The following is a 139,165-nucleotide window of genomic DNA, read 5'->3' on the forward strand; positions in this document are numbered from 1 at the left end:
GCCAGCTTGGCTTCAGCAGGTTTAATGAAGATGCTTTCTTTCTTTCTTTCTTCCTCTCTCTCTCTCTTTCTTTCTTTCTTTCTTTCTTTCTTTCCTTCCTTCCTTCTTTCCTTCTTTTCTTTTCTTTCTTTCTGCTTCCCTCTGCCTCCTGAGTCCTGGGATTAAAGGTAGGTGCCACTACCTGCAGTTACTGATGAATGTGTGTCTTATTGACTGGTCATCCTGGATGGATGTAGTGTCAAATACACTCCCAATTATGGGCCCGCACCCCACAGATCCTCCACTGTGCTGTCCTCATCACCCTAACTAATAAATCTTACAGCCTATTCTAAAAGGTGGATTGCATTTAATTATACATCTACATAATTAGAGATGTATAATTATGCACATGCAGAATTGAATACTCACTGGGACCCTCCTCCTATGAGCTGATGAATGAACCTGCCAGGAAAGCCATCCTTTCTCTGTCTGTTTCCTATGAAGCCCGGGACCATTCCTTCTAAACTCTGACCTTATTGTCCAATATTGTCTCTCTTTAGATTCATGCAGGCTAATTTCTTCTCAATTCACTTGGGAAGAGGGAACCTTTCCTGAGAAAATGCCTCCATAAGGTTGATCTGTAGGGAAGCCGGTGATGGTGACACACACCTTTAACCCAGCACTCAGGAGGCAGAGGCAGGTGGATCGTTGAGTTCCAGGACAGCCTGGTCCACTTCCCCTTCATATGGACTATAAGTTGTAAGATAGAATAAACCCTGTCCCTCCCAAGTTGCTTTTGGTCATAGTCTTTATCACAGCAATAAAAAGCACACTGAGACAAGATACAGTGTGTGTGTGTGTGTGTGTGTGTGTGTGTGTGTGTGTGCGCGCGCGCGCATCTGTGTGTGTATGTGTCTTGTCTTGTGTATGTGTGTGTGTATATGTGTGTGCCTACGTGTGTCAATGTGTGTGTGTCTGTGTATGTATGTTGTGTGTGATTGTGTGTATGTGTATGTGTGTGTGACTGTGTGTATGTCTCTGTGTATGTGTGTGTATGTCTGTGTGTGACTGTGTGTGTCTCTGTGTATGTGTATGTGTGTATGTGTGTGACTGTGTGTATGTCTCTGTGTGTGTGTATGTGTGTGTGTATGTCTATGTGTGTATGTGTGTGTCTATGTGTGTGTTTGCCCATAGTGAGCTAGCTCACTATGTAGCCACAGATGATAACCTTGAATTCTGGTCCTCCTGCCTCTGTCTCCAGAGTTCTGAGATTACAGGTTTATGGCAGGAAATCAAACTCAAGGCTTTGTGTGTTCTAGACACACATTCTACTGACCGATCTATATTCCCAGCCCACCCGTTGGTTTCTGAGAAAGAGCCTCACTGTGAAGGTCAGGGTAGCCTCAAAATTGTAATTCTCCTGCTTCAGCCTCCTACCTACTAGAATTTCAAGAGTGCTATACCCGGCTCAGAGCAATTCTTTAAAGACAGAAAAAATGAGAGGCAAGGAAGCTGGGCGTTTTACTGTACATAGCTTTATAAAGCAGACATATGACCTATGGTTCTTGTCTTCTAGTTAAGATTTTTTTTTTTCACTCCTCAACCATCTTGCTGGCTGGTAGCACATTTAGTCCCGCTCCAGATGGGGAAACTAGGCTGGAAGATCTTGTGTCAGGCATCCCCCAAAGTTCGAAGACGTGTCTAAGCAGCTAAGAACATTCCCTGCCCTTCCAGAGGATCTGGGCTCTGATCCTAACATCCACGACTATCTGTCACTAAGGTGTTAGGGGATCCAATGCCCTCTCTGGTCACCTTGGCATCAGGTATGCATGAGGTACACAGTCGTACATGCAGGCAAAACACTCACACACATAAATCAATTTTAAAAATAAATCCTGGAGTGGCTGGAGAGATGGCTCAGCGGTTAAGAGCACTGACTGCTCTGGAAGAAGTTCAGTTCCTACTACCCACATAGTGGTTCACAAATGTCTGTAAGCTTAGTTTCAGAGGATCTACCACCCTTGAATAGACATACAGGCAGAACGCCAATGCATATAAATAAATAAAAATCCTGGACACTCGGTGGCTTTAAAAATATTAAACTACTTGTAAAAAGAAAGGGGCTAAAGCCGGGCGTGGTGGCAAATGCTTTTAATCTCAGCACTTGGGAGGCAGAGGCAGGTGGATCTCTCAGTAGGAGACCAGCGGGAACTGCAGAGTGAGATCCAGGACAAACTGGTCTACATAAAGGGACCTGCCTCAAAAAAGAAAGCATGATTGAATGAAAATTAACACCAAGGAGATAGGAACACTGAGTTTTAGTGGTGGAGCCCAGGTCAGTGCGTAGCAGGTGCCCAGAAGCATGCGCTGGATAAAAGTTTACCATCCCCAGAAAAAAAAGGACAGCCTGCAGAAGAGGAGAAAAGCAAGAGAGGAAAACAAAGCAGCAGCAACAGATGAACCCCACAGTTTCAAACAGGGGAACGGGTCTGGTTTCCAGGCTCTGGCCGGAGGGGGCTGGGACCCTGTGCTGTGAGAACCACATTGTGTTTTATTCACAGGGGGCTCGGGCAGGAAAAGATCAAAACTCGAGAGAGAGTCACCCTGGGGCTCTGCGGTTTGGGAACAGGAGGGTCAGCTTGAGGGCTGCATTGTGTCACTGTTTCCATTACATACTTTCCAGGGTCCCTACTTGGCTGGTAAACTCCTGTCTCCTGGGGGAAGGGAGGGTGTGGCAGGGCACAGGGGCCCGGAGAGGTAACATGGGAAGAGGACTCACTATTGCCAGCAAATATCTGAGTCCCGTCTGGCCCAGCCTGGGTGGGAAGGTGGACGGTCCAGGAGTCCTCCTTTCTCTGGGAGGTGGGTATTAACAGTACATTCTTCCCTCCCTCTCTGCTAATCTGGGCAGTTTCAGTTGATCTACAGGATATATTGTACCATTCTTTCCTGCCTTTGCCTACAGGGATGTTAGCTGAGTCGGATCTCTGCTGTGGGAAACTTTTTGAGCAGGTAACACGAGTCATACAGTAGAGCAGGAAGAGTAAGCTGACTCTCCCCAGCTGTGTCCCAGGGCCCCTGTTTGTAGTTTCTTGTGTATTGACATTGGATTTTAAATAAAGATCAGTTTCCTTGGGAGAGTGAGAGCTATCTACAATATATCCAGAGGCCAAGTTTGGTAGGGCTTAAAGTGACCTGTCCTGGTTGTCACAGGGCAGACAGACCCAGAACCCAAGGCTCTGGCCCAGGCCTGCCCCGACTTTGGGTAAAGTACCTAGTTTCCGAAAGCCTGAAAGGCCTGGGTCCACTAGTCCATTCTGTTAAGGTGTTTGCACTCTCGTTACCAGACACCCACACACACACCACCACCCCTCCCCCCACCCCCACCTTCGGCTTTCTCTAGTAGGTTCTCAGAGATGGAGAGATGGCTCAGCAGTTAAGAGTTATCCCAGGTTGGGGTTGGGGATTTAGCTCAGTGGTAGAGCGCTTGCCTAGGAAGCGCAAGGCCCTGGGTTTGATCCCCAGCTCCGAAAAAAAGAACAACAACAAAAAAAAAAAGAGTTATCCCAGGTTGACTCCCAGTACCCACTTGGTAGCTCCCAACAGTCGGTAACTCCAGTTCCAGGGGCTCCAGTGCTCTCTTATGGCCTCCATGGCAACATGCAGATACTCAGTGCACAGACATAATGCAGACAAAACACCGCACACATAATAAGATAATTTTAAAATTCACTCTTTTTATCCAGCCACCTTTCCAGCACCTAATAATATTTTTGTAAAATTTTTTCACCTAAAAAATAAGTTCTTGGGCTGGAGAGATGGCTCAGTGGTTAAGAGAACTGGCTGCTCTTCCAGAAGTCCTGAGTTCAATTCCCAGCAACCACATGGTGGCTCACAACCATCTGTAATGAGATCTGATGCCCTCTTCTGGTGTGTCTGAAGACATCAACAGTGTATTCATATACATAAAAGAAATACATAAATCTTAAAAAATAATAAGTTCTGGGGTTGGGGATTTAGCTCAGTGGTAGAGCTCCTGCCTAGTAAGTGCAAGGCCCTGGGTTTGGTTCTCAGCTCCAAAAAAAAAAAAAAGAAAAAAAAAGAAAAAAAAAGTTAAAAAAAAAAAGGGGGGGTTGGGGATTTAGCTCAGTGGTAGAGCGCTTGCCTAGGAAGCGCAAGGCCCTGGGTTCGGTCCCCAGCTCCGAAAAAAGAAAAAAAAAAAAGTTCTTATGTAGCCTACTCTCACCTTGTAGGCAAGGATGACCTTGAATTTCTGATTCTCCACCTCCTGAGCTCTGGGATTACAGGTATCTGCCATCTCAAGAGCCTTTCTTTTCCTCCTTCTTCTGGGGATTGAAAAACCCAGGAATCTACGTGTTAGACCCCTGAGCTACATCCCCAGCTGTTTATGTTCATGTGTGCATGTGTGTGTGTGCATGTGTACATGTGTGCATGCATGTACGTGTATATGTGTGTGTGCGTGTGTGTGTGCATGTGTATGTGTGTGTGCGTGTGTATGCGTGTGCGTGTGAGTTTGAGTGTGTTCGTGCATGTGTGCATGTGTGTATATATATGTATGTGTGTGTGAGTGTGTATGTGTGTGTATGTGCGTGCGTGCGAGTGTGTGTGTGTATGTATGTGTGTATGCACGAGTGTGCTTGCACGTGTCTGTGTGGGCCTCAGGTGTCTGCCTTCACTGCCTATCTTCTTTGACACAGGCTCCCTTTTTGCTTGCAGCTGTGCTGTGTACACCAGGCTACCTGGATCTTGAGTTTCCAAGGTTGTTCTGTCTCTATGTCTCACGGCTCCACAAACATGCCAAGGTTACAGACTGGTGCTGTGAGATTCTTGGGATCCTGACACAGTTCATTGGGCTTGAATAGCAAGAAATTTTAGCTGATGAGCCATCTCCCTGCCTCTGTTCCTGTTTTTATGCTTTGTTTTAACTTTTAATAGTAAAAAGAATCATTTGTATTTTGTATGTATGTGTTTTGCTTCGATGTGTGTCTGCAAACCACATGCGTGTGTTGCCTGAGGAGGCCAGACGAAGGCCTCGGATCCCCAGAACTGGAGCTGCAATATTTGTGAGCCATCAGGTGGATGCTAGTCACTGAAGCCAGGTCTTCAGGAAGAGCAGTCAGTGCTCTAAAGTGGAAACTTGAGGGTTCTTTGGAAAGTCGGTTGATTGGTGCTTTGCTGGAGTAAATACATGAGGGAACGTTTTGCTGAAGCAGACACAGGTGAAAGGATGTTCTGCTAGAACAAGCACGTGAAATGAAGGATTCTTTGTTAACAACACGCATGTATTGGTCCGCGTAGTTGAGGTCCGTTTGTCGGGACTCCATTGAGAGAAACAAACCAAAAAAAAGAAAAAAAAAACAAAAAACCTTCTGGCAGTGTGCTGCAGTTTCTTGCTGCTTCTGGAGACTGGCAGAGCGATATCAGCTGAGACATACGCACGTGCTGAGGCAAGACCCATGGAGGATCCATCATGTTTGGAGAGACCATAAAAGGACAATGGGAGGTAATGGAGGCTGAGCTTGGCTTGCTTAAAGAGCTGGCTGTGCAACGCTTTTCTGGGTCTTCCAGATTCACTGATCTTTGCTTCCCTGAGGCAGGCACAGTCAAGAACCTCTGGTGTTCCTTCTGCTCCCTCCTGCTGACTTGAGCAGAGGCTGAGGCCTGGCTGTCTCTGCTAGGTCGTGTCACCGCTGCTGATTCCTATTTGCTATCCCGACTCTACCAAACTGGACTGCTGGTGCATCCGAGAAGTGTTTGTGAGTGGATCGAGCTGCCGCTGCTGGCCTATGAACTGAATTGCTGATTTCCAGACGACATAGACAGGGGAGTTGCTCCAAAGAACCTTTCTACCTCCCAGATCCTTCCCTTTCCACTACCTCTGGTGGGTGATGGGCTACAAGGGAGGTTAAAGCGTTTAAGAATCATCATTAAAAATAAGGATCAAAAAAAATTTAAAGTTACCGTGCTCCTTATCACTAAGCCATCTCTCTATTTATTGCTTTTTTTTTTTCTTAAAAAAGCATTGTGATTCATACCTGCTAGAGTATGAAGGATTTAATGAGATATGTAAGGTGCCTAAATTTTCAAGGTTCTTGAAGATTTTAGGTATCATCATGCATATAGAGTATTTTAAAGGGAGCTGGGTTATAAGGGAACTCAAAAGCACTCAACACACTGGGCAGTGGTAGTTCACGACTTTAATCCCAGCACTCAGGAGGCAGACATCTGTGAGTTTGAGGCCAGCCTGGTCTACAGATTGAATTCTAGGACAGCCAGGGCTACAAAGAAAAATCCTTTCTCAGAAAAATGAAACAGGGCTGGAGAGATAGCTCAGCGGTTAAGAGCACTGACTGCTCTTCCAGAGGTCCTGAGTCCAATTCCCAGCAACCACATGGTGGCTCACAACCGTCTATAATGGGATCTGATAATGGGATCTGATGCCCTCTTCTGGTATGTCTGAAGAGAGCAACAGTGTATTCATATAAAATATGTAAACCTTAAAAAAAAAAAAAAAAAGTAACAGTGCAAAAAGGCACACAGCACAAAGATTTTAATTTCTGGTGCATCGTTTCCTGCCTGAGACAGGAAGTGTTCCTTCGCAAACGGGTTTCTGTACAAGCAGCATTACTCTGTTCAGATTCAGTCTCCCAGTCGCCGTTATCCACACTTGCATCTCACTATGTTGCCCACGCTCGCTTTGAACTCAAAGGCTCAGATGAACCTGTCTCGATTCCCGAGTTGGGACTACAGGCATAAATATATATATATTCTCGGCCAGCTCTACCCATGACCCCTTAAAATCTGTTTGAAATATGTGAACAGTTTCCTCTGGAGCATATCAAAGGCACTTTCCTGGCTCCATGCCTGTGGCTCTTGGGGATGTCCTTAGAGAAACGCTGCAAGGTCCTTAGAACCCCATCCTCTTGCTAACAGAAAATAGGGTTTTATGGCGTCGTCCCAGGTCCAGGGATAACCTGCAGCTACACACTTCAGACTCTTGATCCCATTACAGATGATTGTGAGCCCATTACATGTGGCTGCTGGGAATTGAACTCAGGACCTCTGGAAGAGCAGTTAGTGCCTTTAACCACGGAACCAGCTATCCAGCCCCCCTTCCTTCCTTCCTTCCTTCGTTCCTTCCTTCTTTCCTTCCTTCCTTCCCCCTTTCTTATTTTTTTTTTTTTTTGTTCTTAAAGCAGGGGCCCACTCCGTTGCCCTGGGTCGACCTAGAACTTGCTCTGTAGACCAGGCTGGCCCTGAACTCACAGAGATCTTCCTGCCTCTGCCTCCCAGGTGCTGATGTGCTGACACTCTGAGTCTTTTCTCTGCCTTTGGCCTCTCAAATCCAGGTACTTCTCTATGACCTAAACATGTTTTTTTCTTTCTCCCAGGATGCCCCCTCAGTCCTCCTACTCTGTTCTTTCCATCCCATCCTGCTCCTCGTCTAGTTTACTCTCATCTTCCCCTCACTCACAGCTCTCAATAGCTCCAGGAAGAAGCTACATGTTGCTCCCTCGCCCACTGTGGCCGGTCCACTCTCTTGGGCTATATATAGCACAGCAGTGCCTTAGATTATGTGCAGAGTGCTTCAAGACCTAGTCCCCTTCCCCCAACCTGTTCCACTTTAATGGGAACAATGTCCACGAGGCTTCCAGTTAGGGGGAGATAGCCCAGCAATCTGGGTGGGATAGGAGGAAGAAGAATGTGCTGAACTGGGAACTCACAGCGGGGGGGCATCCTTCCTATCTGTTGCCTGGGACTTTTTAGTGTGGGACCCACTTCCTGCTACTTGTTTATTGGGGAGGAAGAGGAGCAGACAGTGTCCTGGGGAGTGTAACCTTCAGATGGAGGCTGTTTCCACAGAAGGAGGGCAGAGGCTCAGAGATCAAGTGGTATAACAAAATATTTAGAGTGATCGATGCGGTGTATGGTCAGATTGAGTCTGCATCCAGCACTGGCCTGTACACGAACTTTATCTATGTGTATATTTAATTTAGGCCCCTCGAAGCCACAGTTTATTAACGTGACCTGATTTGGAAGAAAGAGAAGGTTCAGTAAGCAAATTACTAACATAGAAGTGCTTACATGGAAACAATTATTAAACACTTGGCATATTAACAAAAATGATGCTGTCATAACTTTTATCTTATCTGTTTACTAAAACAGGATGCTATGGAAACTTGTCTCTTCAAGTTTTGTTGTATGTTCTCCGGGCTTCTCTACCCAACACCCTCTTTTTAGTGCTGGGGACTAAACCCAGTGCCTTGAAGTCTAGACAAACACTGTTTAAAGGTCACTCCCAAAGCCCTCCTCACATGTTTCTGAAGAGAAAGAGCAACTTTATTTGTTCTATCACAAAACTTCCCCTGCAGTATATCCTTTTAAACTAGTCCCAAACAGTTAAAATTGGATCTGAGGGATGGTTAGAAGTTTGCTTGGTTTATTTTGTTGTGTACTATAACTTTGCAAAAGTCATTTAATGGAGCCTCAGTTTTTCTTTCTTTCTTTCTCTTTTTTTTTTTTTTTTTTTTTTTTTGGAGACAGGGTCTCTCTGTGCAGCCCTGGCTGTCCCAGAACTCACTCTGTAGATTAAGTCGGCCTTCAACTCAAAGTATCTGCCTGCCCCTATCTCCAAAAATGCCGGGATGAAAGGTGTGTACCATCATACTCAGCTCAGGGCCTCAGTTTTCATCTGTGAAATGGGGATAGTAATCTCTGTCCCAGAGTTTTTAAGGTGACAGTCTGGTCTCCTGAAGTCCTAACAAGCCGGGCTCGGCCAATTGTTCTGACATGACTGTTAAACAGATGAATAATGGTTAGGCATGGCGGCATGTGTCTTTAATCCCAGCGCTGGGGCTGGGGATTTAGCTCAGTGGTAGAGCGCTTACCTAGGAAGCGCAAGGCCCTGGGTTCGGTCCCCAGCTCCGAAAAAAAGAACCAAAAAAAAAAAAAAAAAAAATCCCAGCGCTGGAGAGACAATGGGCAAGCTGGTCTGTGAATTTTAAGCCAGCCTGGTCTAACAGCAAGTTCCAGGCTAGAGAAGAAGAGAAGAGAAAACGCCTGGCCTGGGCAGCACAGTAAAGCTGGCCTTGGTGATGAGGGCATGGGTGAGCCCACCTGAGGGCATGAGGAGGAGCTATCCCTGCCCTTTGCTGACTCTGGGGCTTGGGTGAGCCAGGGCAGTGCCGGTGGCATGGGTGCAGGAGAGCTGTAGGGCTGAGCCTTTTAGCTACCGCTCTGACCACCCTGTTGGCTCACCCCAACATCTACCCCATCTGTGAACTGCTGGAGTGTATAAAGGGGCTGGTCCCGCAGATCCGAAGCTGTAGAATACATCTCCATGTCACAGGGCAAATGTCCGCTATCCAAGAAGAGACCCGGGGAGGATTACAGTGTAGCAGAAGCCGGAGACCTGGAAGCAGTCCATTGAGTCATTGCAATGAGCATTTGCAGGTAAAGATGTTTGGACCAAAGGGTGTACTGCAGACACCCTGGGGCACACGGCAGCTTCCGAGGCTAGGTGTTTGTTTTTATTTTTTGTTTTCTTGGGGGTGGTTTTCAAGGGTAGAGGCAGATAGGAAGGGACAGGAAGAAGAGTGGTATTGGGTGCATGATGTGAAATCCACAAAGAAAAAGTTAAGAAAAAACGAGGAAGGAAACTCATTCAGTGTGGTTACCCTGAGAAAAGGGAACAGCAAGGGGTTCAGTGATCCCTACAGCCGTGTTTGTGCACTGAAACGAAGGTAAGAATTCTGCATCAGTTTTAAGCAGTCCTGGCATGACATTCACGGGTTCTGGTTTCAATTCTGTCCTGCAAGGTGGACATAAGGAATTGGAACTGGATAAAATTTCTTCCTAGCAGGCAGACGAGTTCCTCTTCTGACTGGGACCTGAGTTGGGACTTTCCCCTTTCCTCTACCATGGGATTCTCGAGAAATCTCACTTCTTTGAAATCGATTGTTTCAACAGTTCAATACGCAAAGGGAGCAGCCCTTCTGAGTGTGCATGTGTGTGTGTGTGCTAGAACGTGTGTGCACACAGGAGCTTCGTGTTATGTATGAGGAGGACAGAGGTTGACATCAGGTTTCCCAGGTACTAGTGGAGCTGAACACTTTAATCCCAGCATGAAAAGGAGAGATCTCTGGGCTCAAGGCCGACCTGATGTACATGATGAAGGCCTGGTCAGCCAGGGCTATGTAGTAAGGCCCTGTCTCAAGAACCTGTTTCACTCAGTGAGTAAAACTGCTTGCCTCCAAACCTGAGAATTTGATCCCAGAACCCATGTAAGAGTTGGAAAGAACCAACTCTCTGACCATCACAACATGCGCCATAGCATTTACATGCCCACACACGCATACCATATATTCACACAATAGTTTTAAGGTTTCATTAGGGTGTGGTGTAGTCTACACATCAAGTTCTGGGCCAGCAGAGTGCCATAGTGAGACTATCTAAAAAAAAAAAAAAACCAATTTTTTTAGTTATGTGTGTGTACACACATGTTCCCGGGTGAGCATACACTGGTGGTACCGAATCTTTCAGAGTTGGAGTTTCAGGAAGTCTTCAGCTGCCAGACATGGGTGCTAGGAACCGAACTCAGGTCTTCCGTAGGAGCAGTATACAATCTTGGCCACTCTCCAGCTGAATAATTTATTTCTAGGTAGGTGTATGTGAGGGGATAGCATGTATGTGAACCACATATGTGCCTTGTATCTGTGGAGGCCAGAAGGCTGCATAGGGTCCTCTGGAACTGGAGTTATGGGCCACGATGTGGGAGCTGGGACCTCAACCTGGATTTTCTGCAAGAACAAGCCAGGTCCCCAGCCCTTTGCCCCTGCTTTATTTTATTTTACTTAGGATTTGCACTTGGTCCTGATCCCTGTCTTTTCCATGCACCCAGCATCTCCACGTCCCTTCCTGTGGCCGACATGACGGGAGCATACGCCCTGTATCTCGTGAGAACTCAGGCCAGGCTGGGGGATCTGCAGTGGCAGCACAGTGTGTGTGTGTGTGTGTGCGTGTGTCTGTGTGAACATCTGAGAGGAGAGTTCTCATGGACACTGGGGATATGCAGCAGGCCCTGGGGATTTGGTGTGACCTTGAGCCTGTTCGTAGAGCAGTGAGCATTGGGGAGAGAGAAGAGGGACATCAGCTGCTGGACATATTTCCAGTGCTAAAATAGCCTCCTGGGAGACACATGCGTATATGTGTGCGCACAGAGGCTGAGTGATGTATAAAGGGGACTAAGGCCTGGGAGGGAGGGAGACCTCCACGGTGCATCCTAACCTGTCCCCACGGGCTCAGCAACAGCTGCTGCCTCCAGTCAGGGATGCCAGGACAGACCATCGGTTCTCTGCTTCAGCCTCGATAAAGGGTTTCTGATCAGCCAGTCCCCTGGAGGCAGCCAGACATGGGACAGATCATGACAGCACTACTTATTAGCTGTGCATCTTTGGGCAAATAATTTGATATCTCAAAAGCACAATCCCTTCTTCTGTGACAGGCCTGAAACAGAAATACCTGGTCTAGGCAGATTGTGTCAGTCAGGTCACTGTCAGGAAGCTAGAGCGAGGAACAGCGTTCCAGTTACTTAAACCCCCTGAGGAGAAAAGTCCCTGATCCTGGCTGGGTGGGGCAGCGTAGCACTCCGGAGGCAGAGGCAAGTAGATCACTGTGAGTTGGAGGCCAACCTGGTCTACATAATGAGTTCCAAGCCAGCCAAGGATGTATATTGAGACCCTGTCTTAGACAACAACAAAATGATCCTTTAATTACCTGAGCTCCTTCCAATAGGGCTGAACCTAGAGCTGTCCCCTTGTTAAGTACTTTACCGCTGAGCTCTCCCTAAGCCTTCCTCAACTCTTTCAAACTTTTTTTTTTCTTTTTTCTTTTTTTCGGAGCTGGGGACCGAACCCAGGGCCTTCCGCTTGCTAGGCAAACGCTCTACCACTGAGCTAAATCCCCAACCCCTTTCAAACTTTTTTTAATGACAGGAGTTAGTTTCTCTGTGTAGCCTTCACTGTCCTGGAACTCTGTCTGTAGATCAGGCTGACCTTGAACTCACAGAGATCCACCTGCCTCTACCTCTGCCTCTGAGTGTTGGGATTAAAAGCATGCACCGCCGTCTGGGTTTTGTTTTGTTTTGTTTTGAGACAAGAGTCTCTGAGTCTATGAGTTCCTGGCTGGCCTGGAACTCACAGCCATTCACCTGCTTCTGCCTCCTGAGAGCTGGCATTAAGGTGTGCACCAGCATACCTATTTCTTTTGAGACAGAGTCTCATAAGTTGTCCAGGCTAGTTTTGAACTCTAGCTCAGGCTACCTTTATACTTGCCTCCTAACTAGCTGACGTTCCAGGCACGGTTCCAAAGGGGACCAAGGCTAAGAAAAGAAAGTCCTACAACTGAAGTATCTTATACTCCACATCACTCATAAGAGTGTTTGAAAGTTTAACTTGGGGAAGGAACCAGGAGCCCTGTCCATCTTTGCTTCTCTAGTTTTCCACAGCAGCATTCACACGCGTGCACAAATGGCTGACAGCAGTTAGGTCTCTCCTGTCAGGTCTAACCTCACCTTGCCACCTCTGGAGCTCAGTGTGTGTGTGTGTGTGTGTGTGTGTGTGTGTGTGTGTGTATGTGTGTGTCTATCTATGTGTGTAAGACTAATGCTGTTCTCTCCCCTCTGGAGCTCTGTGTGTGTGTGTGTGTGTGTGTGTGTGTGTGTGTGTGTGTGTATGTGTGTAAGACTGATGCTGTTCTCTCTCCTTCCTGCTGTCATAACCTCAAAGACTGCTTCCCCGACCCCATAGTGACAACTCTGGCACTGGCTTTTTACTGATTCAAAGCAGCAGACGCTGAGCCTTGGTCTGGCTGGTCACTCTCCACTTTCTAGCCATCTGCCGAGTAGGGTAAGCCCAGGCATGCTGGAGACTCAAGGGCTACCAGGAGTTGCCTCAGACGGCCTGTCTTGGGATTGGACTTGGAGGGCATCCTATTGGTTGAACCCCTCCTTTGAGGACTGGGACTCCAGCTATGATCAGAACAGACATTTTTAGGGGTTGACAAGATCAGGAAGGAGGAAGTAGGCTGGCAAACGGTTTGTGGACCGGAATTTGTTCCTTTAGTCTTAGGTACAAAATGTATCAATGCTTTGTCATTTACATCTGCTCTAGTGGTCTGGTTAACTAGTGTTGCGTCTGTCTGGGGCAGCTCTGGATCCCTAGAACTAGATCTTGCTCTGTAGCTCCCTTAGGAGCAAATATCAACAGATCCCGAACCAAGAGGGCCCCAAGATTCGAAGACTGTTCCAGTCTACTCCGGGTTTTTCCAGCTGTTTTTCTTGGCCAGAGGATCACACCCATTGGGATGCAATTAGGGAGCAGGAAGCAAGCGGAACAGTAAAGTCAGATGAACTAGAGAAGAGGCAGATGTTAAGGACACGAAGAAGGCAGCCCTGAGCAACCCAAACCCGAGAGAGAACACACCGGGGGGACATCTTCCCAAGTGTGGGTTGTGCTGGGCATGGTCAGGACCCGAAGACTAAGAACCAGAATCCTTACTGTGGGCTACCTTCTTCTAGAGCTGGGCTAAAACCTAGGCACACAGCTGTTAACATCTGGATCCAGGACCATGTCTGCCAACAAGGGCTGGTGGGTGCCACCCGACAGTGAGGACAGCCTGTCCGAGAAGTTCCTAAGGAAGACCAGGGAGTCTCCACTGGTCCCTGTAGGTGAGTAAGGGGAAGAACAGGGTTGGGGTGGATGCCTCCTCTCTGGGACTTCATGTCTCTTGGTCCTTTTAAAGAATGAGGCAATGGTCAGAGAACTCAAGTGGTCCACCCACTAGACACAGAGCAGACGTACAATGCAATCAGAGTCTGGATGGGTGGTGGTGGCATCAGACAACAGGGTGCTAACAGCTGCCTCGAGATGGGGGGGGGGGGTCTTTACTGCAATGTAGGATGGCCTCAGTTTTCCTTCCAGGTTCTGGAAGAATATGAAAACCTATACAAAATAGTGGGAGCCAGGAGAGGGTAGAGAAGCTCACATGGCAATGTAGTCATGACAACGAACTACAACTACAAGCACCTGGGGAAGGGGTATCATGAGGGTCACAGGCACTTTAAAAATGCCATTGAGAGGAAACTCAGTATCCCAATACCAGCTGCATGGAAGAATTTACTTAGTGCTTGGTGTCCAACCTGCCTTGCCCAGAGGGGAGCCAAGAGACCCTGGATTTGGACACAGGCCCAGTGATCCCATTCCTTGCCTGCAGGTGTCGGCGGCTGCCTGGTGATAGCAGCGTACAGGATTTACCGGCTGAAGGCTCGGGGTCCCACCAAGCTGTCCATCCATCTGATTCATACCAGAGTGGCAGCGCAGGCATGTGCTGTGGGTGCCATCATGCTTGGTGAGTAGCATGGTGCGGGTCAGTGGGAGAAGAGGGACAAAGTAGTGTCCTTAGTTAACTGGTCCATGGCTCAAGTCCCTGCTCCACACACATCACTTCCTTGATGAGCTCCTAGGCTGAGACCTTTTTCAGGGTTCCCCATTGGTCACTGATGCTGGGCCATGGGACAGTATGAAGAAGCCTACTTCATGAATTTTCCCAAGATGAGAACCCGGAAGAAGCAGCAGTTCCTTGCGAGCTGTGACTGTGGGCTAGTCCCTTTCACTGGGCCTCAGTTTCCCACGCATGACTAATACCTCTGGCTATTCCACTCAGCAGGCCACTTTCTGCAAAGTAGACATCAAAGGGCTCATGAACTGTCAGAGTTGCTCCCCCAGTCAGCTGTGAGCCTGGATGTTTGGAGCAACTGTTGGGACCTGGGGCAGAAAGAAAAGCAAGGAAGCCCTTAAGGATCAGATGCCAAGAGGCACTTTTCCTTCCTCATGCAGGTGCCGTGTATACAATGTACAGAGATTACATCAAGAGGGTGTCAGAGGATCCTGACAAGTAGGACTCCTGGGCGGCACGATGGCCCAGTCCCCCAGCTGTTTCTGTATGTGCCTAATAAAGCTATGTTGAGGAAAGTAAGGTGCCTTACTCTGGAGCAGGGCAGGAAACTGGGGGGTGGAGGGAGGGCCCAGTACAGTGGGGTGGGAGCCAAATGGTTCTGGCCCCAGCTCAAGGGAGAGAGACTCTGGGTGCAACTGTCTCTTAGGAGGACGGACCTCAGTTCCCAGGGTCCCAAAACTCCTATACCACTTCAGCCACAAGCGTGTGGGATGGGAAGGGGAAGGCCGGGGCAGAGTGGGGGCCTTGAGACTCATGGGAACAGTGAATCAGACACAGGCATTCCTTCCAGCACGGGCTGCTCCCCTAGGGACCTGGCGAGGAAGGCAGCTGCAGCTGGGAGCAGAGGCAGTAATGCCTCCTGGGAAATCACTACCCAGAATGTAATGCTGGGATTAGACAGGCAGAGGGTGGGGTGGGGTGGGGGTGAACAAAAGCAGCAAACCAAGGCAGAGGTCAGAATGTTCTGTTCATTTACAAACTGTGGCTAAGGTTGAACTTGCAAAAAATAAAATCTTGAAGACAGGCCCCTTAGGGTTAAACATTTTCATCTTGTTCTCGTTCTTCTCTGGGCCCAAGCTCCTCTCTGTTCCTTGGGAATGGGGCCAGGCAGAGGCCACATAAGGAACCAGGAGGCCTTCCTCATTGGGATGGAGGTTTCCGGGTTGTTCAGATGGCCCCATACCAGTTCCCAGATGCTCAGAGCATGAAGGCCCAGTCACACAGGTCCAGCTTGAGTCTAGAGCTGCGTGCTCACATGGGATAATTGAGCACGACATCCTGCTTGGCGAGCTCCAGCAGCATAGGGTCATCGAAGAACTTGCTGATGCTCACATCTTCACTCAGGCCCTGTGAAGCAGTCACACCACAGGTAAGCCCAGGGTAGCTCAGAGGAGCTAGTAAAGGCTGCTTCAAGGACTCGTGCCTTTAGGGTACTGCTACAGCTCCTGTTCCTTTTGGGCCCTAGGTCTGCTTATCTGAGGTGTGCAGACACTGGTCTTTCCAAACAGCAGTAAACTACCCTCTAAGAGGAGAAGACACACGATTCCTGTGGAAACCTTGGAGATTGAGATGGCAATGGTTAAAAGAACACATACCTTCCTACGGCGGGTTTTGATCATGAACTCCCGAGCCAGGTGAGGAGCTGGCTGTGGCTCCAAGGGACGGATAACAATGCTCTTGTCCAGCGGATCACCGGGGACAATCTGGAAGGCAAAGAGGTTTCAGGTAGATGAGGCAGCTTCCTGGAGGATTCAGAGCCAGAAGCAGGAACTTTCTCCAAGGTTGTAGAACATCCTGGGCAGAAAGGGAACTGGCTGTAAGGACTCGCTACCAAAGTGGGAGGCCAGGGTGGCCAGGTCTCCTCACCTGCCAATGGTGGAAGACAGACAGAGAGAAGGCCTGTCCCTGGGTATGAGTGCGGAGATCAGTCTCAAAGCCGAATGAGTCAATGGCTGGGATGAACGCTTTGATGGTGTAGAGAGGGGAGCCTGGAATGGGTGCATCCTGAGTCACATGACCCCTGAGAAAGACAAAAGCCAAGGCCCTAGTTGTGTAGGCTGGAAGGCAATCTGTCTTCTGCCTTTACTGGTGTATCCTGGCTCAGCCGCCACCAAGACTTAATGGAAGGAACATGCTCTGTAAAGGGATGGGCTTGGGGCTCTCGGCAGAAGCCACAGGGGCAACCACCTCTGGGCGGAAGCAAGAGTGGAGACACTGAAGAGACGGGACCCAATGACAACCCATCACTGCCTCATTCCTAGTAACTAACTGGGGGATGTCGGGGACAACAACAAGAAAAGGAAGCCACTGACTGTGGTAAAGCTAGGTATTCCTCCGCTCTCTACTTCCTGTGGGAATGAGGTCAGCGGGCTTCTGGAGTGGAAAGGTGGGGTGAGCAATGGCTCAGGCTACCCCCTCCCTCACCCTCTAGCATCCAGGGGGCTTTTTGCTTCCAGTCCCCCCCTCCCCCCCAAACAGGCTGCTCACCTGCGCCTGGCCAGGACTGTGTAAACAGCAGACACACAATCTGCAGGAGCCTGGACCTCTACAAAGTAGTAGGGCTCCATCAGGCGGGGAGTGGCCTGAAACAGAGCAAGAAAGGGCTTGGCGATGGCTGAGGGGAGAGAACATAAAGCATCCAGACCTTTGGATCCTTCTGCGGCCTCTGCCTCGTCCTCCATATAGTTTTCTGCTCAGAGAACCAGGACTGTCCCTACAGCTCCACTTACCATGAGGAAGGCAGAGTACACTACCCTCCTGGCTGTGGGGATGATCTGACCTCCGCCCCGGTGCAGGGGTTCCTGGGCAACCACAGCATCCAGAATCTTAAACTTGACATTCCGAATCACTGAAAAGGAGATGGAGGAGCTGGGGCTAGTGACACGTGTGTGTGTGTGTGTGTGTGTGTGTGTGTGTGTGTGTGTGTGTGTGTGTGTGTAAATATGGTAGAGCAGCAGGGGAATTTGTTACACTGAGGCCATATTGCAGCCACTAAAGATACAAATATCTCACCTCCAGATCAGCAAAGCCGGCAGAAAACAGTCAGCAGTTAAACATTACTTAGCATCTGATTCAGGCCACACTGTGACACATGAAACATTCTTACATGCTTATGTGCTGGTTCTCAATAACTTTTTTCTGGACATAAAGACTGTGTTCTAGAAATTGTATTTGGTTCCACAGAGATTAAATCTGCATCCATAAACCACTCCAACCTGATCACCCTCGTATTATCTGTCTTCAACATGCCCAAAGATGGGTTCTACCCAGGAATTAAGAGCATGGTCGCTCTAGAGATGACTTCGTTTCAGTTTGTTCTAAGTGATGACACTGGGATGGGAAGGAGCAGGGGGGCGCTGACCCAAGACTTGGGATAGTCCAGTGTACTCTTTCCTGCTAGGATCTGACAGATGGGCAGCCCACCCCTGTGTCTTTGCCCCAAGTGGCTAGGTGCAGGGCCTTCGGGAGTAGAGTTGGGGGGTTAAAGGTGGACTCACATTCATCGCAGAGGGGTCCTTCCCTGGTCCCCCACTGGAAACCTTGAACAATGCTGTCCTTCACTGAGCCCAGAAGGGCCTTGTCTACCTGCACAGAAATATTAGGTCTCCTTAGCAGACTACTGGCAGCAGCAGACAGTGTTAGGAGGGGAAAGTATGGCTGCAAGAAGCCATCTCATAACAGGGAAGAGGACACTGCAGTTTCTCCATCTAGGGAGAACAGTCGGCCACAGGCGTCCTCTCAGCTTACCTCTGAGGGCAACGTGTCGTCCACTAGGATGTTGGGGCCTGTAGCATCAGGACCAAAGGCCCAGATAGAACGGGCGGCCAGCAGATCCCAGTCGTACTTTGTTTGGAAGAACTCTCCCAGCTTCTTTCTGGAGGAAAGAGAAAGGTTCCTGGGGCCATAGAGCCTGCCTTTCCGTAAGACAGTAACCCACTCTACCCACACCACAGCCGAGACAACAGCGAAGGAGGGATGGTGTCAGGAGACCAGGCAAGAAATCCGTAGTGTGGGCCCTGTTCCAACCTGTTCCAGGTGATCTGGACCACCTCGTTCTCTATGTCCTCAGCGAGGCCCTTCTCAAGAGGCTCAGCAATCATGGTGATCTTGTTCCTGGTCAGAAAGAACAGGGGCAATGAGGCGGTCACAGGATGAGCAGGGCCAACAACACAGACTGCTGGGACGGCAAGAGAAATGGACTCTTGTAGCCAGGACAGCAAAGGGCGTCTTGTCTTGTCTTTTGTTTTTTTTTAAATACATATGAGTTATTTTGCTTGCATCTGTGCAAGTGTACCACCACATGTGTGGAGTGCCCGAAGAAGCCAGACGAGAGTATCGGATGCTACGGACTGGAAGTGAAGCCACCATGTGGCTAGAAATAGTATTTTGGTTCCTCTACAGGAGCAGCAAGTGCCTTTAACCACTAAACCATCTCTCCAGTCTGTCTGCTTTTCTTGAAAAGTACGACTGGGGCCGGAGAGTACAGTCTGCCAGTACAGCATGTGTAAACATGTATGAGGAGCTAGGTTTCCATTTTCAGCATCCATATTAAAACAAAACAAAACAAAAAAAACCCCTAAGATTGAAGCTGGCTCCCTGGCTTATACTTGGAATTCCAGTGTTTAGCAGGCAGAAAGATCTGATACTTCTATGTAGTGAGCTCTAAGCATCTTGGACTACAGAGACAGATCTTGTCTCAAACACACACACACACACACACACACACACACAAACCCAAACACACACACACACAGACACACACACACACACACAGACACACACACACACACACAAACCCAAACCATCTCTCTTGCCGCAGAGCTGTGGCTGGGGTGGGCTTGGAGTGAGTGTGGGAGAGAGGGAGGCTGTCAGTTCCAGGTATCATATCAGGTACATGTTCCCAGACTCTTATCATCTTCTTTCTTTTTGCCCCCAAGGCAAAAAGGGTCATGTGTGCAGCCCTAGATGGCTTACAACTTGCTATGTCCACAGAGCTGGCCCTGAACTTGCAGCCATCCTCCTGTCTTGCCTCCCAAGAGCTGGGAATATAGGCTTGAGCCGCCACGCCCAATTTTTGTTCTGTTTTGTTTTCAGACAGGAGCTCAGTTTGTAGCCCTGACCCTGAAATTCTCTTTTTTTTCTTTTTTTTTTTTTCGGAGCTGGGGACCGAACTCAGGGCCTTGCGCTCGCTAGGCAAGCGCTCTACCACTGAGCTAAATCCCCAACCCCTGGAATTCTCAGCATAGCGATCTGCCCGAATGCCTCTTAAGTGATGGGACTGAGGGTGTGTGTACACCATGTCTGACTTTTTTTTTAAGAATCTCACAGACCCTCAAACTTGTTACGTGGCTGAGGCTGGCCTAGAACTCCTGATCTTCCTGCTTCTACTTCCCAAGTAATGAGATTACAGGTGTGTACCTGCCACACCCAGCTTCTTCCTTTGAGTGTGTGCATGCGTTTTCAAGTGCATGCACATGTATGTGCATGTATGTGCAGGCTGATGTGTGTGTCACTCCCACTCTCTGTGACACCGTCCGCTCTGAGCCAATCACCAGTGTCTTCCTTTCCACACACACTGTACCCACCACCCCTTTTTTGAGATAGATACAATTAGTTTGAGGGCAGACTGAGCTGCAATGCAGAACTTTTACAAAGACCAAAAAGTGTACAAAACAATGGGTTTCTTTGTGACATTTCCCCAACACACATTTTTGTATTCGTTCCCCACTGCTCCCTGTAGCTCCCACTTCCTGCTTACTTCTTTTTTTTTTTTTTTTTTTTTTTCCGGAGCTGGGGACCGAACCCAGGGCCTTGCACTTGCTAGGCAAGTGCTCTACCACTGAGCTAAATCCCCAACACCCCTGCTTACTTCTTATTGGGTGTTTCAGCAAAGCATTTGAGGGAGGATGTCTCTACCACGGTCTCACAAAACGTCACAACTGGGTCAGCCACCTAGGCAATGAAAAAATTGAGATAAAAGCAGTTCTGTTGGAAGGACACAGTTCTACTGATGGAATTCTGAAGCGTCCGTGTTTTCCCTCTGCAAGAGCATCCTATGCAGCTCTGCAGCCGTGGGCCAAAGAAGTGTCCACACCACCACCACGGAGTCCGGGGGCAGAGTCAGGAGTAAGTGGGGGACACAAAGTAGGCTCTAAAACTAGGACTTTAGCTTGGTCATCCAAGAAAGCTTCCGACACCTGGCCCTCTCTGCTAACCCTCGTGGTATGACAGAGCTGGAGAAACTGCATCTGCTCCCTCGAGTCACAGCCTCACTCAGATGTGCAGGCATCTGAGAGGGCGGCCGCACGGCAGCAGAGGCCGTGGAGAGGATGCTTTGCCATGCATGGCTCAGGTGCTAGGTCAAGACTTGGTGATAGGCCTGAGAACCACTCCCACTCTCTGTGACACATCCGCTCTGAGCCAATCACCAGACAGAATAGTTCTTTTCCTAATGAAGGGACAAGAATGACTACGGCTTGGGAGCCTGGATTTAAATATGACACTGAAAATGACTCAGTGAGTCGGGCAAACCGGTCTCTAGAACCTTCCCGATGAAGCCCCGAAAGCCCTTTCCACAGAAGGGTCTCTAGTGGCCATCCAGGGGTGAGGGTTTTGCCTGTGCAGGACATCCCTCTGGAGCTGGCTAAGGGGAAGGGTACCTTGATGTCGATCTCGGAGTACATCTTCCGAAGGTCGTGCATCACGCAGTCCAGGTAGAGCTCCCCAGTGCCCAGGATCACGTGCTCACCAGACTCTTCCACCTGAAACCCAGCAGCCCAACATTCGGCGCTCACAGCAGATGTAAACAAAACTCAAGGCACCAGGGAAGGTTCCACCACTCATTATCAGAAGCAGCGACTACCTTAGCCAGTGGAGGTAAGGGCTGGTTCAGTGCTTAGGCATTTTCCTGCATGACCGAGACCTTAGGAGCACACTCTGTATCCCACCCCTCACTCCCTAACACCCCAAAAGCTTAGTGTGGTGGTATGCCTGGTTTTGTGTCAACTTGACACCAGCTAGAGTCACCAGAAAGAAAGGAGTCTTACTTAAGGAAATGCCTCCAAGAGACCCAGGTGTAAGGACCTCAATTAGTGACCAGTTCTGGAGGGCCCAGCCCATAGAGGGTGGTGTCAACCCTGAGCTGCTGGTCTTGGGTTCTACAAGGAAGGCTGACCACGAGGAGCAGCCAGTAAGCAGCACTCCCCCATGGCCTCTGGTCCACTCCTGCTTCCAAGTTCCTGTCCCGTTTGAGTTCCTGTCCTGTCTTCCTTTGGTGATGATCAGCAATGTGGAGGTGTAAGCTGAATAAAGCCATTCACCCCCACTTGTGTTTTGATTATGATATTTTGTTATAGCACAAGAAAGCCTATCTAGGACAGTTTGTAACTCAGAATTCAGATGGCAGAGGCAGGAGATTCACCCTGAGCTTGAGGTCAATTTGATTTACAGAGCTAATTCTAGACCAATCAATACTGCATGATAATAGTCTGTCCCCAATATAAGAACTTAGAGGCCCTAACCAGTAGGTCCCCAAGAAAACAGGACCAATTAGCATAGCATCATTGACTTGATTCCTACCTAGGCCAAACCCATCCTTATGTCCACACACATAAGCTAGCCCTTTTACTCTCCCTTCCGGCTACTCAGAAATAATTTGTGGCAGGCTCAAGAGTCTATAATGCTCAGTCATTTTTGTTTGTTTTGTTTCGTTTTCTTTCTTCCACTAAAGAACAGTGGAGGCCAAATTCCAGGCCCAAGACTCTCTAACCAGAACTCTTACATATTCCTCTTTCGAATGCTACTATTTCTTCTTTCTTTCTTTTTTTAAAGATTTATTTATTTTATGTATATGAGTACACTGTAGCTGTCTTCAGATACACCAGAAGAGGGCATCGGATCCCATTACAGATGGCTGTGAGCCACCATGTGGTTGCTGGGAATTGAACTCAGGACCTCAGGAAGAGCAGTCAGTGCTCTGAACTGCTGAGCCATCTCTCCAGCCCCATTTGTAACCCATAATGGCCTCTGACTTCCCATGTAGCTGAGGTTGATCCTGAGCTTTGGATTCTTCTGACTTGACCTCCCAAAAGCTGGGTTCACAGGTGTCTACCACCATGCCTGCTTCTCCTTTCTCTGGAAAACCAATTCAAACTGTAAGCCTATTGAAGAACATGGCTACGGAAAGTCATCTGAGGAAGCAAAGGTGCACACTCCAGTTTTGTCTGCCCTCAAATGCTAACAGGTAGGGACTGTTCATGAACCAGGCTGAGGGAAACAACAGATCAGGGACGTCTCCTGAATGCCATGGAGTGGCAGTACAGAACGGTTAGCTGGGGAGTCTAAGGCTCAGCAGCGACTGCAGGCCTGAACATACCTTGGTGGTAAGAGACGGGTAGCTCTTGTTGACCTTGCGCAGGCCATCAAGCATTTTGGGCAGCTCTGAGGGGTTGACTGGCTCCACAGCAATCTTGATAACAGATGTGGTATTGAATTTCAAGGGTCGGAAAATCTGAGCCTGAGATCCAAAGCACAGAGGAGTGAGGGAGGGCCTAAGGGAAAACTGAAATCTTGATTTCCCCAACCAAGAACCATGGTACAGCAGAGTCCAATTTAAAGGACCATTTGCTTCAGGCATTTTGGCAGAGCACTGGGCAAGAACAAGAGGCACTCCTCCTAACTGCTAGTATCTGAGGAGAATTTACCAGGATGAGGGTGCACACTAGGGCTGAGCCAAGCAGCAGCAGCGGCTCTGGGTTAGGACCTTTTAAATTTCAAAGCTTGTTTGCTCACACGCCTGTGGTTCCTTGTGCCTTTCTAGATCCGTGTGCCCCCTTCAAAAAATTACCTCCTCATTGCCTCGGGGTTCAGTTATGGTTGCTGTCTTCACAATTGGCTGATCAACACCTTCTATCAGAACCCAGTTGCCAGCAGGAACACGATTCACCTCAATGTGGTACCTAGAGTAACATCCAACAACAAAGCATGGAGCGGAGTCAGAGATTCACTCTGTACAGTGCACGAGCATCTGCTACGGGCTGGGCACACAGCCAGAAGCGGAGTGAACTACAAAACCACTGGGGCTGGCGGGAGGAGTAATCAACAACCACATAAGCACACACAGGGCGAGTACAATGGAAGTGTGGAGTATGAAGAAGCAACAGGAAAGCACAACTCCATGTGGAGACTCCTGGTAAAAAGCCTGTGAACCCCCATGCAATAGGGGCCAACCTGGTCTACAGAGTGAGTTCCAGGATAGCCAGGGCTATGTAGAGAGGCCCTGTATCACAAAACAATAAGTCAAAATCATAAATATCTGTTGCATAAGATTTCTCTAACATAAGGGGACACCAAAACACACCCTTTAATTTCTGAGCTCTTCAACTTCTCCAGCCTTCTAGAGCAAAGGAGAAGAGGGAGGGATGTCACGGAGCACAGCAGCCACACTGCTAACAGGACAGCTCTGGTTTTGCTCACTACCAGAGACGAAAAACAGCCCAGAGGCCCAAGATTGATTCAGCAGACTGGGATGCACCAGGGGCTCAACATAACCTTAGTCAAGGACCAGGCAGTGGAGGTCTGGGGACAGGCAGTGGAGGTCTGGGGACAGGCAGTGGAAGTCTGGAAACAGTTGCGTTAGGGAAGAAACCTGAAGCACCAAGTGAAGGGGCACAGAAGAGATGAAAACGGTCAAGAAGAGAAACGATGGCCTAGCAGTTAAGAGCAATGGCCACTCTTGCAAAGGACCTGAGTTTGATTCCCAGCACCTACATGGAGGCTCACAACTGTTTGTAACTCCTGTTCCCAGGGGATCCAAAACCCACTTGTAGTCTCCTTGGGCACAAACATTCATGCAAAATACTCAAACACATTAAAAAGAAGAAAAAAGAAAAGCAAAAGTATGGGGTTGGGGATTTAGCTCAGCGGTAGAGCGCTTGCCTAGCGAGCACAAGGCCCTGGGTTCGGTCCCCAGCTCCGAAAAAAAGAAAAAAAAAGAAAGAAAGAAAAGCAAAAGTAAAGTCTTCCGCAAAAGGCTTCACCCAGGTACCCAAGGCCCCAAAGTAACATTCCAACTGAGCCGTCTTTCCGCCCTGGTAACCTTAAGAACTAGATGCCAACAGATCTGCCAGGAGGGGTCATTTGACTCTGCACTATACCATCCAGGGAGCTATGTTTCCTAGGACCTCTCCTAATACCTTGGGACACTCCCAAGATAGAAGGCTACATGTGACCTTGTAGGCTCTGGTCAGCAGCACAGTACCTGGCGACGGAGATCCAAAGGCGGCCCACAGTGCATATCTGGGAATCTTCTTCGTCTTCCAGAGTGTAGTTCTCCCCCAGCACCTTTACAGGCTGCCCAGCATGGATGGTGCCACTCAGGACCCGGCCAAAGGCGTGAAACTGAACTCCATCATCTGTGCTGTACATCTTAGTAGTATGGCACATCAGGGGACCCTGGCAGGGGACAGGAGACAGCTTTAACCACACATACCATGAAGGTAATAACAACCCCATGACAGCAATAACATGAGCTGTGAAGAAAAAGGCTAAGGAAGATGTGACTCCTGGAAAAAATCCAAATCATGCACTACCTTCCCTCCCTCTACCAAGGGACAACAGGGGCACTGCCCTCCTCTATGAAGGGACAACAGGGGCACTGCCCTCCTCTATGAAGGGACAACAGGGGCACTGCCCTCCTCTATGAAGGGACAACAGGGGCACTGCCCTCCTCTATGAAGGGACAACAGGGGCACTGCCCTCCTCTATGAAGGGACAACAGGGGCACTGCTCTCCCTCTATGGAGGGACAACAGGTGCACTGCCCTCCTCTATAAAGGGACAACAGGGGCACTGCCCTCCTCTATGAAGGGACAACAGGGGCACTGCCCTCCCTCTATGGAGGGACAACAGGTGCACTGCCCTCCTCTATAAAGGGACAACAGGTACACTGCCCTCCTCTATGGAGGGACAACAGGGGCACTGCCCCCCCTCTATGAAGGGACAACAGGGGCACTGCCCTCCTCTATGGAGGGACAACAGGTGCACTGCCCTCCCTCTATGAAGGGACAACAGGTGCACTGCCCTCCCTCTATGAAGGGACAACAGGTACACTGCCCTCCCTCTATAAAGGAACAACAGGGGCACTGCCCTCCTCTATGGAGGGACAACAGGTACACTGCCCTCCCTCTATAAAGGAACAACAGGGGCACTGCCCCCCCTCTATGGAGGGACAACAGGTGCACTGCCCTCCTCTATGGAGGGACAACAGGGGCACTGCCCCCCCTCTATGAAGGGACAACAGGGGCACTGCCCTCCTCTATGGAGGGACAACAGGTGCACTGCCCTCCCTCTATAAAGGAACAACAGGGGCACTGCCCTCCTCTATGGAGGGACAACAGGTACACTGCCCTCCCTCTATAAAGGAACAACAGGGGCACTGCCCCCCCTCTATGGAGGGACAACAGGTGCACTGCCCTCCTCTATAAAGGGACAACAGGTGCACTGCCCTCCTCTATGGAGGGACAACAGGTACACTGCCCTCCTCTATGGAGGGACAACAGGGGCACTGCCCCCCCTCTATGAAGGGACAACAGGGGCACTGCCCTCCTCTATGGAGGGACAACAGGTGCACTGCCCTCCCTCTATGAAGGGACAACAGGTGCACTGCCCTCCCTCTATGAAGGGACAACAGGTACACTGCCCTCCCTCTATAAAGGAACAACAGGGGCACTGCCCTCCTCTATGGAGGGACAACAGGTACACTGCCCTCCCTCTATAAAGGAACAACAGGGGCACTGCCCTCCTCTATGGAGGGACAACAGGTACACTGCCCTCCCTCTATAAAGGAACAACAGGGGCACTGCCCCCCCTCTATGGAGGGACAACAGGTGCACTGCCCTCCTCTATAAAGGGACAACAGGTACACTGCCCTCCTCTATGGAGGGACAACAGGGGCACTGCCCCCCCTCTATGAAGGGACAACAGGGGCACTGCCCTCCTCTATGGAGGGACAACAGGTGCACTGCCCTCCCTCTATGAAGGGACAACAGGTGCACTGCCCTCCCTCTATGAAGGGACAACAGGTGCACTGCCCTCCCTCTATGAAGGGACAACAGGTACACTGCCCTCCCTCTATAAAGGAACAACAGGGGCACTGCCCTCCTCTATGGAGGGACAACAGGTACACTGCCCTCCCTCTATAAAGGAACAACAGGGGCACTGCCCTCCTCTATGGAGGGACAACAGGGGCACTGCCCTCCCTCTATAAAGGAACAACAGGGGCACTGCCCTCCTCTATGAAGAGACAACAGGGGCACTGCCCTCCTCTATGGAGGGACAACAGGGGCACTGCCCTCCTCTATAAAGGAACAACAGGTGCACTGCCCTCCTCTATAAAGGAACAACAGGGGCACTGCCCCCCCTCTATGAAGGGACAACAGGGGCACTGCCCTCCTCTATGGAGGGACAACAGGGGCACTGTCCTCCCTCTATGAAGGGACAACAGGGGCACTGCCCTCCTCTATGGAGGGACAACAGGGGCACTGCCCTCCCTCTATGGAGGGACAACAGGGGCACTGCCCTCCCTCTATGGAGGGACAACAGGAGATTCAGAAACAACAAAAATAACAATGAGGCAACGAAGGCAGACATGGTGGAACAGGCTAGCTTAAGGGGGTCTGAAGCAGGAGGATTCCTAAGAACATAACACCAGCTTAAGGCAGACTGGAAACCTATGCCATAAAACACAAAAAGGGGTCCAGGCCTCAGCAGGTCAAGGGGCTTGCAGCCAAGCCTGACAATCTGAGTTTGATCTCCGGGACTCATACTGTGGAAGGAAAGAAACAACAAGGTTGTCTTTGGCTTCCACATGTACGCCAAGACACCTATACAGATAGACACACAAATAAATACATGTAACATATAGACACACATACAACCAACCAAAACCAACCAACCACCACCTCTGTGTTTTTCTGGGGAGAGAAGGTCTTAGGTTCAGGACTAGCACTAGTTAGCCTGCCTAAGCTACAGCCGGGATGTCTGTGTGTCTTTCCTTTGTGGTTCCTGGGAATGGAATCCCAAGGTCAAGCATGCTAAGTATATATCCTACCAGTGACATACACTGCCTAGCAGACCTTGTACCCACACCGATGTTTTTAAACACCAGGGTGAAAAGACAAGCTGCCATGTTTCTTTGCTTTCTTCCAGGTACCACGCCCTCCTCCTTCCTTAACCTTGTCTCATTTTCATCACAGCCACTCCATCACTATCACCCTCCTGTCAGACTCAGAGAGCACACGGAATGTACTCAAAGTCTCCCCACTACTTCTGGCAACAACCAAGCTTTGACTGCAGGGCTGACTTTGCTTACGGGGAGGGAGAAGCAAGGACAGCAGAAAAGCGCATGCTTGCAACACGGACTCGGCTCGTCTGTGGCATGCAGAAGTAGCACTGGGGCCATGCTCACTTACATCCGGGTCACAGTCACTCATGGCCTCGCCAAGGTCAGAGTCCACGCCGCCAGTGTAGGTATGCTCGATCTTGGGTTTGGCGCCCACCTTTGGAGATGGAATGTGCTGCACACACATGTCCACAAAGCCTGTGGAGGAGGAAGAGGAAGCCATCACTATCACTGGTACCCATTCTTAGTAGGTAAGTGAGTAGAAGGAACACGTGGACTCAACACAGAAGCTAACACTTCTAGGGAAATCTATTTCCTATGAGGAGAAAACACACTTTTGGAGTTAGACTGATGTCAAGAAAGTTTAGAAGCAGGTCTTAGTAGGACACAATTCCTTATAATCTAGCTCACAAAAAAATTAAAGACTCTGTGATGGTTTGCATATGCTTGGCCCAGGGAATGGCACTATTAGGAGGTGTGGCCCTGTTAGAGTGGGTGTGCCACTGTGGGTGTGGGCTTTAAGACCCTCATCCTAGCTGCCTGGAAGCCAGTATTCTGCTAGCAGCCTTCAGATGAAGATGTAGAACTCTCAGCTCCTCCTGAACCATGCCTGCCTGGATGCTGCCGTGTTCCTGCCTTGATGATAATGGACTGAACCTCTGAACCTGTGAGCCAGCCCCGATTAAATGTTGTCCTCTATAAGACTTGCCATGGTCATGGTGTCTGTTCACAGCAGTAAAACCTCAACTAAGACAGACTCTACATCATTCTACGGCCAAAGAGATCCATGCTTTTACCAAACACAAGTATTTGCTTTGTTCTGCACTGTGACAGATAACTCTCCTATCTGTACTTAGATTTACTTAGGACAGAACTCAACTAACCGGCCTGCCCTGAGAAACACTGCATGTTTCTACTCGGTAAGCTACTCTGCTTCCCTACCCCATTAACATGCCTTGAAAGACAGAGTGCTCATTAGGACACTGGGACTGGTAAACCTTCTCTTCTCCTCAGTGTGGAGATCAAACTTGGAGGTGTTCAAATGAGTCACAGTCCTAATACCAAGCATATCCGTTTTGACTAGTGTCCAGTATCTTCAGACTGATGACTCGTCCAGAGTTATTATAAACTTAAAAGCTTCAGATACCAAATTTCCATCAGATTTAGAATCAATGATTGCTAAGAGGAATCGTTCCTTGTCCCTCCACTACTTACCTTTTGAGATAGGTTCTTACATATATCCCTGGCTATTCTGGAACTCAATTTGTAGACTAGGCTAGCCTTGAACTCAGAGATCCACCTACCTGCCTTTGCCACCTAAGTGTTGGAATTGAAGGCGTGTGCCACCATCAGCTTCATAGCTATTTTTAAGACAGTACCTTGCTCTATAATTCAGGCTGCCTAGAAAGTGCTACATAGCCCATGCTGGTCTCGAACTCATGACAAACCTACATCAGTTATCAAGTGCGGAGATCAAAGGCACGAGCCATCATTTCTGACCATCTGTTCTTATTTACAGATGAGAATCAGTCACCAAAGAAATAGGAGGCTGGCCTGGTTACTCCCTGAAAACTGCAGGCCAGAATAAAAGCTCAGGTCTTGTCAGGTGGGTGGTGCATATCTTTGATCTCAGTACTCATGAGGAGGCAGAGATGGTCAGATCTGTGAGTTCCAGGACAGCCTGGCTGATATAGTGAGTTCCAGGCCAGTCAAGGCTGGACAGTGAGACCCTGTCTTCAAATCAACAAAAATTAAGTTCGGGTCTTATCGGCTTCTACACAACCGAGATGGGAAGGGGGCTGACCGAGGATGACGGGTCCCCACAGGCTTATGAACACTTGCTCCCCAGGTGGCAGTGCAGTTTGAGGATGCAGCAGAACCTTTAGGGGGTGGGCCTAGCAGGAGGAAGTCGGTGACTGAGAAACAGGTTTGCGTTACAGCCTGGCTCTATCTATAGCTCCGACTGTTTTCTCGTTTGTGAAGGGATTAGGAGCCAGCTGCTCACTGTCACCATCATGAATCCCACCATATCTTCCTCTCCACGGTGAACTGTACCCTCTCAAAGCACAAGCCGAATTAAATGTTTTTGTCAGGTATTGCCACAGTGATGAAGAAAACCAAACATCCCCTGAGTCCTCACCTGCACCTTCCTAATACACATCCCCAGGGAACCACCTTCCTGCCTGACCCCAGTAAATGTACCAGAGCCTGAGGCCTGTCACCATCTGCTTCACCTGTAGGGGAAATCTAATTCTTTTTTCCCAACACAAGAAACTTAAAGAAAACAATTGGGAAAACCCTGTTGTGGTTTAAACACTATCATGACTCTGCTGCTGCCCCTGCAGGGAAGGGAGCTTCCAAGACAACTCATGGGAGGACACACTCAAGGCCATAGTTGTTGTTTTTCAAAATGAGGCATCATGAGCCCCAGACTGTCCTAAGAACTCCTGATCTACCCGCCAAGTTGCAGGACTGCAGGCGTGAGCCTCTCTGCCAGCAGTGTCAAGGGCCTTGAGCCATTTGATTACCGGTGAACTCGCCGAAGAACTTTTTGCAGACCAGCCTGAGCAGGGGGCGGATGTTTAGCTTCAGTTCTTCCTTGGTCAGGTGGATGCCGAGCTCGTCCAGTGTCCTTGGCAGGCTGGTGTCCACATCACCCACCACCTGTACACATAGAAGGCACTGGGTCAGCTACGCAGTGAGAGCCCTAGAAGTATTTCACATGGAGTGAGGGGGGCCAAAGACAAATCTTACAAGGAGCCTTCTACAGGGAGGGCTCTTGGGTAACAACAGCCTGATTTGGAGGAGTGAGTCTATGCGGTCTTCAAGCCAATCAGGAGTGGCGCTGCTGACCTGGTCAGGTCCACATACTCTCAGTGCTGCCCCCTGGCGTCTGAGTCCAGACTTAGAGGCTCATTCATTATACTGGAAGGAACCAAAAAAGGCCACCTGTCAGAATAGGGCTAAGCTAAATTGCCCTCTGCAGACTTAAGGTCTCTCTACAGTGGCAGATTCTGTAAATTTCTTTATTAATCCATTCCAGCCTGACAAGAGATACTAAGTGTTTCTATCACTGATAAATTCTAGTCATTATTTTGTTCTACTGCTATGTTCTTTTCCTTTGTGGGACGGAACGGCCACACGCATTGTGTGCATGTGACCATCTGTATGTGGGTATCCACTGGACACGGCACTGACTGAACGCCTGTGTATTTATTCTATTACTGTCCTGGAAGAACGATCTGCATGAAAATTCATGTAGGATACTTTCCCCTTCCCAGCTTGGCACTTTAGCACAGATTCATTTAAATACAATGTTACACTCTACTTGGACCATCACAAAAGCTTAACCACAGCCTTACTAATTCTCCCCTCTTTCTTCTCTCCCTCCCACCCTCCCTCTCACCCTCCTTTCTTGTGTGGCACTGAGGACTGACCCTAGGGAACCTCCCGCATGAGGCAAATGCCTCATAAATACACCACGATTCACTCGACCTGGTTTCAATGATATGAACATTTAACATTTCCAGCCCTGGTTCTATTTTTTGTTTTGAGATAAGATTGAATAACTAAGTTGCCCAGGCTATTTTGAACTAATGCTGTAGCCCAGGCTGGCCTTTCCAGCATCCTGACACCAGAGACTACAGGCAACTACATCCTTACTATCCTTTCAACCTCACAAACATCAAAACTGAAATGGTCATTTATGAAGCTGTTACAACCCTTCTAACAAACAAACAACACAAGACCAACTGTTGTTTGATGGGGTCTTCTCACTGTTGTATTAAGTTGGTGATCTTCCTTCAGTTGCAGCCCCCTTAGTAGTTTAGGGCTGACTACAGGTGCGCACCACAGCACCCAGCAATAGGCATTCATTCAGTGACTGCAAAATCCTTCATTTTAAGAGCTACATCATGTTAACCTAAAAATAAACATTTAGGGCTGGAGAGATGGCTCAGCGGTTAAGAGCACTGACTGCTCTTCCAGAGGTCCTGAGTTCAAATCCCAGCAACCACATGCTGGCTCACAACCATCTGTAACAAGATCCGATGCACTCTTCTGGTGTATCTAAAGACAGTGACAGTGTACTCGTCATATATAAAAATGAATAAATAGGGTTGGGGATTTAGCTCAGTGGTAGAGCGCTTGCAAGCGCAAGGCCCTGGTTTCGGTCCCCAGCTCCGAAAAAAAGAAAAAAGAAAAAAAAAAAAAGAATAAATAAAATCTTAAAAAAAATAAATATTGAACTTATGTCTAGACTTTCCTTTCTACGCAGCTGTAGGTAATAGTATAACAAACACCTCTCTTAGCTGGGTGTTATGACAGACTTTAATTCTAGCACTCAGGAAGCAGAGACAACGGAGTCCCGTGAATTTCAGGCCAGCCACGGCTATATAATGAGACCCTGTCTCCAAAACAAACAAACAAACAAACAAACAAACAAACAAACAAACTGTATTGTTTTTGGGGACAGAGCTTCATGTAGCCTAGGCTGGCCTTGAACTCTTCATCTTTCTGCCACCATTTTTTCCTAAGTGCTAGAACTATAAGAATGTGCCACAGTTGGCTCAAACATTATAGGAGTATATTTTTATTTATGTGCATTTGTGTGTGACTTTGAGAATTTATGTGCACACCACATGCATGCAGGTGCCTATAGAGATCAGAAGAGAACATCAGATCCTCTGGAAGCAAAGGATGAGCAGCTGTGAACCTCCTGCTATGGGTGTTTAACTCGACTCAGGTCCCCTGTAAGAGCAGCAAGTATTCTTAACTGCTCCTCTGTTTTTCAAGGCAAGGTCTCAAGTAGTCAAGGCTAGCCTCTAACTCACTAGGTAGCTAAGGATATCCATGGAAGTCTGACCCTCAAGTCTCTAATCCCTAAGTACTGGGATTGCAGGCTTAGGCTCCCATCCTAGTCTTAGTGCTAAGAATTGAACCCAAGGCTTTGCGTATGACAGACAAGAACTCTGCCACATTGAGCCATATGTCCAGCCTCTATGACTAAAGTTTTTAATTTTATGTGTATGTACAAGTGCATTGAGTGTGGTGGGTATGCGTACCACATGCATGCAGATGCCCAAGGAGACCAGAAGAGGGCACCATATACCCAGAAACTGGAATTACAGGTGCCTGAGAGCTGCCCAACAGGTGCTCACAGAATTCTGAACTACACTGTCCCAGGCAGATTATAATTGTGTGGCTGTAGCCACACACAATTGTGAGGTTCTGGGAAGTGAATTCAGGTTCCCTACAAGATCAACAAGTATACTTAACCACTAAAGTTGTTTCTTCAGTCCTCCAAAAGGTTTTGCAATTTTTGAGACAGGGTTTCTCTGTGAAGCCTTGGCTGTCTTGGAACCTCCTATGTGGATTGAGCTGCCTTGAGCTCAGCTCTGTCTCCCTCTGTCTCCATGGTACTGGGATTAAAGGTTTTTAATAAACAAGTGATGATGGGGCTGGGGAGATGGCTTAGTGCATACTGTGGAGGCCTGAGGCACTGAGCTAGGGCACGCTTGTAGAAGTTCTATCCCAGCACCAAGAGGCGGAGACAGGGACCATAGAGGCTCACTGGTCAAGGAATCTAGTCAAGTGGTGAGCTCCAGACTTAGTGAATGATCCTGTCTCAAAAAACTAGGTCAAGTACTAAAGAGGAGGACATCAGACATCAACCTCTGGCCTACATACGTGTGTGCACAAGCACACATGCACATGCCCCACACAAATAGCCTTCCATAGCACTCACTAAATAAAAATAAGCAAGCGATGACTGAGCAGGTTTGAAGCAGGTGGCCCACACTCACCTGTGCCAGGATCTTATAGAGAGGCTCCAAGATGAACTCCACGAAGCTCCTCTGGGAGCTGCTGCTTGGAGCCTTTTTTGTGAACTTTCTCCTAAAGAGAAAAAGAAGTGTTGTGAGTGACCAAGGAAGGAGTATGTGGCTTATCCCAAGGGTGCATTGCTTAAATTCTGAGTCGAAGTAGAAGCCAAGAAGAGGGAGGACTCTGGGGCTTAGTGTGGCTGTCCCACATGCCTGACCTGACCTGACCTGAAAGACCTGGGGAAAACAGCCTCTCCCTCCACTACAGCCAAGATGCCAAGCATTCAAAGTTGCAGAAGCATGGTTGTTCATGCATAAGACAAAAGCAGGGTTTAGCCTCAGAAAGTCAAGTGTTGTTACTGGGAAAACATCAGTCCACAAGAGTAACGCCCCACATGATACTTACGTCTTAGGATTGAAGTAGATGTCACCCCAGAGTCTTTTAGCAAATTCCTGGTAATTAATGTCACCTATGAAAGAAGCCACACAATTACAATTTGCCTGGGAAAGTGTAGTTCAAAATTCTGTTTTGGGTGCTGCAAGTGATTTAAAGCTGAAGAGTTCTAGTACCTTCCTTCTCAAGGTCTAGACCATCCCCTTCTGATTAAGCACAAAGGAGATCACGACTGGCCTAAACAAAGTCACAGCAGAGACAGAAGGAGAACCCAGGCATCTCCCCTAGTGCAAGGGTCCTGAGCGTAGGCCTTGCTCTGAACAGGAGCATGGCCTGTGTTGCTGATGGAGCAGGCTACTTGTCCATCTGTACACTGTAGTGACGCCCATCCTCTCTGCAACACACAGAGGCCATTTTCTAGCTGCAGCCATCACCGAGGTGCCACTGGGTGGAGTCCTAACTGGGTGGAGTCCTAACTTCCAGGTCACCCAAGAGAAAACACGAAAGCCATCTTTTAGAGGGGTTGGGGATTTAGCTCAGTGGTAGAGCGCTTGCCTAGCAAGCGCAAGGCCCTGGGTTCGGTTCCCAGCTCCGAAAAAAAAAGAAAAGAGGAAAAAAAAAATAAGCGTCTCGCTATGTAGCTGTCTAGCCTGGAACTCATAAGTAGAGCAGGCTATCCCCAAACTCACAGATCTGTCTGCCTTTACCTCTTCAGCACATCCTACAGGCATGAGACACCAGAACTACCTGTCTTGTCTTTTACCAAGTAGTAGTTTCAGTTTAACTGCAATGTGAATTTGATCAGACTGAAGCAAGCAACCGTTGCTTCTAGAGTCCACGCTCCTCTGAGTCTGGGATGGGATATAACCCAGCATGAATAAGCCCCTAGTTAGGGTTGATCCTCAGTCTTACAAAACAACAAAAACTCCTGAGCACTGAGCTCCTGAAGCATTCAGTTAGAGAACTGAGAACACCAACTACCTCCTAGATAATTCTATTCAGATGGCAGGCTGTCCCCTCTCACCTCAGACAGCATAAGGAAATGTAGCCCCTTTCCCCAAAACCCCATTTCCTCTCCAGATTTTTCTCTCTTATTGCAGCTACTGCTGCAAACAAGTTCCGAACCCTCTTCTACCTACTTCTCCTTCCTATTCTTCGGGCATTGCTTTTTTGTTTGTTTGTTTTAAAGAGTAGCATCTAGCCCAGGCTGGCTGGAACTCACTACATAATGCTAAGATTTTATGTGTGTACCACCATGTCCAGGCCTCTTGTGTGCTATATACTCTTCCAACTGAGTGCCATGCCTGCCGCTTCTGTCCTACTTTACCAGTCACTGAATCTTCCCTTCCGCTGTGAACCGCTCCGCCTGGCCACGCGAGTTATAGCTGCAGTACAGACACTGGACTGAACTTCGAGTGAGGAAGACTAAATTACAGACTGATGTGCGTCTATAATCCTACTGAAGAGACTGAGGCTGGAAGATCCCAAACTCAAGGTCCTTCTAGGAAACCTGGTAAGACCCTTGTCTCCCAGAGAAATAAACCCTCAGTACCTGACAAAATCCCCAAACAGGCAGTCGGTCACTCCTGAATGCCCTCTTTCATGAGCATTGCAAACACCACCATCTTTAATAGATCCTAAATGCCAATGAAAACAAGCACCTGGAACCCCAAACCCTCTTCCATCAGGCCCCAATACTACCTGTCTGTTTAGTTATGCTAACCTCTACCAATGACATAACACTCAACTACTGTGCTTCTGCGGCTTAACTGACCTTGAACTCACAAGTTTCTTGCCTTCCTTGGTTGCTGGGACTGCAGGTGTGCATCAGCACACCCGAGAATGGTCTGCTGAGAGCCACAATGCCGCCTTCACCTGCCCCCTTCCAATCCTGTAGCCTTGAAGTGCTCGGCTCTATGGCCCACCCGCCCAGCCCTGTCATTTTCCTGTAGGGAAGGTCACAGGAAGTGGCCCTCCCTCCCTCCTTTCACCAACACTTGACAATGACAGTTGCTCGGGAGCGGTGACCTGACAATACTGCTCACCAGGGTGGGATGCTGACTCTTCTCGAGGAAGTTCTTACTCACCATGCCTTGCACTACTCCACAGCCCAAAGAGGACAGACTGACCTGACAATACAGTGCAAACAGGTTCTGGGGTCCCAACAGGTTCTGGGGTCCCAACAGGTTCTGGGGTCCCAACTTAGCAGAAAGTTCTGCGACCACTCGTAAGCAATTATGTGTAATAAAACGTAGTTTGTATCACATATGAAGAGTGAAGGCCTAGGAGCCCGGGGTCCTGAATGCTGCCCTCAGTGCAGCCCTTTCCTCATGGGCTACATGGCTTTTTATGGTGATGATCAGAGGACACTAGAGCCATGGCTGCTTCTCCAGTCACTAATGGTGGCCAAAGGATGAGCACCCATGTCTCCCGGATTCAGGGCCTCCTGCAGAGATGGAATTGTACTATTTCATCACACTATAGTGAGGTAGAAATATGAGGCTAGACTAGAAAACAGGTCAACCTGGGAGAGAGTGAAACTCTCAAAAACGAAACCAAAACATACAGAACCGAAGCACTTCTGACTCACGTTCAGGAGAGCTTTGACTCTGCCTCGCTAACACGAAGGATGCTGAGAAACCAGACTTCTCCTGGAACTCTGCTCATTTCTGTTTTCCTCACTGTCCATCAGCCCATTCCGCCACCCACTTCTTTATTTAGGTGCTAAGGATAAAGCCCAGCACCTCCTGCATGTTTAGACATGGTACTCAGTCCCATCGGCCCAGTTCACAATTGAAAAACAACTAAACTCAAACATTTAATGGCAAGAATTCGGTGGAACGGCATGGTCACTATTCCAATGAGGAGTGAAAATGTAGAAGATGTCTCTATATAGTATCTCTTTAACAAAATAAATGTACTTTTATATGTTTGTCTGCATATATGTATGTGCGCCATGTGCATACAGTGCCATGGAGGCCAGAAGAGGGCACTATATCCTCTGGAACTGGAGTTACAGTTGTCATGTGGGTGGCAGGAATCCGACCCAGGTTCCAGCCAGTGCTCTTAACTGCCTAACCATCTTTCAGGCCTCATATATGATATCTCATTCATGTATGTACAGTAGGACCCATAAGAAAATCGTAACAGTGGTTATGGCAAAAAAGTCATAAGCTTGTTTTCCCACCTTGTAACCATGAGTTTGTCTGTCTACCTATCATCCATCCATCCATCCATCCATCCATCCATCCATCCATCTATCTATCTGGTTTATCTTCAGGATATAATAGAATTTTATAGAATGTTTGCCTAGCTTTTGAATTTAATTCTAGGTACTGGGGGGAAAATAATAAATAAAAATAAAAAGCAAACAAGCCAATCTAAACAGTACAAGATAAAAAAGCACCAAGACCAACCAGTACCCATGACAGGCAGAAGGCAGGGCTGAGGTGGTGTGCTACTGTCTACTGGGGGCCTGTCTCCTCAGCACTAAAGTCAGGGTAACAGCTCTCCTGTACAGAATCGCATTCATACTGACACCCAGGAGACTCAGTGCACAGCTCCTATGGGAATGAGAGTCAATCAGTGAGACAGACATGGACGCCAGAGAGCCGCTGAGTAGGAAAGTGCTCCCAGAGCTGCCGTGTCAAGGCTCTGGGAATGCATGAACTCATTCACCAGTGCCTGCCAGCGAGCCTTGTAAAGGCTGACTGCAATCCAGTCTGAGTCCTCAATGACGCCTATCACAGTTATAAGTGCCTAGAGACATTTGGGAAAACAGCAAGAAGTTCTGTCTTGTCAAAGCTCCATCCATCTTGGAGAAGAACTGAATAGGCTTTGTGGGCACATGTAACCCCGCATCTACAGATGGCTTCTCTAGGTGGCCTGTTTATGTCTAAAGCGAGATCTTCTTCAGAAAAGTGTCCTTATGTAGCCCTGACTGGCCTCAAACTCACAGGTTTCTGCCTGCCCCTTCTTCTGAGGGCTAGAATTAAAAGCTTGCACCTTAATACCAGGCTTCTTCCCAATCACTCAAAATTTTACTTATTTCGAGGGGGTAGAAAGATGGCTCAGTTGTATAGAAATCACTGCTCTTGCAGAGGACCTGGATAGAGTTGCCAGCACCCACATAAAATGGCTCACATCCATTTGTATTCTAATTCCAAGGGATCTCATGTCCTGTTCTAGCCAATGAGGTCACCTACATACATATGGCTGGTGCACATGAGCGCAAACGCAGGCAAACATGCACACCAAACATAAAACAACTGTCTAGAAAGAGCTTAGCCTAAATAAAGGTTCTGAGGCTTTTCAGAAGCCTGAGACACAACAGTAAGAGATGATGGAGTGCCCCTCTCTTCAAACAGGCAATGTGATAGGAAGCCAATTTCTGAGCCATTCAGCAGGACAGGGGACACATGACTAGGGAAGCAGGCGAGACAGCAGCAGGCAGAGCTTACCAAAGGTGTCAGCATAGATCTTGGCAAAGGAGCCCAGTGTGAAGCAGATGCTGTACTGGGAACTGGAGAAGCAGACGTTGCCCAGGAGCGGGGAAAGGATCAGGTTCTCGTCGGTGGAATACATGCTGAAACAGAGACTGCTGTGAGCCAGTGCCAGGCTGCGCAGTAGCCCCATGCCAGGCTGCACTGCATCTGACACACTGCCAAGAGGAAGGGCAGTAACTCCCTGTCAGCCTTCATTCTCCAGCCTCAGGAGGTGCTAGCATAAGATTCTTAGATTTGCCAAAATCCTGGTCAAGAAAGAGACATGATAGAATTGTCCCCAACTCCCAGTAGCAAGCTCATTTCCCAGAGATGGGATGTAGCAGTTTTGAAAAAGCTACCCACACAGACAATCAAGGGGACACAAATTAATCTGATCAGAGGGATACATTTGGGAGATGTGTCAATCCCAACACAAGGGGACATAAAGAGATGGGGCAGTGCTTGCCTAGGATGCACCAGGCCTTGGGTCTGATCCCAGCACCATGTACTGGATGTGACAGCTTACCCTGTTGTCCCAGCACTCAGAAGGAGGCAGGAAGATCGGTTCAAGGTCATCCTTGGCTATGAGAGGCCCTGTCTAGGGCTGAGTGTGTTTGGAACAGGACATAAAGCAACACTGAGTGCTGCTCTCTCCACTGTCACTCTCTGGATTCTGTTTGGCCTCATTTCACATTTTCTAAAAAATTTTATTTATTTCATATATGTGAGTACAGTGTTTCTGTCTGCAGACACACCAGAAGAGGGCATCAGATCCCATTACAGATGGTTGTGAACCTCCATGTGGTTGCTGGGAATTGAACTCAGGACCTCTGGAAGAGCAGTCAACGCTCTTAACCACTGAGCCATCTCTCCAGCCCCTGTCATTTTGCAATTTTATGCTGACACTCCCCCCCCCCTTCCTTCCTTCCTTCCTTCCTTCCTTCCTTCCTTCCTTCCTTCCTTCCTTCCAGCTTTTTGAGACAGGGTCTCTGTGTAGCCCCAGCTGTCCTGGAGCTCACCCTGTAGCCCAGGCTGGCATTCAGCGCCATCCTCTATTACGCTCCACTTTAATGTCTGAGTTCTGTAGGCATCAGGCAGGCACATGGTGCAGAGGCAAAACACAGAAAATAAACCACCGATGAGCTATGGGGCTACTTCTCTTGCACTAGGCCCAGGCTCGGCTCCCAGCACTGATGCTCTCGACTCTCTGTACCTTTAGCTTTAGAGACTCTAACACCTTCTTATTGCTTCTGTGGGCATCAGGCATGTACATGGTACTCACACAAACAATCCACTCACACACATAAAATCAACAAACAAAGCTTTAAATAACCTGCCCAACTCAGCATGGCTGGTATGCAGACTTGTTTAGATCCGACTGACAACAAAATGTGTTGTCACATTCTGACAAACAAGATGTGTCACACTGCACACTGGGTTGATGAGGCTAGGCCTGGAATCAATCCTGCAGACCTGACATGCATTGTCTGAACTGTCTGACAAGCTCATCAACACACACCAAAGCATTACTCTCAGAGGTCTTCAGGGGTAAAATTAACATTTCTAAAGCCAGGCTCTCCTAAAGACAGGCAATCCTCAGGGTCTCTACAGGGCCTTATACCTTATTAAGCCATTGACCTCATCCACAATGTGCCGTAGCTTGTAATAAGCATCTGTGGGAGGCAGCTTCAGCTCCAAGATCAGCCGGTCGATTTTGTTGATACACACGGTGACTGCCAGCCTTTCCTGCACTGCGTGTTTGATCAGCCGCTCCGTGTTCAGCATCACCTGAGAAACACAAGGGTCGAGAGGTGGTAGGAAGAGCAGAGGGCAAAGTCTACAGATGAGCCAAAGAGAACATGCTCGACACACTCAGTAAAAGGGGGAAAGGCCCGGGGATGAAGTGTCAGCTGGAAGACCATCCCCACAGCAGATGCAGAACTGTTAAGAGGGTACCTACCCACCAGGACGGAGAAGCAAGTAAATACAGCGATGACTGGGGGCTTAGAGGGCTAGGAAGAACTTATTGGATTTAGAAGGATTAGGATGAATGATGTACAATCTTTTTTTCTCTTCTTGCTGTGATCCTAAGGATTAAACCCAGAGCCTTGTTCATTTGAGGCCTGCTACCTTTGAGCTACATCCCCAGGCCTTTTTCAGTCTATTCTGAGGCAGGGTGTTACTAAGCTGTATAAGCTAGTCTTGATCTGCTGTCTTCCTCCCTTGGCCTCCAGGGCAGCTACGGTGAAAGGTATCCATCCGTCCCATGCCTGGCTGAACACGCCATTTATTGCTTGTTGTCATCCTTCTTATTTATTTATTTACTTAGACAGGCCTTGGTTTATAGCCTCAGCTTGCCTCAGGTTTGCAGTAATCTTCTTACTTCCCAAGTGCCGTGACTACAGGCACACAAAGCCACACTGTTTGAACACTTGATGCTTTCCACACCTGAGTGCAGAGAAGTGATAGGCGTGTGGCTGTGGTAGCTACTGTGCTCGGTGAATGGGCTGGGAGGTGAAGACCACAGCAATGAGCACCTCTCTAGTAGCTTTTGTTTCTAAATAATGGTCTCCCCTATTTAGAAAGCCAGAACTCATTGAAGAAATGGCTGGTATTAGGATCAGGGCAGGAAAAGTATGGAAAAAAAAAAATTAAGTACTAAAACCTGAGGTAGGTCAGAAGAATGAAAGACCAGCCACAGGGACCTGAGGGCCAGATGGGTCAACCAGAGCACCGCGATATGAGGAGATGCTATGTGGGGAGGTACACACCTTTAATCCATCACTCAGGAGGTAGAGGCATGTGGGTCTCTCTGAGTTGAAGGCTAGCCTGGGCTAATCAATAAGTTACAGGTTGACCTGGGCTATACTGTGAGATTTCTTTTTAACTTTTTTTTTTCTTTTCTCGATGCGGCTTCTCTGTGCAGCAATGGCTGTCCTGGAACTCAATGTATAGACTAGGCTGGCCTCAAATGCAGAGATCCCAAGTGCTGGGTCAAAGGCATGCACCACCACTGCCTGGGTCTTTTTCTCTTTTACAGTTACACTTATCTATCTTTATGTGTGTGCTTATGCTCATGTAATAGTGTGGTATGGAGGTCAGAGGACTTCTGGAAGCTGGCTCTCTGCTTCTACCATGTGTAAGTTCTGGAGACTGAACTCAGGTAACAAGATCTGGCAGCAAGTGCCTTAAGAACTGATCCATGTTGCCAGGCCCAGAGTAAAATCTCATCTCTAAACAAAAAAACAAACAAAAAAAACCCCAATTTGTCAATACTTTTCTACAACTCACAGGAACAGACATAAGAGCGAATTTCTCATACAGAGATAAATTGTAGACAAGAGGGAGTTCCTTGTACAATGTTTGACTTTTAATAAGGCGCCTCTGGCTCCCTCTGCTGGTGTCTCATTAGTAATGGTATGAATGAGGTCATTGGCATATCCAATCTTCCAGTTCAGAAATAGAAAGACTTTCCAGCACACTCTAACTTTGAATGTCACATACTTCTCCGAACTTAGAGCAAACCTGAGTCTATGAACTTGCATGTTCCCTGGCTCTCAAAGGCATTAGTAGGGACATGTTAACAGGGGACTAGCTTCCAAGAGCCCAGACTAACTTACCCCCTCAGCAGCGTCAATGAAAAGGACCACTCCATCTGAGATGCGCAAGCCAGCTGTGACCTCATCAGAAAAATTCACATGACCTGGGAAGCAAATAGCCAGCCGTCACATGGTGGGATGAGGCAGTTAGCTTCTAACTCCAGTGCTATGAACCCCAGATATCCCTCTTCCTGCCCACAGCACCTCAGAGTGTATAGATTTCTCCCACTTGAGTCCCATCCTGGGACTAAGGGTTTATATAGAAGGCCTCCACATAGAGAAGGTAAAGCAGCTGACACACCAACTTAGTCTGATGGGCAACCAACAGCCCAGGAGCTCCAACAATGTGGAGGCAGGGAAATGGCAAAGGCAGAGGAAGCATTCGAGCTGCTCCAAGAAAACAGGCCCCAGGCAAGGCAGGCACAACTGGAAGAAGGAAGGGGTGGCCGGGGGCCTCAGAGTATCAGGCACAGGGCGTACTGAAGGCAGGTCTGCCAGATCCCAAACTGCTCCGACATTAAATAAAACGATTACACGCCAAGTCAGCCCTTTCCACAAAAGAAACAGCTGACAGCAGAGCCCATGGCATCCTGCAAGTTCTGTCCACCTCTCCTGGAGTCACAACTGACTCACTTTTCTTTTTTTTTTTTTTAAAAGCAAATCCCCCTCTTTCTTTTTCTTTTAAGAGTTATTCATTTATAAGTACGCTGTCGCTGTCTTCAGACACACCAGAAGAGGGCATCAGACCCCATTGCAGATGGTTGTGAGCCACCGTGTGGTTGCTGGGAATTGAACTCAGGACCTCTGGAAGGGCAGTCGGTGCTCTTAACTGCTGAGCCACCTCTCCAGCCCCCCTCGCTTTTATTTCATCATGGCTAGGCATGGAGCCTGACATAAACTGAAGTTAGTGAATACAGAAAGTCCCTAAAATTTAAACCCTATGGCAAAATAAAGATGGAAGTGAAGCCAAGGGCAGGAAACTGCTGCTGAGTCACAGGGAAGGGAACCCTTGAACGAGAATAAACATTAGCAACACCCTGTAGTGCCCTGGGAAATGGAGCAGAGGAACCGGATGAGGCCGTGACAGGGCAGGGCCCACCCACCTGGTGTGTCCATGATGTTGAAGAGGTAAGACTTCCCTTTGGTGTCCGGCAGCACCACCGTCACAGGAGTACTCTTGATGCCGACGCCTCTCTGAAATCCAGACAGATGCTCAGGACTTCTCCCCGAGCCGGAGGAGTCACTCAGCTCTGGGGTTAGCAGTTGCCAGCTGCTTACGTCAGACACCCTCCTTGTAGCTGCTTAGAGTAATTCTTTTTATCTAGAACTCTATCTGCCATGATTTTGTTGATAGAAAACATTCACACACAGACATACAGACACACAGATTTTGTTTGTTTGGCTTGTTTTTTGTTTTGTTTTTTTAAAGATTTATTTATTATATATAAGTACACTGTAGCTGTCTTCAGATACACCAGAAGAGGGCATCGGATCTCTTTACAGATGGTTGTGAGCCACCATGTGGTTGCTGGGAATTGAACTCAGGACCTCTGGAAGAGCAGTTGGGTGCTCTTAACCGCTGAGCCATCTCTCCAGCCCTTGCTTTTTGTTTTTAAGACAGGGTTTCTCTGTGTAGACCAGGCTGCTCTCAAACTGAGAGATCCCCCTGTCTCTGATTAGAGGCCTGTGCACTCACCCCCCCCTTTTTTTTTTTGCTTAGCCTGTATATACTAAGCAAGTATTCTACCACAGACTTACATCTCTGGCCCCAAAACTAATGTTTTGGGGGGCAGGGGAAAGAATTCAATAGGACTGAACATGGGTCTCTCACATGCTAGGTGATCAGTAACCTCAGCTCTAATGTTTTGAGACAAAGTCTCACTAAATTGTTGAGGCTGACATCATCCTAATTCTGTACCCCTGGTAGACTTTGAGCAACTTCCTTCCTGGCTGGCCTCAAACTCAGCGATCCATCCACTTGCCCCTGCCTCCTAGTCCTGGGATTAAAGGCAGAAGCCACTCCACAAAGATGGCTTTGAACTTCCAATGGGCCTTTTCAGGAGCTGCGATTACAGGTCTGTTCTACCTGTCCATCAGCAAGATGGTGCATCTCCCCATACTGCAGGGTGATTAGTTACGAAGGGAAATGAGAAGAGCAAAGCAGTGACGTAAGCGCAAAGACCCCAGGTCCTTCCTTGGAAACAAAGCCCATGAGCATCATAAAAATAAAAAGAAGGGGGATTGGGGATTTAGCTCAGTGGTAGAGCACTTGCCTAGCAAGCGCAAGGCCCTGGGTTCGGTCCCCAGCTCCAAAAAAAAGAAAAAAAAAAAAAAAAAGAAATAATCTGGGCTGAGGGCGTTTGTTTTTGTTTTTAAAGGAAAGAAATACTTAAAGGTTCTAAAAGGAAGTAAGTATTTTAAAAGGGAGAAAAGCTAGGCACTCACACTGTGCACCTTTAATCCCAACACTCAGGAGGCAGAGGCGGGAGGATGTCTGTGAGTTCAAGGCCAGCCTGGTTTACATAGCAAATTCCAAGACAGCACTACATAGAGAGACCCCATCTCACTCACAACTCCCCACACACCCCCCAAAAAAATAAGAAAAAGGGAAAAACTTCCAAAACTCCACAGTGAGGTCTGTGACAGGCACTGGGAGGCCGCAGCACATCATGTTGAGTCTGAGGCCAGCATGGACAATAGAAAAAAACAACCCAGACAAAATCCCACCACACTCAAACAGTGACTGTCAAAAACACTAACGCTGCTGTTAGGATGGCTTATCCTGGGCAACACTGCCCTAAATTCCTTTAGTTAACCCTGTGCACATGTGAGAGCCTTCCACATAGTTCGTTAGGGAAAAAAGGGACAGATTATAAAGGAGGGGACAGATCCAGGCTGAAAGAGACAAGTGGCACACAGGACTACAGCCCTTCACAGAGAAGCCCCTCCTGGAAGCAGATGGTCCCACCGGAGACATTTTAGGGACTGTGGGATACTGAAAAGATCGTGTGGAGTTTTACAAATACGAGCATCAGCTCTCATCATCATCTACTCGAGGACTGGGAGGCTCGCACCTGTACTCAGCCTGCCTTCCCAGTTCTCACTGTGGGATGACTGAGAGCAGCGAGAGAGAAGTGCAGAGCAAGGCTAAATGGCAGTGCTCCGGTGAAGGCTCCTATCCTCTACAAACCTACGGCTGGTGGGTCTGTGTAGGCAGAGTCTGATTTCCCACGACTCACTTACCTCTTGTTCTGTGAAGAGGATGTCAGTATAGCATAGCTGAAAAACAATCATGATGTCAGCGCCCGAGCTCAGACTTCTCTCCCATACGCAGACCATCAATCAACCTCCTCGCCTCCTCCCAACTCCAGGTGCTTCCCTCAGGAGGAAAACTGACTGAAGACAGCAGTGTCCCCACAGCAACCCACTCAGCGAGACCAGTGCCCTCCCAGATGGAGATGCAGGGGTGGGAGTAAGTGGACACTACAATCACGTGTGGCTGGAGAGCTAGGCTGTACACACTACACTGGATCTTAGGAGCCTCCAAGTCTCACACGTCAAACAGTCAATTTGGCTGAGTATGAACATTTATTGCACTGAGAGTTGCTGCCACAGTTGGCCTTGTTCACAGGCATTTAAATTTACCATGAAAATAACAAGGCCCGACTGTGAGATATTTATAGAGCAGGCTGTTAATAAAATGATAGAAAAGAGACTGTAAAAGTCAGGATACAGCCTGAGGAGGGATCCCAAATGCAGAACAGATCACCTAAAAATACTGCAGGTTAACATTCTCCATGCTCGAGAAAGCTCAAATTATCTGCTTACGCCTATTAATAGATTCCAATCACAGCAGCAGTCTAAAGACACCTCTATTGATGAGTGCAGGTAAGGGACTGGAGGGAGCAAGGCATCCCGCTTCATTCCCGACAGTTCAGCCCAAGTTCTACTTACATCTTGATCATAGCGCTTTCTGATTTCCGGATGCGTCTGTTCTATTAAACAATCTACAAAACAGGTCTGAAAAAAAAAGAGATGGGTAAGACCTGCAATTGTGGGAGCAAAATCTGTGCCATTCTCCCCAAGCTCCCAATGCACCACATAGTTCAGACATGAAGGAAGGTAGAGAAAAACAAAGAGAATTATGGGACAGCGAAGGATTAACACAGAAGCCACAAGATTAGTTTTCAATGAAAGATGAACTCTCTCTTGGAAAGTCCTCCCTCAGGAAATAAAGGTTATAAAACCAGAGTAAGGTTCAATTTCCCTTTCTCTGTCTAGATGTAAACACACGACTCAGGCATTTGAGTGGCTGGAATGTTGTAAGGGTTCCACAAGAGCATGCAGGGAAGGGTTATAGTAGTGTCCCCACCCACCCACTGAGCCTTAGAACTTCATAAGGCCTCAGAAGAAGAGCAGGGACAAAGAGAAATCCCATCCCAAGAAACAGAACAGTCTCTCACCTTGCCATGGTGGAGATGGCCACACAAGGTCACATTTCGGATGAGCTCAGAGTTGTCCATCAGATCTGCTAAGAAACTGGAAGGAAAAAGGCAAAGGGGAGAGAAATTATGACAGAAGCTCCCCCTAGGGTGGCACAGAGGCCGTTCAGCTATTTCCAGCCAAGAACACCTTTCAGATCAACTGCAGAATACTCAGAGCCCTGACTCAGGGTGCCCAAGAGACAACAGAGCCTGGAAACCAAGATCATGAGACCATGCCGTCTGGATGAAAGTGTACAGGCATGCACCACAGAGTGCATGGGGAGGCTGGGAGGCAACTTTGGGGAGTTGCTTCTCTATCATCTGGGTTTCAAGAATCAAACTTAGTTTGTCAGACTTGCCCTTCTCACTGGGCCTCATGTCCACCACGATATGGATTTCAACAGTAAAATGACTGACAAAGAAAGGTTTGCTTCAGACAGGCTGGCATGATGGGGCATGTAGTAAGCCTAGTGCTTAGGTGGTGGAGGCAACAGGAGCAAAACCAGCATGGAATGCATGAGACCTGAGGTAGTGGATAAACAGGAAGATGCGATGAACAGCCGGGCATGTAGTTCAGGTTTACAGTCTCAACACCTCATAGGTTGAGGCAGGGGAAGTAGAAATTTAACATCATCCTTGGCTATCTAATAAATCTTTTGTCTTAAAAAAAAATACAGGGGCTGGGGATTTAGCTCAGTGGTAGAGCGCTTGCCTAGGAAGCGCAAGGCCCTGGGTTCGGTCCCCAGCTCCGAAAAAAAAAAAAAAAGAACCAAAAAAAAAAAAAAAACAAACAAAGAAACAAACAAAAAACAGGTGGCAGCACACACTTTTAATCCCAGCACTCAGGAGGCAGAGGAAGGTGCATCTCCTTGAGTTCATGGCCAGCCTGGTCTACAGAGTGAGTTCTAGGACAATTAGGGCTACACAGAAAAACCCTGTCTCCAAAAGCAAACAAACAAACAAACAAACAAACAATAAACAAATAAACAACAACCCTCCCACTACAGAGAAAGCAACAGACAGACAGAATAAAAAGACTGTCAGATGGACAGGGAGAATAAAATGATTGTCAGAGGACGCTTCCAGGAGCTATTTCTCAGCTGCTGGCCACAGCTCTGAAATTGATCAACAGAACACAGGGCTCCATGCAGGTAATTATAAGCCCACGCGGTCTCGGAGACTGGCTTCAGGGACTACTGTGAGTCAGAGGTGGTGCTGGGATGGAGGAAGGGGAGACAACTGACATCCAGATGAGGGCTGGGAGAGAAAACTGAACCTAAACTCCCCAGCAGCCATACTCTGACAGATCATGAAGAACTGCTGTCATAATTCTCTGCATGTTTCAACCACAAACCACTTTTTCTTGCCTCTAGGAAAAGAACAGAGGGGCCTTAAAACTTACTCCATCTCATACACCGTGACAGGTAATGTCTGCTCCATCAGAGTGAATTTCTTGGTTTTCACTGGCTTTATAATAGGCTCTGGGAGGAAAGAAGAAAAGGGGTGACATGTAGGTAGGTGTAAAACAAAGGGAGGAGCTCGGCTCTGCTGGATCAGGCTTCAGAGGCCATGATCTATAACAGCAATTTAGTTTATTCTCAAGGATCCGTCCCTCAAGTTGAGAAAGTCTGGAATGCTATTTCGGCCTGAGACAGCGAAGGGATTTCTGTTTATTTGGTGGGATGTGAGAAAACAACAGACACAAAAAACCCAACTCTCTCTCCATGTTACAACGGAACCACTTTCCTGATCACTATCAAGAGGTGGACAAGCTCCACAAGGAGCTCAGGCAGGCTGGGATTTACATGGGAAACAGCAGACTGACCTTAGAGAGCGTGGCAGTCTTTAAACATATACACATATTTAGTTATCTATTTCATGTGTATATTTGTACATCGTGTGCATGTCTAGAGCTCTCAGAGGTCAGAGAAGGGCACTGGGTATGGGTCCTCTGGAGCTGGAGTTGCGGGCGGTTGTGAGCTGTGCTCAGAATTGAGCCTGGGTTCTCTACAAGTGCAGCAGTGCTCTTAGCTGCTGAACCATCGCTCTAGCCCCAAAATACCAACTCTTTTTGCTCACTAACGAGCTAGGAGTTTTGCTGAATACTGAGACAAAGATAACTGACTCTTAACCTAGAAATAATACTGAAAATTAAAGAAAAGTTGCCCAATTCATTCACTGAACTTTGAAGATTCTCTGACAGCTAGGCAAGGTTTCCTCCAGCCATACCTGTGAGGGGCTGGGTGTCCTCCTCCTGGACTATGGTCTCCACCTCAGGGCCATACACCTCCTCGGCTGTAGGGTAGTACTTCTTGTCCTCATGTAGCACCACCTCCATCCCAGGGTGGTCATCATCGTGCTCGCCCACATCATCCTCGTCCTCATCCTCATCCATCTAAAGACAAGAGAGAGAGGGCGGACAGAGAGGTACCTTTTCCTGCCTGACAACCAGCTGAATCTTCCTTCAAGCCCTGTGCTGGTGAGGGGTTCCCTACCGCTGGAAGACCCTCCCCTCAAGGGACTCTGGGAGTCTTGGCTATGGCCAGCTCTGTTGCATCAAACTTGTTCCACTCTTGATTCCATTAAGACTGGCCACAGTGGGTTGAGATTAAAGAAAACAAACAGCACTGCCAATTAAGAGAAAAACAACCCAAAATCCACTTTCTCCAAGGACAAAAATCAGAAGCCAGAGGTAGAAATTAGGAACAAACTTGTATCTTTAAATTTTCACTTAGGTTGACAAAACTGATTTTGAAAAGTTATCTCGATGGCAGGCAAAAACAGGCGTTGGTGAGGATTAGGATTTAAAAAGCTGCAGCCTGCACGTGCTGGGTGGGGAAATGGTGGTGCTGCTCTGGAAAGATCCGCACTTCTTCACGTTCAGTGTAACACGAAATCCAACCAAGCCATTCTAGTCCGAGACGCTACCCTAGTTAGGCTTCCCACTGCTGTGACGAAACACATTTAGGAGAGGCGGGAACACTGGGATGAGAGTAAACTGAAGTCACATAGGAGGTAACGGTAGAGAACCTTCTGGATTATTTAAGTAGTGTGATGAGACACCCCCTCCCACCTTGTTTTTTAGTGCATTTGCGTGTGTGGAGGCTGGGAAGGTATTGGCCTCAAAAACACCCTCTCTCTCCTTTGAGACAGTCTCTCACTGTGACCTGCTCAGGATCCACCTGTCTCTTGCCTTCCAACAGTGGGACTACAAGAGCACACTGCCACACCTGGCACTTTCATGGGTTCAGGGACTGAACTTAGGTGCTTGTGCTTGTACGCCAACTGAGCTGTTGTCCTTGGTCCTGACTTTATTTGTTCTAGAAGGGTGGCTTTCAACTAGGGTAATTTGTAGCAGCCGTTATAGCTCAGTGTCTTGGGAGTAAACCTATACACTGTCTGTGCATATAGGGGACAGGAGGACGACATACCCCACCCTTTCCACCTTGAGAACACAGAGGGGAAGGTTAGTTAGGCACCTACTGTAGTAACTTGGGAAAGATGTGGTAACTGCACCATGCATCTGTGAAGGCCCCACTAAGTTGCCCAGGCTGGCACTGAACTACGTACCTAGCTAGAATTATGTGCAAAGGGTTTTTCTAATACAGGGTTTCTCTCTATAACCCTCGCTGTCCTAGAACTCAGACTAGACGTGCACTCAGAGATCCGCCTGCCTCTGTATTTGCCACCGTGCTCAGAGCCAAGGTTTTAAGGTAAGACAACATGCTGTACACTGCCTGGGATGACCCACTAGTGAGGAAAAGCTGCTGGAGCAGGAAAGGGAGGAAAAATGATGGGTGAAGGCCCTGAGTGGCGAGGGGAAGGGGGATGGGAGTTGGCTGACTAGAAAACAATTTGTCCACAAGAACAGAGCGGAAGGCATTGTGTGCAGTGAAGTGGGTAGATACAGTGGTGGGCGTTTGTTTTCTTTCACACAAATTCCAAAATGTCAACCTGTTTTTTAGAAAAGAATGCAAATACCTGCGGTGGTGGCTGCCTGGCCACCTCCTGCCATCTGTATATTCTGCTTCTATTAAAGCAGCCCAAGATTACATCAGCGCTTTCAGCAGCCAAACATATCCTACTGGTAATGGCTCCAAAATAGCTACCCAGCCAGTCTTCTGTCCCATACAGCTGAATGCATTAGGAAGGGAGCCGTGGGCTTTATGTAATAACTCCTACCTCCTCTAACCATCTCTACTTGAGCATGCAGTAGCTCAAAGGAGCCTGGAATAAAGCTAACAAGCACCCTTAGCGTTCCCTTTGTCTGTCCGTCTGTCTGTCTCGTTCTAGCTCCTCAGCATCCTCATTCCCCTTCTCCCTTCATACTCGAGTGGAGGCCCAAGCCCCCGCCTTCACAGGGTTGCTGGCAGGACTGCAAGCCCTGGCTGGTTGTCAGGCCTCTAACCCCCTTTCACTGAAAGAAGAACTCCAGCACTCTGCTTTGACTGTGCAGCCTTGGCTGTCCCGGACCTCACTGTGTGGACCAGGCTGGCCATGAAGTGCAGTCTGGGTCTCTGCTGGAATTCAAGGCTGCATCGCCTCATCTGGCTCTTATCTGTTTTCTACTCGGGGCCTTCAACTCTCTGACCCACCTCCTCTGCTACACAGCCACAGCTGTCCTCTAAGTACTAGACTTTGGCGATCTGGAGAAAAGATGGTTTACCAGTTAGTTACCTGTGGACCTTCTCCCTGTGCTCCTTCCCTCCTGAATGAACACCCTTCTTACAAACTCCTATGTATCAGAGCTCCAAATAGCTTTTTTTTTCTCTTTCAAGACATGATTTTTCTGTTTAAGAAAACATCAATTCATATAAGAAAATCTTTTTTTTTTTTTTTTTGGTTCTTTTTTTCGGAGCTGGGGACTGAACCCAGGGCCTTGCGCTTCCTAGGCAAGCGCTCTACCGCTGAGCTAAATCCCCAGCCCCAAGAAAATCTTTTAAATTAAAAAAATTTTTTCAAGGGGTTGGGGATTTAGCTCAGTGGTAGAGCACTTGCCTAGCAAGCGCAAGGCCCTGGGTTCGGTCCCCAGCTCCGAAAAAAAGGAAAAAAAAATTTTTTTTCAAAACAGTTTTCTCGGGGGCTGGAGAGATGGCTCAGCGGTTAAGAGCACCTGACTGCTCTTCCAGAGGTCATGAGTTCAATTCCCAGCAACCACATGGTGGCTCACAACCATCTGTAAAGAGATCCGATGCCCTCTTCTGGTGTATCTGAAGACAGCTACAGTGTTCTTATATATAATAAATAAATAAATCTTAAAAAAAAAACCCACTTCAAAAAAAAAAAAAAAAAAAAACAGTTTTCTCTGTGTAGCCCTGGCTATCCTAGAACTCACTTTGCAGACCAGGCTGGCCTTGAACTCAGAGATCCACCTGCCTCTGCCTCCGAGTTGTTGGGATTAAGGGCATGAGGTACCACAGCTCAGCTCTAATTCCATTTTAAGAGAAATTACTTAATTCCTTTTTTGTTGTTGTAGTTGTTCCACGGCCTCTCCTTTCCACCCTCCATCTTGGCAGTGTTGAGGACTAAATCCAGTGTACCTTGTGCACACCAGGGAAGCAGCCTACACCGAAGCTCTATCACCACAGTGGCTCTCAGCTGACCTCAAGATTTCCCTAACGCCCCACCAGGGTGCAATTCCTCCGGACCTGCAGACAGGAACACACTGAAGATGCAAGCTGTCTCCTTCACCAAACCCACAGGCAGCTTCAACTTTCTTTTCCTAATGCTTATTTCTTTCTAGCTTGAGCAACATTTTCCTTTATGGAGCCCGATGGCAGCCAGACTTTGTCCCCATCCCTGCTGTCCCATGAAGTTAAACCCCTTGCAAATCCAGACCCATCCAGCACTAAGAAATGGGATGAGACAGTTTTTCACTGTTTGACTGTTTTATACATTTATATCATGAAGTGTCTATTTTTATCCGCCCCCTCTCGTGCTCACTAAAATCATTCAGTGAGACCCTACTTTCATTAAATCTACGTTTTACTCATTGAGTTCTGATTAATGCTAAAAGATAAACCACTTTGGATGCCTGTTGCTATTTGAATGCAAACTGTCTCTCACTTGCTCACGTTTGAACCCTTGTCCTCTCTCCCAGTACAAGTCATACAAACTATTCAACAGTAGCTGGGCATTGGTGGCGCATGCCGTTAGTCCCAGCACTCGAGAGGCAGCAGCAGGCTGGTCTCTGTGAGTTCCAGGATAGCCAGGGCACACAGTCTTGAAATCCACCCCTCAACCCCTAGGAAGCATTAGAGATGCATGCAGGTCATTGTGGGAACATTGTCTGTAGAACGAGAGGGGTAAAGAAACAGTGTTTGTTTTACCTCATCAAGATCTTTTGTCTCTCTTCCCAGTTCATCGTCATCTTCATCAGAATCAAGCTCTGGTCCGATATAATTCCCAAATTCATCATACAAGTCAGTATCCATGATGCTACAGTTCAAGGACAGGAGAGTTAGGGTCTGGCAGGTAACGAGGGCCTGCCCCACACCCTTACCTTTCCCACCATATGGGCAGGAGTCGCCTGGTAACTGACCAATCTACTGACTAGTGTTCCCAGAGGGCAACCTTTCTCCACTTCTCTGCCCTGGCCATTCTATCTACTTACAGCCCACAAACATCCTTTATTTAGGGACAAGGCCTCTTTGTTGCCCAAACTGGCCTCAAACTCTATGAAGTTCATGTTGGTCTTGAATTCCTGATCTTCCTGCCTTAGCCTCCTAAGTGCTGGGATTATAAACATAGGCACAGGCCCGGCTCTATTTATTTATTTTCTGTATATGGGTGTCTTGCCTGCATGTATATCTATGTCCCATGCTCATAGGCACATGTCACACACAGAAGCCAGATCCCCTGGAACTGGATTTGCAGACAATTGTCAGCTAATGAGTACGATGTGAGTTGAACCTGGGTCCTTTGAAAGAGCAGCCAGTGGTCGTAACCACTGAGCCATCTTTTCAGTCACACTTAGCTTTATTTTTACCCTTAAAGATAGGTTCTCACTGCTACCCAGTTTGGCCTTCCTGTGTCTCTGCCCTAGTGCTGACATAATGGGTGTAAAACTAATGCCTAGTCCACCTCCCCTTTCTACATTTACTTAATCAATTAAACTTATCTGTGTGTGTGTGTGTGTGTGTGTGTGTGTGTGTGTGTGTGTGTCTGTTTGTCTATGTATAATTTTATACACATGTCTCCAAAGACAGCATTGGATCCTTTGGGAACATGAAGATTGCCATGTGAATGCTAGGATCTGACTCCAAGTCTTCATGGCTGCCTAGAAGTTACTCTTAAATTCTAAACCATCTTTCCAGCATCTTACTTTAAAAAAAAAGTTCTCAAAATATCACAATACAATCATCAAAACAAAAACATCAATACCAGCAGGTTATTCTACCTAATGCCAAGTTGAAAAACTGTTCCAGTCATGAATTATACAGCTAAGGACATAAACCAGGACTGTACACACCCTGAGGTATCTTTATCCTTTTAATCTAGAATGGCTTTCTAGTCTTGACTTTCACGACTTGACATTTTCAGACCACAAAGCAATGCTTTGTATCAGCAATCCCTTCGTGTGGATTTGCATCTGCTCTTAGCGGTACACCATTCCTCACTGATGATTCTCGCTGTGCCCTCAACTATGCTGACAGCGGACATGCTTGTTATAAAAGTACTCATTTTCCCTTAGTGATGATTAAGAACTCATTGTTCTTACTGCTCTTTCAAAGGACCCAGGTTCGAGTCTCAACATCCACACATTAGCTTACAATTGTCTGCAATTCCAGTGGATTTTTCCCCCACTTCAGTGACTGATATCCTGCTCAAAGGAACAGTTTAGATCCCACCCTTCAAGCTTTCCTAGCCCTTCAGCCTCTCACTTCTCACTCTCTTCAGTATCTTCTGTCCCAAATGCTAGGTGACTACTGTTATTCTCACCAACAACTCCTCTACAGTTTGTGAGCAACAAAAACCGAAGCAGGGGAAAAGCATCAGGCCCCTGGAGTTAAAGACCTCGCTCCATCGACCTCACTCCATCATCGTATCTCAGCCTCATCTCTAACGATGATGTTAACTCGTGGAACTGCATTTACCTCCCTAGAGTGAATTATCACAGCCTAAGACCTTAGAAAGGCGATGAATGTACCTAGCTATGCAGTCTGACGGCCTGGGTTCAATCCTGGAAACCCACGAAAAAGCCCCATCTGGTAGTGTGAGTGTCTGCGATTTCCTACAGGAAATGGGAGGCAGAGATTCTTTGAGGCTCAGAGCCAGTCAGTCTGGTGTTGGCAGTAACGAGGGGATCCTATCTCAAAACAGGTCAGGAGTGGAGGGACAAACCCTGAAGGTTGTCCTCTGACCTCTGCCTGCAAGCCACAGCACACCTGATCCTCATTCACCAGAGAGATTTGCAAACATACTCACAGAGAAACACACAACGTAAGATTAGCTGGGCATGAGAGCTTATACCCACGATCCTATCCTGAGATATGAGAGACCCTGTCTCAAAAAGTACAAATAAAGGGGTTGGGGATTTAGCTCAGTGGTAGAGCGCTTGCCTAGGAAGCGCAAGGCCCTGGGTTCGGTCCCCAGCTCCGAAAAAAAGAACCCCCCCCCCAAAAAAATACAAATAACAAATGTTGGTTAACATAAAACATGAGCATGTGTTCACACGCCAAAACCCTAGGCAGCACCTTGCACAAACAGACACCGAGTAAGGTTAACTGAGTAGAATGTTCAGTTTTGAAATTCTGTTATTTCTTACTGTAGACTGAATACCTCAGTGAGGAATGACTATAAATAAAATGCAGAATTAGAGTGCTAATCACTGGTAATTAAATGTCAGTCATTATGGAGACTCTGATGTAACTATTGTTTTTAGTTCTAAGAGGCCACCACAATTATGCTCAAGACTCCCACCAGAAAATGGCACAAATTTTCAAAGAAAGTTGTTTGCTCAACAAGCCAAGCTCATCTCTGCCTCAGGGCTATTGTCATTCCCATTGTCCTCTGGCTATTTATATCTTAATTCATTTAACTCACCCCTCTCCTTTAATGTCACCTATTTGCCACGCTAAAAATCCCTCCACATACACCTGTCAACCCAGCCTTACACTAATCTTAGTGTGTGGTCGGGTGATTAAGATCAAATTCTGGGCCTCACACTTCTCCACCGAGTTACACCCCCAGCCTAATAAATCAAGGTTATGCCTGAGTAGTACTTAGGAATACATGGGTGTATATCTGCTACTGACAAACGTTAATAATAAAAATCGGAGCAAAAAATGACAGTAGTGTCTGGGACAAAACAGGCCTTCAATACGTTTTGCTAGTTTTGTTTGTTGGGGGTGGGAGGATGAATTAGTTACATGCTTAGTTAAGTAAAGCTAGTCCCTAATACTAGAACTGCATCTTCCCGCTACAACACAGATCCTCAAAGGAATGCTGAAATCTTTTCTGTTTTGGCTTTTTGAACCAGACCCATTGCTTAGCCTTGAACCTGCACCAATATTCCTGCCTCTATCTCCAGCGAGGAAGAATTAGGCACCAGCTATCACAGCCAGCTTGGATGCAGAATAGTTTGAAGACGGACACAGTTTGGCTGTGAAGCAGGGACCGATAGAAGGGGGAGTGGCAGGGGTCTGGGTATTTACAGCGCCACCTCTACTAAGGCACAGGATCTTAACCACGCCGGGGACCACGGAAACGCTGGAATCGACCGTGTGAGCGTGTGTTGGGGGTCGGTGTCTTTCATTCCCTTCCCCACGCCAGAATTCAATTTACGCGTTGATTAAGCGAAAGGCATAATTCGCCTCTTCCCAAACTCGGGTTTCTTTGGTTCCCCAACCCCTGAGAATACCCTTCCCGGCCAGCTCACCCGCCGCCTGATCAGCCGAGGGCCACTAGTCCGCCGCCTGAGCCCGCGCTTCCGCCGCACGCCGCGACAACGCCGGCGCCCGTCGCCAGGAAGGACCCCGAGCGCGTCGCCGGATCGCCTCGCCTCGCAGGACAGCCCTCTGCCTGAGGAGCAGCTTCGAGGAATTTTGGCTTGGAGACAGAAACTGGAAAAGCCAATTTGTTGATCCTCAAAACGAAGCGTGAACTGTTTCAGAAAAACGCACGGTCGGAGGAGTCTCGGATCTGATCAGGCGCCTTGGGACAGCCCGAAGGGAGGGCCTTCGGGCTGGTCACGTGGGCGGGCTAGTGGCGCCGTTGCTAGGCAACAACCGCTGTTGGCTGGGCGATCCTCTAAGGTGTTCGTTCTAACAGATCGAGGGGCTTTTTCAAAAGAAAGCAAAAGGTCCAAGACTGGGGCTACTGGGTGAGGGTTTGGGGACAGTAAAGGGGATTACTCTAGGGGAAGGCTTAGAACTAGCCAGGGAAGTGGGCGGGATGGAGAGAGTCTATAGTCTCTATCGCTCCTGAGGCTGAGCCTAGAGGAAACATCATGAGCTCAGAAGTTTTGGAGAGAACTAGGCTACATAGCGAGATCTCCCCCACCCCAAAATATTGCATAGAATCTGAGACACTTGAGTACAATTGTTGGCTGGCTAACACAGCCCACTTCTTGGCTTTCCACTTCCCATCGATGGGATCCGGCATGGCTGTGGATTTGCTTGCGGATCAGCTCATTTCCTGCCCTAGGGCTGGCTGATCCTGAGTGAACTACAGCATGCAGCACCCGCTCACCAGGATTCTGAGGTGGAAAGAGGTATCATAAGTAAATGTCAGAACCCAGACAGGCACACATAGATTCCTGTGAAAACAGCCCCATCGGACACATACCACCAGAAGGGGGCAGAACTTCAGTGGTAGGACTGGAGATAATGCCACCACACATTTGCCTGCAGCCCTCCCCTGGTCAGGGATTTGGGAAGGAAGGCCACTGAGCTTTTCTCCCTCTGATAGTTCTCAACTTCCTGCGTTGCCATTGCTTTGGGTCTAGGTGATTTTTTTTCTCCATTAAAAACATTTAGTGAAGTGTGAAATTTTGTTCCTGAGCAGGAGTAGATAATAAAAGAAGCCCCCTCCTCTCTCTGTTCTCTCTCTGTGTGTTCCTTCCTTTATGGTAATAACCTGATATAGAGAAGTCCTAGGTGAAAGAATGAAGAATCAGAAATCTGAACTCCAAACTGCCCCCTCAGCTGAAGCACCAGATTGTGTGTGTGTTGTGGTTTTGTGGTTTGCTAGGGATCAAACCCAAGGCATTTGCAAGGCAAAGTCCTACCACTGAGCCAGTCCTTAGTGTTTAAAATATTGTTAGAAGCAGATGTGTCTGAAGACAGCGAGTGTATTCGTAATATAAAAGAATAAATTTGGGGCTGGAGAGATGGCTCAGCGGTTAAGAGCACCGACTCTCTTCCAGAGGTCCTGAGTTCAATTCCCAGCAGCCACATGGTGGCTCACAACCATCTGTAATGGGATCTGATGCCCTCTTCTGGTGTATCTATGTACTTAAATATAATAAATGAATAAATCTTTAAAAAAAAGAATAAATTTAAATAGAAGAAGCAGAGAACGAAGTCAAGGCTTCAAACTGGAAAGCTTTCTGTTCTGTTTTCTTCACCACCACCCCATCCCACCCCCTGAGCTGAGGACTGAACCCAGAGGCTTACCACTGAGCTAAATCCCCAACCCTGTTCTGTTTTCAGTGAGAAACCTTGAATACATTTTCATCACCTAATTCCATTTTACCTGTAAAGGAGGAAGCTAGATTTTTGTAACACTCCAGGCAGGATAAGAATCAGATTGCTTTGGGTCATTTCACGTTCTGGCAAAGAATCCCAGGGCCTCATCTTTACTCTGATTGCTGAATCTCTGCTGACATGCATTCTCCTTGCCTTCCCAGGCCTTAGCCATGGAGAAGACCGATGTAATCAACTTCAAGGCTCTGGAGAAAGAGCTGCAGGCTGCCCTGGCTGCTGACGAAAAGTACAAAAGGGAGAACGCAGCCAAGTTACGGGCTGTGGAGCAAAGGGTGCCTTCCTATGAGGAGTTCAGGTTGGCTTGCAGCTAGTTTTCTCAGGCCCTCCTGTCATGGTGAGCTAAGGAAGTTCAAAGGAAGTAGTCTAGATTCAGACCATTCTGGGCTTCTGATGTACCCCAACCGTCTGCTACCTGATGATCTTACTCAAGCTCTTTAACCTGTCTGAGGCTCAGCTCTGCAAAAGAGAGAGGAACGTTTGCTATTGGGTACATGGTTTATTGCATGTAAGATGCTTAGCACGGTAGCTAGCCCATACGAAGTGTGTGAGGACTTTCTGCTGTGCTGCTGCTGTTGTACTCATTGCCCTGTTTCCCGTCGTCAGTTCCAGCCAAGCAGCCGCCCCATATGCAGGGACTCATTAAGCTCATTCCCCAATCTCTATCTTTGACCTAGAGGGATTGTTCTTGCATCACACCTGAAACCTCTGGAACAAAAGGACAAAGTAGGAGGAAGGAGATTTGTGTCCTGGAACTGTCATACTACTCGGGAAAAGACTTCTCAAGATGTGGTCACTGAAATGCCCCAGGTAGGTGTGGGTCAGCCTCGTTAGCCTAGCAGGATTTCCCTGTTAAAACTATGACCCTGTCTTGTAATAGCACACACCTCTTCCTTATGTCTCAGGAAACCCAATAAACAAACACACACATACACACACACCAATCCCAGAACAGCAATCAGATATCAGATGTTGGACCGAGTTGAGACATGCTCTACAGTCCTCTAATGTTCCTTCTGGTAGACAGTGTAGTGACCCTGGGACAGTACTGGAGAGGGACCCAGCCTGCCAGACCTTTGACTTTTACTCGAGTTTCTTTTTCTCTTCCTGAGATTTATCGTACACTATTTTACTTTTCCCAAAGCAAGCTCTGACTCACTCTAAACAGCCAGGAGCTATGTTTCCTTTCTCAGGGGGAAACCCCAGTACAAAGGAGATCTTCAGATCTCAGCCTGGATTCCTTTGGCCCACCCGCCCTCTTTTCTCCTCCCTCCCCAGCTCCCTCATCTGAAAACGAGGCCGCAGAGACCAGCCCTCCCTGAGCTCAGAGAACAGTTGCAACACTAACATAAAAACTTATACGCCACCCCCACCCCACCCCATCGGAACGGCAAGAAGAGCTCTGAACCTGTTTTCCTTTGCCATGCAGGAGAAATCACCGGTGCAGCCCACCACCTCTGCAGAATTTTACCGCGATTGGCGGCGACACTTACGAAGTGGGTCAGAGCGCTACCAAGCCCTGCTCCAGCTTGGGGGGTCCAAGCTGGGCCACCTCTTCCAGACAGATGTGGGCTTTGGACTTCTCGGGGAGTTGCTGGTGGCATTGGCTGAGCATGTGAAGCCGAGTGATCGGAGGGCAGTGCTAGGGATTCTGCACAGCCTGGCTAACACTGGGCGGTTCACCTTAAACCTCAGCCTGCTGAGCCACGCAGAGCGAGAGAGCTGCCAGCTCTTGTTTCAGAAGTTGCAGGCCATGGGCACCACCAGACCCATGCAGGAGGGCCTCAGCATGGAGGAGCCATCTGCTGGGCTACAGGGAGAAGAAGGGCTCCTACAGGAGCTGCTCGGACTGTATGGAATCCATTGATAGGACTGGCTGCCCTCAGCATTCCTCAGAAGACATTTTAAAAAGGCCTTTTACGCGTTTGAGCGTTTTTCCTACATGTATGTATGTCCACCATGCGGGTATGCAGTGCCTGAAGAGGCCGGAACTGGGTGTTGGAGCCTCTCTAGAAGCGTAATTACAAATGATCGTGAGCTGTCATTCTGTGGTGTTTACCTTGTATTTTCTGCAGAATTGTTGAAAGGATGGTTGTTAAAAAAAAAAACCAAACAAACAAAAAAAACAAAAACAAAAACAAAAACAAAAAACCCATAGCACTGGGGCTGGAGAGATGGCTCAGTTGTTAAGAGCACTGACTGCTCTTCCAGAGGTCTTGAATTCAAATCCCAGCAACCACATGGTGGCTCAAAACCATCTGTAATGGGATCTGATGCCCTCTTCTGGTGTGTCTGAAGACAGCTACAGTGTACTTCTATATAATAAATAAATCTTTTTAAAAAGGAAAAAAAAAAACGGGGCTAGGGATTTAGCTCAGTGGTAGAGCGCTTACCTAGGAAGCGCAAGGCCCTGGGTTCGGTCCCCAGCTCCGGAAAAAAAAAGAACCACAAAAAAAAAAAAATAAAAAGGAAAAAGAAAAAGAGAAAGAAACCCACAGCACTTCCCTTTTCAAGTACTGGGCTTTTCCACTCATAATTTGATCTGTGTGGATCCCCAGAATAGCCAAAGGCTCAACTGGCCGAGAGTGTTTTGCTACCTAACCCCAAGCCTGCCACGCCCCAAATGACAGATAAGCACTGATCATAACTCCTAAGCAGAATATTTATAACCCAGAGCCAGTGAATGAACAGCTAATCAACAAGAAGCAAATGCTGCTTCATTCGAGATGCAGAACCCGCCTCGTTCCTCCCCGCCAGGGATCTAATTCTTCCACAGGTTGAGCCTGGGAACTCCCCAAGCCTTTGCCTCACTCAGGTCTGGCTAGCATCCCAGATGTCCAGGTGATCAAGAGAGAGTTTTCCGTTATCTCTCCGATTGATGAAAGGATGCTCTCTCAGGCAGGCAGAGCAGAGGGCGCTTTCAGCTCATTCTAGATTCCCTTGGCCCATTTTGGGGTAAGTGCCAGCATTCTAGAAAGGTGAGAGTGCTAAGTTCTAGAATGATTTTCCCTCAAAATGATTGTCCCTGCACATTAGAACAGCATCTTGTACTTCAGCTGGGAATAAATTACCCTTGGCTCGCTCCTCTGCAATTTATTGCTTCTTTTCCTGCCTGTTTGAACCTTTATCTAGTGGCCTCTCGGCAACGATTTCTATAACACCATAGGTCTTTGGAGCCTCAATTTTTGCCCTGGCTCCCTCAAGACCCTCCTTCCTACAAGCATGAGGTTGGCCCCCACCACCGTGCTCCTGTGGGCCTGGGGCAGTCTCCAGGCCTTTGAAATTGTGGAGAAGGAGAACATTTTTCAAAGGACCCCTTGCCCCGCTTTTCTGGTGTTTGATAACACTGCCTATCTGGCTGACATGAGCTTTGAGCTTCCCTGTCACTGCAAACCTGAGGATGTTTCTGCTGTGGTCTGGTATTACCAAAAGTACCTGGGGAGCAGCCACACCACGGTGCTTACAGACTTCGACGGGCGGTTGCTTACAGAGGCTGCTCATGTTAGGGTAGGCAGCAGTATGCTGGCTCGCTTCAGCATCCGAATGTTCAGCCTGTTGGTCTTCCGGGCCCAGCCAGAGGACTCAGGCCTATATTTTTGTGGCACTCGCAACGGGGACTATTTTTATGCCTATGATGTGGACATCCAGAGCCATAAAGGAATGGTGGCCAGTTTCAGGGACAAGGGCCAGGAGCCGTTGCCGGATGAGTACTATGGGAGCCTCCACGTCTTTACTACCTTCTGGGAGTGGACCCCCTGTGACCGCTGTGGGGTGCGCGGGGAACAGTGGCGCTTTGGACTCTGCTACCTGCAGAACCCTAACCTTTCACCTCGATACATTAAGACTCTGCCGGATGTGGTGTCCTGTGGCTCTCGGGCTGTGCCATGGAAACTGCACCTCAAGACCAAGTATCACACACCTGAGCTGTTGATTCAAAGCTGCCTAGTGTCCTGTAAGAAGAACAAGATGGGGGAGGGTATACTGGCAATCTACAACTATGTGTCGAAACTGGGCGGCCGGCCCTGGGTGCCTCAGGTCCCCATTCAATTCCATCAGCAGAGACTGGGTCACGGCCTCATCATCTCCTGTCCCGGGGCCCGACCAGAGCATGCCGTGGCCTGGGACAAGGACAGTCAGCCCCTCTACCGCACCCAGTACCTAAAAGGTGTGAACAGATCCATGAGGGTTTTCATCGACCACGGCAACCATCTCCACATCCGCTTCACCCAGCTGAGTGACCGGGGCATCTATTACTGCTGGCGGCAAGGGTTGAAAATCGCTGGCTTCCGGCTAGGCGTAACATCTCGAGGGCGCTACCCAGCCTCACTCTCAGACCCCGAGACTCGCACAGCCGTGGAGCTCACCCTGATAGGCTATCTGCTCATCGCCGTTGTCTTCGTTACCATTCACCTCTGTCGGTGCTGCTGCCAATCTCGCTGTTGTCCCAATTTCTCTGCCCAAACCCTTCTCCAGCTGTGACGACCAGTCGTGTTACAATATGTTTGTTAAATGATACCAGAGGCTTCTGGTGGGCACCTTGGGCTGGGACACGTGACGAACGAGTCTATTAGTTACAGCCTGCCTCCCAGTTTCACGGGAGAAGCCTGGGTCTAACCTGGGAAGTGGAAGGAGCCTGAGGCAGGTCCTGGGTCAAGGGGTCCTGGTTGAACTGGATGGGGGGGGGTGGGATGGAGAAAAAAGAAAAGTGAGGGGAGCTGGCTTGTGTCGTCCCCTGCTTCCAATTGTTCTGAGACTAGCAGAGTGGCAGGTATGACGGTGAAGGTAAGAGACAGATGAAGAAATCGGAGGTCAAGCACAGGAATTTCTTGAATGATGGCAGCCAGGCTGGCTGGGGGATTGGGGATGAGAAGAGGAGTGGGAGCCAAAGCCCAGGGCACCTGGCCTCCGTTGGAGGCGGATTTAACCGCCAGCTGCTGCTGTGGAGGGTTTGTTGTGGAGGGTTTAGGCTCGCTAGACATTCGGTGGTGATAACGAGCAAGTTGGGTCTTGTCTGTCCTCACCCCACCTTCTGAACAAATCAGATCCACTCTGTGGAAGCCTCTGACACTGTCTTTATTTCTGCCCAGTGAGTAAAGGTGACAGTACTGCTCTGAAGGTTAGCAGAGGTGACAAGGGGGGGAGTGTACGATGTCCTGGGAAAAGGGAGGGACCTTAGAGGGGGAGGAAAGGACAACTGAGGGGACACTTTCAGCTCCATTTCTTCCTCACCTGCCCACCAACCAGCTTCCGAGAGGGTACACTAATACGAAGGCACTCCACACCAGGCTGCTTGAACACAACGTGTGTCAGTTTCCCAAACTTTCAAACAGGATGGACGCTTAAAGTCTAGGCGATACTCCGTACATGCATAAGAAAGGGAATGGGGCCCTTGGCTTGGAGAACAACAGCTAGTGGTTGTGGGGATGGAGGGCCTCAGAAGGATGGTTGTGGACTCTTCCAGGTTGAGAAGCCCAGGGTGATGCGCAGTTGGGGACTGAGCAACCAGGAATAGACCTTCACAACTGAGACGCGCCTGTACCCTGCCCAGTGGATGGAAGTCCCTCTCTCCTGTTTCAGTGTCTTTGAGAGAACAGGTCATTTCCTTGATTCCAAGGATTCAGAGCCAAGTGTAACTAGTTGCCTACAACTTCCAACTCCATTGTCCAAGTTATCTCCACCGGTTCCTCCGCCATGGCACCCCTGCAGCCTGAGCGGGGTAGCCTTCCTGGGCTCCCCCCTCTCCGCATCCATACTTAGGGGCCAGAGAGCCCTCCTCTATACCCTCCAGTACACCTTCCCTCTCCACTTATGCTATAGAGCCTGCCACATGCCAAGAACCAAGTTTTCACACGCTCGTGGGGCATCAACCTGCAGGGCTGCTCAGTGGGGCCGATACACGAGGGTCATCCCTCCGGAGGGGGGCCCTTCAGGACTGCCTTAGTGGCCATTCCAGGTAGCAAGTCTGCCCTACCCACTCCTACATCGTCAGGGTTCTTCCAGATGCCTAGGCCTCTGGCTAGAGATTCTTTGCCTCGGGATCTTTTCCTTTCTGTCTGAATGTTTGTCTTGCTCCAGCAGCCTATGAAAACTCAAAGTCCAGTTCCCAGAGACCTCCAGCTCTGGCAACGGTTTCCATAACAACAAGGATGAAGGAAGGGATTTGTTAAGTCTCCCTGCCCCTGTCTTTCCTCTTTCTTCCAGTTCTAACCCAGCTGGGGGGAGGGGGGTCCTCCCCTCCTGATTGCCCCTTTGGGGTGAGTATCCTGTTAGTTGGAGATGCAGGGTGGTCTGTGCCGTCCATGAGACTCCGCACTGACCGAGCCGTGGGCATAAAAACAGAAGGAAGGGGAGCACTGGTGTGGATGGGAATTGGGCCTAGCAAACAAGACTATCTGAGGAGGGAGCTTTAGGCCCTCACACTGTATGGCAAGGGCTGCCAGCTGGGCACACCTCACATCACATCCTTGTGCTCCTGCTTCGACTCCTTAATGACCTGCAGGGAGAGGGAAGATGCACAGCACAGAGTTAGGGGCTCCAGAATCCCAGATCCAGTTTGCTAGGCTGAGCATCCCCGAGGCGAGCCCCTGACTGCCCTGGATGTGTCTTCCAGGACTATCGCTGTGATTGCATCACACATTGAGATATGAAATGCCACTTGTAGAGGACTATGACGTAAGGGCAACCATTGCTGCTAACATCCCAACAAATGAAGACGGCCATTCTATGTCTAGCCCCTCTTCCAATTCCCCTATGGAAAGTTCTTCTGAGTAAAATTTGAAAGCCTCCCTCCACCAAGTGTTCCAGAAAGATGGTGGCCTCCATATACAGGTTGCCCTTAGCACGCCACCCATGAAAGAGCTGGAAAAGGAGAATTACATTCAAGGCCCATCCCTTCTACCAGAGCTCTCCTGGTAGTTAATAAGGACCTTCAGTGAGCTAGTACCAGGCTTTCTCCAGTACAGCCTCAAGAACTCCCCGGGGCCACTGGAACGTTTCCTCACCTCGCCATCCCGCATCTCCACCGTCTTTACCACGATGTTCCTCTTGAGGTGGCCTTCTGACACAGATTTGGTGTCCAGGCTGGTTTCTGCAGGTACGAGGAGAGGAGGTCTCCGTGGGCTCTTGGGACACTAGACATCCTGCCCTGCACCCAAGTTCCCCATCATGCACCCAGGATCGTGAATACGGACGGGGCTAGCTAGCTAGGCAGCGAAAAGCATGACTTTTCCGAAGTGACTGGAGACTCCCATCTGTCCCCCAGCGCTGGGCACACCCTGCTGCTGTCCTGTAGCCCGCTCTGCCTTCTGTTCTGGCACCTGGCTGAGAGACAGCCAAGGGCTGCACCAAGGAAGGAGCCTCAGTTTCCTCTCTTACAAAATGGGCTCATAGTGACTACTTCCCTGGGACATGGCGAGGTGTCAACTCACTGACGTATACCACGTGGTGCAGATTAGTGGTTAATACGCACGGGACCTTTCCCCATTCTTATTTCCCTGTCACTTATCTGGGCTCTAGTGACCTTTGACTGCCTGGTATTTGGCACCTTTGCCTGGCCAGCATGGTTAACTTTCTAAAGCTCAATTACACCCTGCAATATGCACGGCCAATGTTCCTAAATGGAATCTTCCCCCATATCTAAGAATCATTTAAGGGCCACATACCAGTAAAACGTAATTTGATCCAACCCCCTTAGAGAGGAAAATATACCGTGTCGCCACTCACTAATATGTAAAACGAAGAGCAGGGAACCTAGAGTTTATTCACTACAAGAGCAGCCATCCAGGGGGAACCCTCTGGGCTGAGTCAGCACTGAATGAAGCAATAGAACTCTGGGGACACATGAATCAAACACAGAGCCTGCCCACAGGCACTGCAATCCCCAAGGGGACCACCTAGCGACACAAAAGTGGTGAGGCAGAGGCATTTGCTCAGAGGGGTCAGAGCATCTCCTTTGAGCTCCCAGAGACATGCTGCCTTTAACACAGGCTAGCTCTGTTAGCATGACCTCACCTTGAGCATAGGCTAGCTCTGTTAGCATAGGCTAGCTCTGTTAGCATGACCTAACCTTTAACGTAGGCTAGCTCTATCAGTATAACCTAATTACACAGAGCCAGGACCTAGCGTGGGTACTGAAGGTTCTGGACAAAGGACACGGTACAGTCCCTTAGAAGAGGCCTGGGAGGAAGAAGGCAAGCCGGGAAAAGTACACAACTGAAGTGCACGTGTCTAACGGAGTGCTGGCAGGACTCCGTTTACAATCTGGCGAGAGCCTGTATTGGTATAACTTGTATTGTGAGCCTTTTGAGATGTCTTGTGACTTTGTGGCCTTCCCCTTCTTTGGTGCTTTTGCCCCCTGTAGTGACAAGCAGTTAAGAGAGAGAGGAGAAAAAAAAAAAAAACAAGAACACAAAACACTTAGAAGGGCGGAGCTTGTTCATGGCTTGCAGACCTGGCATCAGTTGAGACCCTGTTGGGTTTCGCAGGGGATGGGGACACAGGGCAGAGGGAGGCAGGGACCAGCTATAAGCCCTAAGATTCTGCACTCCATCTAGGGTCTCCGTGGAGGGTCACGAAGGCTCTCAAGGAGAGCGTGGGTCTCTTTGCCTCCCAGTCCATGAGAGCAGTTCACAGGCCTGGGGGAGGAGGAGGGGATTCATTACCCTTTCCCACAAGGCCCCACTATACTGACCTCGGATCTGGAGGTTGGAGAAAGTCTGTACAGGAATGGTGATGCTGGAAAAGGAGGGATAGGGATGAGGAGGCTGCCCTAGGACATCCCCAGGCCAGGGCTGGTCCAGGGCCAGCATGAAAATCTCAAAGCCCTTTACCAGGACACACACACACACACACACACACACACACATACACACACACACACTCACATACACACAAACACACACACACACACTCTCTCTCTCTTTCACACACACACACACACACACACATTTTCTCTCTGTCCTGTGTGCATGCGTGTGTGTGTCTGTCTGTCTGTCTGTCTCCCTCCTTCTCTCTTTCCTTTCCGCTCCTCTCTTGCTCCTCTCCTCTCTTCCTCTTCGCCAACTTTTTCAGACAAAGTTTCTCTATGCGGCACTGATTCAGTATATAAACCAGGTTAGCCTCAAACTCACAGAGATCTGCTGGCCTCTTCCTCTCAAGTGCTGGGACTAAAGCAGCAACATAATGACTAATACATACATACATACATACATACATACATACATACATGCATACATACACACACACACACACACACACACACACACACACACACACACACACATACAATGGCAGATGTGGGTTCCCCTGGAACTGGAGTGTTACTACAAGCCATTGCAAGCCATAAGATGGATGTTGGAACCCAAAGCCCTAACTATCTCTCCAGCCTCCACCACCAACTTTCAACCCAGCAGCCAACACTCTCCAGGAGCCGGAAGTGTCTGCAGGACTGTGTTATCTGCCCCCACAGAATACTTCCAGGAAGGAGGCTTTGGAGATGGAATTTTTTTTTAAGTCACAATAACTTCATAGAGGCAGAACAAGCCCTTCAGACCATGGGAAATTCCATTTTTGTTGGCCATGCTTGTGGTAAGCCACTTAATCTGGGGAATAACTCAAGTCCTCAGTCCCGAGAATTACCAGTAGTTGGACCCATCTATTCTTCAGACATTTCTTGAATATCTATTGTTCGTAGGCTGAACACTCTGGGTGGGAAGGATACAAGGCTAACTCCGGAGTACTGAAAGGAACAAGAGGAATTCTGGGGCTGAGGTGAGCTCACCGGTTTTCTTCGCCCTCCAGCAATTTCCTGTAGGTGGCGATCTCGATGTCCAGGGCTAGCTTAACGTTGAGTAGATCCTGGTACTCCTGCAGGTGGCGGGCCATCTCCTCCTTGAGGCTTTGGCCCTCCTCCTCCAGCCGAGCGAGTGCCTCCTGGTAACTCGCCGACTCCCGCGCGTGGCGCTCCTCCTGTTCGCGCATTTGCCTCTCCAAGGACTCGTTCTGCGGGATGGAACTGATCACTTGGCCGGGAGATTTTGAGAAACTTCGAGGCTGCAACCCCTGATCTCTTCCGTGTTCGCCTATGCCACCCCGGTCCCTCCATCCCTGTCCCCCTCCAGCAACTTCTTGCTGCCCCATCCAACCAGTGATCCGTGCTCACCGTGCCGCGCAAGGACTCAAGGTCGCAGGTCAAGGCCTGCAGTTGGCGGCGATAGTCATTAGCCTCGTGCTTGGCCTGGCGGAGCAGCTCTGCGTTGCGGGAAGCAACGTCTGTGAGGTCTGCAAACTAAACCCAGAGAGGACCAAAAATTGAGGGAAAGTGGACTGGAGCCTCCCAATGGCGCAAGGCACAGCCCAGAGAGCTGCCTGAGCTGGGAGATATACATGATCACTGAAAAACCAGGAACCTCAGGGCTCCCTTAGGAGGAACAACTGTAGCCCAAGGACTTCTTAGGCCTTCATCCTGCCCAGACTGTCCCTGCATGTGAGGCTCATTAACTCACACTGGGCTTGGCGCCCTGGGCCAGCGACATTTCTGGTCTCTGTGCTTTTCTGTCTCAGGCCTCCTCACAGCCCCTGTTCTCCACCTGAGATGCCCTTCCCTCTTCTCCTGAGTCTCTAGGCTGCCTGTCTAGCACAAGTCCCACCCCTAGTCCATCCCCCATCGTCCCTGCCTCCTACAGTCTGTATAAACGCTGGCCTCATCTGGACTAAAGAACGTGGCACACGGGGTTGGGACTTAGCTCAGTGGTAGAGCGCTTGCTTAGCAAGTGCAAGGCCCTGGGTTCGGTCCCCAGCTCCAAAAAAAGAAAAAAAGAACGTGACACACAGTAGATGTTCGGTAATGCAGGGCATAGGCTGGCAGAGGCATCAAAAAGCAGGCTCTCTGATGATATGGGTTAGGATAGGAAACGCTATCCCTTTGTCACTTAGGAGCTGTGTGACACTGAGCAAACTGGTGAGCCTTTTAGCTATTATTAACTATTACTGATATTACTTATAATAGCAGTAACCAAGAGTAGTTTGGGAAGTAATAATGCTTGCGTGGTTTTGGGCAAGTCTCCTCTCTCTGGGCAAGACTGGACACCTAGATAGGTTACCCTTCCCTAGCTTCCTTCCTTCCTTTATTCTTCAGGAGGGAGCAGGAAGACTTCCTGGAAGAGGCAAGCTGCCCCACAGGTACCTTGGACCGATACCACTCTTCTGTTTCTTGCATGTTACTGGTGGCCACTGCCTCGTACTGAGTGCGAATCTCTCTCAGAGCCGCTGTGAGGTCTGGCTTGGCCACATCCATCTCCACGTGGACCTGCTGCTGGGCCAGCTGCTCCTGGAGTTCTCGAACTTCCTAATAAGGTAAAAGAAGGGGTATTGAGGCTCAAGCCTCAGGCCTAGGCTGCACTCTCCCAGACTCACGCCTCTGTCTGCCATTTATAGCAATGGCTCACGGAAATGAGGCAGATGTTACTGGAGGAAGTGCATGTTCCAGGCCAGCCAAGGCTACACAGTGATATCCTGTCAAAAAGTAAAAGTAAAGCGTCTAATGGGCATGGAATGAGAATTTGAGGGTGCCTTCCTCTCAGGACTGCATAGTCAGGAACCAGGCATGAATGAATATGTCTTGCAGCCAGGCTCTGAGGTCAGAGAATAGATGTGCGTGCGTGCGTGGCTGGTCTCAGTTTTTCTGTGTGGCTGAAATTGGCCTTGAACAGTTCAAACGTTCCACGTCTACCACTCACAGGCTGAGATGCATACCACTGTGACAGGTCCTCAGAGGGGTTCTCAGCTGTGTGACTTTGGGGGTGTGTTTTAACCTCTCTGGGCCTCAAGGTCCCCACAGTTGTGAAGGAGGTAGTGATAAGGCTCGCAGAGCTGATGTGAAGGAGAAACTCAAGACTCGGTTCTGTGCTTCTCAGAACATGGCGGCGGAAGGCCTGCGTGTGTTTTCACGGGTAGTAAATACTGGACACATCTCCCTTAGTCTCTGTCTTCACTCTTTCTCTCGTTTTTGTTTTCTTCCTGAAATTTGGTTTCTCCGTTTCCCTCTGTGAGCGTCTCTGTCTATCACCTGCAGTTTCTCGTAAGGCCCCTCCCTCCCCCTCCCTGGCCTCACCTCCTCATGGATCTTCCTCAAGAACTGGATCTCCTCCTCCAGCGACTCAACCTTCCTCTCCAGATCCACACGAGCCAAGGTGGCTTCATCCGCCTCCTGGAGCAGGGAGAGAATCTCTTTGACCCCAGGGTCCTAGCTACTAAAATTTCCAACTTTGTCTTCCCCCTCCTTGTGGGGATCTTGGAAGCAGACAACTGCGGTGTTTGGTGGGCGGCCCTCCGCCTCCCCTCCCCCACCCTCCCTCTCATCTCTCTGACCTGTCTGTACACAGCCAGGTTGTTCTCCGCCTCCAGCCTCAGGTTGGTTTCATCTTGGAGCCTGGGACAGGGAACACAGTACAGGCTTTAGGTTTTCCTGAGGACTCTTGGATCCCTATCCGAACCTCCAGAGGGAGGGGACTGTCACAAACGGATCCCACAGGATCGGTAGAATGGCAGGAAGAGTAAGCAACGGCAGGTTCCTACACAGAGGCCTTGGCTGAGCGTGAACAGATAAGAGCTTCCTCCTTAACTCATTACTGAGGTGCCTTATCGGGGTTGGTGCACCTGCTCTTGTTCCCAGAGACGCATCCACCACCGTGCGCCCACTGTCACTGACACCAGTGCCCCTCCCGCACCAGAGGGACACGTGAATACCCACCACCCAGCAAAGCACCACGCCCCAGAGTTTGACCTCGGTTACCATCTTTTAGGACAGATTGTATCATGACCTCTCCTTTACAGCTACAACCAATCAAAATGACTTGAGCAGGGTCAAAAGCAGGTCGTAGACAGCCATCTGGGCCCGGCATCCAGGCCTGCCTGCTCTTTCTTGCATTTCTTATATTTCAGAGACCAAGAGCCTCCTTGTGGACGCAAACCTCTCTGGCCATTCATAGTGCCCAGTGACTGAAGCACCTGCCTGCTTGTACCCTGGCTACCCACACACAGCCTCCCTCAGCTTGGTGGAAGTACCCAGAATGCTCAGCTCTCTCTGGGAATCTGATCCCTGAAGTTTTCAGTCTCTTCCTGGCTATTCTGATCATATTAGGGAACAAAGACAGCTCTCCCTTTTGAAACACAGCAGCCAAGAGGCTCTCCTTAGGGGGAGGCAGTACCCTTCCTTCCAGGCTCCTCTCTCAATTCAGTCTCTCTGCTCACTAGCCATTTTTCCTATTCCCCTTCTCACTTCTGCCTCAGGGTGCCGAGGTCCTGTGTGAGATTGTCCCTCTCCACCTCCAGCCGGGCACTGTTGGTAGTAAGCTGGTCCAGACGCAGCCGCAGCTCCCGAAGTTCTGCCTGGTAAACGTCAGCCAGTTTGGTGGGCTCCTTGGCTCGAAGCTGGTTCAGCTCAGCTGCCAGCGCCTTGTTTTGCTGTTCCAGGAAGCGGACCTTCTCGATGTAGCTAGCAAAGCGGTCATTGAGCTCCATCATCTCCGCACGCTCGCTGGCCCGAGTCTCTTTGAAGCCGGCATTGAGCGCCCCGGCCAGGGAGAAGTCTACCCTGGCAGGGAGTGGAGGCGTCATTCGAGACAGGGAGAGGCGCGGAATGGTACCCAGGTGTCTGGTAGGACCATGGCCCCTGACCATCGTCTCGGAGGAGGCATAGGAGCGGCGTGCAGAGGTGATACGTCTCCGCTCCATCTTGCCCTGCTTCTGCTGGCTCCTGGGATGTCAGGGCCTTTATTGAGGGACGGGCTGGACTGGATCTGCCCCTGACTTCCTGGCAGCACCCCATTGAATAGCCTGAGGGGGTGGAGCTGGGCCCCAGCCCAGCTATGGAGAGAACTCTTCTCACCCCACCAAGGTCACTGTACCCAGAGTCAAGGGTTTCCTGGGAACACCAGCCTGGCTTCACCATTGATCAAGGAAACCCCATTTCTGGTAAATGGGTCAAGAGAGGGCCGAGGAAACAGCTTAGTCCATAAATCGCTTGCCTGTCAAGCATGGAGACCCAAGTTCTAGCCACAGAGCGAATACAAAAGGCCTGGTTTGGAAAAAAAAAAAAAAAGGCCTGGTTTGACAGTGCATACTTGTAACTGCAGTGCTGAGGAATGAAAATAAGTAGGCTTCCTGGGTCACACTAATTGGCAAATCTCAGGTCCCAGGGGGAAATGTTATCTCAGACAACCAAGTCAACAGTGTCTGAGGTTGACCTCTGGCCTCAACACATGTATGTACACACACATGAACATTTGTGTGGTAAACACACACGTGTGTGAGCACACACACACACACACAGAGAGACAGAGACAGAGAGAGACAGACAGAGACAGAGAGAGGGACAGCATGCACACAGCTGGGTTGGGTAAACTGCCTCCAGTTCTTAGAGCCTGTAAGCCAGGGCTGCCCCAACTCTGAACTTCTCTGTGGGCCTGTGAGATGCTAGGATCTTGAAGAACCTATTCCCTTCCTCCGGGATCAGCCTAAATTACACTCTCCTGGGACCCCCATTCTCAACAGATGTGCAGAGCCCTCTCCTCTGAACCCCTCCAGTACTATCTTCTCATTCCTGGAGTTCAGGAGTTGGGGGCTGGGGTTTCAAGCCCCCTTTGTGACTCCAGAATCAATTTGAGCCTCTGGCTGTGTGTTTAGGGGGCAGGACAGAAGGAATGCACGTAGGTCCTGATAGGGTAAGACAGCTGGCTTCATTTGTGAGCCCCCCCGTTCTCTCAGGAGACTTACCTCCTTTGAATTTTCATACACCAGGTCTCTGGGGGATATGTAGGTCCGGGAAACCAACCTCCACCTTCATCGTTGGTGGGGAGGAGGCTGTTGATGTTTGAGATCTCAGGCCCATCTATCCCCTCCACTCAGTTCCCCCCCAGGCGCCATCTGTACCCTTGGGCTTCTGGAAAACAGACAGCTCTGCTCCCCTCCAGCCCCCAACGCCTGCCTTCCTCTGCCCATGCTTGGACTTCTGGTGTCTACTCCAGGGTATTTGCTGAATAGAGCCTTGTTCTCTGCCGCCAGTGAGGCATACGGCAAGGGTAGCCCCATGGGCTGCTTTCATCCCTGGCTGCCAGGATGTCAGCCCTTGGTGCAGTACAAGCTCCCAGCTCAATGGACTTCTCGGAAAGCATTGAAGGGGGCCTGGAGTGCAGCGGGAATCAGGCTGTGTGCCCGCCCCTGACCATTATGTCTATGCCAAGGTGAGTCATTCAGTGGGCACAAGGAGGAGGTCCTGAGGGGGTTGGCCAGCTCAGCACTGCCAGACTTCCAGCTTACAGACCAGGCCTGGCTGCTTGCCTCTCCCAGCACTCAAGCCATTTAAGACCCCTGAGTTCCTGTCATAGCCACATCCTCTACTCCATACCAGGGACACGGTATTCGATTGAGCTTACAATGGGCTGCTTTGCTGAGGTTCCTTTAGTGAGTCCTACTATAGGGACAGGGAGAGCCCCTTAGGCTCCAGGCACATCTTCCCCAATCCTGAACAGTGGCACAGTCGGGGGGGGGGAGCTTGAGAGAGGTTCCCAGTGACCTTTAGACTGGACCTCATCGTGTCCCCTGGAATTCACTATGTGGATCAAGCAGGTATGGAATTCACAGAAACCCAATTGCCCCTTCGGGATTAAAGGCTTGTGTGACCACTTTCTGGCCCCAGTGACTTTCGAGACTCCTATGAGTTGGGAATGTGGAGAGCAGGGCACTTTAAAGGAAGAGCCTTACTAGAGATTAGCCTTTAACTCAGGACACATCTCAGTACAGGAGCGGCCTGTCTTTCCAGGTATAACAGAATGGGTCTGAAGGGAAAAGATGTGCTGAGGGCGGGAGAGGTTTGTCAGCAACGCTGGAGAATTCCTCCTGTATTACTCAGGGTTCTCTAGAGTCACAGAACGTATGGAATGTCTCTCTATACTGAGGGATTTTATTGTGATGACTCACAGTTTGTAAACCAACTAACCCAACAGTGGGCAGCTGTGAATGGGAAGTCCGAGAATCTAATAGTTGCTCAGTCCCACGAGGCTCGGTGTTTAAACTGGTCTTCTGCAGAAGTGGGTTCTAACAGGTAACTGCAAGCAGTCAAAACAAGAATGAACCTTCCTTCTTCCAATGTCCTATGTAGGCCTCCAGCTAAAGGTGTGGCCCAAGATTAGGGTGTGTACCACCATGCCATGTCATGCTTGCTTTGTCCCAGGCTGACCTTGAACTCAGAGATCTCCTTGCCTCAGTCTCCTGGGATTAAAGGCATGTACTACCTTGCCTGGGCCTAAGTGTTTCATGGCCACTGTGCCTCAAGATCTCCATGCCAAGATCCAGGTCAGAAACTGTATCTCCCAGCCTCAAGATCTGGATCACAGGGCTGGAGAGATGGCTCAGTGGATAAGGGCACTGACTGCTCTTCCAGAGGTCCTGAGTTCAAATCCCAGCAACCACATGGTGGCTCACAACCATCTATAATGAGGTCTGATGCCCTCTTCTGGTGTGTCTGAAGACAGCTACAGTGTACTTATGTATAATAAATAAGTAAAAAAAAAGATCTGTATCATAGGTGTGCCCTCCAATTCTGGATTGTCGTTCATTCCAGATATAGTCATTGAAAACCAGGAATAGCCACCACAGCTCCTGTGTGTGAACTTATTTCAGTGCCAGCTTAGGAGTTCTCCAGCCTCGGTCCTACAGCCCCCTCCCTGGAGTCCAGATGCAGGCCTAAGTTCCATTCTAACCCCACTGGGCTTTCAGATCCTTGCTACGCTCTCCCAAAGGTTCTCTGTGCATAGAGACAAAAGAAAAGGCATTCCTGGTTGCAGTTGGTGTACAAACTTTCGTTATTAGTATTTTTATTACACACTCACTGTAGAGGAATCAGAAAACACATATAAGCAATATAAATATTTAATTAGCCATAATTTTGCCAAATGGAGATAAACACCGCCAGATTTTTCTACACATACAAATACATTTTTTTCAAAACAAGCCCATACTGCACCAATTATTTTGCAATTTGCTTTTCTTTCAACAATATGTTGCGAACGTCTTTCTAAATCAATAAACACTTCCCTCTATCATCGTTTTAACAGCTGTATGGCTTTCCAGTCTCTGCTTTCATTTAACGAACCCTATTTTTGCACAGCCAACAATTGTAAGCCTCTAGCCAAGTTCCCAGCCCACGTCTCACCATACCCATGCGTGTCTGCCCCAGACAAGCACTTGGTAGGAAAACAGGCAGGCCCTCTGCCCTCCCAGTCGCCACTGCCATTCCCATCCTCCTAGCCTGGCTCAGGGCGTCATGCTCTGGCTTCCTACTTTTCAACTTTCCCAAGCAGAATTCTCCAACAACACGGCCTCAGGCCGAAGTCCAGCAGACTTTTAGACTCCACGGCAGGGTGCTGTCAACCCTGGTGACAGATGCTTGGATACCTCACCACAGAGCCCCGCAGCCAAGCTGAACTCTGCTTCAAGCCAGAGTGGGGTTAAGATGGCCTCCTGTGTCCCTCTCCCTGAAAAGCATCGGCGTCTCCTGGGACCATCCCACTTCTGGTCTCATCTCACATACACACAGTACCTGGTGTTTCCCACAGACACCAGTCTCACGAGTGGCCATGCAATTTGAGTGTCACCTGCTGGCTCTGCTTGCACACTTGCCCTGCCCAGGGCAAGTACAGCGTGGTGGTGGGATCAAGACTGGCTGACCCCCATCCCATGGTGTTGCCTGAAGGAGGGGAATTGCAGCCCGGGGCCGCTAGATGGCAGTGCTCAGCTACCTAGGTCTGGCCACAGAAACCTGGTTGAAGGAACAGCTTTCCTAGTGGTTGGTGGTTTTTCTAAGGTTCCATCTTTGTATCCCGTGGTTGGTCATTCTGGTTTGACTTTGTTCTCCCTCTAGACTCGCCTCAGCTGTGGCAGTGCCCTCTTGAGGAGAAAGCGACACTTTGGTTACTGGGGGGCTGTGACGTTTTAGAAAACACCATCTCTGATTCTCCATCTCCGTGTCTGTGAAGTAAAGGCTCACCTTCCAAGAACATTGTGAGGATTGTTAGTGAGAGGCAGCCACAGCAGGCGCGGCTGAAAAACCAGAGCACTCATTTCAATACCGCCCCCTTCTTACCGAACATCAGTGTTTCTATGATGGGTTGGCTAGGAGGGGCAGGAACTGGATTGAATACAGGCTGCCAAGTCTTACTGCCTCTATTGGGAGTACGTGAGACCCTTCCAAGGAAGATCACAGAGGAGTGTGGATAGGACCAAGGTACAACGCTGGGTAAAGAGAGTAGGAGTCCGGGGTTGGGGATTTAGCTCAGTGGTAGAGCGCTTGCCTAGCAAGCTCAAGGCCCTGGGTTCTGTCCCCAACTCCGAAAAAAAGAAAAAAAGAAAACAAACAAACAAACAAAAAAAAAACAAACAAAAAAAAGAGAGTAGGAGTCCATGCCATTGTCTTCTCTGGCTGTTGGTGGCGCCAGGTCCCACAGGGGACATAGTTGTTATTTCTTTGTTGTTACTGTTGGTTTGTGAGACAGTCTTATATACCCCAGGTTGGCCTTAGACTTGCTATGTATGTAGTTAAGGATGACCTTGAACTTCTCATCCTCCTGCCTCCACCTCTTGAGTGCTGGGCTTCCTTGTATGCACCACCATACCTGGTTTACTCGATGCCCGGAAATGGAAGGCATCATGCATGGGAGAAAGCAGTGTCTATAACCACAGCCCAGCCCCACGGCTTTTTCAGTGGAGACTGAAGTAAGATGTTGTCCCCACTAACCCACTTTCTTGCCTCCATGACACTCAGTGGGCTCTGTTCTCACTCGCCTTCCCTAGACTCGAGGCTCTTAACTTCATCCAATTCCAGAAACTTTTGGTGTCCGGGTGTCCTGTGCAGCTCTGCCTGAGTCCTGCTGGGAAGGTGAACTGAGTCTTCCCCTATAGCTGGAGATTTCCCAATGCTAGAATCGGTCATCCCCTTCAGAGCAGGGTCTACTCCACCCAGACCAAGACGCCACAGGACAGGGCTAGCTTCTTCCAAACTGAAGCTTCTGCAGGTAAGGGCCGTCCACTTGGAATGGACCTGCCGCAGGCCAGGGACCATTCATCCTCCCACTTACAGCCTGTGTGGCGGACAGGTTCTGACTAGAAATCAGCTTCCGTGGCTGCGGAACGGTCTTAGGCTGGACTCCGGAATCCCTTTTTCTTCCTCCTTGGGCCCCGCCCCTTCCTCTTGTTGGAGACATTGGCTCATTTACGTCCACAGGTCCTGGGGCCAGGCAGCTGTGGCAGGGTTAATAAGCTCAGGCCCTTTCTCCCTCACCTTTCCCGGCCCCAGCCAGACCCACTCCAGCTTGTCCTTTACCGCCTAGTCTCTTACCCTGAGATCTGCTTTTAATTGCTTTCCCAGTCTGCTTTGCGCCTTCTCCGTACATTGCCTCCCCCACCCCTGCCCCCTTGGGTATCTCAGGGATGGTGAGAGGCAGGGACCAGATGTGGCCCTGTTGGGAGAAAAGGACTGATAGCTACCATTCCCAATCTAGCAGCCCTCCAAGTAGATAGGATGGACCAATGGATGGGGCTGTACTGAGCAGAGGAGAGGCATGAGGCTCAGTTGAAAACACACTGCTCTGCCAGAGGACCTGAGTTCAAGTCCCAGCCCCGCCATGGCAGCTCACAACTGTCTGTAACTCCTGTTCCAGAGGATCTGACATCCCCACGCAGCCAAAACTCCAGTGTATATGAAATAAAAACAGATAATCAGAAAACACAGCTCTCAGAATCCTGGGGGTGAATCTGGTGCCTTCCTCCCTCAACAGCATTCATCCCCAGCTGATCCCTCTTCACAGAGCGATGGCAAGCCAGCGTAGCAGCACGTGTCTTTGGCCAGCCTGGTCTACATAGTGAGTTCCAGGACAGACAGTGATACATAGAGAGAGACCCTGTCTCAAGCAAGCAAGCAAGCAAATACAAAAGAACTATGGAAGACCTGTTCTCATGACTTGGATTTTTTTTTTTTAAGATTTATTTATTTATTTTCAGAGCTAAGGACCGAACCCAGGGCCTTACGCTTGCTAGGCAAGCACTCTACCACTGAGCTAAATCCTCAACCCTAAGATTTATTTATTTTATATGAGTACACTGTAGCTGTCTTCAGACACACCAGAAGAGGGCATCAGATCTCATTACAAATGGTTGTGAGCCACTATGTGGTTGCTGGGATTTGAACTCAGGACCTCTGGAAGAGCAGTCAGTGTCTTAACTGCTGAGCCATCTCTCTAGCCTCTCTTAGATTCTATCTGGAACCAGGATCCCCCAGGAGCCCAGAGCCATGCGGCCATTGCAAGGAGACTCTGGAGACAGGTGAGTGGGACTCTAGGGCAGAACTCATGGATTTGCTGTTGGGGAGATTCCCCAGGTTGGAAATCTGAGAAGGGAGCAAGCTGAAGGCTGCCTGCAGGGAAAACATAGAGGGTTTGTTTATCCCACAGATTGTGCTGTTTATCCCATCACGGGGATAGGTGCCAACACTCCTTCCACCACAAAGGTTTTCGACTCTTGGCCACAAACCTGATTTTGTGAACTGGGTAGACATGTATACTCCCATGTCAGGGCCAGATCTGAGCTTCTGGGGGGCAAGGGGGTAGCTGTAAGGGGTGTGTGGGGTGACGGAATTTCTAAATCCGCAGGAGCAGGGCTGGGATGATGCAGGGAGAGGCGAGTCTATGGTAGACAGGGAGGCATTGATTATCATGTCTTATGGATGACTCTATGAGAGAACAATCCAATTTCAGAGTCTCATCACCCATGCAAGTCAGACGGAGGCTGCATGTCAGTTTGCTGCCCTCCTGCAGTCCCAACTGCCTATGGCATGCAGGGCACCACACAGCAAGCTCTCAGCCTGACCTCCTGTGATTGAGGGCAGGAGCTGCATGTGCTTAGTTCCATCAGCCCAAAGTCTTTGTACATTTTATGGGTCACCCGAGAGCACACTTTGTACCACAGAGCCATAAATGTTTGTTGAGTGCACGGCTAGCTGCCGAGCATCCTTGTCAAGAGTGACCTCTCCCACTGTCAGGCTGCCCTGGACTGGGCAAACTTTACTTCACACAAGGGGCGTATGTGCAGAGCATGCCCTCCTGGCCCTGGTTACTGGTTGCCTTGCCCCAGGCCGGCTGCCTCTGCACTCAAAGGGCAGTAGTGATGATGAGAAGAGGTAATGTGTGTGAAGAGTCCAGGAAATGGAGAAGTTATCCCCTCTGAATGTAGCCGTCACTCAGCAAGGCTTCCTGAAGGGAAAGCACTGTGCCAAGCTGCCAGGGGACACTGATGTGCATCTGTGATGGCTTCGAGGGAGCCATGGTACACAGGGGAACAAACTCATTAAGACTAATTGGAGAGGCGGGAACCCTATGCCTGAGAAAGAGAAATGAGGTCTGTTCACTTCAAAAAGGAGGCAGTCCTGTGTTATGTAAAAACCAGAATGTGCGCTGGGCCCCAAACACCTGCTGTCCCGTGCAGACGGCTTGGGTGGAGGTGGTCCATTGTCTCTCTCGTCCTTTGCTGGGTTGGCATAAGCTCTGGGATACAGGCTTGAAGTGATAGCACAGGGATGCTTACCAACATGCTTTCCTTCGCTGTTCCAATAAAGGGTAGAACTGAGCGGCAGGGGGCTCAGGCAGGCAGAGGATCACTGTTCCCCAAAACAGCAAGAACTCCTCAGAGGCTGGCAGCATTATTTACACACTATTCACAATGTGCTAAATACCCTTAAAATGTTTGTTTTCAGGAGCAAGTTCAACACAAGCTCCTATAATTTTGTTTACACTATTAATTCACTCAGCCAACCATGTCTTCATGGAGAGAACAGAGATAACTATGTTGAATTGCTATGCGACCCAGTGAATGAAAGGAAGGCGGAGGGGTGGGGAGAGGAGCAGGCCGCACAGGACTCCAGCTGAGATTCACTTAGAGAGTTACCTCAGACTTGGGGACTAACTACCCAGAAGGCCACTCCTGACAGCAGAATGAGCCACCCCCCAAGATTATGGCATGTACTAGACATCCAAGTGAGATTCCTTTTAAATCCACCAGGGGCAAAGACCCTGAAATGAGGAAAATATTTGTGTGCAGGGAACATGTATGCCACAGAGTGTGTGTGTGTGTGTGTGTGTATGTGTGTGTGTTCAGAGAACAACTGTGGAGTGGGTTCTGGGATTGAACTTGGGTTGTCAGGCTGCAAACAAGAGCCTTTACCCGCCGAGCCAGCTCCCAGGCCCAGGGAGAGGACTTGCTGGAGTGAGGAACCCTGCACAGGCCCAAAACAAAGGCTGTAGGAGGCTGGGCAGGCATCTTTTTTTGGACTCTAAAGTTTCTTGGACCAGGGCTACAAGCGTGCTAAGCAAGCACCCTACCATTGAGCTACAGTCCTAGAAGTTCCCTGTTATTTTTTTCACATTATATAGCAAAAGTCTTCTAACTCATGATCCTCCTGCTCTAGCTTCCCATGTGCTGGGATTCCAGGCATGTGTTACCACACCCAACTTGAAGTCTTAAAGGTAAGAAAGAAAAATCACTAACTTTTCAGAGTGTAGAAGAAGACACCAGAGATGGAGATGTTTATTAATTATTACAACAAAAAACTCTATACATCTATAGGCATACACCTATGTGTACACATAAATACATGTGAATATGGAGAAGCCAAAGATAAGAAGGACACCTAAATACCAACACAGCCAGCTAGCGTTTATACCCAAGGCTCTCTCCTTACGTTCTGGATGTATGCTGTGTTAGCACCAGGAGAGCTAAGCCGACAAGTCCTCTTGCCCTCACCCACCTTCACTATGCAGAGCCCTGTTGTCAGACATGAAGCTGAGAGGTGAAGACCAGAGCCCAGGAGTTCCCTGCTTGCATGGAGGCTTTGGGGATGAGCAAGCCTGACAGGATCCTTAGTATAGCCACAGGCTTAACACTCACAGAGGATACGTATATACCAAGAAGTCAAGTGTGACAGACTAATAAAGAAGGCACGTAGATGAGTAGCTGGGGAGGGCGGTAACAGAGTTAAGGCATGGTGGTGGTAATTGATTGCTCCCAGGTGAGGAAGGCAGGCCAGGGACTCTTGCCATTGGCAGCTCCAAGGACAAGAAAAGGCTGTTGGCAGATGAGAACAAGAGTGGATGCCAAGAGTCCCTCGTGGTCAGGACGCTCAGTTAACAGCACCTTGTCACCCCAATCAGTCCCTTATGACTTGATGGTCATCAAGGCAGTGGAGGCTCAAGGGTGGATCTGCGGACAAGTTAGACAGAGAGGGTCCAGAAAGACAAAGTGAGGCTCTGTCCCACAGCTCTGCCTCTCATCCTGTCCCCCTTCTCCCTCATGAGGATCCCTGAAATGCTTGAAAGTATTCCAGGCCCCACTTCCACCCGGGTCCCCATGTATCCTGCCCTCCACCCCATTTTCATCTGCCACCTCTGTCCAACGATGCCCGTCCCCAGTTCCAGTTACCTGGGACTGTGAAGGGTCGGTCTGGCTTCTTCAAGGTGCTACTGGGGAGGCGGGCAATGCAGCTGCGGCCTCGGGAGACTGAGGGCCTGAAGGAGGGACGGTGGGGAGCCAGGTGAGAAGGTCACAGGCATGCTCTGGACTCAGGTGTGTGTTGAAGGGGTTAGCTAGGCACTAAACCTTGAGGGCAGAAGCTAAACAGGTTTCAAGACCACGAGATAATGGGAGGCACAAGGAGGGCGAGATTTTTGGAATGAGGGGCACTCAAGGAAGCGGAGTCAAAGGAAATTTTCCAATCAATGGTTAACCAACAAACAATGACTCTCTCGTGGATAGGGGGCTAAGGCCCACATCATCTCTGGGAAAATCCTGTGATAAAGACCAGAGAAATTCTAGCCGGAGAACTAAATGCTGGCCCTGTTTGCAATTTCTTGGCTGCTTTCTCTAAGGTGAAAACCGGTGGGGACCTGTACTCAGTTGGTGCCCCCTGCTCTAGAGCTTTCTTCCCACTGCCAACTCACCTCACAGTGCGCCTCTTCTTGCTGGCAGTGGTTGTAGGAAGAGAAGGCTTGCGGCCTTTCGTGGTGAATATGAAGACAGGTGCACTGTAGTGGCGGGAGAGACAGGTCAGGAGGGAACCAGAAATGCCACCCACCAGTCTCCTCTCTCCAGCTGCCTTGAGCTTGCAGACAGGAAGGCTGAACCAAATGACCTGAGGCTTCTTTCTGCTAAGAGGTGGGCTCTCTCCCTGCCTCTCTTAGCCCAGGCTGACAGGTGAGTGACAGCCCTGTTCTGGGAGAACATCCAGATGTCAGTTCCTTGTGCATCCCGGGAGCTGCAGTTCAAGCAATTTCACCCTTCCACCTGCCCGGCTCTGAGCTTGTTACTGAGAGCCGACTCAGGGGCATGGAAGGTATGGGGCTGTGGGGAGACAACCCGATGGCCTCTGCCTTACACGTCCAGGTCACCCTGCCACTTGTTAGTCCTGAACAGACAGCTGTTCCCTTCTCCATCGTGTAGTTAAGAGGGCAGAGCTAACAGCTGTCTTTGCACTAGAAAATACTAAATAAAGTTTTCCTTCCCTGGTGTCCTGCCTGTCCACTTTGGGCTTTTTGAGACAGGGTCTTGCTCTGTAGCTCTGGCTGTCCTGGAACTCATTATGTAGACCAGGCTGGCCTGGAACTCACAGAGATCTGCCTGCTTTTGCCTCCCTAGTGCTGGGATCAAAGGTGTGTGCCGCTATGCTATTTCCTACTCTAGAGGCTGGGATAGAGAAAAATCTGGAGTACAAGTAGACAAAATAGGTATTTGTCTATGGAATACAAACTCAGAATAGGTCATGGAACCAAAACAGAGCATAAGAATAGAGGCTGGGCTCTCAATTCTGGGTTCCCTGATGACCTTCCTAAGTGGAGGCCCCATTAGCCGCTCACAAGCATACCACAAACCAGCTCAGAGTTGGAGGGATAAGGCACAGGCACATGCTGCCTTACAAGTGCATACTCTCCTTCCTGGGTCTGGGTCCAAGGCTGACGAGTGACCCAAGAGGAGACAGATGGCAAATGTCTCTGCTCCAAGAATCAGGCTACCTTCCACCTCCAGCAGATGTGGGAGCTGCCTGGAGACTCACCTGGGGAGGAACGGCTGGTCTGTGCCGTTCAGCTCCGGGGAAACTTTCTCCCAGTCAATAGGTTCGGGGAAGCTGGGTTTGGAGGGGGATTCCTCAGAGACATTAAAGGTGGTATTGAGGTCACGAGTGGGTAGGGTCAGAGGAGTGGAACAGTTCTGTAAGGCAGAAGGGCCCAGGGGTACCCGGCTTTTAATGACTGTGGCTGGGCAGACTCGGGAGGAGGGGGAGGGAGAAGAGGCCCTCTCTCCTTTGGGAGTTCTGGGCTCAGAGGATGGCTGGATCTTAGGCAGGGAGCCCCTCCTTAGGCAGGGGAGGAAGGACTGGCGTTGGCGCTTCATCTCCACACTGGGGGCTGGTAGGCTGCCTGGCTCTTCGAGGTTCAGTTTCCTTTTCTTCTCCTTGGTAGGCTTTTGGGACGTCTTATCTGAGGTGCAGTCAGGTGCCAGTGGGATCCCCAGAGTGTGTGTGAGGCCACTCAGTTGCTTTGCCATGGTCCGGGTCACTGGACCACAGTACCGTGAAGACTCTGAACAGAGAAAAGGAAAATGCTGGGATGAGACTGGGGCTGGCCAGAGAGAAAGAGGGGGATATAGCAGAGAATACAGGAGCAGACAGCAGAGGCACAAAGAGCCCTTAACACCTTGGTTCTCTTGGGCCTGTTTGTGCATAGAAAATCATGACCTTAGTTAGGCTCCTGCCTCCCACCACAGCATAAGCCAGCATGTGAGGTCCCAGTCCATACCCTGACTACAGGCAGGTCTGAGGCTGAGTGACAGGGGACACTCACTAGACTCTGAACACAGCTCCTGAGCTAGCGGGATCCCCCTGGCCAGACCAGGAGACCTGGGGCTCTCAGCCCCGTGCTCCATGCTCTCCTCAAGCACCAGCTGCTGCAGGGTCTCAAACTCTGAGATCATGTCAGGAGTCAGGAGATTGGCCGCCTGCAGCAGGGAGTACTGTCGCTGGGCTAGGCGTAGCACCCGGAGGGCCAACCTGGAACAGAGGATAGAGAGTTTACACGTTAACTCACTTAGACCAAGGGTAACCAGACAGTCTGTGTTGTACACTGTCCCATCACTCTAGATGTGACTGAGGGCACTGGGGTTCTTCCGCTAGCTCCCTCCTGCCTTGCCCCAGACTAGATCACTTGCTTCCCCCTCCTCCTGGCTATGCATGGGTCCTGCTCTGGCATAGCCTTAATGAAGGCCAACACCCCTACACCTATTGTGCATGCCCCACAACAAAGACAGTAACCTGGGAAATAGGGAAAGGGTGCCAAGTGACCTTGGTCTTGGGAGGTCTGAATTCCTCCTCAGCTCTGCCACTTTATAATGCTGTAGTCTTTAGGTCTCACGTGACCTAGACTGGCCTTGAACATGCTATACAGCTCAGGATGTCATTGAACTCCAGATCTACCCTCTGGTCTCTACCTCCTAATGCTAGAGTCACAGATGTGCGCCTCAGTCCTAGCTCAGTGCTGTGACTGAAGTTCATTTACCCTGAGGTAAGATAACATTTAAGAACCCAGATCCAGTCAGGCCTGCTCAAATCCCAGCTTAACGTGTCTGAGCGGCAAGATCTTGACTCACTGGCTAACTCAGTCTGCTAAACTTTAAAACAGGTGCTAACAAGCACAGTCACCTCAGAGGGCTGCTGGAAATAGTAACTAAGTGTTTATATTAATTCATTGGTTCTTTAAGACAGGGTTTCTCTGTGTAGCTCTGGCTGTCCTGGAACACACTCCATAGACCAGGCTGGTCTTGAACTCAGAGATCCACCTGCTTCTGTTTCCTGAGTGCTGGGATTACAGGTGTGCACCACATCTGGCTTTATTGTTGGTTGAGACAGGGGTTCCCCACATAACTCTGGTTGGTCTAGAACTCAGAGATTGCCTGTCTAGCCTTCTGAGTTCTAGGACTAAAGGTGTGTGCCATCATATCTGGCCGAGGTGACTTACTATACCTGCAGGATATTTAAAGAATGCCCATCGCACTAAACTATCATTCCTGTAAAATTATTTCTACTTTGTTGGAATATGGGGAGGTTAAGTAAGATAGGCTATGTTGACTGTGGCTTTGAGAAGACCCTTAAAAATGCACTTGGAGATGTGTTTTCCAGCAAATGGCAGGGATCCTGAAAAAGAGTGTGAAAACCAACACACATTTCACATGCACCACGGGTATGTGATTATCGATACTGTAAATTTAGATTCTCATAAAGAAAATTTCCTCCCTCTAAGGCATGCCTGTGATAAAAGAATAAACACAATTACCTTGGTAAGGATTATTCACGGCAAATGACTTATCCTCAGGTAACCACCTGTCTGGATTCTCTGGACCCTGCACTGCCCTCGGTCAGTGTGTGCTCAAGAAACACAAACTCATTTGGAAAAGCAGCCTCAAGGCCTTTGTGAAAGCAGGCAGGACATTAATTAAGGAGGACACAGCAAAAACTCTGTCTCTTTTTGAGCCACTGTTTATGAGGAAGATTTGAGCTCTTTAGAAAGAGTGGGCATCGGGAGAAATACACCAGCCTAGATATCAGATGACTGGGGTCTGACTGTCTTCACTGTGCCCTGGATAAAGGGTACAGCTCCCTTTGTGGACATGAGCTTTCAAATCAGGTTTCCAGCACACATAAGATAGAACAACTGTTTTGTCTGTCTGTGTATTAGACCTCAGCATAAGATTTCTTGTGACACCTTTAATCCCAGCATGGGAGACAGAGGCAGGTGGACCTGTGCGTTGAGGTCAGCGGAGTCTACATAGTGAGTTCCAGGACAGACAGGGCTGTGTAGAGATACTGTTGTCTCAAAACAACAAAACCAGACCAAACAAACAAACAAGACAAAAAAAAAAAAAAAAAAAGAAAGATTTTACAACTAAAATAAGTCTTGAAAAACCACTGAATTGGAAAAAATTCTCAAATCTATTCAATGCCCTGGTGGTCCAAGTTCTAATCAAGTCAAAGAGAAATTTACTTTATCTGGTCAGAGCTTTTCCAGATGCAAAGGGCACCAAGACAGCCTGCAACAACTGATTCTTGAGACCCTGTGTCATATTTTATTAGTATTCCATCTCTAAGAACTTAGAGGGCATAAGAGTTGTGATTTTCAAATCACAGCCTAGAAGGAAGTAACTTGTCAGAGGCCACAAAGCCACAGGCAAAGCCAGAATGGTGACTGAGTAGCCTCTCTCTTTATAATGGGGGACACAGAGTCATCCATGGGAGCCAGTGGTTGGGAGGCCAACGGGACATCCCACCCATGTATCCCTGGTTCCTCAGGGTCCGGGGAGCTGGCAGCACGAGACAGATAATGAGCCTTTGATTATTCAGGCCGCAGCATTTTTGCTGAGTCGGGAACAGACACTCCCCGACAAGAAATAAAATTAAGCAGGCCCTTCTGTCCAGAAGCTTTAAATACACTGCCTAGTGTGAACCATGTTGGGGAGGGGAGAGTGGGGCTGGCAGCAGCAATGCTAAGTGGCCAGGGATTTGTGCACTGAGGCCATGGGAAAACTAGAGAAAACCTTCTGTGTGACCCAGAAGAAATGGTCCAAATCTTTCCTTCTTTGGCTTGGGGTGGAGGCTTTTATTTACTCCTGGGAAAAAGTAGCTACAATCTGTTGTTACGGATGCACAGGAAAAGCCGACTCACGGTTACCCCTCTTCCATGTAGGGCCAGGCTCCTCCTGGCTGAGGGCAGAGACTGGGAAGCCAGCTGCCAGCCCCAGCAGCCTGCCTTCTAGCTTAGTGCTTGCTGTCTGTCTGGGGGTTGGTAAGGTTTGTGGGGTAAGGTGGGGATGGAGGTGGGGGTGGTACTGTTTGCTTTTCTTGCTGTCTGATTGCTAGAAAACAGCATGGGGTAAAGGTGACAAAAGGAGTTAAAGCAGGCAGTGGTGCACGCTTTTAATCCCAGCACTCCAGAGACAGAGGCAGGAGAATCTCTGAGTTTGAGAGCAGCCTGGTCTACAGAGCAAGTTCCAGGACAGCCAGGGCTACACAGAGAAACCCTGTCTCCAAAAATCAGAAGAAAAGAAAAGAAGAGGAGAGGAGAGGAGAGGAGAGGAGAGGAGAGGAGAGGAGAGGAGAGGAGAGGAGAGGAGAAAAGAAAAGAAGAGAAAAGAAAAGAAGACTTGACTGTCAGCTAAGCACCAGAACTTTCATGACAGTCTAAGCATCAGCTGTCACCCCAGGAGGCTGACCTGGACAAAGACACTTACTGTTTAGAGTGCTCTGCATCCAGTCTCTGTAGTGAGTGTTGGTTCATGCCTTGCTTTGCCTGCACAGTTGGACAAGGAGACCCTGGCAGGTTCGGCTCTGGCATCTGGGTTGGAAACTAAAGGAGGAGGAGGAAGAGGCAGTAATGGAGTAGCTAGGATGATCTCCTAAAATCCTTCCCCTAGGATGCTGACATGACTCAGAAGACCAAGAGCTTGCTACTAAGCCCAAAGACCTGGTTTCAATCCCTGGGACCCACATGGCAGAAGGAAAGGCCCAGCTCTCACAAATTATCCTGAGTTATAAATATGCACTACGGCACTGACACGCACAAATAAACAATCAAACAAACGTTCAAAAACCCTTCCCTCCTTTCTCCCAGCCACTTTCAGGCACCTAAGAATCTGACAGACTCAAGGCATGCATGGAGGAATTGCCTCCTTGATGTCCCATCAGCCCAAGTCTTTTTTTTTTTTTTTTTCTTTTTTTCAGAGCTGGGGACCGAACCCAGGGCCTTGCGCTTGCTAGGCAAGCGCTCTACCACTGAGCTAAATCCCCAACCCCCAAGTCTTTTTAAGGCCCAGGTTTCCCACTCCCCACCCCGAGTGAGTCCTACCTGTTTGTCCTGGGGAGGCTGCTCCTGCTCTGGGGCATTTTCTTCCACAGTTCCCTGTCCCTGAGAGTCTGTTCCCAGGCTCTCCTCTTGAGGAGCGTCATACTTTGCATGGAACTCTGGGGCGCAGGACTGGCTGGAGTGCCCAGGCTGTAACGGGGAGCTAGAAAGGCTAAGGAAGAAATGAATTTTGAGAGGTTTAAGGGGGGTGGTGAACAAGGAGAGGCAGATTTTTTTGGTATCTGGGTGGCAGAGCCCATTTGCCACACGCGAGTGACAAATGTGTAGGCACCGGGAGTGGGAGCTGACGGACTTAGTGGTTTAAGATAATGAGACCCAACCCCTTTGCCGACCTTCTCCTGATGAGGAGACGTTCATTCGTCTACTTGGGCTGGGATGGTAGTTGCCCATCTAGGTAACTTTTAGTTGCTGGGTCCTGGTGAGGAACCCTTTGTTTTAGGTCTTGAAACCATAGGCAAATATTCCTAGCTCACCAAGTGGCAAAAAAAGAATAGGGCTCATTCCTTCTGTAGGTGACTTGAAGGGTGGGGCAGGAAGGGACAGCCAAACTCACTTTTGCGGTATGCTCAACTTGGGGGGCTGTGGAGAACGCTGTTGCAGGGCCTGGGCTCCAGCCTCATATGTCTGGAGCTTCTCTCTCAGAGCAGCCACCTAAAACAACAGTACCCAGTCTACAGAACCCCAGGTGACCACAGAGGCCAGGGGTGGGTACAGAACCCCAGTAGGACTCCAAACTTCTGTGTCTTGCTCCCTGCCCCAGGTCTGGTTCCCAGAGCATGCCTCACCTCAGCCTGGAGCTGCTGGCAGATGGTGGCATACTGACTGATGTGATGGTCCAGGCTGATCACGTTGCTCTTCAGCTGAGATGGGGACAGAGGAGATTTGTTTATTCAAACAAATAATGGCCATCCCCATGATGGGGATGGGGAAGCCCACTCCCCCAACCAAGTCAGCGATGTGATCACCCGGGGAACATACCAGAGGACTGTGGGCGGTCTGAGCCCTCTCTCTGACCCTAACACTCTAGCCAGGCAGAGGGCTGCTCTGGAGCAGCTCCAGGTAAGTGGAGTTCACTGCAGAGACAGGCAGGGGAGACCCGAATCCCTCTGCCTTTGGAGGAGTCAGTGTATATGGGCACTTATGCCACTTTTTGAACATAGGGCCTTGTTGCCTGTACCAAGTGTGGGCCATCCTACCTCAGTCTAGCTGCAGTGTTCCTCAGGACAGACTAACACTGACAAAGACATTCTGAGTACAGGGCACTTTCCCCACCTCCTGTGAGGTCGGGGGCTGCCTCCCCACTGGCACTCACCGTGAGTCTGATCTCCTTGGCCCGGTCAGCGTATTTGAGGGTGTTGTAAGTATCCTCATAGGTCAGGCTGGAAGGGCTGACCGCTGCAATCATCACAGTGCGGCAGTTGCCCCCAATGGAGTCCTTGAGCAGACGGGTCAGTTTGCTGTCTCGGTAGGGTACATGAGACTTGCGGCCCTGGTGGCAGTAAGTGCATAGCTGGGTTAGACTGCCCTGTCCTGGAGGGAAGGACCACTTGGGGTGCTGGGCAGGCTCTGTAGTACCTTTGCATCAGCCAGGGCATTGAGGACATTAATGAGTGCTAACAGAGAGCGGTTGATGTTGGCACCCTCCCGCAGACGCTCTCCTTTGGCATGGGTGCTAGATGCCCGCTCTGAGCCAGCCAGGTCAATCAAGCTCATCTTGGCTACTCGAAGGGCCTGGGTCAGTCCTGGAACCCGGTCCTGCTGCTTCACAAAGATCTGGGGAGCAGAGGGTGGGAGTGAGGGGTGTAGACATCCGAGCCCTGAGCTTTAGGCTGAGCACATGATGCTGCTCACCTGGAAAATGGCGTGAGACCGGGAAGATGTGGCGTTGGCATCTGTGGGGTGCTGTGTGCGGCTGCAGTTGCCTCTGGTCAGCATCTCGAGTAGCTGTTGGGCTGAGGCTGGCTACAGAAAAGATACCCAGGGAGGGTTATGTCTTACCACCAGGGCTTTTCTCCTGGCAGGAAGGCTGCTCTTCAGAGCCTGTCACACTCTACCACCATTACTGCCACCCCCACCCCCAATCACCTCCACAGTATCCAGGAGATTCCCAAGCTACATTTGAGAGAACCCCAGAGGACCAATGGAGTGGATGGCTACACCTGGGGCCCAGTGAATACCTGGTGGAAAGAAAGTCCCGGTACCACAACGCCCTTATCAGGGTCCTCTCGGATGGTGAGGGGTCCTTTGGGCTCCAGGAGGTCATAGATCTGCTCGTTATACACCTTAGGAAAAAGGACAAGAGGAAGAGACCTGAGGAAGATCATCCTCCCTGGGATAGCAACACAGAGAGCAGGCACACTGGGGTGAGGAGGGCCAGACTCAGTAGAACTGACGTTGAGCCATCAACCCTGGAGTGGTACTGTGCAGGCAACGTCAGATGACAAAAGCAGGAAGGACAGGTTTCTTTTTCACATGGTCTCTCACTGGGCTACACCTGTGTTCCCAGAAGCCTCTGCCCCACCCCCCCTGCCCCCGTCAGGTATTCTGAGAACGAAGCAGCCTTACCTCCAGGTAACTGATGAGCACCTCGAACTGCTTTTCTTCCTGGCAGGCTTCAAGACGCCGGTACAGTTCCATGGTGGTCAGGTACATGATGCCAGGGTCTCCCTCCCTTCCCAGCATGGTGTGTGTCTTCCCAGCCCCAGTGGCTCCATAGGCAAACACTATAGAGGACAGAACGCAGAACAGGGTGGCAGCAGGGCCCAATCTTCCCTGACTAGCGCTGTCCCAGCACATTTCCACCAAGCTCGACCTTCCCAAGTCCCTTTCCCCTGCTGCCTATGACCACAGTCTCAAGGTTTCGGCCTTTGTACCCCTCAGCGCTCAAGTTTAGCCTATGGATTGGTGGTCAGCAGTATCTACACTGGAGTTGAGAACTATCACTTCCTTCTCTATGCTGTGGCTGTCTTCTGATGGAGGTCCACAGTTCTTGCACAACACACTCACACACCCATACACACACACACACACACACACACACACACACACACGCACACACGCACGCACGCACGCACGCACGCACGCACGCACGCACGCACGCACGCAAGCACGCACGCGATTTTATGATCAGTGTTTCTTCTCTCTAGAGTGTTGTAAGCATCAAGAGTTCCACTAACTAACTGGCTACTGTAGACTAAGGACCCAGTGGAATGCCTTGTGTGGTCAAGTGAATGAATGGAGCCCACCCCCAAAAGTAGAGAGATCAGAAGATAAATGGAACCCTTTTCTCGGAAAGAAACTGAGAGGCATGCCAGAAACTACCCAGCAGGCAGTTCTCACCTGAGCAGTTGTAACCCTGGAGAAAGCTGTCAAGGATGTTGTGTGTAGTGTGCTGGAACACATCCTGTTGAGTGGCCACCTCACTGAAGACCCGGTCAAAGACAAATGTCAGGTCTTTGCCCTTCTTCTTGGGGCCACTGAGGGAGCCACTCCATTTTAGGCCAGGAAATCCCCCATCACACTCCTCGGGGTCAAACACCAGCATCCGCTCATCTACCACCTGAATCACAGGCCGACGCTGACTCTCTAGTTCCTTAGGGGTGGGAGGCCTCACCCGCACGACCACCCGAACCACGCTGTCTTCCACAGCCATCACCATGGCAACACCTGTGCAGAGACGAGAAGACCACACCAACTCAAGAGTATGCTTCAGTATTGAAGGGCCTTCCCCCCCACTTTCCTAGGAGCCGATGTCCACTCTACTTTGTCCTCCAGAAAACAAGACATCAGTAGCAGAATCAATTATTAATACATATCTTAATACATACTACATACTTGAAATAACATTTCTGTCAAATTCGAATGGCTTTGTTTCCAAAGGTCTTTTACTGGACTTCCTATATTTTCCACTAAGCCATTTGGTTATAGGGCCAGTGAGATGGCTCAGCAGGTAAAGGTGCTTGCTGCCAAGCCTAATGGCATAAGTTCAATCCCCAGGACTCCTGCAAGTTTTTGTCTGACCCAACACATGCTGTGTGGCATGGGCCGCTTATGAGGAATAAACTGTAATAAACAATGTGCCTATACTCACACTCCTACCATACTTTTCCTATTGTTAAAACACACTTTAGATCTAGTAGCAAGACTCCTTCACTGGATTTTTTTCATAACTTTGTTAGTTATTCCCAGGCAATTGCTGTGCTGTTTGATTTTTTTAAGAAATGCTATTGGCAACACCCTGGGTATGAAAAAATATAATCCCAGATACAGAAAAGGATGAGCAGGAAGGCCATGAGTTCAGGACCTGCCTGGGCTACAGGGTTGGGTCCTGGCCCAGGTAAGTAACAATGTTGAAGCCAAGTTTGTATGAAGCTCTGGCTTCTATGGTAGTACCAAGAGGGAAATAAAAGAGAAATAAGGGCTGGAGAGATGGCTCAGTGGTTAAGAGCACTGACTGCTTTTCCTACAGGTCCTGAGTTCAATTCCCAGCAACCACACGATGGCTCACAACCATCTGTAATGGGACCCGATGCCCTCTTTGGGAGTGTCTGAGGACAGCAACTGTGTACTCATATCTCATATCCATAAAATAAAAAAATAAATCTTTAAAAAAAAAGGTAAACATTGGGCTGGAGAGATGGCTCAGTGGTTAAGAGCCCTGACTGCTCTTCCAGAGGTCCTGAGTTCAATTCCCAGCAACCACATGGTGGCTCACAACCATCTGTAATGAGATCCGATCCCCTCTTCTGGTGTGTCTGAAGACAGCTATAGTGTACTTATATATAATAAATAAATAAATCTTTTTTTAAAAAAAGAGAGAGAATAAATTGGAAGTTGGAGAGTAGCTTAATGGAACACTTATACTAGCATAATTGAGGCCTTGGGTTTGATTCCCCCTGGGCCGCTAAATACATATCTAAATACATAAGAAAAAACTGTCCTTTTCCCCTCAAAAATAATCCTGATATTACTACAGCTGAAATTACACCAAATTTACATACATATTGACTCTTTTAGGCTGGGTGGGATGGTGACAGCTTTAATCCTAGCACTTGGAAGGCAGAGGAAGATTTGTATGAGTTCCAGTGTAGCCAAGGCTACCTAGCTAGACCTAGTCTCAAAAAAATCAAAATCTCCTAAACAAGCATTTCAGGCAAAAGTGTGGTTATAGTCCTCATTTTATATTCCTGGTATTATGTAATTACACTCTCAAATATTATGTGTATGTACGCATGTGGATATTGTATGTGAGGCCAGAAGAGGGCATCAGATGATAGGTGCAAGTCCCCCTAGGTTGGCGTTGGGTATCAAATTCTGGTCCCCTGAGAAAACAGTAAATGTTTTCAATTGCTGATCCATCCCTTAGCCCCAGAATTACTGTTACTATATTACTAAGCCATTCATTACTAGGCCATCTCTCCAGCCCATCTATTATTTCAAATACAGTTGTTATTAGAAAACTATAGAGCTTTCAGCACCTTCTGATAATGCTTATGTGTCTTCTCTTCCTGGGGCACATTACTGGCTATTACTGGTATGAAAGTAACCATGGGGGTAAAACCTGCCTTAATTTAGTAAAACTTGCAACATTTTTGTTTTTCTTTTGTTTGAGACAGGGTCTCAAGTAGCTCAGGCTAGCTACAAACTTACTAAGTAGCAGTGATCTTGAACTACTACTGCTCCTCTTGCCTCTAGCTCCCAACTGCATGCCACTAGACACAGTAAGGACAGAGGATTGTAGTTTGCAATTTTCAGGTGGCTTTTTTCCCTTTATGTAGTGATTTTTATTTTATGATATATATATATATATTTTTTTTTTTGGTTCTTTTTTTTTTTCGGAGCTGGGGACCGGACCCAGGGCCTTGCGCTTCCTAGGTAAGCGCTCTATGATATATTTTTTGAGATAGGTTTTTTTTTTTTTTTTTTTTTTTTGTTTTTAAACTATACAGCTAAGGCTAGCCTTGAACTCTTGATCTTCCTGCCTGCCTACTTCCCAAGTGCTGGGATTGATTACAGGAATGACCTGCCACTCTGGCTTACATTTCAATGGTCAAATATGTCTGTTCTATGTCTATTCTTTCCTTTTATGGCTTTTTGGGTTTTTTTGAGAATATCCTGTCACACATGCTGGCCCTGAACTCAGTATGCTCAGGATGGTCCCGAACCCTGATCTTCAGCCTTTACTTCCCACATGCAGGAATTACAGGTGTGTACCACCATGACCAAGTATTTTTATGACTTCTATGGTTAAGATGATTGGTTTTTTTTGGGGGGGGGGCGGTGCTGGACTGGGGAGGCAGAGGCAGGTTAGATCTGTTCTTTATGGAGATCAAATTGTGAACAGTGAAGTTTTTAAAGATTTATTTATTTATTATATATAAGTACACTGTAGCTGTCTTCAGACAGACCAGAAGAGGGCATCAGATCTCATTACAGATGGTTGTGAGCCACCATGTGGTTGCTGGGATTTGAACTCAGGACCTCTGGAAGAACAGTCAGTGCTCTTAACCACTGAGCCATCTCTCCAGCCCAACAGTGAAGTTTTTAAATTTGTTCTTTCCAACCAGCAAGCAATTATCTCAAGACCATTTATTGAAGACAACTTCTTTCCCACCTATTTCAAATGGAAAAAAAATTTTTTAGAGTCATGAGTTTATTTGTGGGCTTCGGTCCGCAATTGCTGCTTTCCTGGCGCACACACCCCTGTCGTCGGTCCTCTGTAACGTGTCTCCTTGTGCTTTCTCTTGGTTATTCTCGGACATCTTGCCTTGTATATGAGTTTAGAATTCTCTGGTAATGCTCCATGAAGAAAATCCTACTAAGATTTTAATTTGGATTATTTTTAATTTATAGGTTAATATGAGAAGATTTCGTGTCTTTATGATACAGAAGCTTCCCACCTAGGACCTGCTGTCTCTTTCCACGCATTTACAACTTTATAATCTTCAGTAAAATTTCATAATTTCCCTCTCATGAGTATCGCACATTCTTGATTAGGTTTATTACTAGTTATTACACAGTCCCTGTTATACTGTGAATAGACACCTTTTAAAATTGCATTTTCAAAACCATATCTTGACAGAATATAGACAGGAAAGCTTTGAATATCTGGATGCATAACCAGATCTGCCCAGAATGCCAAATGTTCTTATTAGTTCTAATAGACTGCCATTGATTCTCTTAGGCCTTTCAATTAAATGATAATATAGTTTGCAAACGACGACAGTTGCTTTCTATTTTCAGCTCGTCTGTATTTAGTTGCCTAGTTCCCACTGCCCGGTAGGGATGTAGGAATGGGTACTTGGTGAAATGGTTACACTGTGTCTCTCCCTGAATCTGTTGATACACAGGGTAATACAACAGATTTCCCAGTGTTAATCTAGTAATAATTCCAGGGGCTTCCAGCCTGTAGTCATTTGGTATTCCTTCATATCTCTGTGTCTGTCTATTTCTCCTTTGAGCAAGCTACCAAATGTAGGGGCAGAGTTTTTGGAATGTGTGCAGGAGTCAGTTTAGGCCAGCTCTTGGGCCATATTAACATGGGGGAAGGAATAGGAGCTGTTCCTGAGGGATATAAACAGATGAATGCTTTCCCAATAAAGGTTATATCTGCTGATCAGTCATAATGAAGTATAATGAAGCAAAGGAAAGTGAGCTTTCTGCTGAATAGTCTGGCCAACCTCTTGGGGATTCATAGGGAACGAGGCAGAAGTGAGTCCATTTGAAACTCTTGTTCTTTCATGAACTCCTTAACTTCTTCCCAGCACCAAACAAGGAAAGATACGAACCAACACTAATCCTTTTATGTGTGTCTAATTCAGTTTTCATCCCAGCAATCAGATTGTCATAATGAACACATTAGCGAGGTGCTCATTCTATCAAGGTCTGTTCAAGGCAGCTCACACACATTATCACCCCTTATCTCCACCGCAACCCCACAAGATGGTTAGTATTATCACACTCATTTTTCAGTGAGAAAATTGAGACAAAGAGGGTTAAGCAACTTGCCCAAGGTTCCAATACTAGTGAGTGATGGAGCGCCAGTTCCAACCCAGGCAGTCTGACCGCAGAGCCTTCTGTTCTGTCTGATAATGATATTATTATATATTATGCTCTGATGGTCACATGACTTTAATAGTCCCTTTGTTTAAATAATGACTATTATAATCCCTTTTATGGGACTGGATTATATGTTTTGACTCTACCTCATTTTCAACACTCAAGAGTTCCCTTTTCTCTTCACACTCCCTGGAGACCTGCTTCTCTGTGGGAACATAAAGGCAGAGCATGCTTAGGTCTACACTGGCTGCTCCCCCAGCAGTCCCTGAGGCTGAGGAGAGAGTTCTGGCTGTGGAGGAGCCACAGAGCAGCCTAACATTCTAAGCAGGAAATTAAAAAGGGCACTGGCAAGGAGTACGCATAACCTTTACAGCTCTCCTCTCCCGCCTCCCGAGGGCCAGAGAGGCCAGTCTTTTTGCCTAATGAGATGTTCTCTTTCTTCCCAAGACAGTGCTGAGGGCATCAGGTGCAGAATGTAAGGTAACTCGGCATGGGTGCCCCAGGAATGCCTGGATCCTGGTCTGTGTTCTGCATCTGACTAGTGGGGAGGTCTCTCCCTGAGCCACACAAGCCCATCAATGTCATATCACTTTGAGAGCCAGTGAGAGCAGCTACCAATCTGCTCCCACCCCAGGGGGATGGGGAGATTAATGAGAGAGCGTTTGTCAAGTTTGCTTTGATCCTCCCTTGGAAAGAGCATTTCAGCCCAAAGTACAAGGGAGATGATTCTTTAATAAGATCTTCAGGGTTCGCAGGCAGCCACACTCAAGTCCTATTTCTAACCCTGGGCAGCTCGTTAAAACCCAGAGGCTACTGGGCTGTGAGCTAGGGCCAAGAAGCCAAGATCCAGATGTTTTAGGGGTGGTTTCTTTTGCCCACCCTGGTAGATCAACCTCTGAAGGCCCTGCAGGAGAATTGCTGAGGACTTGTGGGGATCCCCCTGCAGACAGTGAGAGCTGAGACAGAGGGGAAGGAAGGAGTTCTCCCACAGTACCGCTACAGGGGCAGCTTAAAGCCCCTTCACTGATTTTAATCATCCCTCATACACTTGTGTCTTGTCTTACACACTCACCCCTAGCATTTGGGGGCCTTTTCCAGCATGCAGCAGATGCTGACTAATACTTGTCCTATGAATGAATATGGGCCAGAGAAGAACAGAGACTTAGCCCAAAAGCCTAAAAATAAATATCATAGCTAACATTTACAGAGTGCTTCACTGAGTGTATCCATCCACATGGTCAGCACTCTATGTTGAATGCTTTACAAACAGCTTCTTTTAGCTTTCCCAACAATCCCATTCTGGAAGAATTGTTGCACGGTTGTGGAACAAAGGTAACCCATCAAACTGATGGTAAGCAAGGCTAGAAGCTAAGCTCACACTGAGACACTACTCCATCCTGACACTAGTTCTGCCCGTAGGTCAATTTAGTAGGTTTTTGCCCAGCTTCTGGGTTTTGTGTGTCCCTCACCTTGGTGTCCATAGAAGAGTGTTACCATAACTGGTCCCTCCTTGTTTTTGAAATAGAATATCATCCACAGGCTATGCTTTTTCTATCCAGGCTGGGTGTTGCAGATGTCCTAATGCTAGGCTCTAACAGTTCTGTCCATTCCTTTCTTTCCATTTTCCATTTTCTTTTCTAGATATACAGCTCAGGTTGGCCTTGAGATCCTGGTGGCTCTGCCTCCCAAGTGCTGGGACCGTACACACACGCCACCGCCATGCCTGCTTTGCTTATTCCCTGTCTTATAAACTGTGATTTGTTTTTTCTTGTCTTATCATTCTGGCTAGGGATCCCAATACAATATTGGCTGACAGCACAACAGTGAGCAGTCTTGCCTCTTTACTGGTTCACAGGGAGGCTCTCTGTTATTTCATGCTTTGTTGGTTTCTGGTATCTGTCTCCATTCCCTGGTTACCCTGACTGAACATTGGCAGTGCAGAGGATTGAACTTAGGACCTTGAACATGCTAGATTCTGGTTCCTGAGGTTTTATTTGAAGTTTTTACAAGTACACCTGTGAAAAGGGTAGACTTGTAATTTCAATCATATTCAAAGTAAAATCTAGACTCTTTTTTTTTTTTTTTTTTTTTTTGGTTCTTTTTTTTTTCGGAGCTGGGGATCGAACCCAGGGCCTTGCGCTTCCTAGGCAAGCGCTCTACCACTGAGCTAAATCCCCAACCCCACTGAGCTAAATCCCCAACCCCAAAATCTAGACTCTTAAGATGGAGTAAAAGGTTTGTTTTTCTAAATGACCTGTAAATGAATTCAGTGGATTTTTTTGTTTGTTTGTTTTCATTTGTGTGAAGGTAAATTTTAAGTTAGTTTAATCACCTTGTTGGCCTTAGATCAACTTAAAATTTCTAGAGCTTCCCTTTTGGGGGGGGGGCTGTGTTGGGGGTGCTAAGAACTAAACTCAGTCCTCAGTGCACATCAGGGAAGCATTAGCCACTAGCTCACATGCCCAGCTCCATGCTAGCTCTGTCTTAATTATAATTATGAAGTTCTATTTAACTGAATTCAGTGTATTTTTTTTAATTTCCAAATGTGAATTTAATTTTTTCATTTGTATTTGTGGGGAGGTGGGTTATTTCGAAACTGTCTCACTCTGACTGGCTTTAAACTCAGAGATCTTTCTCTGCCTCTCAGGTGCTGGGATTATAGAAGTGTCTTACCATGCCTGGCTTGTATTTACAACTTAAGTGCTTGTGGATAGAGAACATAGTTTATACAATATTATGATAATTACAGTGGATGTGTCACTAGATAGAAGCTTTACAAATGTCTCTCATAATATGATACTTTTATGCTTTTTTTAAAAAAGGATTGGGCTGGGAATGTATCCTTGGTAGAGTGTTCAGGGTCTTGGGTTTGAGCTTTAGAACTTGCAAAGAAAAAAAAAAAGTACAAATGGAGCTAGATAGATAACATAAAAACAAAGTAATGGAGACTGAGACGTCTCAAAATCCTGACTGGCTTGGGGTGTAGTTCCATAATGAAATAGGCAGGGAAGAAATAGGATAGAGACATTGCCCTGGATGCTATTAACAACGAAATGCTCATTCACAAAAGTAAAATTATATATGTTCTCCCGGGTCAAGCTTGACTATACTCTGCCTCCGTTTCCCAATTGCGCAAATTGTAATATTTTTATTATCTGTCTCATCAGGTTTTTATTAAGCTTGAGTGCGAGTGGGTTTTTTAAGTGCTCAACAAATATTAGACATAGCGAGAAAAGTTATATGATACAGCATTTCCCTATGATGCACAGAACCAACGAAACCAACACAACCCATTATTTTAAGTTCTTTGGCACAAATTAGGACGTGTCACGACAGAAGCTCAAATGTCCAAAGCTTAAAGAATCGATCATCCTGGTACTAACAGAGGCCTGATTTTCTTTCAAGCACGCGAGTGTTTCTGAGAGCCCCAGTAATCAAGATGCCTCCCTCCGTACACACACAGCCGCGCAATCAGCTCTGACAGGAGTGGAGAGGAGCCTGGCTTTCCCATTCTCTCAAGCCGGGCGGGCGTCCCAGCTCTCCAGGTCTGACCTGTAGAAAGACCCAATTCCACCTCCCACGCGAGGAGGGGTAGCTGCTGCGGAGTGGAGTGCACCTTTCAAAGGGCCTAGTATACATGAGAGGATCCAATGTGGGCCCCGGACCGTGGGACGCAGGGATCAAGATCGGCTACATGCTCGGTGTAAAGGAAGTGCCCTCCTACTGGTCCCTGACCTGCCCAAACAAGTGCTGATTCAGGCTCCAGCCGATTGCGGCGGGCCGGCGCATAAGACGGCTCCGCACCGAGCCCGCGGGGTCGCCCCACCGTGGATCAAAGCTTACCTTTCGTCGGTTCCCGCCGCTGGTGTTGCGGGTCGCTTACGCGTCCCTCCGCCTCCGACAGGGGAGCCCTCAGACTCAAGAGAGTGCGTCCCGACACTCGATCCCACCGAACCAACCTTCTTCCGGCGCGGCGCGTTCAAACTAGCCGGTCCACCCATCCGCGCTTCCCATTGGTCACCGCCGAGCTCGCTGATTGGCTGTTTCCTAAGTAACAAAGCTGGCCTGAGGTGCGCTTGCGCACTAGTTCTCTTGCTTGTTGGGGGTTTCTTTGGCGAAATCAAACTAGACTTGAGAATTGCCGCCAGAAACCAGTAAATAGTGGTGAAACGAAGCGCCCCGCCCAGTCTCTATGGTTTGTGGGCTGAGTTCAGCATCGGTTACAGCGACCACACATTCGACAGAATTTTAAACCTGCTTTTGTGGCCCAAATAGGCACTCTCTTCTTCAGAGTGGCTCATGCTTTAATCACATCACGCAGAAGGCAAAGGTTGGCGAATCTATGTGAGTCCGAAGCCAGCCAGCCTCCACGTAGAAAGTTCCTGGCCAGCCAGAGCTACATGAGACCTTTACTTGATCTCTATTTTCAGTAAACTGATCTCACGGTGGCACTGTGAACAGGTCTGGGGCATGTAAGGGTGGTAAAATTTCCTCCACCACAACTGTGAACAAACTAGTAGAGTCATTTAATACTTGACTCAAATTCTTTATTCACCGCACTTAGTTTAGTGAGGACAAAACAACAAAATTACATGAAGTTGGGGTTAGTACAAAGCAACAGGAACACTGAATATTCTTGCCTTCTCTGTCTCCAAAAGGAAACAGTTGTTTAATGATAGCTTCCTGGTTAAGCGTGCCCTCCTCTCTTACATGATTTGTATTTCAGCAGAGGTTCCAGATAATGGTTTGGGTTTAGGGCCTTCAAGGTCATTAAGAGAACAAGTACCAAGTCTGGTTCCCCCCCCCCTTTTTTTTTTGGCTCCCTAACACTCCCCCCACCCCAGGCTGAGGACCGAACCCAAGGCCACTCAGCTAAATACCCATAAGTAAACATTTTAAAAAAGATATAATGTGAATGACACATCCTGTAGACATTCAATGAAATGGCACTAGGTGTTCTCAGATTCATTTAACAATTGTTACGACAGGTTCAGAGGTTACAGTGATATGTGATACACAGAGCTCACAGTCTATAGAAAAAAATTAGATATTTATCGTAGGTGGGGATTGTGATACATGCTAATGCAGAAGGAGAGGAGAATGTTACAGGTTCAAAGCCAGCTTCATGTACATAGTAAATACTAGGCCAGCTAGAACTATAGGGTGAGTCCCTGGAAAAGGGGGGCGGGGAGAGAATAACTAACAATAATGTAAGATGATACAGGCTACAGCAACATCATACTGGGTGTAGTGGTTAGAATATAGTTGGCCCAGGGAGTGAAACTATTTGGAGGTGTGGCCTTGGAGTAGGTGTGTCACTGTAGGCCTGGACTTTAAGACCTTCATCCTAGCTGCCTGGGAGTCAGTATTCTCCTAGCAGCCTTCAGATGGAGATGTAGAATGCTCAGCTCCTCCTGCACCATGCCTGCCTGGATGCTGCCATGTTCCCGCCTTGATGATAATGGACTGAACCTCTGAACCTGTAAGCCAGCCCCAATGAAATGTCCTTTTAGAAGACTTGCCTTGGTCATGGTGTCTGTTCACAGCAGTACAGTTGGTACCAGAGACTGCGGTGCAGTATTGTGATAGATCTGACCATACTTTTGTTCGTAAGAATGTGGTTTTGGGACTTTGGATTTGGACATCAGTGGAACACTTAAAGTTGGGCTTAATGGGCTATCCTAGTAGGAACATACAAGACTTTGTTACTGAGAATGATTTGAACCTGCAGAACTGGCCCAAGAGGGTTCAATTTAGAAGAATTTCAGTATGTGGCCTAGAGACTGTTTTTGCGGTATTTTGGTGAAGAATGTGGCTACTTTTCCCCCTTGTCTGAAGAGTCTATGTGAGGCTAAGGTAAAGAGACATATTAATTACATTGACAAAGGAAGTCTCAAAAAACCCAGTAGAGACTTTGTCGCCTTCTCATGAAGAGAAGTCTCATGAAGAACGTTTTGAACAAGCATACCCAGCTTAGAAAGGAAAAATATAAAATAAATGGTATTAAAGGGGCACCGGGAAGTGAAATGGAGCTGAGTCCTATGTTCAAGGATATTAAATTGAATTAAGGGAGTGGTGAACTTGGGGCAAAATTCTACCCAGCTAAATTCAGTTCCAGGCACAGTAGTACAAGTCCAGGAGGGACAAAGGCAAACAGATTTCTGAGTTCTAGGCCACCCTGGTACAGAGCAAGTTCCAAACAGTCCAAACATGTAAATCCAGGCATGGTGGACCACACCTTAAATTCCAGTGCTTAGGGGACAGGTATGCAGATCTCTGAGTTCAAAGTCAGTCTACAGAGCAAGTTCCAGAACAATCAAGCCTAGGTAGAGAATAAGCTCATTGAAAACAGAAAGCTGGTGATAATATAACAGAGCAAGGGGGCAATTTTCCAGCCCCAGCAAGCAGCAGAATTTTGCAGCTTCAGCCTTTTGGCTCTGGCTTTAGAGTCAAGAGGAGGAGGAGACGACTGGGACAATTGATGCTGGTCAGCTGGAGCTAAGGAATTAGTAGTGACTAAGAAGAGACCAGCATCACTGAGGTGAATTCTGGGAAGTGTTTTCTGGAACATAAAGAAGCTGTGTTCTAGACATTGCCAAGGTTGTACCTTGTGTTGCAGCTGTATTTGTCATTCGGGTGGTACTGGTTTTGAAGGTATGAAGGGGTCATGGAGAGCAGCTGAGGCTTGGCACTGTGAGAGGCCATGGAAGGACATTAGTAAAGGTGTAGCCTCAGTTGCAGTTGATGGCCCAGGACTGAAGGGGTCATGTAAAGCAGTTGAGCCTTGGCACCAGGAAGAGAGCCTATGAGAGGCTATTGGTGAAGCCTAGTTGCAATGGAGGACACCAGTGTATTGGAGATGCCAGAACCATGGGATGATCACCAAGAACAGCAGCAGCTTCCTAGGCAAGCGCTCTACCACTGAGCTAAATCCCCAGCCCCCAAAGAACCATTTCTAAGCAGGCCCACTTCCCCCATGACCTCCTAACTGTTCTTTCCACTACCTCTGGTGGGTGGTGGGCTACAAGGGAGGTTAACGCGTTTAAGAACCCTTTCTTAAAGTAGGTTTTGAAAAAATATAAAGCCAAGACTTCTGTGGTGTGTGCGTAAATAAACGTGTGGAATAATGTATAGGGAGTAAATAAATGTAGAACAAAATATCCTCAGGACAGATCTTAACCTGAGGGTTGTGTGCAGTTTTAGCTTCTGTCTTCCTTCTGTGCAGGCAAGAAGTGCTTCATAGCTGGCGTGGTCCACATCTTTGGAGTGTCCAGGCATTAACTCTGTGACTGCTGAAATAGCCAATTAGGTGATTCAGATGAGAAGCACATCGGGCCTTTTTTTTTTTTTTTTTTTTTTTTTTAGATTTATTTATTTATTTTATGTACAGCATTCTGCCTGCATATGTGACTGCAGGCCAGAAGAGGGCACCAGATCTCATTACAGGTGGTTGTGAGCCACCATGTGGTTGCTGGGAATTGAACTCATGACCTCTGCCCGTTATTCTTTTTTTTTTTTATACTTTTTTCTATTTTTCAGAGCTGGGGACCGAACCCAGGGCCTTGCACTTGCTAGGCAAGCGCTCTACCACTGAGCTAAATCCCCAACCCCGAACTCATGACCTCTGGAAGAGCAGTCTTAACCACTGAGCCATCTCTCTCCAGCCTCCCCCCCCCTTTTTTTTTTAATTCTAGCTGCTGTCAGGCAGATGCTGTACAATGGAGCTACATCCCTTGTCCATTTAATTTGAACATCTTCGTACTAAGGTCTGGTAGTAAGTGCTTCAAATATTCTGGGGGGCTAGTTTTGAGGGCTGTAGAGATACTGCACGATCTTTGAGAGGACCCAGGTTCAATTTCCAGTACCCATATGGCCACTCACTATGGTTTGTGACCCTCTCCTGGCTTTCACATTATATTATATATAATATATATAAATTAATATATATATTAATTTAAAAAGGGTTGAATCAAGGCCATCATTCTGATACTCATTCATTTCAGTGATACTGAGAATTAAGCCCAGAGTCTCATGCATACCAGGCAAGAGCTCTACCATTGAGCTGTAGCCCTAGCGCTCCATTTTAAATTTGTTTCACTAAATTGCTCAAGCTGCCCTTAAATTCACTCTATCCCCTTGGTTGCCCTAACTCAAAATCTTCTTGTCTTAGCCTGACAAGTAGCTGGGCTACAGGTCTGACCCATCAGGCCTTGTTTTAAGACATCACTCTTGGCTGCTCAACATGGCGCCGCAGAAAGACAAGAAGCCCAAGAAGTCAACCTGGAGGTTTCATTTGGACCTTACTAATCCAGTAGAGGATGGAATTTTTGATTCTGGGAATTTTGAACAATTTCTATGGGAGAAGGTTAAAGTCAATGGAAAAACTGGAAATCTTGGGAATGTTGTTCACACTGAACGCCTGAAGAATAAAACCACAGTTGTTTCTGAGAAACAGTTCTCAAAAAGGTATTTGAAATATCTTCCCAAGAAATACCTTAAGAAGAATAATCTCCCTGATTGGCTTCGTGTGGTCACATCTGACAAGGAGACGTAGAAACTTCGTTATTTCCAGATTAGTTAAGATGAAGATGGTTCAGAGTCTGAGGACTAATTGGCCTTTGCTTTTAATAAAATGGAAGGATGCTAAAGAAAAAAAAAAGACATCATTCTAATCTTGATGTCTAATCTAGTACAGAAGCCAAGCAGTGAAACTCTATTTTTTAAATATTATTTTCCAAAGATGTATTTATTTATTATATACAAGTACACTGTAGCTGCCTTTAGCCACACCAGAAGAGGGCAATGAATTCCATCACAGATGGTTGTGAGCCACCGAGTGGTTGCTGGGATTTGAACTCAGGACCTCTGGAAGAGCAGTCAGTGCTCTTAACCGCTGAGCCATCTCTCCAGCTCTTCAATATTATTTTTAATGATGTTTCTTAAACACTTTTACCTCCCTTGTAGTCCACCACCTACCAGAGGTAGTGGGAAAATAAAAAAAAAAAAATACAGGGGAAGTGGACCTATTTAGAAAGGTTCTTTGGAGCAACTGCCATCTGTGTTATCTGGAAACTGGCAGTTCAGTTCACAGGTCAGCAGCAGCAGCTTGATTTACTCGCAAACATTTCATGGATATACCAACAGTCCAGTTCGGTAGAGTTGGGTAAACAACAGCAGAGACACAACCATAGAAGATGTGAGACTCACAAGCGCTGCACAGCTAGCTGTACCAGCAAGCCAAGCTCTATCCCCATCACCCCATGGAGTCCTGTGGAGTCCTGTTTATACCCTCCAGAACATCACATGTCCTCTATGTGTCTTGCCTCAGCATGTGCATCCCATCAACCAGAGTCTACAGAGTCCCCACAAATACGGCTCAACCACACAGTGTAAGGCAGACCAATATGTGCGTGTTGTTAGCAAAGAGTCCTTCATCACGTGTCCTTTCATGTGTTTGTTTTAGCAGAACGTCCCTCTCTCCTGTGTCTGCTTCAGTGAAACATCCCTTCGTGAGTCGGCCTTAGCCTTTCACACCTGTGTCCACTTTAATGAAGCGTTTCTTCACGTGTTTGCCCCAGCAAAACACCAGCAATCGACTTTCCGAAGAACCCTTACGTTCCCTCTTCCAAGCAGGATGAGGACTAAAGAGTACATTTGCTTCGTCATTGAGGTGTTCTTAGACCTTGACTTAGCTTCAGGGGAGTGGCACCCCTAGATCAGGGTAGGACATAGGAAAGTAGTAACCGTTCTTTGAGGACATTTAATTCTCAAGGAAAACAGAGGAGGTGGCAGAGTCAAAGGAGGCCTTTTATGTATAAGGAAGATTTAAATGCTGATGGGAAGGCTCTAAGGAAGGAGGAGCAGTTGAAGATTGATGACAAAACCCAAAATTATTAGGGCCACAGAGATGGCTCAGTCAGTAAAGTGCTTGCCATGCAAGCAGAAGTCCCTGAGTTCTATCCCCATCACCCAAGAAAAAAGTGGAACGTGGGGTTGGGGATTTAGCTCAGTGGTAGAGCACTTGCCTTGCTAAGCATAAGGCCCTGTGTTGGGTCCTCAGCTCCAGGGGGAAAAAAAAGACAAAATAACAAAAAGGTGGACCACGCTCATATCCCTGGAGAACAGAGACCTGTGCATCCCTGAAGTTCACTGGCCAGTCATCCTAGCCTAAGGAGAAATCCCCAGAACCCAGTGAGCAACAATGTTTCAAAAAACAAAGTAGGAGCCAGGTGTGCTGGCGTGTAACTTTAATCCAGGCACTTGGGAGGCAGAGGCAGGTGGATCTCTGCCAGCCTGGTCTATAGAGGGAGTTCCAAGTTGATGATGAGACTGTCTCAAAAAAAAAAAAAAGTATTTAAAAAAAGATCAGGGACAAGAGTTACAGGTTGGGTACTCTGCAGAATAGGTTCTGGGAAGCAGATCAGTGTGTCAAAAGTTTTGATTGATTGATTGATTGATCAATTGATTGATTTTAGATATGCTTTTGGAATTAACACCTGTAGAAGAAAATCGTGAAGGATTGGGCCACGGGAGAAAGTGTGCTGAGATCTCTGAAGCTAGGATGATACTTTAGGGAGACCCTTTATAGGGACAGGAAGTCTGGGCAGGGAGCCGAGTCCTTAAACTCCGAGTCAAGTGAAGGAGCGAGGCACTCTCGCTGGCACTGGCAGAGGTAAATCCCCCAGGACAAGGATTTTTCAGGCAGCTGAATGCAGTCCGTTGGCAGCACGCCCAGCAGTCAAGGGAACAGGTCCTTCAGCCTGAAGGACACCTAGGTAGTGCTTCTCAGTGCCCATCTGACCATCCCAGGGTGGGTGGGTGAGACGAGAGTTTAAGGAGAGTGAGAGATGTTTAAAATAGCTACCATTGTGGCAGAATGGTTTTTGGTTTGGTTTGGTTTGCTTTGGGTCTTTCAAGACTGGGCTCTCTGTGTAGCCCTGACTATCCTGGAACTCTGTAAACCAAGCTGGCCTTGAACTTGCAGATCCGCCTACCCCCTTCCTCTGCTGGGTTGAAAGGCATGGCCTACTACCATCCAGTGTCACAAGGGTTTTTATGTGTCAGGCACAGTGTCCTGCCGTAAAGGAGACGCTGTCCTCTTGGAAGATCCCGAGGCTGACCCTGGAGATGGGTGGCTACTGGCGGGCTTCACAGAAGAGCAGGCAATGGATCTGGGCTTTGAAGAGCAAGCAGGTGTTGCTCAGCTGCTGTGGCCAAGGACCCTAGAAGACCCACCTCTAGGTCTGGTCAGTCAGTCACCGAGAGCCTTTAGATCTCATGCCCTTGGCAGTTTTCCTGTCTGGATGGACTTCTTGCTAGGGGACCTAAGGGACTTCTACCTTGGGGACCTGGGGAGATGCCTTTGGATTTGCCCTTCACCAGCTGGAAGGAGGCATTACAGGAGGCGTGCTGAATACTTTAGGGGGAGAATTGCTGCTCAGACCGGGAGGGAAGAAGCACTTTAGCACCAAAATTTCAGCTACAGCAGCAACTCTGGGTACAAGGCTCAGATTTTAGAGACCAATATACTTGTAAAAAACAAAAAACAAAACAAAACAAAAAAACCACAAAACAAGACAAAAAAAGAAACTACAAAAACCAAGAGCAAAGCAAGCCCTACATATTATAATTGTCTCAGAGGAACCCCTCCCTGCTCACAGTTGGATTTGGTTGCCCTCAGATGTCACCATGCCATAGGTATTTATATGGTCATCATAGGTATCTTGAATCTCTAGAGCAATGGTTCTCAACCTTCCTTATGCTCTGAGCCTTTAATATAGTTCCTCATGCTGTGGTGACCTCCCCAACCATAAAACCATCATTGCTTCTTTATAACAGTAATTTGTCCGTGTTACAGTGTTACAGATTGTAATGCATATATCTGTGTTTCCCAATGGTCTTGGACATCCCCCAAGGGGTCTTGACCCACAGGTTGAGAACCAATGTTCTAGTGGGTTCTTGGCACTGAGCCTTGCCTGTAGGTAGCCTTGCCTGTTGGCACCATTCACTGAAGTGAGCAGAGGAAATCTAGACAAGAACAGATGGAGACCTCTGGGTATCCCTGTACTCACCCCAAGGTGTAAGCCACAGAGCAGAAGGGCGGGAGAGCCCAGAATAGAGACAGCATTCTACATACTTAGCTCTAACTCCTGGATCCCCATACCAGATCCTGCCCGTAGAGTTCCATACCACTTGGTCATTACCAGGCCAGAAAACAACCCAGGTATCATCTTATAGGGGCCAACATACCAATCCCAGGCACTGTCAAACCGATAGTCACCTGGCTCAGGAGAACTGGATTACAACATAAACATTTTTTCATAATTTGCAAAACAAGTCTCATTTACTTCCTCATAACAACCCTTCACGTAGATTTTGTTTTATCCACCCCCACCTTGTAGATGAGGTAACAAAGGGTCCGAGAAATAAACTGTCTTTTCCTAGAACATCTAACACAGGCAGGACTTGAACTCAGGTCTTTGGTCTCCACTCCCTGTTGATCCACTAGGTACTGCTACCTCTGGTTCTAGCTCTGCCCTGGGGCAACCTTTATTTGGGTTTTTGTTTTTCCAGCTGTGATACGGAAGTCACCCATTCTGTGGTTCTGATTCTCTGTTTCAGCAGGTAAGACAACTGGGTGGTCTATGGAAACTGCCTGCGGTGGGAGAGTCCTCTGGTCGCCTTCCTCTTTCGGCCACTACATGATATTTCTCAGTAACCCTTACAGTCCCTTCCTGTCCCGCATGTGTATAGACTTTTCACTTCCACTCTATTATCACCTCACTTGTAGAATTTTAAGGTTTGTTACCTGGGAGCTAGGAACTCACACCTCCAATTCTGTTTTTCATAGATACCATCGTCGCGTGTGAAAAAAAGCCTTATTAACAGCATCTAACCTTCATCTGGGGGCGGGGCGGGGCCTCTCGGTCAGGAAATGCAGAGGGCACCAGGGCAGAGGAAACAGCATGGCTGGCTGCAGGGGGGTGGGGGACCCTCTGGACCCCTGGAATTCACCCTCAGCTTTGAGGGTCCTGGGGCTGTCATCATAGTCCATAGAACTCCAACCAGGGTCAGAGTTGCTTTGAGGAGTTGGTCTCTGGAGACCCAGGGAAGGTCTGTAGCTCCTGCCTCCTCCTCAAACTCCTCCCATGCCTGCCCAGCTCCCCACCTCCTGGATGCTCGTCCAGGATTGATTGTCTGGGCAGCTCCCCCTCCGAGCAGTAAATGAAATATTGGTTACCAGGAGTGAGGCAGGAGCCAATTAACCCCTAGACCTCGACATGGCAGATGTGTTTGTAGGAAGCTGAAGCAGAGAGCTGAGTGCACCTGCCTGGCCTTCCTGCAAAGTCATCCAATTAGGGCAGCCCCCAGCAGTGGGCCCCACTGCCCCCTCTGGACCCAATAACCTCAGAAATCAGGGTGACACTAGCACCTATGGCTGGTGGTTGCCTGGATTCTAGATGACCTGCCACTCCTGTGTGAGTGAACTCCAGGGATAGCCCCGCCATTACTCCTGCCCTGACAGGGTCTTCTTCCTTAAGTAACCATACATCTTTCTAAAGGGGCGGCAACCTTGCTTCCATTCCCTAGAGTGGACTCATGTTCTGCTTGCCCAGTCTTCTCCCACTTCCCACCCAGCCCCACCCCTAGGATAGCCCTGAGCCTGAAAAGCCCCCAACTGAGGAGGCTGAGGGCGGAGACACGCCCTCCCTCCGCTCTTAGGGAGCTCCCCGGCTGCAGAGGAGACAATCTTGTCAACGATACCCCAGCTCGCCAGCAGAAACTGTCTCCTCATCTCAGAAAGGCCTCCGCGGACAGAAAAGTAAAACTTGTGCTTGCCCACTGAACTACGACATTGAGGAACCAGATTACTGTTTGAGGCACACACGTAGCTCTCTATCAAGGAGCTAGAGGACAGTTTGAAAAGAAAATACAGACTTTGAGATCCCCTTGGTCTGATGCAGGAGACACAAGCTTTGCCATCAGAAAACTTCCCAGGCAGAATGGTGGAGATATAACTCTCGGTCCCATTGACTGTTTCTTGTCAGAGGGGAAAAAGCAGATTTCTGTCCTTAGGGAGCCACTGTTTGCTGGGAAAGACACCTTAGTAGACTCCCTTGTGGCTGGGATGTTGCCTAAGTGTCAAGCAGCTGGCACTGCGGGGCATCCCTGGAGCTTCGCAAAGGTAGAAAAACTCCCTGGAAAACTCCCTGGCTTCGGCCCAGTCGACCACAAACGTCCTGCCTTTAGGACCACAGGCAGGTCATGAGCTTGCTTCTGTGAGTCCTCATCTGCAAGAATGGAGATGCCAGTCCCATCTCTCAAAATGACATGAGGATTATCAAGTCACTAGAAAGGAAAGCAAATCAGCCAGATAGCCAGGCGCTCCCTGTAGACATGATTAGCATGCTGTTGGTTGTAACAGAGGTCCAGGGCCAGTCTCTATGGCCTCTCGGTTAGGGCAGAAACCCCCCAACTATGGCTCTTGGGTAATTCTGAGTCAATGTGCTTATTAAAGAATCAGAGGCAGCTGTGGACATCACTGGGGGACAGGAGGAGTGCCTTCTAATCTAATCACACTTCCCACGGGGACTCTAGTTCCATCCAGACCTGCCAGGGGTTTTATTGGGTTTGTGGGGACCCGCAGATTTCAATCTCCAGCTCCCACAGGGAAGGAACAAGCATTAAACTAATTTTATTAAATGGCCACAGCTGGCAGTGGGGGAAACTAGGGGAGAGAAGGAAAGATAAAAAGGGCCATTCAAATCTGCCAGCACTGACAAGGGTCCATACATGGGGCCTGGCCAGGAGAGTGGCTCCCCCTCCTTCCTGTCTCCCCAGCTGAGCCAGACTGGGGAGCCAGATGGGACCTTTCCTCAATGTAGAGCCTCTGAGTTCTCCAGAAGCCCCAGCCTGTGGCTGTGGCCCACAGCAGATGCTTACTAATGGATCAGGCCTCTGTAGGGCTGAGGTGGAAGGAGAGAGGTGGAGCTGCCCCAGTGCCAGCCTCCGCTCTGCTTTAAACTTGTCAGTTCCTTATGAATATGGAGTGCTGGATAGGAGCACTGTCCTTATCTCAAATACTGACATTTGTCTGTTCCTAGCCCCGTGGTCCTAGCCTCTCTGGGATTCAGTTTCTTTTTATCTAAAAGTGAATAAAATAGCCAGGTCTAATACAGTACACCTATATATCCCAACTGAGGAGGTGAGACAAGACCACTTGAGCTCAAGAGTTCAAGACCAACCTGGGCAAGATGGTGACCAAGACTCCATCTCAAAATAAATATATCATTAAAATAGACAAGACAGCATCTGGGCATGGGAGCACTTCCCGTGAACCTATTTTGCACATCACACATATCCATGAGGACGTTTTTATAAGGTGCCTACACCATGTCTGACACACAGTGGGTGTTTTCTAAATATCAGCTGTAATTGTTTAGAGATGCCCTACTTGGGGTTGGGGATTTAGCTCAGTGGTAGAGCGCTTGCCTAGCAGGTGCAAGGTCCTGGGTTCGGTCCCCAGCTCCGAAAAAAAAGAAAAAAGAAAAGAAAAGAAAAAAGAAATGCCCTACTTGCGTGTTACAGCCTCCCAGTCCGAAGAGGTTGGTAGAGGCAGTGGCAGGCCAAAGAGAGGCAGTGTGGCTTGGACTCAAGTACAACCACAGAACTTAGTTACCCTGTCGCTTAACCCCACCCACCTAACTCCAGCTTGTGTGAGAGAGTACCTGCAAGCATCCTGCAAACTTTAAAGTGATGCACAAACAGAAACAGCAATGTACTTCGAGCATGCACACTGTACGTCCTTAATCTTCCATCCAGTGAAATGGGTCTGCTTCCCCACATTTTACTGATGGGGAGAAAAAAAAAAGGCAAGGAAGTAGTGACTGGACCAAGGTCAACCAGCTTTTAGTGCAAAGCTTGGTCTTTTCTGTAGCTTTTCACCAGCCCAAGAGTGGCTTGCTTAGCACTCCGTAGCAGGAACATAGGCTTCCGGTTAAAGTTACCCATACCTTGTTCACGATGTTGGCGATTCAAAAATGGCACTTAACCAGCACGTAGAACGCAACTGAATTGCTTCCCACTTGGGCGGTGGTGAACATTAGACCTTTTGGCCCTTTCCCTCCTGGAGCAGGTAAGACTCCTGCATCTGGTTTCCTCCAGAAACTTTTGCCAGTCTAGAGGACAAGGACCAGGGCGCCTCCTACAGACTTCCCCAGGGCACAGACTGAAATCCCCACGGGGTGGAAATGTTTTTATTATAGCTTTGGTCAGACCGGGTGCAGCTGTTCCAGGGTTTTGTGGGCGCTCGGAAGCTATCCAACCCCTAATCCACCCCTCCCCAAGGCAGGATCACCCTGCAGGAAGCAACCGCGCCAACTCCCCGCCCCCCAGTCTGGGGCTGGCTGGCAGGAGTGGGTGGGCAGTAAACAGTCCTATTGTACACATATACAGTGCAGGCTGGGACCAGGAAGGCAACCTGTCACCCGGGCCGGAACTGCGTGCGGGAAGAGGGGAGCTCTGTGTTCCGCGGAGGAAAGACAGGGTGGTTGGACGCGGGCTGGGGGGCGATTCAGCCTGGGAGGATCGGCAGCCTGGGCCAGGCAATTTGAAAATGAGTAGGGAATGGGTTCTTGTTTGCCTCTCCCGAGAGGGGAGCTCAGGGATGAAGAGCCACGGATGGAAAGGGGTGCAGGGGCTCAATCCGAGTAGATGATGAAGCCAGAGAAAGTGCTGTATTTGTTGCTGTTGCCCCCGTGCGCTTTCCCTCCATCCAGCTTGATGAAGACCTCATCACCTGCGTCCAGATGCAGGATCACGCTGTTGCTGGCATAGTCGTAGTTCTGGTCAGCATCCTGGGCAATGGCACTGGCCCGCACCTAAGGGGGTAGGGTTGCGGGTGGGGGCGGGGTTTCGGGTGGAGGTGGGGATAGGGATGGGGAGTGGGGCAGTGTGAGAGGGGAAGGAGGTGAGGCAGCCACATGGTGAGGATGTGGAGGCCCTAACACCCAGCCTTCTAGCCATCCAGGACCTTGGCTTGCTTTTCCCTGCCATCCCACCCTACCCTCTTCTAATCATGAATAGCATTTTTGGGAGCGGACATACAGGAGCCCTAGATTCTAGGGCAGGGCACATCTGGAATTTGAAGTCCAGATGGAAAGTTACTCTGTAACTCCTGTAGCTTTTACCATCTGCCTACCTCGGTGCCTTCCTGGTGGCCCAGCTTGGAAGTCCTTCCTTGCAGAGAGAGCTACATTGTATTACCAGAGAGCCAGATCTTCCCTCTCTCCTTACCATTCCCTCTTTCCTGCTTTAACAGAGATGATGTTACCATGTCTGGCACACCCACCTGCTCTCAGATCCACGGATGGGCAAAGGATACAGCTTGGCCACATAGGTAGCAACTGAAGCAATACCAGACTGCTAGGAAGAAGCTATCCCAGAACCAGGGTCTTTGGGTTTTCAAAACTCGTTCCAGAGTCTCTCTCACTGGAGCACTGAGACTTAAGGCCTGGTAATGCTTTCCCTCCTAGATTTAGACTGACCTCATGCCCCAGGCCTCGGAGTCAGAGCTATATTCCCAGGCCTATTGCCCTGGTCAAAGGGCTTCTAGCCCTTTATGTCTCATCACAGGAGAGCAGAGAGGAACAAGACGGGAGGGAAGGAACTGGGGCCTTCTGTCTTCTGTGGTCCTTATCTTGAAGGGCAGATGGGGACAGGAAGAAACAGATGGAGGGAAGTACTAGCATTGGGATTTGAAGGTTTCGTTGACTTTTGGCGACTCTAACTAGTTTTTTTTGGTTTGTTTGTTTTTGTTTTTGTTTTTTGTTTTTTGTTTTTTTTCCCGGAGCTGGGGACCGAACCCAGGGCCTTGCGCTCGCTAGGCAAGTGCTCTACCGCTGAGCTAAATCCCCAACCCAGACTCTGACTAGTTTTAAGACATCAGGGTAGTTGGGGGTGTTGGTAGTTGAATTATCTGTGGACATTTCTGAGGCAACAAGAGAACTAAGCTTTAGGACCTAGGGTCTCCCTGAGTCAAAGGATAAGGAACAGGAGAAGGGGGACTGGAGAGTTGGCTCAATGGTTAAGACCACTGGCTATTCTTCCAGAGGACCCAGGTTTCAATTCCCAGCTTCTACATGACAGCTCACAACTGTCTGAAACTCCAGCTCCAAGGAGTCATAGCTCTCTTCTGGCCTCTGTAAGGCACCAGGCACACATGTTATGCACAGACATAGGTGCAGGCAGAACACCCATACACATAAAATACATTTTTAAAAATTAAAAGGGGGGAGAGGGGGGAGAAAAAAACATCTCTGGATTGTGCCTGGCAGTGGGAAGGCTAGGGAATCTCAGGCCGGCTTTTGCACAGTTCCCCTCTATCCCACTGTTTCTCTGAAGGCAGCTCCTGTAGCCCTCTAACAGAAGACTAATGTCTAGGCTGAACCCAAGTCACAGCTGGTGAGGAGGGAAAGAAGGGAGAGGAACCGTGGCTCAGCCACGCTAAACAGCTGACTCAGCAGCACAGCTACACCAAAGAGGGCCCAACACATTTGAATGCAGCCCTCCCAGTAGCCAATGTCCTTCCAGCCTGGTCCCTCTCCTTAACCTCTTCCCACCCTGGGCTGGAACCACGTAGATTATAACCGGGGGGAAAAGTCTTTAAAAAGGCAGGAGGAGAAGTTGGTGAGCTAGGTATCTCTGCGGGTAAAAGGCGTACTCGCGACCTGAGTTCAGTCTCCAGGCACCCACATAGTAGGACAGAACCGACTCCTGCAAGTTGTCTTTCAATCTCTACACCAAGAAATGTTATGATGCCTCCTCACAATATACGTAATATCAAACATATGTAATAACATTTTAAAGGTGGGCCCGGCAGTAGAGACGTACACCTTTAATCCCGGCGCTTGGGAGGGAGAGGGGGCAGGTGGATCCTTGTGAGTTCTGGGCCAGCCTGGTCTACGGAGTGAGTATAGTCATATGTCAGCCAAAGCTACACAGAGAAACCCCCAGTCTCCGAAAATAAATAAATAAACAAGGTGGGAGGAAACGAGGAAGAGAGACTCTGCTTAACTAAACCCTCAGTTTGTCTAGAAAATTGGATACAAAGTCCCACCTAACCGAAAGCCTTAAGATGATAAAGGGGAAAAAAAAAGCCTTGATAGGGCTTTAAACTAGCGGAGAGGAGCTGAAAGCAGGCAGCCAACTTCTGTATTGTTCCCTGGGCTCCAATTCTGGTAGTATTTATTATTACACGTGCACTTCATTATCTTTGCTAATAAATTAGCACTAATAACAATTATTTTTATTGCCCAGATTAATTTAGCCTTAACTCATTAAAACAGTGTGCACTTTAACAGCCAAATCCATCAGGACACTGTCATCAGTCAACAGGGATCTCCTGGTCATGTGATAGGCATCAGAACTATTATGTTTATGCTCATTGTTTATTCATCACCATGATTGTTGCTGTAATTATCCTAATTACCCATAGAAGCCGCAAGAATTTATGCCCTTCCATCCTTAGACAGTAGGGGATCATGAAATGGAACCCCGGGGGTCCCGATCCCCAATCCAGGATCTGAAGCAGTTGCATCCAGATCCTCTTGGGAGTCCTAAGGAGGATGGGGGAATCGAGGTTGCCATGGAAGCCAGAAAGCAGCCCTGTGCCTTGTGTCAGGAGGGACTGCCAAGAGGGGAAACTGAGGCAATGGTTTGACCAGGGGAACCGAGCTGCCAGGGTCTAGTTGGGAAAGTGCTCCTGTCCCCAGTCCAGCCTGGGGTCTTGGGCATGCAGGTATGGCTCCCAGAAGTTGCCAGCCTGGTTCATAGAGGACTGCAGGGCTCATAGGTTTACTTGGTGTCTTCTGTGTCAGGTACTAGGCTCTGTGCTGAGAATGGTCCCAGAATCTAGTGAGGACAGGTGGGTCTCTTTCCACCCTCTAGATGAGAAGCTAATCCTTGGTGGGTTTCTCTGTGTAACAGTCCTGGCTGTCCTGGAACCCATTTTATAGACCAGGCTGGCCTTGAACTCACCGAGGTTGTCCTGCCTCTGCCTGCTGAGTGCTGGGATTAAAGGCATGTACGAACCACACCTGTCCCTCAGTGCCACCATGCCTGTCCCTCAGTAGGTCTTTTTTTTAACAGCACAGTCCTCAATTTATATATCTATCACCCTTCATCCTACAAGCCCTAACCCGTACGTAGTACTCACCTCCCCATACCCCCCTCCTTGGACAAAAAGCATACTGACCACTGACTGGCATGTCCTCATATAGCCTCTGCCTGCAGCCATGTTTATCAATTTGTGCCCACCCTGACCTGTCTCAACCATAGACATGTGGGCCACTCAGCTGCCCAGAACCTAGAACCCTTTCTCCAGGCTTCTCCTCCTAAGTACTAGTACCAGGAGCCATCAGATTGGGGGTGGTGACTCAAAGCTCTCCCTGTGGATATGCATGGGTTATACACAAGGGTCTTTAGGCACTGGGCATGGGGTTGACATTTCCTGTTCTCTACTCATCTTGCCCAGACAAGGACCAAAGCACAGGCTGGAAACCTCTTCGCAAGCAGGAAAGTAGGAACTCAAAAAACCCATGGTGGCCCCTGATCCTGAGGGCATAAAAAAGTAGAAGCTTCTCTCCTCTGCCACCACGCACTCTGCAACCCAGCCATTTTTTCCTCTGCCTAGTTAAGTGTCCTCATATCTCTGAGCCAGTCTTCCCTTACACGTGACCTCCTCCTTCCTCCTCAGTGGTGTCTCCTAAGCAGGTGAACAGAGTCCACAGCCCTTCCTTTCTGCCAAGTGGTCCTGAGCTAGGGTAAGACGGTCCTGAGCTAGGGTAAGACGGACCTGGCACCGTATCACTCTCAGATGACATTTGGAGACAGGACTTGCCGGGCGCATCCCCAGCCCACCTTTAATGCAGTGCCATATTGAGTGTGTTCATATACGGCCACTACTGCTTGCACAATACAGAAGCCATAGAGTCCTAGAGTGTGAATGGGCTAACTCCTTGGTGTCAAACAAGCTTCAAACCTTGTTCCCCGTGGAGGGCAAAGCTAGCGTGTGGCTTCATTGGTGTGATCCAGCCAGCTTCTTGGACAATCTGGAAGAAGTCACAAAAGACTGCAGACTCCATTGTTATTCTTGGTTATTTTGTTGTTGTTCTTGTCCTGCAGGGGGGGGGGCATCTTGAATGCCTGTTAATGTGCTAAGTCTTTGAAATACCCATCCAGTAAGCCTCTGGTAGCCTGTGGAGTTCTCCAGTCTGACAGCACCCTAGCACTGCTGGTGGGGGGTTGGGGGAGGGAGAAATTGGGGGAATGTTTCACCTCCAAGGGATTAAAGCAAGCAGCCCTGTTACACGTGCCTGCTGTGGGAGCCACCTCACAGCCCTTCTGCTGGGGTCCTGCCGTGATCCTGCTGTCATGGGGCAAAGCCTAAGGGCCTAGTGACTACTCTCAACCCCAGCAAGCCTTCACTTTGGGCTAGCTCAAACTTTCTTTGCAGAAGGAAGACAGTCCATCAATGAAGGTGACATTGCTGCATGCCTTATTGGTGATTAATAAGGGGACTTGTGGGGCTGTCTGCATGAGCCTTTGCGAGATGCTGGAGCCTTCCCATTTGGTCAGGAACCAAGGACAAAGAGGAGAGACACCAGAAGCCTGATAGACACAAATGGGAGAGAGACACAGCAAAAGAGAAGGGGGGCAGGGTGTGGACCCGGAGAAGAGAGACAGAGATGAATGGCAGATTCCGGTAAGAAACGGTCAAAAGACAGAGAAAGAAGAGGCTGACACTGTAGTGGGTACTGGGAGGAGCAGGCAGAAGAAAAAAAAGAGGACAGACTTCCACACTGATAGATTTTCTGTCTATTCTCCTATCCCCAAACTTTGCTGGGTAGTGCTGCAGTGGGAGGGGCTCCGAGAAGATCTGGAGTCTCAATTGTAGGGGGTTCAATCTGACCACGCCCCCGGGGTGGGGCCCACGTAACCCAGAGGTGAGAACGCTGGGTGCTGGGAACCCGGGGTGGGTGGTTCCAAGGACAACGCTGTGCATCCGTGTCCCAGACACTTGCATTCCAGCTCCCTATCTTCTGGGATACTGGAGGAGCTGTACCTGGAGACTCTAAGGAGGGGAGTTTCCATCACTCCGCCCCGCCTCTGGAGGAAACTTTTCCCCGGAGGCGCAGGATAGCTCTGATACTCTAAGGAAAGGTAGCGCATTCCAGGGGGTTTGCAAAGGGTGTTAGGTCCCTGCTCTAGGGCCAGGGATGTACTGCAGCTAAGGCTATTGGGCGCCGAACTCCCTCTGCCTTTGTGCGCAAAACATTTCCTGCAGCCCTCCTTCTCCAGCGCGCACAGCCACTCGTCTTAGCGCCCTCCGGCGCGGAGACTGACTCTCCTTATCCCTGCCCTAGAGCATCCTCGCTGTTCCCTTAAAGCCAGTCGGCGTCAGCTTGAATCTTAGCTCTCAAGAGAAATCAGCCTGAATCAGCCTCCCAAGGGCCAAACCCCTAAGGACCAGTCAGCGCGCCCTAGAGCCCTGTGATCTGACTAGTTGGATTTATCTTTACGCATTTCCACTCCGCGGGTGCCCTGTAGCCTTTCCCTTAGAGCTCAAGCCCAAGGGCTGAAGACTCAGGGGTGCCTGCTAATTACAACCATTCTTCACGTGATAGTTAAGGGGGCCGCTTTAGGGTCTCCACCTACGCCTGCCCGGTGTGCCTGTCGACTCTGATCCAATACGCATTCTCCTGGGGCTCCCTGGGTGCCCTGCCCCCAGGTCAGCCCCATGCCCCCTCATGGCCCACCTGGCCGTTCTTGCAGAGATCTGCCCACATACTGGTGCCGTCGCCGCCGCGCATGAGGACGTGGTAGGTGAAAAAGTAGGTGCCAGGAATGTTGCATGTAAACTTGCCGCTGGCCGCATCGTAGTTGTTGCCTAGGTTGGTGACCACGTCGTCAAACTTGAGCACCTCGTAACCCTCATGAGGGTTCTTGAGGCCGGCGTAGAAGGCCACGCGTGGCACCGTGGTATAGGTGGCCGTGCTGATGGCGCCGCTGCCTCCCGAACCCGGCAGGCCAGGAGGGCCAGGCTTGCCTGGTTCACCCTTCTCCCCGGGCGGACCCACAGGACCTGGAGGTCCCCGGTCTCCTGGAGGCCCGGGGGGGCCTGGCTTGCCGGTGCGGCCCGGCTTCCCCTGGGGGCCCTGCACCAGCGTGGAGGGCGGGGGCGCACCGCTCTGCTCGCTCAGAGCGTCGCCGCCGTCGGACCGCGCGCCGGCGCCGGGGCCCCGCGCGGGATAAGGGTCGCACACCATGCGGCAGGTGCCCAGCATCTCATAGTGGCCATCCGGGCCGCCGGAGCTCACCAGCACCGGGATGAGCACCACCAGCACGAGCAGCATCACCACGCCTGCGGCGGCTGCTAGCAGCGTCTTCCGGCCGGCGCGGAGCCTGGGGAGAGCCGGGCCACCCGGCCGCGCCGTCGGGGCAATGATGCCGGCGGGTAAGGGGCGCAGGCGCGACGCCCGCGCTCAAGGGCGGTCCGGCGGGGCTGCGGGCATGGGGCCGGGGCCCGGGCGCCGCGCTGCGCTGTTTGCGCTGCGGAGCCCAGCAGCCGGCTCCGGCCTCGTGCTTCCCTCCCGCTGCGCTGCCCGACTGAACGCAGCGGCCGCCGCCGCCTCCCGCCTTGCGCCTAGCTCCTCCCGCCTTCCCTGGCTGGGGCCACTCCTCCGTTGGTCCCCGCCCACCCGCTCCGCGGGGCTCCGAGAGGGCGAGGGGTGGGGCTGCGGGCGGGACAGGCGCCTAATTGGGCGGCGGAAGCCTGGAGGCGGGAGGGGTAGAGAGGGGCGGGGCCTATGAGACTGGTGGGTACCACAGAGGGAGCTGGAGACTGAGGCTGGGAAACTGGGAAGGGGCTAGAGTCAGGAATGATTAGGACCAAAGAGCGAACTGAAGAGCCACAGGGAGAGGCGGAGAGCTCAGCGTGCCATCGAGATAGATGTCCCGAGGGTCAGTCCCAAGGAAAACCGTGATAGAGGGGCAGGAGGTCAAAGGATGCAACACTGCCCCTATCTGCAGGGGACAGAGAGATGTTGGAGGGGGGTACAGAGTGAAGAACAAGAGAATAGGACAAGAAAGAGGACAGGATGAGGGCTAAAGCCTGAAAGGAAGACTAGGGAAGGAGTTCCGTAGGCACCCCGGCCTAGCATCCAGATAACCGTCTGGATTCTTTGCTTTAAGGGTGCCCGGAGGGAATCTCTGAATTCTAATAGCAGCCTGACTTTTTATCTGAGTCTAACTATTTCAAGGGCATCCTCTCCCAGGTGGCAGAGTCTTCAGCCCCTTCTTTTCCACGGCCCCAGGGGATATCTTCTAGGCTCTACCTGTGGCCTCTTCCGGAGGCTTTCTCTGATCTCAGCTACTAGCTAGACAAGGGAGAAATAAGGACCCTGAGAAAATGAGGTGCCCCTCCCATGTCATCTCTTAGTGTTAACCAGTCCTGGGTAGTGCTGTATTTTCTAGCTGCCAAGCGAGAAGGGTTGATCTCTCCTAGCCCCTTGGGGGACCCCCTCGAACCCCATCAGGTTGTATGAGGTTCTCTTCTTCTAGTGCAATAAAGTATTTAAGGTTGCATAAACTGAAATGTGTCTGCTTCCATCAAAATATTTGTCATATATGTTCCTCCTTCACCCTCCTTTATGCGGGGGGGGGGGCTGTGTCTTCCCCGAGCCTCTGGCCGTGGATAAACAATGACACTCCAGTCTCATTCTTTTTGCCTGCAAGACACCCCCTCGGTTCACACTCCCAACGCCTCCCACTGTCCACTTGATTCTCTGACTATTCCTACCTAAGACGGGAGACTAAGGGACACCAGAAAAACCAATGGTAGGAGTGAGGGTGGGCGGGACGCTGCCGGAGAGGACCTTCCAAATACTAACCCGGGTCACAGTGACGTCCATCACTAAGGAGGAGAGAGCTAAAACAAGCTGCATTGGATGCTTGGTATGTATGGTCACATTTGATCCTCACATCAATCTAGATGCAAAGGCCACCATCATCCTCGTTTTACAGATGGAGAACAGAGGCTCTGCGAAGAGATTTGCCCCAAGTCACGAAAGTAAGATATTGCGGAGATGGGATTCAAGCCTGCAGCTCTTGCTCCTTGCTGTTTCAATTTCAACGCGACAGGGTCTCTGGGGTCTATTTATTGTCCAAAGTGCAAGGTGATGCGAGCATGCCTTAGGGCCGCTACACTTCTCCAGACAGACTCAGACCGGTTAGCCCTCAGCTCTCAGCTGTCAGCGGCCTCCTGGTCCCTCGGGACAGTTTCTTAAGCGTGATTCCCTTTAGAAGGACCGGGCTAGTGAGTGACCCGAGGGGCATTTGCACGGTCAAGGGAATGATCTGTCCAGACCCCCAGCCTCCAAGACGCGCCCACAAGCCCCTCGTCCCCTAAGCTGCTGGTGTTCGTTGGCTGCCCGAAGCCGTGGCTTGGCGGGCGGGGGAACAATCCACCAGTCTTCGGCGGCAGAGGAGGGGGCCCAAGGCGGCCACTCCCGTGCTCGCCCGGGCGTCTGAGGGGCGCGCTCGCCGCCGCACCGCGATCCGCCCCCCGCTCCGAAAGCGCGCCCGCTCCCCTGGCGCGGTGTGGCGTCTCTGTCAGCCCAGCCGGATTCTCCCCGCTTCGCTGGAGTGGAAAATAACGGCTTCAAACTTTGCAGAAAGGAGCTGGTGCCAGCACTTTAATTAACAGCCATCTTGGCCTGTGAGCCTGAGCCACCGCCTTCTCCCCTGAGCTCCTCCCTGGGCTCCTCCCCTGGGCTCTCCTGGCCCCGCCCAAGTCCCGTAGATGACTATCTCTACCCTTGGCCCTCAGCACCCCTTTACCAGAGAGATTAGGTCTGACCAGTTGATAAGGTGTTGCACTGACAGTTTTTCTCCATTTTAATTCGCAAAACGAACCTCTTCCAAGCTTTCTTCATTCTCAAAAGCTGGATCCAAGATTCTGGAATTCAAGAACTAGGTGCCAATCCCACCTGGTGATTTTAGATCAATGGCCTCTCCTTCATACCTCCAGGGGATTAATGAGATGCATGCAGAACGCCAGGCCTTAGTTGCTAATACAATTGTGTCACCTCGAGCCTAAAGAAGTCCTCTCACCTGATCCACCCTTGGCCTGAGTTGTGTTGTGTTTTTCCCTGAAGACTGTTGTATTTGGACCAGGAGAGGAGGGCAGAGGGTGTGTGCTTCTAGATTTAGAAAGAGAATCATTGGAGAAAGTAAGGACGTCTGGAGTTCCGGCTCTCCAGCACACCTATGTGTGTGCCTGTCAGTTTCCCCTCGCTAAATTTTTTTTTTCGGAGCTGGGGACCGAACCCAGGGCCTTGCGGTTGCTAGGCAAGCGCTCTACCACTGAGCCAAATCCCCAACCCCCTCTGGCTAAATTTTATGATGGGTGTGTTGCAGTCACTCTTGGGCTCACATGTGTTCATGTGGGTATCCATGCAATGGCACGCATGTGGACGTCGGAATGACTATGTGGAGTTGGATTTCTTTTTCTACCTCTATGTGGTTTCCCTGGGCTCTAATTCAGGTTTCCAAGGCAAATGCCTTTACTTGAGCTGTCTTGATGTCCCCTTAATCAAATCTTTTCTTTCTTTCTTTCTTTCTTTCTTTCTTTCTTTCTTTCTTTCTTTCTTCCTTCCTTCCTTCCTTTCTCTCTCTCTCTCTTTTTTTTGTTTTCTTTTTTTCAGAGCTGAGGACTGAACCCAGGGCCTTATGCTTACTAGGCAAGCGCTCTACCACTGAGCTAAATCCCCAACCCCTTCTCTCTCCCTTGAGACTGGCTCTTGCTATGTAACCCAGGATGGCCTTAAACTCAGTCTTCCTGCCTAGAACCTTTGATTGCTTTAGAATATTGCAGGATTGCAGGAAAACCACCCCTGGTTCCCAGACCTTTTTTTTTTTTTTTTTTTGAGACAGGGTTTCTCTGTGTAGTCCTGGCTGTCCTGGAACTCACTCTGTAGACCAGGCTGGCCTCCAGCACAGAGATCTGTCTGCCTCTGCCTCCCAAGTGCTGGGATTAAAGTGTGTCACCACTGCTAACTAGGTGCTTAGGTGTTCAAGAAGGCCCCGAAGTAAGGCCTCTGCCAGAAGGGCAGGCAGCAACCTGTCCTAGCTGACATTCTGCAGTAGTTGATGGGGGGAAAATCTGGCTTTGATTTCCCTCTTCATGGTCCGCAGTCCTGGGTAGATTGCTTGGTGGAGGGCACAGAAAAAGGGTTACAGGGTTCCTAACTTAGGTATGACTGCATGTAAGAAACCACGTCGTTGTTCCCTGGTGTTTGGAGATGCTCTGAATGAACGTGAGTGGGTGTGAATGTGTAAGAGACTATGCTAGCGGTGTCTGGGGTGTGAGTGAGAGGGGAGCTGAGCCTTGACTCAGCAGTTGGCAGACCTGCATTCGGCTGTTTTTGTTTTGGCTGGAGACACCTAGCTGGGTACTACAAGATAGTAGTGATCTGCCCGTGAAAACAGCCTAGGAAGAGCATTGGCAGGAGACACAGACAGTAAGAAATCATAAATTACAGCCAATATGGGGTTTTATCCACTTACTAAATGCCAGAACTCACTCCAAGCACTTGATAGGGATTTCATTCTTTAAAATTAACAATTGATTATCATGGATGTAAAGTTAGATATCTTCTTTATTATAGTGTATGTGTGTGTGTGTGTGTGTGTTTGTGTGTGTGTGTATGTATGTGTGTGTGTGTGTGTGTGTATTTTGCCTGCATGTATATCTGTACACCACTTATGTTCCTATTGACTGTGGAGGCCAGAAAAGGGTGTCAGATCCCTTGGAATTGGAATTACAGATGTATATGACCAGCCACTGTGTGGGCGCTGGGAATTGAATCCAGGTCCTCTGGAAGAGCAGCCAGTGCTCATAAATGCTGGACCCTCTCTCTAGCCCCCCATGTTATTAAACATCGTTCTTTATGTTTGAGATAAGGTCTTTCTATGTAGCACCAGCTGTCCCAGAATTTGATATGGAGACCAGGCTGGCCTTGAACTCATAGAGATCCACCAGCTTCTTCCTCCTAAGTGCTGGAATTAAGGGTGTGCACCACCATGCCTGGCTATTATATGTCTCTATAATAGAAACTTCTAGGCAGATACTGCTGCTGGCCCCATTCTGTGGCTAACGCGTCCAGATTCCGATAGGGGTCTGTGCTGGCACAGGTGCACAGAAGACTGGCCAACCCGCAGAGCTCAAGGGAGCCATTACAGAGGAGGCAGCCTTTGCTTTCTTTTATCTTTTTGCACCTGTCTGTCCACTCATCCATCTTTCTTCCATCCGTTCTGTAGAACAATCGTAACTGACTAGGGGTCCAATTTATTACCACGGGACATAATGATGAGCAAGAAAAGGCTTCCGACCTCATGTAGTTTACGGCGTATCACTGGACTGCGGACTATTAAACAAGCAGCGGCCATTAAGCCTGACAAGCACAGTGCCTGGGAAGGCGTGAGCGTGAGCCGTCCACACAGGATTCTTCTGGAGGCGGGAAAGAAGGAAAACTTCCTCACCCAGGTGTTATTTAAGTTAAGCCCAGAAGAGAGGGATCTGCAAGGTGCAGTGGATGGCTGTCAGAGGTGTTAAGAAGGGGGATAGAAAAGTTGTACAGCACGTGCTAAGGACTAAGCTCACAGGGTTCTATGGGCTGCGACAGAGTTTACGGTCAATTCAAAACTAGCACTGAAGGGTGTAGAATAAGAAACATGATCAGAGGGGTTGGGGATTTAGCTCAGTGGTAGAGCGCTTGCCTAGCAAGCGCAAGGCTCTGGGTTCGGTCCCCAGCTCCGGAAAAAAAAAAAAAAAGAAAGAAAAAAAAAGAAAAGAAACATGATCAGAATTTTGGCGTGAGAATGATTACTCTGGTTACTGTGGGGAGGAGCGACTAGAATAGAAACGGTTGTGGTTCAGATGAGACTGGCCCGTGACCTAACCCGGCCAGGCAAAAGGTAAAGTCGGTTAAGTTAGCCACTGGCTACCAGGATAAGGAGGGGGACAGAGGAAGTCTTGGAATGTCTGTGGGAGATATGAAGCACAGGGGGAGGGGGACTGTTGCCATTGCCTGGGTACCAAATGGACCAGGTGCTTCTGCATTCTCTCTCTCTTTTTTTTTTTTTCTTTTCTTTTTTTCGGAGCTGGGGACCGAACCCAGGGCCTTGCGCTTCCTAGGCAAGCGCTCTACCACTGAGCTAAATCCCCAACCCCATGCATTCTCTTTATTGAATCCTTCTGGAAGTCTAAGGAATAAGTGTTGCCATCTCCACACGGAAGAGGAGGACAGGGAGGGCTAGAGGGGTCAAGTATCTTTTAAGAGTCATGCAGCCAGTGAGAGAGTCAGTCAGGACTGGGACACTGGGCTTCTTGTGCCCACATTGGAGCCCTTCATCTCTCTATCCCTCCTGAGCACATCCCTGAGAGGGAAGACAAAGAGGACTGTAGGGTCGAGGCCCAGGTATATGAAAGGCACTTTCTGTTTTCTGGCCCTGAAGCTCTGGCTTGGGCTAGATAGGGAGATGGGTACCAGAGGCAGAGAATGGCTTAGAGGCTCAGCTTGGCTTCTGGTGGGTATAGTGTTTGGGAAACTTCCTTTCTTCCTTCCTTCCTTCCTTCCTTTCTTTCTTTCTTTCTTTCTTTTTTCTTTTTTCTTTCTTCCTTTCTTTCTTTCTTTCTTTCTTTTTTTTTTGGAGACAAGGTCTTTCAATGTAGCCCCAGCTGTCCTGGAATTTCCTCTGTAGACCAGGCTGGCTTCCAATTCAAAGATCTGCTTGCCTCTGCGCCCCCTAAGGGCATGCTCCACCTCGCCGAGCTAGGACTTCCATTTATTTCTCTGGGCTGAGCAATTGTCCAGGAAAGTTCTGGAAGGCTGTGTTGCTCACAGTAAGAAATTCTCCCCAGTGACATCCATTAAAACATTTCTATCCCCACCATGACATTTTAATTTAGACATTTCCAGAGCTTTCATGAAAGGCTCTTCATAATTTAAGACTCCTCCCCCTTGGAGAAGAATGACATTGGGCCAGAAAGTACAGGAGAATAGAATTTGAATTGTGAGTGTGTGTGTGTGTGTGTGTGTGTGTGTGTGTGTGTGTGTGTACCTCAGTAGCTGATCCAGGCTGGCTCTCAGAACTCTACCCTGACCCATTTCAGAGGTTGGAAAGACGACCTCCTCCAGGTGCCTGTCTCCAGCCCCCTCTCCTAAAGAGGACAGAGAGTTCATGCCTGGTCTGGGGTGAGGGGGTGGAGGAAGTTCCTCAGAGCCCCGCCCAGCCCTGTGTATCCTGCCCACTCATGCTGATCAATAGCTGTCTATCCCCATCCCAGATTCAACTCCAGGGAGGAGGCTCTAAAAAGGCCCAGCCTGACAGGGTGGAGGAGAACTGAGGGGAGGGGCCGTCTCTCTCAGCCCCAGTCCGCATCTCCCAGCTGATGTATAAGTGATGAGCCTCTGCAGGCAAACAGGAACCAATATAATAGCGGGTGCGTGGGGTCAGCTGCAGAGACAGATAGCGGGGACGCAGGAGTGACAGGCAGTGCAATTATGCTGAGCCTCCTGCAAAGGCGACAGCAAAGGCCCGTCTGGCCAGAGCGATCTACAGACTCCCCTTAGGTTCCCCCTCCACAGGCTTCCATTCTTCCAGCCTCACCAGAAAAGAGGGAGAAGGCAGGATAGGGAAGAGACTGGGGCTCCTGAGAGACTCATGAAGAGCTTCAGAGGTTTCTGGGTCTAAGGATGGGAGGCTCGTGGAGAAGGCTGTCTTGTTCCCGAGAAGGATGACTTGGGAAGACTTTCTCTTCGGAAGCATCGGATTCTGGTTTTGGAGGGGAGAATCCCGGAAACCTGCTAGGCAAGTCCTCTACCACTGAGCTCTGGTCTTAGTGTTACACCCTCAGCCCACTTTTTAATTTTTATCTTGGGACAGATAAGTTGCCCAGGCTACCCTTGAATTTGCTGTTCTCCTTAGCAGTTAGGAGCATAAACCTATATTAGCAGGCCCAACTCAAAAGCACCTCTCTTTTAAGGAAAATCCTCCCTTCTCATCAAGAGGCACAGACCTTAGGATCTAAAGGTCTTAGAGACCTTTCCATTCACAGACAGGGAAACTGAGTCCCAGGGAGGGAGAATTGGTTTGTCCCAGGTCAGTATGAGGCAGAACAATGGTAAGAGACTCAAGAAGAGAAGAGGCAGATAACCCACCTGTGGGTGGTCCTCACAGACCCTCTGAGGTGGTAGTGGAGGATAAGTTTCAGAGTGGCAGTTGGATGGGAGGCCTGGATCTATGGCTGAAGTAGCATCTTTGGAGAGCCCAAGTCAGACAAGGTTGGAGGTAGAATCCTCCTCCTCTCCTTGCTGTGTTCAGAAAGGGACTCATCTCTTTATGAAGAGGGGTATATGAGGACCATGGAAATGAGGAGTCTCAGATGGTAAAGCCAGTGGACATTGGATCTGAGCAATGGGTACATAGTACATGGTCATTAATTGGAGCCCTAAACAAGGATGCCTTCATGAAGTCTGTGCAGCGGTGTGAGCCCCGCATTCAGAATAGGCTTGACTTGAATTTCGTTTGATGCTCTTTTCACCACCCTGAAATCCCAACCAGTTTTTAAACCAATGCGATGTTTTCATTTCCCACTCTGCAAAGAGTCTGGCTGGTCCTTCCCCTATAGCAGGAATAGTTTCATCCCGGAGAGACTCCACTGTTCCCTCCCTGCCCCAACACCACCCCAATATGCAAAAGTGGAGGGGGGACACATATCTAAGAAAAACTGGTGTTTAGTGAGCTTCCTGGGGTCTCCACCCTATCGTGGCTGACCATGTATGCTGGGAGAACTCGACACAGTGTTCTGTTAGCTTCAAGCTCATCACTGCATTGTGACTGCCCATGTTCCACCCCTAGCCTAAGGCCAGGGGCACATGAAATGGGGGCACTGGACAACAGACTCCGGGTCCCAGCTGGAGTTTTCTGTCCTTTGGGAAATGAGATATAACCCCTCTGCTTTCTCCTCCCTTGGCCTCCTGCTGGGATAGAAGGGGTTGGTGTGTGTGTGTATGGTGGGGTGCTGGGAGATTAATTAGCAGGCATGCCAGGCAGCAGGCGGTGGGGTGCAGAGTAGGCTGGCTCCCCCTGCTATAGATCCATGCTCTCTGGGAAAGGCACTAGCTGGCTGCTTTGGGCTCTGGCTCAGCTATTTTAGGAATATTCTTAACCCTTCCAGAACCACTGCCATTGCCAGATCTCTCGTCCAGAACACAGGCCAGCTCCAGATTGTCCCTCTTTCTGTCCACCACCAGCCCTCCTCCCATCCCCGCCCCCGAGCCTCCGTTCTTTCTCCCTACAAGGTGAGAAGGGTCAGGGTTGACTTTTGCCAAAGAAAACTCCTGGCTTCTGAACCCTGTTCTCTGCATTTTCCTATCTGAAGTTCTGGACTGCAGAGAGTGATCTCTTTGAGAATTTTCTCAGTTCTTCTCATCTTATTAGCTGGGAGCCAAACTCCCATCCTGTTAGAGCAGGAAATGATCTTAGCCACTGAGGCCCCTTCTCATCTTAAAAATGGTTAGACCTGGATGTCAGAAAGTACGGTGGAAAGCCCTTGGGCCCTCTGTACCCTCTGGCAGAGCGAGGTCCCTGTCTGCTTGCAGAGCTCCAGTTGGGTGACTCATACAAGCAGCCAGGAACCCTCGGAGTCACCGTGTTCCCCCTTGCCTACTTTCATTTTTTTCCCCTTTCACTACAGGGCCTTGAAAACACATAAGCAGTATGGGCATTATCTGAGCAAGGTCAAAGGGAGCCCCCATTGGAGGTCAGAGGGGCTCACCAGTCAGGAGTAAATTGTAGATAGTCTGTATTGGGTCCATACTGGATTTGTTCAAACCGGATGGCCTGAAACATTTGAGGCTTGAGATTTCAGATTTTTTAAAAGATTTATTTGTTTTATGAATATGAGCACATATCAGAAGAGGGCATCAGATCTCATTACAGATGGTTGAGAGCCACCATGTGGCTGCTGGGAATTGAACTCAGGACCTCTAGAAGAGCAGTCAGTGCTCTTAACCACTAAGCCATCTCTCCAGCCTGAGATATCAGGTCTTGACCACATGCCTTCTGCCACTAAGATCTGGAGTCTGCCATTAAATGCTTATGGAAACATGGGGGATGCAAGCCGGGTGTGGTGACCGTGCCTTTGTTCCCAGCACTTAGGAGGCAGAGACAGGCAGGTTTCTGGGAGTTGGAGGCTAGCCCAGTCTACACAGTAATTTCTAGATCCAGCAGAAAAGAACGAATGGAGATGCCAGGCATGGTAGCTCATCTATAATGGACACGCTTGAGAGGTAGAGGCCAGAGGATCCTAAGTTAGAGACCAACTTCAGCCACATAGCATATTCAAAGCAGCTGGACAGCTCCTGGGACACCCCAGGGCCTGGAGTGTGGCTGGCACTGGGCTACTAGGCCCAGACACAGAGAATCAGTTTTGTAAGCAGGCTTGGGTAAGTAGGTCCTCCTGCATCAGGAATTCACCCACTTCCAGTCCAGCAAGAGAAGTAGAGACGGATGGGACAGAAGGTAAGTACAGCTGAAAATGCCTTAGCCAGGGGTTGGGGATTTAGCTCAGTGGTAGAGCCCAGCAAGCGCAAGGCCCTGGGTTCGGTCCCCAGCTCCGAAAAAAGAAAAAAAAAAATGCCTTAGCCCACAGAAAGGAACTCGGAATTGCATGACCACTGGCCTCCTCCAATCCAGAACCCTCCTGGATGGCACCTCCAGGGACTTCTGGGAGTGTGTGTGTGGGGGGGGGTTGTGTTATCTAAGACATAAGAAGACCCTTTCCTATATTCCAATCGGGAGACATGGGTAGATGCAGGAGGATCACTATAAAGGGGAGGACCCTCTATCATATAGGAGTAGGGCAGGCTTCCTAATTCAGAGTTTTGGCTGATATTTCTAGACCTACAGGGGCACCCGGGCTAAGCTTTGCAAAGTCAGACGCTGAACTCCGGAGTCCTGAACACCTGTCTCTCCACAGCAGCCTCGCCCTCCCTCCCATGGTCCTCTCTCACCAGATCCCTCCCACCAGCTTCCAGCCTGGGAGCCCCAGCTGGCGCAGGATGTCTCGCTCCTCGGCAGCTGGGATTTGTAAATATTTATAGGAACACGAACAGATCAGTGGCTGACAGGCCCAGGGAGCAGGCAGGGGCTCTGCCTGCAGCCCGGCAGCCTCCTTACTCTCTGGCCTGATTTGAGAGTCCAAGATGACAAAGCGGGTGGTCAAAAAAGGGTGTGAGGCTGGCAGTTTTCTACATCCAGAGATGCCGGCAGGAAGGGTGCATTTTCCTATCTGCCCCTAGCTAGGTTTTCACCCTCGAAGTCATCCCTATCCTCTCTCAACCAGCCCATCCGAGGGCTCATGGGGCCAAGGCCACATTCACACCCAACTCACACATGAGGACTTTCACTTGTACGCTTGTGTGTGAACAAGTAACTCTCACCTCTGCACGGATGCTCTCAGGCTCGTGTCTTTGCACACATACCAGCTCACAATTACAGACGGGCAGGGGGAACTCAAGTCCCAGTCACTTCCTATAGTCTTCACAGAGGTCCCTTGAGAGAGGTGTGTGCGCATGTGTGTGTGTGTGACACGCAAGTGTATGGTGTGTAGTTGATGAATAAGGGGAAAGGGGGGGACCTGGAGAGAGGCCTGGACCATGGGCCATTTTGAGTTGAGGTCAGTCTGGGATGGAAGGAAGAACAAAAAGCAAGGCAAAGAAATGGGGACTGCCAAGGGCTGAAGCAGAGGGAGCGGGAACTAGGGACAGAGCCTCCTCCCCCAACCCCCCTCCATGAGAAGCTGTCATGTTGCTGCTCCAGTGGCCTGTAAGACCAGCACAACCCCAGCTGGAGCCTCTCCCCTCTGGATCTTGTCAGTGTGGCTTTTGCTTTGCTGCTTGGGCAGCCGGGGGTGGTGACAAGCAGGGAGACAGCGCCCGGGGCATCTGGCTGTGCCACTCCAGCTTGACTGCCAGCTCACCCATCAGTGCCCATCTTGTCACCAAAAGGGACCCAGATGAAACCAGAGATCAGCACTGTCCTTACCTTGAAGGGACATGTCAGGAAAAAAGCAAGAGGGTCCCACTGCCCATAAGATGGACAGTATTCACCAGACCTTGCTCAGGGACCTGGACTCCTAAGTGGGGCTTGGGGACACGGAGCATCTACGTGTTCCCAGGACTCCAGGGCCCATGAAACATTCGGAGGAAAGGAAGCACGGCGGGGCTTGTAGTGGAGGTGGGGAGGAAGCCACTATGAGGAGAAGCCTGACTTGTTTTTGGCATAAACTTTGTATTTCATCTGCTTTATACTGCACAAGAATGATGTTCCCACACCCCATGCCCCCGGGTGCTGTGTTAAATAATTGTCCTCTCGCCTCGGGTCTGTCTGAGGGTATTAGTTCTGGGGCATCAATCAGTCAGTTTGCGCTCTGCAATCTGAGGAGAACCATTTCTATAAAATCAGAAAGGAGAAGGGGGAAAAAGTCGGGGAGAAGAAGACGCAGGGAGAACGGTGGCCACTGCTGTTTTCCGGCTCTCTGGCTGTCAGGGAGGCTCTCCCCAGGTCCTGACGTCCTGACTGATTCATGCTTTCACAGGTTCATTCATGTATTTACGCAGCCACCATTACTCATCACAGTACCAGGCCCTGTGCTGTGTCTCAGCAGCCCATGACAAAGCCCAACAAGGTTCCTGGTGGCTTGGTGTTAAAAATTAAAGATGAGCAAACCACAGAGCAGAGCGACTCCCCTGAGGTCTAGGGGCAATGTCATGAGGCATAGCTTGGAGACCTAGACATCTTGTTCTTCTAGCTGAAGGTTTGAAAATGATCCAAAAGCCAGATGGAGTGTTGCCTGTGTGTAATATAGATACTGGAAAGGAAGAGACAGAAAGATAGAGTTCAAGGCTAGCCTGGGCTACATAACAAGACCCTGGTTTTTGAGTTGGTTTGGTCTTTGTTGATGTTTTTTTGTTTGCTTTTGGTTTTTTTGTTTGTTTTTTAAGATTCATTTATTTATTTTATGACTGTGAGTACACTGTCACTGTCTTCAGACACACCAGGAGAGGGCATCCGATCCCATTACAGATGGTTGTGAGCCACCATGTGGTTGCTGGGAATTTAACTCTGGACCTCTGGAAGAGCAGTCAGTTCTCTTAACCGCTGAGCCATCTCTCCAGTCCCTTTGTCTTTTTTAAGAATTGGAACCAGTAAGACGACTCAGTGGGTAAAGGCGCCTGCTGCCAACTCTGGTGACCTGAATTTGGTCTCGGGATCCTCATGGTGGGAGGAGAGAACCAACTTCCAACTCCCCCTACAAGTTGTCCTCTGGCTTCCACATGTGCTGTGGCATGCATGTATTTGAGTGTGAGCGCGCGCGTACACACACACACACACACACACACACACACTAAATGAATGTGAAGAGAGTTTTAGTTCTAAGAAGAGCAGAAGGGGGGGTTGGGGATTTAGCTCAGCGGTAGAGCGCTTGCCTAGCGAGCTCAAGGCCCTGGGTTCGGTCCCCAGCTCCGGGGGAAAAAAAAAAGAAAAGAAAAAAAAAAAAAAAAGAAGAGCAGGAGGGGGGTTGGGGATTTAGCTCAGCGGTAGAGCGCTTGCCTAGCAAGTGCAAGGCCCTGGGTTCGGTCCCCAGCTCCGAAAAATAGAAAAGAAAAGAAAAAAAAAAGAAGAAGAAGAGCGGAAGGAGGAGAAGTATACTGATACAGTAATAAATGTCTGGCATTTGGGACGAGATGGAAGAGGTAGAATTTTGTGTTCAAGGTCATACTTAGCTGTGTGCCATGCTTAGATGTGTCTGGACTTTATAAGACGGTCAGGGGAGCTCAAAACACTCATACAAAATAAATAAATTTGCCACAAAACAAAGTGTGGTCTGGAAGCCTTTATCATCTTAGGATCAACTCCTCCCTACTGTACCTGTGCAGTTGGATCCCCTGAGCGAGACACCCCGTGAGAGCCACAGAGTTAGCGCAGTGGTTAAGAGCACTGGCTGCTCTTCCAGAGGACCAAGGTTCGATTCCCAGCACCCACAAGGCAGCTCACAACCATCTGTAACTCCAGTTCCAGGGAATCCAATGCCCTTTCCTGGCTCCTTCAGGCAGCAGCCATGCATGTGGTGCAGAGCCACATATATACACACAGGCAAAGCACCCCACACACATAAAACAAGACAATAATGATACTAATACTACTAATAAAAGGGTGTGGTATGAATCTCACCTTCTATCCTCATTGGTCAGGAGACTGTAGGCAAACCCTCCCTGTCTGAGTTGGTGCTTCTCTCTCTTTGGAATTTAGAAACCAGTATCCATTACATGCTACCATGGTAGAAAGCACCAGGATCAGCGCCTGGCATGCAGTAGGCCCTCAACTAACACTTGCATCCTTGCCAATTCCGTGTTTCTGCTGCAGCTTTGATAGCCCGCAATCATGTGCCAAAGCTCTGGAAGCCAGGGCTGCAGAAAGTTTCAGAATTCCATTGTACCAGGTACCTGAATTTCAAGCTGTTCTGAGTCTGACTGCTTTGTGTGGAGGGGAGGGGCTCTCGTTGTTTGGGAGGGGATCGGGAAGTCTGACTTTGCTCCTGCAATCCCCCAGCCACTGAATACATCACTGTTCCCACACACAGTGACTCTGGTACAAAGTGACCTTTTGGGGGATGTGGTGATGGCGGAGATGCTGGTGGTGCTGGTGGTGGCCAGGATGGTATTGGTGAGGGTAGCCTTGAAAGAGTCGCTGCTGCTGGAGGAGATGGTAAAGGAGGTGACAGTAGTGAAAATTCATTGCAGAATGCCTTAGTCAGATTTGAGAGCCAGAAGAAAGCTCAGTTTCAGCTAGGTCCCGAGGGCCTACTGTGTGCCGGGCCCTGTGGTGTTTGCTTCATTTTCCCAGCGTTGCCCTGGGAGTTAGGGTACCGTCTTCTTCTGCAGATGAGAGCTGAGTGTTGCAATCCCAACAATCAAAGGGGAGGATCACGAGTTCCGGGCAAGCCTGGACTATACAAGGAGACTCTGAATAAACAGAAGGTTGGGCCAGGAGCTATCAGGTGACCTGCTAGAGGCATGGGAAGGTGTGAAAATCCTTTGGCTTCTAACCCATGTTCTTGATTTTTGTTTGTTTGTTTGTTTGTTTGTTTTAATCGGCCATGCCAGATGCCTAGCAGGCACCCTGTCGCTAAGCCATGTCCCTAGCTTCCCTCTTCCCTTCTGGTGCCATCAGAAAGCCACCTACCTGCCTGCCAACCGGACAGGAAGTGGCCAACAGGGTGCTTTAATGACTACCACTTTCATTTTGCCGTCACGACTCCATCTCAGCAGCCTTCTTGGCCGCAGAGGTTTGGGGTCCTACCAAGAAGCATGGAAAGACCACCAGCCCATGGACCCTCACGGCTCTGCCAGCTCAGACCTCCTCCGCTCCTGGGCAGGCTCTGTATCTGTTGTTCTCCTGACCCTGTACACTGTCAAACCCAATCTCCCCTCCAGCCCCAGAGTGAGACTGACAGACAGCCCAGTTGCTGCCTGACCCATTAAATTGATAGCTCCCTTCCCAGATCTGACTGCGGGCCTCCCTTGGCCTAAACTCCAGGCTATCGTGGCTCTGAGAGGCACAGAGGTAGGAAGATAAGAGCTGGCACCCCTCTTCCCTTGCCTCTGAGGATCTAGTGATCTTGTTCTCCTGGTTCTTTTCTGGTCTTGGACTTTAGCTTTGTATAAACAAACAAACAAACAAACAAACAAACAGGTAGCTTTACCTCAACCCACTTGCAAGAGAATTGTGCCACATATAATTCCCACCACCACCAGCAAGCCTTCAGGATGCATCCCATCTGGTCTACCTGCATCAGTCCTTCCATGTCAGGGATATGTGAGTATGAGTCACCGAGATGCTCATGGTGACAGTGATGCACGTAACTGTGATGTTGATGGTGATGAAGGATGTGAGGGCGATGTAGTAGCCCTCAGGTGGTTTGCATAGTAAAGAGAGAAAGAGATTGGCTGGTCATTATCGGGCCCCCACATCTTTGACCCAGGCTGTAAGTCATGGGACTCACTCTATAGCCAAGAACGAATGATCTTGAGTCTCCCACTTGTGCATCCTGAGTGCTGGGTTACAAGCATGGCCCATCACACTTGCCTTTATACGTTTCTGGGATTACCCTGGACTTGGTGCGGGCTAAGCAAGCACCATTCCAGCTGAGCACATGCCCTGCCCCCACCCAGTTCTTTAATAGTAGCTGAGTTGTTTTTTTTTTTTTTTTTTGAGTGTTACCCAATAAGCAAGTAATATGCCCAATGCTTTATATATAATAATTCATTTAATCTTCTCAACAACCTTATGAAGGAAGTATTAGTCTTTTACAGATATGTTCCTGAGACATGGAGAGACGTTAAGTACCTTCCTCAAGGTCATACAACTAGCCCCAGCCCACATGCCAGTCTCTCATTCTGCCTTCCACTTCTGTTTTCCCTTTACAGTATCAGTAGTAGGAGGGCAGACAGGTAAGCCACCGAGCTGCCTGTCGACTTGAGAGGCCTCCACTGTGGGGGTTTCCAGGCCACAGCAAATGTTATCCTTTCTCCCTAGGCATCAAGCCTCTAACTCTCAGCTCTGATAGGGATATGGGACAGTGGATCTGGGGAGGAAGACAGGGTTCCACAGTAAAGGCAAGTCTGGCCTTTGGGAGCCGCTCACCTCAGAGCTCTAGCCTGGGGCTCCCGCCCTTGGGAGCTCCATCTTGCTGCCTCCCTCCCTCCCTCCCTCCCAGGATCTCATTATATCCCTAAGAGAAACTGACAGCCCCAATATCTTACTTTGCAAATATAGTTTATTCCTTCAATAAAGCCGCCTGCGCAGGGGAATGTTTAAGCCCGGGTCTCCCCGGAGAGCCTCATTTGAATTTCTAAAGTCTTTAGTCGGTTCCTCCAATGGGGCAGCTGGGTAATGAAAACGCAGCAGCCGCTTAGAGGGGATTCATTTCCTGTCTGGGTCTCTGCTGCTGAAGGAGCTGGACTGACCGGCGGGAGAACTGTTGTCTACTAGGAGGTCGTGGCCCGGGCCTGAGCACCCAGCCCACCGGGTGGAGGCCTCGGATCATGCCCATGCGGATGGGTCTGAGTATTCTGTGTGGGAGGTGGGGAGGTGGGGAGGTGGGGGTGCAGTCTACAACTCTCCTAGTCCAGGTCTTCCGGGAAGGCTCAGCTCAGGGCCTCTCAGCCTCTGAGTCCCTCCACTGGGTCTATCAGTTGGAGGGTCCCTCCGTGGAGACTTCCCAGTGATCCCTCCACAGGGTCCCAGCATTTCTTAGACCAGGATGCTTCCCCAGAGGCCAAGCCCACCCAAATCCCTGGAGATGAGGTGTCCTCTCTGGCTGGACCTCCTCACTCTAGGGCAGCCCCTATCCCAGGCCCCCTGGGAGTCTCTAATTAAAGGGCCGGCACGCCCCTCTGGGACTCATTAGGCCCGCTGTGCAGAGAACATTTAATCATTGCTCAGAGCATCGATTGGAAAATCAATTTCTTTGTCTCTTCGCACGAGGCGCGCTGGAGAAGTGGGGGGAGTGCTGACCTCCTTCTGCTGCCGTGTAAAGCGCTGCACATTTAATCAGGGAACAGAAATCAATTAGCCACTTACGAGGTTGGCTTTAGTTACCGAGTCGGCAAGGCCCGCGCCACAGCTCAGCCGCTGACAGTAGCGAATCTCCTCTTCTGCCCTGCCGCATGGCTCTGTCTCCCTCGATCTCTCTGGGTTCCTTCTTTCCCAGAGTGCTCCGGGTTCTCATCAGCTAGGCAGACCCTCGCAGAACTCCAAACGCGCCCTGGGAAGCCTCCCCAAGGCCCAGTCTCCCCTGTCACCTATGCTCGGCTCTACCTGCTTCAAGATGTCACATGGAGATTCACATCTTAGTTTTGATCACCTAGATTCCATGATCCCAGGGAATTGTCAGCCGGAGTGTCAGATACCGCGGGCCCACTTTAACCAGACAGTGAGAATAATGGTGCTTGCCTCTCCAAAGCACTCTGGAAATCCAGTGAGATCATCTTTGGGAAGTGCCCGCTAAGTACTTTGAGTGCCATTCAAGAACTTTGACCTCACGACAGGGGGTCAGTGTCTGCCCCACAGAGGATGGGTGTGAGCTGGGACCCTCTGACTACAGCTCTTTTTCCTTCCAAGACAAGAATAGGTGGGCGCAGGCCCCCCTTTCATTCTATTTCCCCCACTATCTTCTGGGGGTCACCTCGGAAACAATTCTGCTTCTGGCTGCTCCCTCGCCTGCCAGTCTGCCCCCTACCCCCAGCTCCAGAGGTACGGGCATTCTAGAGATACCTCACGTACTCGAGTTACACACACCCAATTACACAGTTGTACACAGACCGCACGCCCCATTACACATAGCTTCACAGAGTTGTTCCTACGTTAAAATCCCAGGCATCCGATGCCCACATAAAGCTGTCCTTATCCCTCCCAACCCCCAGCACTGGCCTGGTGTCACATACCCAGGCTCACCTTGGTCTCACCACCACAGAATGTGGCACGCTGGTGGCGCGAGCACCCTCCCACACGCCGAGCATATCCACGCGGGCTGGCGCACGCCCGTTCCATAATAATATTAGACATGCCATTTCTTTTGCGTGACAGTTCCAGTGGAAGCGCTCTGAGCTGTCACTTGGATGAAAAATAATGCATAATCCTCGTCTTCCTTCCTTCCCTTCCCTTTCTTTCTTCCCTGTTTAATGAGCTCCTAAAAATATTCCTTGCTGTCTCGCCGAGGATGTGGGCTAAGTGTGAGTCAGGTCTCTCTTCCCTCTCCCCATCCCCTACTGCCGTCCCCTCAGCACCCTGAGTGGTACGGAGGATGAAAGGTCACGGTGAGCTGCCCTGCTTGGCCAAGCCCAGGTCAGGTGTTAGGGTACCAGGTTAGGTGTCCAACTTGACACCTGCCCTCCCCTGACTGGCCCACCTGAACTGGAGATCCGAGGTAGGAGACATGGGTGGGAGCTAGCAGAAAGGCGATATCCCTTCCCCTTTCTCCCCACACCAGTTAGCTTCTGACCATTGTCCAGATTAGCCCTATCCTTCATCCCTCTACCTCAGAAGGGAAACACCTCCATAGAGGCACCATCTCTTCTTCACCTCCTAATATTCCTGTCCCCTCCTCTCAGAACGCAGGGGAGAGAGGAGAAGAGTGGGTAGTCAGAGCTTCTCTGAACACCTAGCGTTTTCCAGCACTTTCCCTTGGCCTTACCGGAAGTCTCAACAGCCAACGTTTTCCTCACTTCATCCTTTAAAGCCCAGATCCACATCAGCTCTTCTCTAAAAGTCCCCCTGATTTGCACAGATTTTTGGTCCCCTATACTTGTTGCTATAGGTTGATGACGAATTTGCTGAGGAGATGTAATTGTATGTGATGACATCTTGTCTATCTGAGGGACTTGCTTCCCTGCTTGGTTCCTTTGTCATTCTCATCAAACACCAGATCAAAGTTCCTGCAGCCATCAAGCTCTGGCTGAATGAAAGTTTGTGTCTCTTAGAGTGACAGTGGATGGGTGAGTAGGTATGTGGAGG

General features: G+C 49.2%; 8 protein-coding genes across 17 annotated transcripts; 4 read left to right on the forward strand and 4 right to left on the reverse strand.

The window, feature by feature from the left end:
• The first annotated feature begins 12,754 nt into the window (after positions 1–12,754).
• On the forward strand, positions 12,755–15,029 carry Higd1b (HIG1 hypoxia inducible domain family, member 1B). 4 transcript variants are annotated; one of them, XM_008768263.3, is made up of 4 exons: positions 12,755–12,905; positions 13,577–13,726; positions 14,272–14,406; positions 14,895–15,029. In XM_008768263.3, the coding sequence occupies exons 2-4, from the start codon at positions 13,627–13,629 to the stop codon at positions 14,954–14,956; spliced, it is 297 nt and encodes a 98-aa protein (XP_008766485.1). In that variant the 5' UTR covers positions 12,755–12,905; positions 13,577–13,626; the 3' UTR covers positions 14,957–15,029. The 4 variants fall into 4 exon arrangements, with proteins under 4 accessions (XP_008766485.1, XP_008766487.1, XP_008766486.1 ...); XM_008768265.3 differs by lacking the exon at positions 12,755–12,905 and adding an exon at positions 12,943–13,093; XM_008768264.4 differs by lacking the exon at positions 12,755–12,905 and adding an exon at positions 12,955–13,127.
• Positions 15,030–15,462: 433 nt separating this feature from the next.
• Positions 15,463–62,700, reverse strand: Eftud2 (elongation factor Tu GTP binding domain containing 2). Of its 5 annotated transcripts, XM_063268747.1 has the most exons (29): positions 62,559–62,700; positions 56,576–56,976; positions 53,025–53,133; positions 48,925–49,090; positions 48,098–48,176; positions 46,675–46,750; positions 46,166–46,231; positions 45,455–45,490; positions 43,315–43,405; positions 42,233–42,315; positions 40,234–40,400; positions 38,589–38,713; positions 34,141–34,204; positions 33,717–33,807; positions 30,441–30,576; positions 27,983–28,110; positions 24,773–24,966; positions 23,360–23,471; positions 22,889–23,029; positions 21,174–21,275; positions 20,384–20,466; positions 18,541–18,627; positions 18,262–18,388; positions 18,012–18,099; positions 17,244–17,362; positions 17,002–17,096; positions 16,381–16,534; positions 16,110–16,217; positions 15,469–15,861 (listed from the first exon to the last, which is right to left on the reverse strand). In XM_063268747.1, exons 3-29 carry the CDS (start codon positions 53,127–53,129, stop codon positions 15,766–15,768), a joined length of 2,919 nt encoding a protein of 972 aa, XP_063124817.1. In that variant the 5' UTR covers positions 53,130–53,133; positions 56,576–56,976; positions 62,559–62,700; the 3' UTR covers positions 15,469–15,765. The 5 variants fall into 5 exon arrangements, with proteins under 5 accessions (NP_001385528.1, NP_001385527.1, XP_063124817.1 ...); NM_001398599.1 differs by lacking the exon at positions 62,559–62,700 and having other exon boundaries at positions 15,463–15,861; positions 48,925–49,087; positions 56,576–56,628; NM_001398598.1 differs by lacking the exon at positions 62,559–62,700 and having other exon boundaries at positions 15,463–15,861; positions 56,576–56,628.
• Positions 56,924–60,324, forward strand: Ccdc103 (coiled-coil domain containing 103). The gene is made up of 5 exons (NM_001109049.1): positions 56,924–57,019; positions 58,350–58,429; positions 58,547–58,698; positions 59,078–59,210; positions 59,830–60,324. Exons 3-5 carry the CDS (start codon positions 58,556–58,558, stop codon positions 60,265–60,267), a joined length of 714 nt encoding a protein of 237 aa, NP_001102519.1. The 5' UTR covers positions 56,924–57,019; positions 58,350–58,429; positions 58,547–58,555; the 3' UTR covers positions 60,268–60,324.
• Positions 61,428–62,899, forward strand: FAM187A (family with sequence similarity 187, member A). The gene has a single exon (NM_001013861.1). It carries the CDS (start codon positions 61,623–61,625, stop codon positions 62,877–62,879), a length of 1,257 nt encoding a protein of 418 aa, NP_001013883.1. The 5' UTR covers positions 61,428–61,622; the 3' UTR covers positions 62,880–62,899.
• Positions 62,900–63,457: 558 nt separating this feature from the next.
• On the reverse strand, positions 63,458–72,132 carry Gfap (glial fibrillary acidic protein). Its single transcript, NM_017009.2, has 9 exons — positions 71,677–72,132; positions 70,767–70,827; positions 70,510–70,605; positions 69,583–69,744; positions 68,560–68,685; positions 68,179–68,399; positions 67,090–67,133; positions 65,402–65,487; positions 63,458–64,893 (listed from the first exon to the last, which is right to left on the reverse strand). The coding sequence occupies exons 1-9, from the start codon at positions 72,129–72,131 to the stop codon at positions 64,852–64,854; spliced, it is 1,293 nt and encodes a 430-aa protein (NP_058705.2). The 5' UTR covers position 72,132; the 3' UTR covers positions 63,458–64,851.
• An 8,858-nt stretch (positions 72,133–80,990) lies between these two features.
• Positions 80,991–102,859, reverse strand: Kif18b (kinesin family member 18B). 3 transcript variants are annotated; one of them, XM_006247505.5, is made up of 16 exons: positions 100,304–102,859; positions 91,742–92,068; positions 90,968–91,125; positions 90,580–90,684; positions 90,254–90,364; positions 89,978–90,175; positions 89,715–89,891; positions 89,188–89,262; positions 88,956–89,053; positions 88,385–88,553; positions 87,771–87,886; positions 84,335–84,540; positions 83,548–84,073; positions 82,439–82,522; positions 81,921–82,006; positions 80,991–81,701 (listed from the first exon to the last, which is right to left on the reverse strand). In XM_006247505.5, exons 2-16 carry the CDS (start codon positions 92,058–92,060, stop codon positions 81,649–81,651), a joined length of 2,481 nt encoding a protein of 826 aa, XP_006247567.1. In that variant the 5' UTR covers positions 92,061–92,068; positions 100,304–102,859; the 3' UTR covers positions 80,991–81,648.
• Positions 102,860–103,005: 146 nt separating this feature from the next.
• Rpl22l4 (ribosomal protein L22 like 4) lies at positions 103,006–109,209 on the forward strand. The gene has a single exon (XM_063270159.1). It carries the CDS (start codon positions 104,703–104,705, stop codon positions 105,012–105,014), a length of 312 nt encoding a protein of 103 aa, XP_063126229.1. The 5' UTR covers positions 103,006–104,702; the 3' UTR covers positions 105,015–109,209.
• Positions 109,210–112,689: 3,480 nt separating this feature from the next.
• On the reverse strand, positions 112,690–120,120 carry C1ql1 (complement C1q like 1). Its single transcript, NM_001108838.3, has 2 exons — positions 119,278–120,120; positions 112,690–113,340 (listed from the first exon to the last, which is right to left on the reverse strand). Exons 1-2 carry the CDS (start codon positions 119,872–119,874, stop codon positions 113,161–113,163), a joined length of 777 nt encoding a protein of 258 aa, NP_001102308.2. The 5' UTR covers positions 119,875–120,120; the 3' UTR covers positions 112,690–113,160.
• Positions 120,121–139,165: the final 19,045 nt, after the last annotated feature.

The sequence above is a fragment of the Rattus norvegicus genome, chromosome 10, assembly GCF_036323735.1.
Source record: "Rattus norvegicus strain BN/NHsdMcwi chromosome 10, GRCr8, whole genome shotgun sequence".
Classification (NCBI taxonomy): Eukaryota; Metazoa; Chordata; class Mammalia; order Rodentia; family Muridae; genus Rattus; species Rattus norvegicus.

Bases quoted from the DNA above. Each gene is read 5' to 3' on its own strand.
- Eftud2 (NM_001398598.1), bottom strand. From the start codon at position 53,129: ATGGATACTGACTTGTATGATGAATTTGGGAATTATATCGGACCAGAG. The intron at 45,491-46,165 runs GTAAGTAGAACT...ATTGTTTTTCAG, and splicing joins GAAAGCGCTATGATCAAGAT to CTATGCTATACTGACATCCT. The intron at 23,472-24,772 runs GTACTGTGCTGC...ATGTTACTCTAG, and splicing joins CTTTGGATCTCCGTCGCCAG to GTACCACATTGAGGTGAATC.
- Kif18b (XM_008768283.4), bottom strand. From the start codon at position 92,060: ATGGTGATGGCTGTGGAAGACAGCGTGGTTCGGGTGGTCGTGCGGGTG. The intron at 90,176-90,253 runs GTGAGCAGCATC...TCTGCTCCCCAG, and splicing joins GGTCTCACGCCATTTTCCAG to ATCTTTGTGAAGCAGCAGGA. The intron at 89,054-89,187 runs GTGAGGCATGCT...CTGTTGTTTTAG, and splicing joins GCCAGCAGCTCCAGGCTGAG to GTGGCTGCTCTGAGAGAGAA.
- Rpl22l4 (XM_063270159.1), top strand. From the start codon at position 104,703: ATGGCGCCGCAGAAAGACAAGAAGCCCAAGAAGTCAACCTGGAGGTTT.
- C1ql1 (NM_001108838.3), bottom strand. From the start codon at position 119,874: ATGCTGCTCGTGCTGGTGGTGCTCATCCCGGTGCTGGTGAGCTCCGGC. The intron at 113,341-119,277 runs GTGGGCCATGAG...CTACCCCCTTAG, and splicing joins ATCTCTGCAAGAACGGCCAG to GTGCGGGCCAGTGCCATTGC.
- Gfap (NM_017009.2), bottom strand. From the start codon at position 72,131: ATGGAGCGGAGACGTATCACCTCTGCACGCCGCTCCTATGCCTCCTCC. The intron at 68,686-69,582 runs GTACCTGTGGGG...CTCTGGGTTTAG, and splicing joins AAGAGTGGTATCGGTCCAAG to TTTGCAGACCTCACAGACGT. The intron at 67,134-68,178 runs GTGAGCTCACCT...CTCCTTTTCCAG, and splicing joins CTGGAGGGCGAAGAAAACCG to CATCACCATTCCTGTACAGA.
- Ccdc103 (NM_001109049.1), top strand. From the start codon at position 58,556: ATGGAGAAGACCGATGTAATCAACTTCAAGGCTCTGGAGAAAGAGCTG. The intron at 58,699-59,077 runs GTTGGCTTGCAG...TCTTTGACCTAG, and splicing joins CCTTCCTATGAGGAGTTCAG to AGGGATTGTTCTTGCATCAC. The intron at 59,211-59,829 runs GTAGGTGTGGGT...TTTGCCATGCAG, and splicing joins TGGTCACTGAAATGCCCCAG to GAGAAATCACCGGTGCAGCC.
- Higd1b (XM_008768263.3), top strand. From the start codon at position 13,627: ATGTCTGCCAACAAGGGCTGGTGGGTGCCACCCGACAGTGAGGACAGC. The intron at 13,727-14,271 runs GTGAGTAAGGGG...CCTTGCCTGCAG, and splicing joins GTCTCCACTGGTCCCTGTAG to GTGTCGGCGGCTGCCTGGTG. The intron at 14,407-14,894 runs GTGAGTAGCATG...TTCCTCATGCAG, and splicing joins TGTGGGTGCCATCATGCTTG to GTGCCGTGTATACAATGTAC.
- FAM187A (NM_001013861.1), top strand. From the start codon at position 61,623: ATGAGGTTGGCCCCCACCACCGTGCTCCTGTGGGCCTGGGGCAGTCTC.